A 144,179-nucleotide genomic window follows, 5' to 3' on the forward strand; every position below is an offset into this window, starting at 1 on the left:
TATTTTATCAAAAACGATAGTGACTGATAAAAGACAGAAACCAACTGTTTGTTTGATGTTCAGCCAACAATTTAGATTCCTGGATTTAGCACAATTTCAATTCTGAATTGTCCGAGGCCAGCTTTTATTTTGGTATTTATTTAATTTCCTTGAAGAGGTGTTTGATTTGAATGAAAAGGGAAACATCAGTAAATTACAGAACTGAATAATTGTCTGTGTCCCGTTCTTTTGACCTTCACAGGTAGAAAAGCAACGTCTGTTTTATGTGGCGAGATCAGTCCAGTTAATTTCAATTACAATATTTAATATTATTCAGATTACTGAATGAATTTGAATCTTGTCTTGGTTGTAGATTTTGTCTGAGATAGAAAGTTTGTGGGACATTTAAATGACTCTTTAAGTTTTAAAAGCTTAAAGCATAGATTTCTCCCCACAATAAAGAAAGCTACACCGAAGGTTTACCACTGTGGTTTAAATATCGAACCTCCTATTGGTTGGTGTTGAAAAGTGCCAGTCATCCTGTGCCACACCCTGAACACCACTTTCATGCATTGTCCTCTCTGTTTTGATTTCAGGATGTCAATCAGCGTTTAGTAAGTGCAACTTTACAAACTCTTCCAAGTTTAAAAGCTGTTTTAAGTCACATATAGAACATTTTCTATGCATATTATTTCATGTTTAATTTTCGTCTCATGTCAGCGTGCGGCCGGGCTCCCGCCAACACCAGGATCGTGGGCGGTCAAACCGCGTCTCCAGGATCTTGGCCCTGGCAGGTTTCTTTGGTCTTTTTCGGAAATCACAGGTGTGGGGGGTCACTGATTAACAACCAGTGGGTGATGACAGCTGCACACTGCGTGTTATGGTAAGTATTTAGAAACAAATCTCTTGACGCCTTTTCCCGACTAATTCTACTGTGGAAACTTCCTTCCGTCCGTCCGTCCGTCCGTCCCTCTCCCTCTCCCTCTCTCTCTCTCTCTCTGTCTCTGTCTCTCTGTCTCATGTGTCAATGGTCGGATTTCCCCTTCTAGCTGTTTCTAGTATTTGTTGAACTCTATCCCAGTGTCAACACGTGTTTGTAACTCAGAGTGCGCACAGCAGGCAGCTCGACCAGCCACATTCCATCTGTGACATGCTGGTATGTCTCTGTGACACAACAGGCACAGTGGGAAAAACTTTCAAAAAAGAAAACAAACACTTAAAGTTAATGAGCAAAAGCTTTAAGAAGTTAAAAGAAGAAGTGAGGAAGAAGGATCTGTCCATTGCGTTTATTCCTTTGGTCTATTCAACTAAAACTCAGTAGAACTCCCACCTCTGTTCCCTTCTGAAACTTCTCCATCAAGAGTTTTGGGATCTGCAAAATGCACACACTCATATTCCCCAAAATTCTTTTCAACAAGAGCCATGAACTGTTCGGTGGGGAATCAGTGAAAAGGTCCAGACACACTTTCTCTCTCACTAAAGAACGTGGGAAATAAATCCTGGATCAGTGGAATCATCGCAAAAATGTAATGAGTCATTTCTTGCTCCTTGTCTTTCCACCAAGTTTCATGACATTAGACAATTTAAATTGATTTTATTCTCATTTTGTCTTCAAGGTCAGGAAGTGACGTAACGGTTTACCTGGGCCGCTTTAACCAGTCAGGTTCAAACCCCAATGAAGTGTCACGGACGATCGCTCAGGTCAAGTGCCATCCATCATACAACAACTGGACCTACGAGAACGACATATGTCTCCTGAAGCTGTCGTCACCTGTGAACTTTACCACCTACATACAACCTGTTTGTTTGGCCGGGGCAAACAGCACCATCCACTCTGGGCTTATCACCTGGGTCGCTGGTTGGGGCACCACTCGCCCTTGTGAGCTCACACATTACACAAACCAAAGAGAAACTTAGCAGGCAGCTTTTCAATCTGTTAATATGTCAAATTACATCTTTTGCTTTAGTTTTGTTTCACACATAAATTTGAAGCTGTTGTTTGAAATCTCTCCAATTAGGGTGGAGCCCATCCAACACCCTGCAGGAGGCTAATCTGACAATAGTGGGAAACAAAGAGTGTCAGTGCAACAACAGATTTCTCATCACAGACAAGATGATCTGCGCTGGGGTCCGGGCGGGCGGAATTGACTCATGTCAGGTGACCACCACTTTTGTTGCACAGTATTTGCTATGTGATGCTTTGTTTACTGACAGGAGAGAAAAACGTCCTCACGAAGAGGTGAGAGAAATCCAGGTAAGACACAGATTGTCACGAGGCAGATTTTGTATCTCAGCTTTGTTGCAAATAAATGAGGAAAATGGAGGTGAGCATGTTTTTCTCTCCTTGAAACAATTGTAAAGACCATTTGGTGTTGTTTGCCTTATAGTCCAGAAGGGGGCACATTACAATTCACTATCAGCTTGACCTATTGCTTGTAAGACACACGTTTCATAGCACTAACTGTATATAAAGATGGACGACATTACTGTTCCCCCATAAGTGAAGCCAAAGCATCTCAATCACCACCTGGTCAACTTTAATGAGTTATCCCCGAGGCAGCACTGACAGAAACTGTCTCAACAACTATCGTCGGTTTCTTTCCACAGGGAGACTCAGGGGGCGCCCTGGTGAGAAAGGTTGGTTCAGGCTGGACGGACGGTTGGAATCGTGAGTTTTGGTGGCGGCTGTGCTAAGCCCAACACCCGGGGATCTACACCCGTGTGTCAGTACATGGGATGGATCAGCAACATCACTGGCAGTACCAAACAGGCTTTGTTAACGTTCCCTCCACCGGATCGACAAAGACGCAAACTTTACCTGTTCAACCTCAGCAGCCACCACTCGTCCCTCTACCCAAACCGTCTTCACCAATCACACCCGCCCCTCAACCACGCCCGTAAACTGGACCCACCCTTTCACCACCAACCATCCCACAACCGCCAATAAGAGCGTTTTGGCGGTGGTGAAAATCTGATCCACTTCACTCACTTCACCTCACTCTGGGTTCTTGCTCTACCGCTCTATGTACTGGTCGGTCATGCATAACATGGAAATGTGACACTACTGCACGTGTCGCTAATCTTATTGGCTGCCAGAGTTAATATGCATTACTACACTGTGTGATGTCATTTCGTGACTTCATAATGACGTCATTCCTAACATATGATGGTGATGAAATTATACAAGCTTTAGGTTAGAGTGCTGCAGACCCACCTTTGAAAATTTATTTTCCAACTCCTCTTCTTTGTGACTGTCACTGATCATATGGAGAATCATCTTCTGATCAATATAAGCTTTGGATTGTCTCTATATAACTTGCAGAGATATTTTGTTAAAGGGATTTTTTTCAGACGATATATTTGTTCATCTTTGTCTGATCAGCTCCAAAGTTAATTGAGAAATATTGTGTTTGGTAAAAATCTGTCCGTGTGTTGATGAGTTATTTATGCTGATGCTGATTCGCAGGGTAAATAAACTGAAACTGTTCTCATGGAACGTGAAGTCATGTTAATCACAAACTGTTTGACTTGGAATAAAATGGACGTTGATTGGTCGAACCTGTGTTGTTGTTGGGACAGGGAGCGTACAAAGGCTTTTATGCTGAAAAACCCTTCATCTTAATACATGGCTGACGCAAAGCTGCGGGTTGTTAAACTAAAAGACTTTCACAATAATAGTTTTGCTGTTATTGCAAGGAAAAAACATGAAAGTGAAGAAGCTAAATAGAATTCAGACAAAATGGCCGCTGTCCAAAAGGCTTACGAGCTGAAAGATGGTGAAACGAGCAAAGACTTGGTGCTAAATGAGGATTTTTTAATACACAAGAACGATGATTTAAACTAAAACAATAAAACAAACACTTCAACAACAACTATTGTTTTCTAAACACTTGCATCACAGCGTAAAGACGAATGCGTCTTGTGTGCAACGTGCAAATTCCCTCATAAGCCGGCCGAGTAAACCTGGAACATTGGGAGCTGGAGTTTGATCTCCCACTTCGTCATGACCCGTGGAGCTGCTCAGAAAGGACACACACACACACACACACACACACACACACACACACACACACACACACACACACACACACACACACACACACACACACACACACACACACACACACACACACACACACACACCAAATGTCCTCTCCCCTTGTGCTATTAATGTGTGTGTGTAAGCGTGTGTTGCATTGTACTTAAACGCCCGTCATGAAAACAAATTGGGCTCAAATGTACTTTTCATTTCCTTTAATTTTTGGTAATAATATATGGCGAACGCACTCCAATATGTTCTGGATGGCTGCCGGCCGCCTCCAGCAAACGAGACGGTCTAATTGTTATTCTGCGGCTGTAACGGTGTTTTATTACTGTAGCCTCAGTGGTGAAAATTGTGTTTATGGACTTTTCTCTGTGTCGCACACAAAACAACACAAAAAAAATGAACTAAAAATACAAATGACCCCACAAATCCGGCTGTGGCGCGAGAGACACCCTCCAGAAAAGAAAGTTCATTTGTTTCCCTGATGTAGGAACAGTTTGTTTCTCCTTTTGTCTCCTTCCTTGTGAGCAACATTCATCATTTTCATTATAATGAGACTTTTTTTTTTTTTATCAGCGTCATTTTTTTTAAAGCAGCGCAGAGTCTTAGGAAACATTACGATTATTGAAATAGTAGCAGAAGTAATGTTATTGTGCCGAGTGAGACAGATAAGAGAGAATGACGGACACGAGGGGCCGCGCGTACGACAGGTCTGTACCTCGTCTGTAATAGTTTCTCAAACTTTCAATGAGTGAAAAATAAGGAGATTAAATGAGCACAAACGTGGATGAAGAGCACTGATGGATTTAACTGGATGAAACACCAGACTCAAACATTCGTGAAGCATTGAACCAAACCGGGCTGAACCCCAGTAAAACACCGAACTGAGAAGAGATCGATTCCTGAACTAATGCACAACTCAACCGTCGGTGAACAGGTGAAAACACCGGTGAATATTAAACCAACAACAAACCAGCACGCAACAGGAAACACAAGCAGCTCTGTGCCGATGTGACTCACAGGGAAGTTGCTAATGAGCTTCTGTTGAACTTCTTCACTGTTTTACAAGCCAATGTGCAAAGTCATTATCAAAATTCCTGAGTGATTCATCGTTAAAGCACGAACAGAACAGAAGGTGAAAGTAACACACACACACACACACACACACACACACACACACAACACACACACACACACACAGATCTAGTCCCGACCAATTGTGTCCTCATGTCTCATTATAGATCCGTCTCTGCCTGTATGATTTATCATCACACATGTACACAAACACACACGCCAATATATACACATACACACACATGAAGTAGATTCACGTATACGTTTCTCATGTTTCCTACTTTTCCTTTGGGCAGGAAAACACCCACTTGAATCTCGTTCATGCACATCTGCATCTTTGCAAAGTGCGAGTGAAGTTTTCTTTTCACTCCTGAAAACCACCTTTGTGTCTCGTCTTCTCTTTCACTGCCTTCCTGTCTCAGCCTCTCGCTCCAGGCCCAACCATAAATATCCCTGATGTCAGCGTGTGTCTGTGTGTGTGTCTGTGTGTGTGTGTGTGTGTGTGTGTGTGTGTGTGAATAAGAGAGCGAGAGAGAGAGAGAGATAGATATGAAGTGTGTTTGAGAGTAAATTGCTTTAATCTTCCTCTTTGCAGCCTCAGCTACACCTTTGAACTGGTTATTGTCAGCTTCAGAAGCCACAGAGCAACACACACACACACACACACACACACACACACACACACACACACACACACAATGGTTGTTCGATTGTGTTGAAAACGTCTGCCCATATTTAAATGTAATTTATCCATATATAATATAGGAAAATATAGGAAAAGGAAAATATAGGACGGGAAAAAAAAACGTGTTACCTCCTGCACCAATTCAAGTTGCAGTGGATTGAACAACAACACAATCTATTGTACAACACCTATACAAACTGGACAGTCCCTCAGTAGAGCAACAGACAATCACCACATGTGACACACTCTGATATCAGTCAACTCAAAATGATGTTTTTCATCAAGATTCATAAACAACCCACCACAGCCACGGCTGAGCGGCCATTTTGTCACCGTGTCGATCAAATGAAGCCCGAAAGCAGCACAAGTGACCAGATGCAAACTAAACACCACAATAAACACAACGCATCAGCAGGAGTGTGTCTGTGCCTCGTGTGTCTGTGCCTCGTGTGTCTGTGCCTCGTGTGTCTGTTCACTAGTGAGGAGCAGAACCACAAGAACCCAGAGAAGGAGTCAACAAGGACAGAGATTCAGAACAACAACAACAACAACTCACTGTGAGGTTTGATGCTCGGTCACTTCAGGAAACATGACAGGTGAGGCCATGTTAGGTGGACAGGACTGGACAGGAAGCAGGAAGTCCTGCCCCACTGGGACTGGACAGGAAGCCGGAAGGAAGTCCCGCCCCCTGGGACTGGACAGGAAGCAGGAAGTCCTGAACCGGAAGTAGAAAGTAAAAGCCCAAAAGATGATGCTTGTAAGTAAATCTTAGTATTTTTGGGGGAATTCAGAGGAAAACAACGTCCTGTGGTGGTTTTTCCTTTTCTTTTAAATAACCACTATTCCGAGCAGTTAGCCTCACTGGCCCTTACCTCCATGCACTCCAGCAGACAGCCACTAGATGGGGCTAATGCAAACAAAAAGTATAAATGGAAGTATTTATAGAATCTGCAGATAATGATTTTGTCTGTTCGAGAGGAGAACTGCTGAGGTTAGGCTTAGTTAATCCCTTAACATGGATAATATGAGGATATTTTAGGGAATAGTTGAGGAATTAGCTATTAACGTCTCAGTTTTTTTTAATTAAGTCCAAAGAAAGAAATTAAAAGAGCCTCCACGTGTGCAGGGGGAAAGCGGAGGAAGACACCGGAGCGCCGGGGCCGTGAAGGAGCAAACGAGATTGACAGTCTCGATAAGGAGCTAAATATGTTAAACCTTTGCCAGAGAGGAACAAGACGCTCTGAGCAGTCGATGGAGGAGACGATTACAGGATGAAGACGAGGGATGAATGGAGGGAGAAGAAAGAGAGTAAATCCCTATTCCAGAGTTTTAATTCCCACTTAAACCGATATTTGACACAAAGGCATTCACACTGAAATCTGAATCTTTTATGAAATATCCCCACGAGTAAAACGTTTTCCTTAAAATCCTCCGTCTTATGAAGCGAAACTTCCAGAAATATTTTATAATGTTATTTAATACTCTTAAATTAAACCTAATCTCATCTTTCTTGAGCAAAGTCAAACCAACCCTCAGGGAGTTTTCCTCTCTGCACAGACGCTGACCTGTAATGAGGATCGTCTAATTTCTGGCTGAATGACCCACGAAGTGTCAAATTGTTTTAACTGCACGGTGACGAAAAAGGGAACGGATTCGATGGAGGAGGAAGAGGAGGAAGAGGAGGAGGAGAGATGAAGCAGAGCGAAAGGAGAGAGAGGTGGAATAAGAGAAGGAGAGAGAGAGAGATGGGAAAACTGATGGAGGATCAAGTGGAAAAGTGGCGAGGAAAACGAGGTAGTAAAAGTGAAACGTGAGAACAGGGAGATAAAATATAAAATAGGAGGAAGAAAGTTGAGTGGATAAAGAAATAAAATCAGTAGAGCAGGAAAATGATATGAACAATAATGGAACCACGAAAGAGGAAAGAAATTATAGGTCTAGAAAACGTCTGGACTTAATTTTATACCAACAAGTTTATCAATATAGAATCAGATTTGTTTTGTATTGACTCGTTCATTAGTTTCACATCTGTGTCTGAACTCGTTTTCAGAAGTCACCAGGACGACGGCAGCAGGACCCCCTTCGTCGGCTCTGCACTCGGTCTCCTTGCAGCTTCTTTACACATCTAATCGCACAGAGTCAGTGTGTCGGCACTCGGCTCATTAGACAAAGACGAGCGCTCGGGATGGTTTTCGTGTGTCTGACTCGTCTCTGAGCGTCTGAGCGTGTGTTTCTGCTAATGTACGCACATTCTCTTCCATATGAGCTCTTCTGAACAGATTCATGGCTTCAGTCTTGGTTTCCTAAACGCAGGAATCTGGAATAACAGAGTTAGAGCAGAATCCAGATGAAAAAACAAAAACTGGCATTAAAACCTAACAACCAGAGTGTAAACATGTGCCAGACAGAGTGCAAAGGTCATTGAGTTCATGTTTCCTTATTGATTAGTGTGATAGACGATGATTTAAGAATTCTTAAGGCCTAATATTCAGATTATTACATTTTTAATACCCTGTAGTGGTTTTGCGTTGCCACACATTCGGCCACAGTCTTTCTAGTCGTGTGAATGAAAACCAGTAAAGTCCGAGCATGGTTTCAGTGGAGTGACACGGAGACGTTTCACTCCACTGACCTGGAATAAGATTTGAAGAAACAACCGAAGACGCTCCGGGCTGCAGCTGCAAAATGTCACTGCAAGAGATGGAGATGACACAGACACACAAAAAAGGGCCACAGTGAAAAAAGGAAAACCATGACCATGAGTCGTGCTTTTCATTCACCGGTGACGTGCGACGCGCTGTTTCCACCTGAACGAGACGAGGAGCTCAATGGACCGTTCTCCTGACCTCGCTGCCTCGTCCTTTGGTGCAGAGAGAAGAGTGGAGACGTTCACGGGGACGGAGGATGAACGCTGCAGTGTCGAGGTCAGTTGGAAGAGAAGTGAAATACTGTGCTTTTGTCAATTTAACCCAGTCGACACCACTGCTATTTATCGTGTATACGACCGATCTTGATCTAACGTTTCCCTTCATGTTACATGTTATCATGAGTTATTGGACCGAGGTTCTTCAACGAGGATAATCCTGAAATGAAAGTGAAATAGCCTCATACTTTTATTTTATGTCTTTTAGCAATTATACTCAATTAAAGCAGCGAGAGAGCAAAGCGTCGGTTTGAAAGTGGATCTGTCAGATGTGGTGATGTGTGAAATCTTCTAATGAGGGAAGTTTAAAGATTAAAGATCTCATGGGAGGAAATTCAACAAAAGATGGTTCATAAATATATTATTAAACTAAAGTTGTATTATCTTAAGACACGGAACATAAAGAATATTTAATGAGCAGCTGAAAGACGTAGAACTTTGTGGAGTTGTAGCGGAGGTGGTGGGATCAGTTTGAACAGGTCACTGAACAGGCTGAGTGGACACAGGTTCAGAGTGACACAACAAAACGACATGAAACAAACACAAAGTGACGTAACACAACCACAATGTGATATAAAACAACCACAAAGATGCAAAACAGCTATAAAGAGACTCAAAACAACTACAAAGAGACACACAACAACCAAACAAGGGTTAAGAGACTTAAAACAACCGCAAAGAGACAAAGCAACCACAACTATAGACACAACCACTAAACAACCACAAATAGACACACAACAACCAACCCAAAGGGATTGATTTGTCACTAAGAGAGAAACAAAATCACCAGCGAGTGAGAAACATCCACATGAATCCTCAAAACCTCCAGAGAGAGGAAATGAAAGTGACCACAGAGACTTGAAACAACTACAGAGATGGGAAACCACCACAAAGACACAAAACCACCACAGAGAAACATTAAAAGACCACAAGAAAGAAAGAAGAAGAGGATCTCAGGATCAGGATTTCAGGATCTAAAGAGGAAGACGTCGATACCGATGAAGAAGTAATTTAACCTGAAGTTGCCCAGTTTGCTCAGGATCTGTCTCCGTGTGAAGTTTCAGCATCACAGTTTCTAAGAGAGACATTTTTGAAATGATCAAATCGTCTCTGCAGGTGACTGAGAAGAAATAAAAGTCGGAGGGGATGGGGGGGGGAATTCTGTACCACAGTTTTGAGAACAAACTTTATAGGAAACGTGTGATCAGAGGGAATGAACCCGTCCTGTACTGACGCCTGGAGATAACGTATCGAACAAAGAAACAGACAGAGGGGGGGGACGTGTTCTGCTGCTCGGCTGAAACAACCTTTCAGAGGCCGTCTCAACGGAGGCGACAGACGAGAGGAAGTCCTCCGGTTGGGCACAGACGAGCCACGGTAACAGATGACGTGATCACGCTCCAATTCGCCACAGAGGGATGAGGAAAGTTTGGGGAAAGATAAGCTCTCTCCCGGGGAAAGAGCCCGATGTGATGTGTCGTGTGGAGACATCGAAGATGACGGGAAATTTGATTTAATAACTCGGGACAGAAAAAAAACCAACCGACAGCACCTGAGAGTCTGAAGCTTCGTTCTGGGACTAAAGAACGTTGTCTGACACACGTACGTCCTGAACGTGGGATATTACCCATGATCCTCTGCTTCCTGACCCAGAAGAGCTGCTGCTGTCACAAATCCACCAAACTCTGTTCAGGATTCTTCATGTTTTAACAGTTTCCTGCTGAATATTGGAGATAAACTCTGGTTTTTAATAACTTCAGAGTGTTTTTAACTGATCCACAGTTCAGCTTCACTCTTCAACTGAAGCTCAAAATCTAACTAATTTGAATGAAGCTATTTATAAGGTTTTTCTCTGCAGTAAGTAATAAACACATCTCTGAGTCGCCATCTGTCCTCAACAACTTTGCACTGAAACTGAACTTATTAACAAAGCAGTAAACTCATTTAATTATAAGTTATGAAGTTTTACAATCTCCATAAAATCAAGAGCAGATAAAGCTCCAGATTTTAATGCACCTCAGTTTTTTAGTTTCTTTTTTCATTACAGACTAAACATCGTGGAAACAAAGGTCAGGAACAGATTTTTCTGTTGATGTTCCGCTGGTTTTCCCCTTTGACTCTCCGCTCTCATTGTTTTACCCACTGAGCCGCATTAAAGTGACCTTTTAACATATCGTTACATTTTTAAAGTGCACTCACAGAGCGCTGTCTCTGATGATGTATTCATTGGCTCCACAGCCCCGGACGCCCCATTCATATTCATGCTGCTTGTTACAAAGCGCACACACACACACACAAAGTCAGAATCCATTGGCAGCGACGAGCGAATCCAAAAAGCTCATCGGTTGTTTTGGCTCCTCTGTTTCTCTCGTCTTCTCCCGGTCCCTCTGATTCTCGGGGAGGCTGCCCTTTCCTCTCCGTGCACCGCGGGAATGCTAATGAAAGACGCAGCCAGGCCAACACAATTAGCCCGACACGCACAAATTAAAAACACACGCACACAAAGAGAGAGAGTTGGTTGCGTTGGGCTGTTGTGTTGTAAACAGAGGTGGAGACGGAATGGGAGGAGGAGGAGGAGGAGAAAGTGTTAGCTCAGGTTGGAAGAGGAACTGCAGCACCTTGTATCACGGACTGGACATAAAGATGGACGACACAGCAGCTGACTGCAGTGAAGGTCACAAGGGCAATCAAGTGATGCAGAGAATTGAACTCCCTCAGTCATGAACTCAGTGTCTTCAGCACATTCCAAGGGGACACACACTTATGCAGTGTATGGATCGTTGCCACATCGAGTCTATTGGCCGCCATCTCGCTCACTCCGCCGCTGCTGCCGCGGCGCCCGGAGACTTCAGAGCCCATTCTTCCTCTGTTATACACTCAATCAATTTAAATGATCGATTGGCCACATTTTGTGAGTCTGTGTGAGTTTCTGTGTGCGTCTGCATGCCCTCGTTTTTTGCTACAAGCCACAGATCCCAATAACGCAGCGTGATTAAAGTCTGCAGGTGGAGATGGCGCCCACTCGGCCGGGCAGATGCGCATCTAAACCGCCGCTGCCAACGCCGCATATGAGCTATTGATCAGTGGAAGGGCTGAGAAACAGGCGTTCGCTCTTTGAGCTCCACACAATCAGGAGCTGGCACCGAGCTCTGCAGCTGCTGTTCAGGAGCCAGTGAGCCGGAGAATAAAGGGAGAGTTTGGTTTTGTTTTTGTTCCATTTTTTAGTCTCATAAAGTCATGAATGCATTTCTCAAACCTCTGAAATTCAGTTTGAAGCATGAGAAAGACACTTGAGCTCGTAGAGAACCGTGAATTGAGCAGTGATAAGCCGCCGTTTACCAACCGAACTTCAAACTGCGTGAACAGTCTCGAGTTTGTCTGGTGGATTCAATCGGCTCACAACATCACAGCTTGATCCCAGAATCAAACCCGATTGTCCCGGTTCTTCACAGACTCAAGTGGTTCTGATGGTTCTGTGATCTTTTATTTTGTATCTTGAATAAGAGAAATATCTGGCAGAACCACATCTACAATATGAGAAAACAACAGTCGACAGTCATGAGGAGAGGAATCCATCATTCAGGGGCAGATCAATCTGAGTCAGCAGCAGCCTGGAGGAACCAAGACGCTGTGAAATGTCAAGATGTCGTCGACTAAGCATCAAAACAAAACTGTCTACCGCAAAAAAACATGAGCGGCTGTGGCCACTTAGAGCTGAAGCCATCCATTATCTACACGCCTACTTCCCTGGAGCCAGAGGCGGGGCACGCCCTGGACAGACCGCAGGAATATCACAGGGCCAACATACAATCACACCAACAGACAAGGAGAGAACATATACATAGAAATAACCTGGTCAGCCGGGATTCAAACCAAGAACCTTCTTTCCATAGCTATGCTCTTTAAAGTCCCAAATTGAGTGATGACAATAGTTTTGGGAAACGTAGGAAGTTACTAATCGAAGTCGATTCTCAGGTGACAGAAAAGTCCAACATGTGGATCTGTCTATTCTCTGGAAAGCTGCTCTTAGACACAAGGTTTTTCAGGTGGAGGTTCTGCGATTGGTCAAAACTTTGAGCCACTCTGTCCCAGCTCCACGTGAGGACACAAAATCAATGTCCACACCTTGACCCTCCTGCTGCAGGCTGTCAGCAGGTCCCCCTGGAAGGAGGCAGCAGGAAGGACGGCTTCACAATCACAGCCGTCATCGAGCCAGAAGAAACCAGGAGCTGCTGGATGGTTGTACCCACGATCATCATCAGAGGACTTTAAGGGGAAAAGCCTCAAGAGAAGATGATATAAGATTCTCAGACCTGCCCTGAAAGGAGCGGTAGGTGAGAACACAAATATCTGAGTCAGTTGATGTGTTGACGTTTCCAACAATCTCCTGATATGAAAGTTTGAATCCAGTTTTCCAGACGTTGCCTAGTTGAAGCCTGACTGAACTGTAGTTTAAAATCAATCCACCCCCAGTGTTCAGTCTCTAACAGCAGCCACAGTGAGAGCGTCTGCAGGGGCCACGACAGGCTGCCAACACTCAGCACTGAGCCTGAACGCATCACAGACGCTGAAAGCATCGTTAAGCTGCTGCTGCTCTGCCAAGTTCTGCTCTCAGAACACCAGCGAGGTGGTAAATGGTGTTTCCATTCACAACTTTACATCCAACTACGCATCAAAAGGGTCAAGAAGGAACATTTAAACTGAACTAGACAGGTTTATGCTAAATCAGAGCATCAAATAGGCGTAAGTGAGGAGTCCTACGTGGCCTCAGGGCGACTGGACTGAAGGAAACTGCAGTGATCCTACTGTGAAGTGAGAGTTTCAACATAAAAGTATTATATCAAGACAAGAGGTCAAACATTTCATATTCGTTATCTGGAAAACCCCCCGAATGCAGGAGTCTGAGGGAACATCTGCACAGAACACGGTGCAAAAGAGACCTCTAGTGGCCGTGAAGCATAATCACATGATCTGTGCAAACCAGGTTTCAATGATGCTCTTTTCCAAGTTTTTAAAGAATGATAATAATAATAATAGTTAAAAGTGAGTAAACACAAAGTAATGAACACAGATTTTATCAAACACATAAAAAAACCATCTTTATTTTAAGAGTATGCATGACGGCCATTTAAAAATAGCACCGCATCATCCGGTCGTCTTTTATACAAATAATTAGCATCGTGATATAAACATGATAAACACTGTACATTGTATGAAAACACACACACGCTACCTTGAACAATGAAACCCTGTGCGGGCCAGACAGAGCTCATCAGTAAAAGAGAAGCGAGAACCGAATTCTCCGTCCTATCGTTATCTTAAAACTCTTTAAACTCTGTATAAACACAGAAGAGGCTGACTAACTACTCTGGAATCAAGATTTTCTTTTTCAATCTTCATATTTAAAAAAAGAAAAAAGGTATAAAACAAATGCCTAAAAAAAATACTTGAATGCAACACTTGAATTTCCATTATTATAAACAACCTGGTTCCAACAATAAACTGGCAAACTTCCTCCCACATTAAAACTCTTTTTCCACCAGAAACCGGGGGATCAAACATTGACGTCACATGTTATATAAAAGACAGACGAGACTACGTGTATAAATATTAAACATATTAACAAACTATGTACAGGCTCTGGCAAGATTTATGGTTTTCGTTGCGGAGGCTGACGTCTCACTGGAGAAGGACTTTCTCCAAAATGTCCATGTCGACCACTGGCAGAGACGCGACTTCAAAAAACACCCTGAAACATTTAAAAAGATTCCATCAATATCCAGAATAACAACTCCTGTGAATAATTCAAGATTTTGATCAAAACAAATTGGAACCTGGTGAATTTATTCAACAGACGTTCGAATGAATCTCGTGAAACTCGTTTGAACTCTTGAAACAGTGACAGCCCCCCGTCTGTAAATACTTGACTCACTTGTGGGCGTATTTGTTCCTGATGGCTTTCAGCTTATCGTCGGGCGGCGCCACGAGCATCGCGTGGAGTTTCCGGACGACCGGCGCCAAGTCCGACGTCTGGTACCCGGAGTGGAACTGCAGGATGGGAGCCTGCGGGGGCAGAGGAGCGAGAGGGGACGGCGATTATTCAGAGCCGTCGCCGTGTTTAACCTCCAGAGTCAGAAAACACACAAACAAACCCGCAGTGTTCATTACTCAGCCGGTGCGTTGGTCCATCTGTCACACAAACAATATATCATTTCTAAATTGCAAAAACGCACTCGAGCCGATTCTGGAGTCGGCACAAAGCGAAGAATAAAAATTACCCAGCGTCCCCCGGTGCCGCAGCGATAAGTCAAATTTACATGGGAAAACAATTTACATTTAAATTAGAAGGGAGGAGGGTTGTTCTGTGGACGGAGCTGCAGCCTCGTGATGAAAAGAGTTCGACGTCGATGTCACACAACAAACTGGGGATAACAGAATTGGTTTGGAGCGAGTTGGTTGTCGAGCAAAAATAAAAACTAAAAAACACGACGGTTCAGCCACAGGAACAAATCACGGAGTGGAAATATGAAAACTTGCTTTGGTGCCGGAGGCTTTATGTTTCTTTACTGGAATAACTGAACATTCAGAGAATTAGAAGAGACTTAGGAACCATCTGGTTTAAAAACATTACAACGTTCTGTGTTTACTGAAAATATTAGTGATGGTTGCACAGCTGCGATTCATTGTGTGTTTGAGGGGAGACGAAAAGACACCTGGTTAATATCAAAACGCTCCGAAGACAAGTGGCTCCCTGACGTTTAGAGGATTTCCTATTGTTTATAACATTTAATACATAAAATATACAACAAGAGTAATATTTAAGTAGAGCTCCACCGATATGAGTCGTTCACGTGAAAAACTTTGATTTTACAGAATAAACTATGGAGAAGAACATTTGTATTTATTTTCTAAATTCAAATTCTATATATTTGTTTGCATAACAACATATTTATCGTCGCCAGAAATATCAGTATCTGACATTTTTTACTCCCATAAATCTATATTGTTAGGGCTCTTATATATAACAACTTGGCATTAAACACAAAGAAATAAAATTGAGGTTTGATATTTTACAGTTTAAACAAACTCTATAAAAAAAAACACAAACACAATCAAATATAGAAAACTTGAATTAAGAAAAATATTCAAATATAAAAACATTTATGTCAAATGTGAACATAATTGCACATCTTTCCTGCTTTGGAAATATCTTTGTGATCGTTGCATTAATCAACGCAAACATCTTAAAACCGGGTAAAGTCACAAAAAGCCAAACTGTGTTTCCGCCTCGTTTATCCTGTTGAATATAAGTTTTCATATCGACAAAACAAAAGCCGACACTGATGATTATCAAAGGCTGATGTCACTAAGTCAGAACAACCAGATCTGAAAACTCACCCATCCTCCCAGGTCTCTGGTGACCAGCGCCACCAGCAGGCAGGCCGAGGCCAGCAGGGAGCCCCTCTCTGGAATCAGCTCCATGTCCATGAGACTCATCTCACAGAAGTATCGGGCCAGGGTCAGCGTGTCCATGCCCGCGCTCACACACTGCGGAGACACACAACACACACGTAGCGATGTCAGAAACAAAACACTAGAAACACCAACAACTTGTATCAGAGCAAACAGTCACACAATGAACACACACGCAGACACACACACCTTGGCATAGCGTCTGAGGAAGCGGTAGGGGATGGGGATGTTGATGTCGAAGGACAGCGTCTGCAGGATGCCGGCTTCCATGGAGATGAGCTCCTCCCTCTTGTACGCGTCGTCGCAGATGTACAAGAAGTCGTCGACGCACGGCGGACTGCGCTCCTGCGGAATCAAACATGGACCGGAGTCGGGTGTAAGTGAGTTTTAACAAAGCCGTTACACACTCCAGAAAATTGGGTCAAACGCCAAAACCGTGAATGTAATTTTTAGCCATTTTTCTTAATCTTTTAGTGAAAAGACGAGAGGACGCTGAAGCGTGTCCCGCGTTCCCTCACCTCAAACTTGGAGGCGATGAGCATCGCGGTGGAGCCGACGAGCTGCAGCATCTCCCTGTGGACGGGGGTCTGCGACAGGTAGTGGTCCGTCATCTTCACGGCGAGGTAGAGGGTCTCGTGATAAAGCTCGAAGTTCTCCTGCAGGAAACGGATGAAAACACAGAGTCAGACGGACGAAGAGACTCTGAGGAAACGTAAAGTTCACCTGCTCCTCCGGATCGTTTCCTCCACTCGTCACCAGCACAGACTCTCAGGAGAACCCACCTGCACTTCCACCAACCAGTCGATCAGGATCGCCCTCATCTCGGGGTTGAGGCTGGGCTGCGTGGGCATGTAGTTACAGAGGACAAACTTCTCCTGCAGACGACAGGAGATAAAAAAAACCTTAAATTAACATTTTAAAAGACAACGTTGGGGGAAGAGCTTCTTCAAATCTAATAAAAAAAGCGTGTGTTTACCTTTAAACCTGGATGTGACGTTATCGTTTCCAGGAAATGTGACAAATAAAATACCTTGTGCTTCAATCAAATAAATCACATGTAGTTTGTTTTTTTAGCTTTTAGCCTACAAACAAGTTTTTAAAGTTAAGTTCAGGACTATGTTTGACGATCTAAGCGACATTAAAGCAGAGACTCATTGAGTGGTTCTTTTCAAACAACCCTCAGGTTTCAGAGGACGGTTTTCTTTGGCGCTTTAGCTCTTAATGGTAAAGCTCTTTTTGGAATTGGGTAAAGGTGGCTCGGCTCACCTCTCTCTGTTTGAGGTAGTCGAAGATTTCCTTGGCGTACTCCGGACACATGTACGTGTCCTCAGAGTTCTCAGAGTCGATGTCAAACTCCGCAGGGATCTGAAAGAGGAAACAGAGGATGTAGAGAATTCATTTAAGTTATATTTATTCTTCAGTGATTTGTACGAGACAGAGGTTTTACTGCTCATCTTTTCCCTTACTTGTGGTTTCTGGAGGTGTGCTAGCACTTCACGGACAACAGGGGGCGCAGCAGCCACCAGCTCTTCTACTGGAGCTGCTGCAGCTGTCGGTGTCTCCTCCTCACCGGGTTTCACCTCCTCTGTCTTCTCCTTCTCTGCCGTCGCTCCCTCTGAGCTCACAGAGGACGACCTGCAGGAGGAGGAGGGAATTTAAGCAAATTTATGTAAATTCCTATGAATCATAACGGAGAAAGAACTGAAAACAAACTGTTCGAGGGAGAAATCATTAAAATGGTTTTGTTACTTTTTCAGATTGGCTAGTTTCCTCAGGGCCACGGAGCCGGAGGTAGTTTTCTTCACCGCGCTCTTCGTCGTTTCCTTCTTCCTCCCGGGGAGACTGATGTGAACCTTATGAGCCTGTGGACGAAGTCAGACGTCAGCGAAGTGACACGAAGACGACGACGTAATGAACAACAAATGTAATGACGCTTTGTTGTCTCCATATTCTGCAACAACAATACAGACTCGTTACACTTTAACGAGGCTTTATGCATTATGGCAGTTATGTGGCAGCTGGTTTTCGTAAACGGTCGCTGAGAACGTCGTGTTCCTGACGTGAACTTTCCTGGGACATTACTCTGCCCAACTGCAGCAGTAAAAGTTAATGGACATGTTTGCCAGGGTACGTTTTCTCAATTCGAGGTCATGGAACTACACGGGAGTTTCCACGGGTCCGTGGCAGAACGATCTCTGAGACTTCGCTGGTTTCACAGCAGGAGCTTCGTGGATCGGGAGGAGAATAAAGACGAGGTGACACAGGAAACCAGTCACACCACAGAACACCACAGAGCTGCACCATAACCCGAAGGTACCGAAGCTGAAACGGGGACAGAGAGCGGAGATGACATGCAGCAAAGTGCCGGGTGGGAATTGAACCTGCGGCCAGTGCACCACGCCTCAATGGTCCGTACGCTTTCCTTTTAAATCGTGTCGTTTAACTGGTACTCAGACAGATTCCTGTTTCCCTGACAGACACACAACAGCTTCTGTGTCCTTTGTGAACTGTCAAACAACAGTCAGAGAGTACAGTGGCCAGCAGGGGGCACACCTCCATGTTCTTAGGTTTATTTACCTTCAGGTGAAAAGGTCATTAGTCGTATCTCCATCAGTTTTTCTAAGAGAACGTGGGGGTGAGACTCGTTCTGAATCCAGGCGGCAGCTTCTGGATCAAACCCCCGACGTTCTCAGCACGTGTGGAATAAGATATCTGCACAGAGGCCGGAGTCCGTGACAGATCTCCACCAGCTGCGAGGCTTTTATTCTGAAGCACTGCAGCATGTAGACTCGTATGCTCTGTGCTAGAGTCACTCAGGTTTTATTGTAGAGAACCAAGTACCTGCCAGGTTCTCTTATCTCAGGTCTGTTGTCCAGACTGTTTTCAGAGGAGGTGCTTCATACGTCGATAGAGGAACAGAACCTGGATTCCTCCAAGTGTTGTTCATATGGTTCACAGTTAATATATCTAAATGTAATTTATAAAAATATCTGGTCACAAAACCACCACAACCAATCTGCATGAATAAAGTATGGATCTATATTCAAACTGTTTGTGCAACTTTGTTTTGAAAGTTTATTTCATATCTTTTCCTGGTGATTTTTTGCTGTAAATCACATCCCATAAAAAACAGGAGAACTCACATTGGTGATGTCAATGAACGCCGTTCTCTTCTTGGGGGCTCCATGGGGGGGCGAGGAGGACCTCTTCACCTGGGGGCCTTCCTCCTGCAACACACAACACACACAGGTAACGCACTTTACACACACACACACACCTTCATCTCGTCCATGTGCATCCATCATTAAGACAAACCAAGATGGAGATCCAGGTGTTACACTGCACAGCTGCTACACACAGAGACAGAGAGAGACACACACAGAGACAGAGAGAGAGACACACACACACACAGAGACAGAGAGAGAGACAGACACACACACACACAGAGACAGAGAGACACACACACACACACAGAGAGAGACACACACACACAGAGACAGAGAGAGAGACACACACACAGAGACAGAGACACACACACACAGACACAGAACACACACACCTACAACCAAAACACACTCTCACACTCTCACACACACACACACACACACACACACACACACACACACACACACACACACACACACACACACACACACACACACACACACACACACACACACACACACACACACACACACACACACACGGTTCTTTGTACCTGGTTCTCGGAGCTGGTGGAGGTCAGCTTCGGGACCCGGTTCCCGGTGGAGACGGAGGATTTCTTCCCCCTCAGTAACGGCATCGTTTCTGTTACCGCAACAAAAAAACGCGTGAAAATGGCGGGTTCGGCTTTTTAAGAACAACGCAACGCGGAGTTTTTCTTTTGTTGCTGTTGTGCGTGAAAGAGACAACAAGTGAAACCGAAGCGAACGCGGTCCCGTGCGTCAGGCTGCAGCTCGCACACGTGAAACCGGGTTTACGCAGAAAATGTGACGCTGAAACCGACGCAACGGTTCATTTGAACTCACCTGCGTGTTCGGTTTCCCTGCGGTTCGTTGCGGGGACAGAAAACTGCGCACGTATCTCGTTTAAACGCGTGAAAAAGCTCGTTTTTTGACGCTGCGTCGCTTCCTGATCTCGGACAAAAGTGACTCCGCTGCGGATCCAAATCTCCGGCGCTGCGCTCCCATTGGCTGGAATTTGATCCGCTCCCACCAATAAGGGGGCAGCTACGGATGCTGCTGCGAAGGGGGCGTTTGTTTTGTATCGCCGGCTCCGCCCGGTGAAATAACGCAGGGAACATGAATAACGTGTCATTCCTTTGTTTTTATTTTGTCACGTTACGCAACGTGAATGTTTTCCTGAAGCAGTTTGAGCGTTTTATTTTAATTAATAAAAAAATACATATTTTAAGGTGAGTTTCGTAACAAAGACCTTCTCCGCCCACCTCCCTCCGGAGAAAACGAACGCACCCCGGAGGAGCCTGTGGGTTTTTCAAACATGGAAGACGTTTGTTTTTCATTGATGTTTTTTTATACAACAGTCACGTGACAGTGATTATGCATCAAAGCCCAGTCTCATGTTTTCATTCCCTTCATGTGTTTAAACTTTTTACTGAGTATTCACATTTCATTTCATCATACATGCACGTACAAGTACAACATGACATACATATAGTATTTATTTTACTAAGTATACCTTATATGCAGCTTTACAGGACAAGTACTGCACGTTCAGGTACAATTAACCATATGTAGTATTTATTTTACTTTGCATACTGGACACATTTCCTCTGGGATTAATAAAAGTCAGTATCGTCTATTTCATTGGCTGCAGGACAAATAACACACAGGCCATAAACAAATAAATAAATCATATTAAGTGACTACTACTATCACTAATACTACTAGTAGTACTACTACTAATAATTATAATAATAATAATGCATCTTATTTATATAGCACTTTTAACAACGCTCAAAGACACATGGATTAGAAATAAAACCACAAAATCAGGATTTGCTTTTTATATTCTAATGTGTCATGTAATTCATTTTATTTGTAAAATATGATCTGTTTATATGTAGGTGAAGTTCATTTTCTATTATTTTCAGTAATAATAATAATATAATGTTTTGGGAGTTGAGGTTTGTGTTGATTCCGGGACATCGACCACTGGTTTCTGCCAAGTTCTATTCCTGCATTCACAATCCTCACAAGACAAAATGTCCCTTATTCATTTAATTATAAACAACTATGTGAGTCCAACAAACCCATTGTGTGTGACCTCTCTTCAATTAGCACTGGTTGGGGGGGGTACAGAGGATGTATTTTTGTCTGATTCACTCATGAAAGCGTTTGTCACATGAGACTGAAACGACTCTAAACAGCAGCGTCAGGTGAAGCTGTGGATCGATGGGTTCACACTGAGCTCAGGTTCGGGGTCGGATCCCAGAGGAAGCTGGCGGCTCACGAGCGTCCAGCTGCCAGGAGTCTGGGAGGGTCCCTTTCCATTCCTGTCGGGAAACGAGGCCATGAAGTGGAACCGAGTCTCGACAAGAGAATCAAATAAACATGGGATGGATTCATTTGAATTCTCCTCGGACCTGAGGATCACTGCTAATTCCATTTGTCATCTCTGAAAACATCTGTGCACAACATCATCACACTGAAGTGAACCAACAGGAAACAAACAGATTAAAACAACAACAGATAAATCCCCGAGCCCAGTCTCTTTAAACACAGAGTTTGTTTGAACAAGTCCTGTCTTCACTCAGTGGAATCTAATGAGGCCTGCAGGGAGCTGTGTTTAAACCTCCCCTCCCAGTCGTGCTCGTCCAGAAGAAGGAGCCGTCATGTGAGCGTGGTCCAGAGAGCCGTGTCCGTCAGAGCAGAGGGGTTTGCTGGAGCTGATGAGCGGGTGGGGTTCCAGCTCTCGGAAATAATGATTCACAGAAACATGACACACAACCGATCCTTTTGTTGGACTGTCTGCAACCGGCCAGTTCTGCTCGAGTGCTGCACTTAGTTTACAAATTAGAAACACTTTGTCCTTTCATGCCACTTCATATTAGAGCAGCTTTCAGATGTGCACGGAGCTCTGGACACTTTCCTGAATGTGAGGCGAGGATTTGAGGAGGGTTTTTCCTTCTGATTGCTTTGACTGGTGCAGGAACCGGCTGATTGCTTTCACGTGGCGGTGATGTCTGTAGCTTTCGTTCTGAAAACTGTAACAGTGACCTGCAGGCGTTGTAAAGACCTGCAGTCGTTGAGGACGTAGAAGAAGATATGGTCACCATGTCGATACGCTGCCTCGCCCCCTCCCATCTGTTGCACTGAATTCAAAACATCACTTCCTTGGTCCCTGAGCAACACGCACCCCAAGTGTGAAGCTGTTAACAAGAAGGATTCTGGAGATATCAGAGCCACATACAGATGTTTGTTGAGTTATTCATTCAATAATATTGCAGTTACAGGCATTTCTCACTTTAAACAAAACAATTAACTGATTGGAATAATCTAATATTATATCATCCACAAGGGACATTTACACTTTCATATTTACTCACTTTTGATTAACATCCTTTTCTATTAATGAAGGACTTTACAGTAATAGTATTAGAAGTATTATTACTATGTGGTGTTAGTACTGTAATTACTGTAAGTAAAGTATCTGTTCATCTGTCTGTTGCTGTGCAGCAAAGTGGAAAGAAAAAATACCTTCTTCACCTCCTCTGCCATTTATCTCCTCCTGCTCCTCCACCTCCTCCTCCTCCTCCTCCTCCTCTTCTTCATATGTCTTCATCTGTTTCGCTTCAGGCAGAACCAATTTATATTAAATGCAAATTAACTTTAAACAGCATCTGTGCATGTGTCATTTCCTCTTCTTGTCAATGTGGTGGCTTGATGCACTAATGACACACACACACACACACACACACACACACACACACACACACACACACACACACACACACACACACACACACACACACAGAGGAAGTGCAGGGGAACTTGTGAACTCATTTGTAAAACCATTTCCGTATTAACTCATTGTCAGTGGAGACTCCAAGCAGAAAACCTTCACCCTGATAATAACTGGTACGTTGGTCTACCGCAGCTTCACCTGCCTGATGGTCTCTACATCTTTTATTCATATTTTACGCCACATATTTTGGGAACCTTTGGCTCAGAACTCGTCCAGCTACCTCTGAAGATTCCTTCTGAGTCGAGCCAGGTATGGCAATAAATCAGCAGTTGCCCTTTTACGCACTTGCTCCCACTGCTTTTGTGGTTCTAAATCTCTGACCTGTCTGGTTTCTCTCGGGCAAACAAAGATTAAATAATCTCTCTTGCGATAGAAAAGACAGAAGATGATGCATTGGGGAGATTGTTCCTGTGATTTATCAGACAGATTCTAAAACCCTACATATTCCTTTTTTGCTGATTTTTTTTCTCGTTGGATTTGTCACTTTATATTAAAGCATAAGGAACTGGTGTGAGGTTTTTCTGCAGGGTCAAAGGAGGCAGTGCATTTCCAATGGGACAGTCGCCCTCAGGTCAGTGAGCAGAGATGTGAAAGCAGCCTGCAGATGAAGAGGTGGTCCTATCGAATAAAGTAGCATCCTCGTGTAATAAACATTCCTCTGCCCATCAGGATGTCCAAGTCAGGTTGCCAAGAGAATGCATTCTTTGTCTTCGCTGTAATTTGTTCCACATCTGTGCCTCGTTCTGCGTCTTCTCGCCGGGCTGCGTTCGTTTTGAACACGGGCTGCAGTCCGTGAGTTACGACAGGATAAAGGTGTGACACGTCCCAGCACATCTGAGGACACTCGCTCGCAGTTCCCCTGGTGTCGAGGCCAGTGTCGCGTTGTGTCACACAGATGCAGCTCGGAGGTTTGATTTTTATCGTATTTATATCTCACAGCAATACATTTTTACTGTGGGAGGATAAAATCAAAGTCTCAAGAGCAGGATTCGACAAATTCCTCTGTTGTAATACAACGATAGTGTTTGTAGCGACTAAGTTTAACTCGTACAACATTTAGAATAAAAAGGAATATAATTGTTGGCAAACTTCTTTTTACGTTAGCTAGCTTCTGCTGTCTTAAACAGCGCAGCTAGCTTGCTAAATGTTACGCGTACAATTAAATTTATGACTTGGCAATCCATCTCAAACATGCAAATAACGATGTTTTGACGTTTACCCTTTATATTTTAAAAGATGACATCAATAATTTGAGAAATACTTGTACTTCTGTGGTTTGAATTATCTGTATTTTCTTCTATTTAGCTCCAAACATTAACACCCAGATAGCGTACGGATGTGGGCCCGAAGTGTAAAAACAGTGTGTTGTGGTTTTGTGAGCAAGAATCCAGAGAGGTGTGAAATATTCCTTGAACATTAGATACAGAAGAAAAACACGACTTTGAGGAATCCTGCAGCAGAACAGTCAGACAGTCTGGACTTCATCCGTGTGAAACAAAAGGAAAACATATCAATACGGCCTCGTGGATCCGGGCCCTGGAGGCCGACACATGCGTTTCCATTTTATTTCATATTAATAACTGTTTTCACTGACACACTTGCAGGGTTAGCGTTTCATTAGATGTGAAAACCAACCAGAGACCTTGTGAAACAGAGCCTTTCAATGTGTCCAGAGCTCTATTGAAAACGGCTGCAGATGTCTCATTTCGTGTTTCATGCATCGGCGCAATGTGTTTCACTGCGTATTTGGTCAGCTCCCTTCTCTGATTTGGCCAATTGACGCAATATTCATGAAACACAACGTACACCCACTGCAGATGTGCACAAACCGAGCGGCTGCGGAGAGACGCTCTGCTTTTTGTTGCTAATCGAATGACGAACTGAACTTCCTGCTTGTCACATCCTGGCAGCCTGACAGCTCATATGGTGACAGGCTGTGGTCACAGGCCTCAATCTTACTTTCCATCTGCACAGGGGACTTTCTGCCCCCCCCCCCCTTTGTTTTCATTCTCCGATTACACTTTACTTCTTGAAACATACAACTTTCAGTCAGATTGAAGCTTATCTGTTTCTTCTCAAATGTGCAACAGGCAAGGAGAGTAGGAGCAGAGAGGGAAGGAAACGCTGCAGCATTTAGGGGAAATATTCACTGTACGTCCTGTTTGGCTTTCACCGAACATGTTGGCAAGAAATGTTCCACTAAAAATACAGAGATTAATTAATTATAGGAACGAGGCAGAGATTCAAACCCTTTTTGGACCTTGTCCTGGCCCTCACCACATTCTTCTTGCAGATCAAGAGGGTCCAGGAAAAAAGGGGTATTTCCTTTCCTTTAACCACCATCATTGCTTTTACCCACACAGGCTCAGATGCAGGCAGCGAGTGCGGATTCAAGGGGGCCGGAGCCCGATCTGGAAGCCAGTGGCATTCCTGCAGGCCTCAGGAGAAACCCCCCGAACACCGAGGCCCTTGGGAAGTTTGCCCAAAATATGGCAGAGAGTATAATCCAGCCGTGTACAAGCCAACTGGAGACGGAGGAACCTGAGGTGCCCAGTGCTAATCAGGACCAGGAGACGTTAGGTGAAGTGTTAGCGTCGGCAGTGGTTGAGGTCGCTCTGAGGGAAGTGTGCGCTGGTTGGAACGTCGAGCGTTTCCAGAGATCAGGCGCCGCAAAGATGGATGATAACCAGGCTGGAAAATTGTCTTTCTCAGATAGAGACTTTCTGAACATGGACACAGAGATGGATCCAGTTCAAGAACTCCAGACGTTCAGAGACATCCTCCCACCTCTCTCCCAGTCAGGTCTCCCCATCATGGGATCCCTCGACTACCCCGACGCCCCTCCGACCACCCCCCTGCTCCCCGAGCTGGAGAGGAGCCGCGACAGCTTCGCCCGGAAGCTGAAAGGCGGCCTGGCGAAGGTTTTCCTGCCCTCGCCTCCTCCGACGACCCCGAAGGAGATAGGGGACGATGTCGACCCCCGGGTGGAGCTCATGGAGCACCTGATGCACTCGCTGTCTACAGATGATTTGGCGAGAGACTGTTTTGAGGCAGGTGCCAAGATGGAGGCTTTCGCTGAGGCTCTCTCGTGTCAGGTCATAGACCGGGTCTTCAGGGCCAGAAGCACAGAGCAGCGAGCAGATGATGGAGATCTTCATCGTCTGGCCAAGCAACTGGCTGACACCATCATCACCTCCTCAATGGAGGAAGCTGTCATGTCTGTCTAGAGGGATTCTGCCCAACAGTCCCTTTAAATTCAACCATCTGCTCCACATCTCACACACTTACTGAAACCATCTAAATATGCCTCCATGAATTATTCCCAGAGAAATTGATTGAAAATGTATAAAAACTAAACAAAAAAAGCCAATCTCACAATTCTAAATAAAGAGAAACAATTCCTGAGTTTTGTGTGAATCCGTCCGGGAGCTTTTGTTTAAACTTGTTCACAAACAAACCAACAAATGGACGGGGGGGGTCAATAACCTCCTTGACAGAAGTGATAAATAAATAAAAGAGTAATAAAAATTGAGGACGTCCAAAAAAAACTAAACAAAACACCACAAGGATAGTGACACAAAGAGACACTTGTTATATGATGGAAGATATTTTAATTACTTGTTGTTTCCTGTTCCCTCCTGATGTTGATGTTCTTCTCTAAATTAAGATTTGAACTCGAGAATATGAATTACCTAATTTTGACAAGGATCCAGCCGTAGTTACCACCCATGTCCTTTAGATGGCAGCACAACAGCAAGGTTAACCACATGACAACAGCTTAATTTGAGCTTTCACAATAACAGTAAGTTTTCCAAGTCCAACTGCAACAACAGAAGAATTTCCCCAGTGGAAGTTTGATGGGTTTGTTTTTCCCTCCCAGTCAATGGTGCATCACACCACAGTATAATGCAGAGCAGGGCTGGGAGGTGGCAGATGGATCCATTCACGCCTGGGCGACGCTGAATATTTGGCAATTGGGATGAATTTGTTGGAAGAGAAACGTATTTTCATACTCACTCGCTTTCTGAGGAAGAAGAGGAAGAAGAAGAAGAGGAAGAAGAAGGGTCCGTGGTGTTGAACCGACCGGGGACTTGAGCCTGCGAAGAAACACAAACCCTCTTTTCTTTAAGTCGGCAGCTATTTGAACACAGTCAAAGACAAGTGTACGGAGAGAAAAGCTTCAAAGAGCCGCTCGGGATAAAGACTTTTATTGTTCTGCTCAGTCGTCAGTTTGTCAGTCACTTATTAAAAAAGCACAAGTACACACACGTCTTGGGTTTGGTTAGAAAATGGGTCAACAAGCGAGGTCACAGACACACACAGAAAGAAACACACCTTTATCGTGTTTGTATTTGAGAATGAAACAACCTGGTACATTTAGATTAGATACAGATATAAGTTAGATTTCATCATAGACTATTATGGCCAAAGCCAAATCTTCTGGATCGCCCCCTGTTGGCTGGCTGGTCATAAACCCGTCCTCCTCCGTGTTAGCGGATGGGACTTGGACCAAAGCGAGAGGTCAAAGTACACGTTAACTGGTTTCTGTCCTTTATGGTCGTTCTTATCACGCCCACGCTTCTGATAAGTTTAGTTTTTATTGGTAATGCGATGCTATAAAAAATGTTGTGAAACGTCAAACACACAAGTAGCAATAACAAAAAAATGTTGGAGCTAAATGTTGCAAAACTTTGGCGTTAATTTTGTCCACAGACGCGGCTCGACACCCACGTGTTGACCCGGCTGCAGAGTGCGTGGTCGTCCCCTGGTTGCGATACATCACATGCGATGGAATGCTGAGTCTGAACCTTTAAACTCCCGGCGCCGATCGCCATTATGTCTCCTCACCACGGGACCGACTAACACAGACCCACACATGCACACTGAGACACGTGCACACGGAGAAGCTGCAGGGCTGGGCGGACAGCTGTGGTGTCAGAGGGGACTCACGCACACGCACACACACACACACACACAGACACACACATCTGGAAAAAGGCTTTTTGCGTTGTCAGGTGGCGGCCGGCTGCCAGGACGAGAGGTGAAGGGAGGGAGGAGCTGGAGAAAGCGATGATGATACAACAGGAGGATTTCTAAACACATGTCATAGTCAATAAATAGGAGAAGCATTGAATCTCTTTGTCAGAACTGGACGAGGTAAACCCGCCTAAATTCAATTCATGATCCCGCGTTCAGGAGAACTCATGAAAGTTTACGACAGGGGGTCAAACACGAATCAGTCTTTCACTGGAACAAACCCCCGACTCGTGGTCATCCCGTCCTGCCCTCTGATTGGTTGAATTTGTTGGCGTTGTAACTGCACATTACACTAAATTAATACCTCGTTCATATAGAAATATTGGCTAAGTTCCTTTTATTGTTAAAAGTAAGAAAGATATATTTCGATGGCAGCGGATTCACTTTGACTTTGCATCCCTGAGGTTTTGGCAGGTTTCCGCCGCTCGCCCCCTGGTGGCACGGTTTCCTGCAGCTGTATTTCACCGCCGCTCCGCTTGATCTCGTTTGACGGCGCCTCAGCGCGGCGCCATGGTTCCCACAGTTTCGTCCATGTGGATGTGCACTTTTATGTGGACACCTATTCCCATCAGTCCTAGGTTTAAACATCCGGCACAATTTGCAGCATTCGCTTCCATTGTCTCCTCCAGATGAGTTGGATTCAGCCTCTCGGACCGTCCAGCGGGTGTCGGGTCAGATTAGAGTGATTTTCATTGAACTCCTGAAGGTTTTCACATCTTCGTCGAGTATGTTGTTCTGATCTCCGGCAGCTTTGAGGTGAAAGGAGACGGTTTTGGAGAAAGTGCTGCCAAGGCAACAACTGCTCGGAGCAGTTTTCAGTTCTGACGGTGAGGGGGGGGGGGGCTCTAAGAGACACATGTGTGCTCAGGTGAATTTTTCTACAAAGTAAAGCAACCAAAAAACACATCTCTGGAAGAACTTTTTATCTCAGGTGTGATACCGATCCATCTTCACTTTTAGTGTCGAACAGCACTTCGAGACTGCTGAGTGCAGCGATCAGTCTCTTTTATGGGGGCAGCATTGGCTACCGGCTCCGAGGACGTAAATCACCGTGAGACGGGATCAGCACAGAGGAGAAGGATTCAGGCTTCGTCTTCTTAACCAGAGGTTCGGCTTTATTTTGGTACCTGATCACACGGAACAATGATTAAATGTTGTTATGCAGAAAAGGTTTTATGCAATAAAAGGTTTATTCTCTGACTCGACTCCTCGGCTTTAAACATGTCACCATATTTTAACGCCCTCGGTTTGTGCGTCTCGTGTGTTACAGCTGCATCGCATCAGATTTACTGAGAGTTCTGCACCAGTCGGCTGCACAATGTAAAATATTTGAACCCTTTAAAATGTAATAATTCTATTCATATTTATATCACCTTCGTACGAAATGACTCGTTAATACTTTGCTTGTGTTTTACAACGAGATTAAAAACCCTGCTAGCTTCTGTCTCGACATCTGTCGTCACTGAGCTAAACGTTAGCATGCTAACATGTTGAATAATTACCATGTTCACCACAGAGACTGTATATAAAGACTTGACGGGTCCCCAAATCCTCTGGATCGCCCCCTGGTGGCTGCCTTCAGACGGAGTTTCACATTGAAACAAGAAAACATCGCTGCCAGGCCTTCATTGTCTGTGGTGAACTTCTCTCTGCGAACAATGGGAGCTTCTTCAAACTCAGGCTGGAAAAATCACCACGAGTGATTCGATGAAAGTAACAATTTAAAAGAAGTTTTCCAGCGAGTCAGTCACGGTTGTACCACACAGAATCGGGTTAATCTTTTCCAAATCTCTGCGGGCTCCGGGATTCGTGCACAAGCAAACGTTTGACGAGAGGCAGCTGCAGAGCATTGTCCTGCAAACTGATGTTTCCTGGGTCTGACGCATGCTTGACCTCGCGTTGGTTAAATATCATCGAGACACGGGCTCCTTCCTCGCTTGTGGCCACGAGGAGACGTCTTCACACCCAAAACGCTGTCAAATCAATCATAAGCAGCGTTTTTTTCTAGACATGACGTGTTTGACTCTTCTTTCACCTCTCGTATAATTTTAACGCTGTGGAGGTTTAACCATGTGGGTTTTGATGTTTCTTACAGGCCCAGGTTTTATCCCGGCTCACCTGCAGAACATTCCCTGTGTGGCCACCGAGGTTTGAACTGAGAGCGCGAGGGCACATCGAGTCCCAGTCGTCTGAGCAAATGGCTTTCACATCTGGTGCCGCTGGGGCCACACCGGCGTCTGACTGGAGAGAACTTTGACTTGGGAACATTGCTCTGGTCCCCACCTGCGTCTGGGATCCAGTGCCAACTTTCACAAATCAAAAAACATTTAAACCTCCGAGGACCAGCGGCCTTGGAAAGTTTCACAGGAGAGAAGTGTCACCTCGAAGAAGATGGTCACAGAAGAGAGCCGTAGTTTTACTTTAGAAGAAGCGTTGGACTCTTCTCTTGAGGGGTTTCAACCCAGTTTGAACCTGGTCCAGGGAATCACCGCTTCTCCTGAGTCTTGAGGGGAGAAAAGTCTCATGGGCGTCTGACGGTCCAGAGCTGTTGGACTGGCACCAGTCCAAGCTCATCTGCCTCCCATCCCCGATAAACAGCTCTGACGCTGGGCATACGTGCACGGCTGTCCAGCTGTTTATGGTAACGGAGGAAAGGAAACAAAGAAAAGGCCGATGTTTAGAGATGAGGTCTAAACAAAGCTTCAGCCTCTCCTCTTCCTTTAAAAGCTTTTTGTCTGTTTAGACGAAAAAATATCAGCTGCATCACGACTCTGTGTCCAAAGATGATGCAAGACTCGTTCATCCCGGCTTGTCTTTTCTGTTTCAGTTGCAGAAACTCACAGCTTCTCGCCCCGAATGGCTCCTTCTCCTCCGTGGCCCTCATAATGAAGGGAGGTCCACCTCATGAGCTCAGGTCCCCTCTGCAGCTCGGGGGGGGGGTTTCACTGTTTCAGCTCCACTCGTTTCACAACTGGAGGCTGTTGAGCAAATGTTTGCATCAGGGTAGAGCTCTGAAATAGACCAAAGACACACAGACACACACACACACACACAGACAGACACGCACACACAATATAAAATACAAAAGTAACAGAGAAAACTATGTAAAATGTGAGTGACAAAATAACACAATTTTGGGGTAAACACTTTGCAATTAGTACATTTTTAGCTGAGTAATCAAGTGATTATTAAACTTTCAATCTGAACTCATTGAACACAAGAGACAGAGAGACAGCGCCCTCTGTTGGTTGAGTTTAGAACAACCTCACAGTGGCTTCAACAAACTGAGAAGAACAGAAGTATCCTGAGTCTATAGGATATAATGGGAACATATTAAAAGACTATATTTCTAAAGCACTTTTCTAAACAAAACAAAAATAAGAAAGGTTAAGAAAATATTATACTGGCCCCAGCTGATTGGCCCCTGAGGTTATCTTATAAAGTAAACACATACTGACAATACTATCAACAAATATGAGAAATTGTATTTTCTAAGCTTTTTTCAAGAAACAATTTTCCAAATACATTCAGCGATGTGTGGCTTTGCTCAAAGTTATTTCAGTAAACTTGGAAATGTAAATAAATGTTGATTGATTTAGAAAAAAATCCAAGATCTTCAACACTCTCAGAAATATTCCAGATTTATAAAGTGAAGAAAATCTGTTTTTACTCTCTCACTGAGGAGAACTTGGCAAATCACAAAGGAAATGTGGGTTAAATGATAAGATTAAGATGATTAAAATATGATTTCTTTCTTGGAATTTTCTTTTGGCAATGTGTGTGTGCGCATGAGGGAGAGGGAGAGAGAGAGAGAGAGAGAGAGAGAGAGAGAGAGAGAGAGAGAGAGAGAGAGAGAGAGAGAGAGAGAGAGAGAGAGAGAGAGCATTCCTCCACAGCTCCAGGGTGATGAATAGGGTAACCCTGCCCCTCTGTGCAGCTCCTCTCACTCCTGCAGCTCCTCAGTCCATCGCTGCTGCCTCCTCCACCAGCTCCTCCACCAGCTCCTCCAGCGGCTGAGCGCTCCTCGGACATGGACGCGTCCCCACTTTGACTCCTTCTCCTGCAGCGAAGTGCAAAGCTCCGGCGGGCCGCGGACGCATGGGGATCTAACCTCGGGCTCGTCAGTCGGTCAGCTCCGCGGAAGGCTCGTGGTTTGGCCCCTTGTTGTTCTCTGGTCTCCACTCATGCGTCGGGAATGCCATGGCCACTCCGAGCGCACAGCAGCAGCAGGATTACTTCCGATCCGTGAGCAGCGAGTCCACCACCTACATGATGGTGCCGGCCGCCGGGCCGAGGGGGCCGGGGCGCAAGGAGGCGCCGTCCAAGATGTGGGTGGCGATGGTGGTGATTGTGGTGGTGGTGCTGCAGATAGCCTCCACCACCGGGCTCTTTGTCTACCTGAACATGTCCATATCGGAGGTAAGAGCCGCTCCACACTCGCTTTGAGCCACATGTGCTTCTTTTGGGAGAGGGGGGGGTTCTGTTGGAGAAGTTCGCTTTTACGCACAGAACTGGCACCGAACCCCACGAGCTCCAACCCGGAGTTCAGTGTCACACCAGTAAGAACACGTAGGAACAATCCAGTGCACAGTCGGTTCCCTGTTTGCTGGAAGCGTCTGTTCCATTTCTCATTGGAACTCTTGTTTTTTTGGTGGGGGGGGAGTAATTCATTTGTGGCGCAGCTGGATTCGCCTCCGCGCTCCGACCTGTTGGAACAATGCAACCCGGAGTGTGCATGGGGGAAATCAGCAGTCTGTCCGCTTTATCGAAGTAAACGGGTTAAATTACGTGCGTAAAGAGGAACATATTGGAGCCATTTGCGGAGCCATTAAGTGGACACAAGCTGTCGAGCAGGATTTCTCTCTGAGTAGTTTACAGATGTTGTGTGCAGAGGTGAAGTATGCAGTGATGGAGGTGGGGTGTCCCCAGTGGGTGGATTTCAGACATTTACATCCTCCAGCACAAGTGAATCTGCTCCCAGCTCTCACCTCACAAGTGCACTTTTAATAAAAGAGAGTCAGATTTGTATTTTTCATATTCCAAGTCAAAGTTTTCTGCAGCAGCTTTTGCACAACCGATGAGTCCCTGAAGCCTGAGTCCCTGAAGCCTGAGTCCCTGAAGCCTGAGTCCCTGAAGCTGACAGGGTTGTTTGTCCTGGAAAGTTCAATCTGCTGCTCCTCACAAACACTAGTGAAGTTGTTCATGAGGCAGGAAAAGTTCCCGGTGACATGTGAGCTCATTACTTTCAAAGCCACAGTCCCCATATGTGTTGTTAGTGGTGAGTGTGGGGAGGAAGGAAACACGAGAGTGAGGCCGGGAGATAAAACCACGGGAATAATTATCCTTTTCATCAAGAGAACAAAGTCCTATGTTACATAAATGATCCACTTCATCGTCCACAACCTTCATTCTGGAGCTAAAATCAGGCTAAAGACATAATATGTGACTTTTATCTTGATAATTATCTGTTTCGCTTCATATCGCCCAGCATGAGTTCTGCTCTATCGGCCAAATTGAGACACATATTGTCGTTATGATCAAATCAAATGCATGTTTATTTGTTAAGCCCATATTCACAAATCCCAGTTTGTCTCACAGATCTTAACAAGGTGCGACATCCTCTGTAAGAGTGAAACTACCAAACCAAAAACTTTTTAACATGGGGGAGGAAAAAACACAGAAACCTCAGACAGAGAAACAAGTGAGGGATCACCCCCCCAGGACGGAGAGACGTGCACTACATGACACGTGACGGCGATAAACCTCCCGTGTCAGTGGGCGCGGCCACACTCGCAATATCTCAGGTCAAAGTTCACCAAAGTCGAACTCCACGTGAAGCCACAGGGAGCAAATAGGTGTTTTTCTGGGCCCTTCGCTCGCACGGGTTGGAAGTGAGAGGGAGGCAAAGGTTCCCCAGCGCTACTTTCTCTCATGTGTGACTCTGCCCTTAACTCAGGGGGCAGTGTTTTGGTGCTGCCGGTGTAGACAGTAGATGTCTGGGGCCAAGACTCTGTCCTCCGCTCAGTGTTCACACTTTGTTTTGGCTAATCTCTAATAATCTCTAATAACAGCTGTCTGCACATGAAGGCAGATAAATTAAAAACCATCGCTCCCCTGCCGGCAACCACAGCCTGCTCAAACGTGATTGGTCAAACTACAAACAGAAACCAGAAGCTCCAGATCCTTGTCCCTGAATCTGTTTGTAGAGTTTCCATCTGTCCTCTGTGCAGCCACACAGACACACACAGCACAGTGTACGTGTTGAGGTGAGGTCTTCTGATCCTCTACGTGGTTAAAGGTTAATATTGCTCATATGAAAAATCAGTGGAAGCCAGAAATGATGTACGACCCCGGTGATGTATGATTCCCAGCAGGAAGTGCATTTAACCTGGAACGGCACCCCGGCACAGAGAGAGAGAGGAAACCGGGTTTAGTGGTGAAGCTTTTCCTCTCCGCATGAGAAGACGTGAAATGTGTCCAGCTCGCCGTAGGAAGCGGTCACGCCTGTTCGAGGACCGCCGTTACGCACACGTGTCCCGCACCTGAACCGAGGATAACTTAATCCTGACACGCTAAAACCCGAGCACATCTCTCGGTGCCACATTTCGTCAGCTAGAAATAAGACGGTGCGGTTTTTCTCTGCAGTTCCTTTGGGGAACGAGGAAGCAGGGAAATGATATCTGATGTTGTCTTAATGCTTTGGCAGCTCGGTTTCATTCAAAACAGGTGTTGCACGATTCATATTTCGGGGGGGTTTCGTGCTGGTTTTATCCAAAGTGAAGGAGGCTGCAGCTCAGTGTGACGGGGAAACGTTTCTACACCGAAACCTCCACAAATCTGGAGGGACACAGTTTGTTGGCGAGTCAGCATAAAGGCAGAACAAGTCAGTGTGGAAGTGCACGCCATCTAAATGAATGCAAAACATATGGTCCATGAAGGTGCTAGCATGGTGGAGGTGGTTAATGACCACTGGCCACCAGGGGGTGATCAAGATGTCCATCTTTGTTTACTTTGTTTTTGTGGTTCACACAGAAACACTACGAGCATTAAACACAAAACTTGACGTAGCATCCTAACGTGAAGTTTACACTCGACTGATACCGACGACGTCTTCGACACAACCTCGACTAGTTAGAATTCGTGAACCTTCAGCAAACGTCCGATAAGTCCGACCTCCAGTCTCCGTTTCTCCGTCGTGAAAAACCACTTGAACGTTTGACCCGACTTGTCATGACATGAAAACTTATAAAGGCAAATCCACGAGACGTTTGGCTGCTGCTGTTTCCAATCGACTCCCCCGGCATGAGAGCGGAGGCCGTGCGTCAGCAAATTCGTCTGTAGAAAAGTGTTGGAAAATGTATCCAGACATTTATTGATGAGACGCAAAAAGGTTGTAGACTTTTATTAATAGATTAAAACGGCTGTTGTGTAACTTGAATAATGGGAGGACTCTGGGTTTTGTGTCTTCGTGAGGAACAGCTTAGGGACGATCCCGCACTGGGGAGGAGGAGGAATGAAATCCACGGAGCCGTGCATGTGCATGTGCATGTGCATGTGGGGGATTCCCTGGTTCTCATGCAGCGAGGGCCGGCTATTTTTAATCTGGAAACAGGCCCCTCTTTGAATCGCAGTGGAGCTGCAGCTCAGGCCAGCTCGGCTAAGACAAAAGATACTCGGGACAATGAACATCGAATAATGAGGAATGCTCCAGTGTTGCCTCAGAGCTCCGGCATTCACACACACACACACACACACACACACACACACACACACACACACACACACACACATATTAATGTAGAAGATCCCGGCCTCCTGGGAGCATGTCCTCATGTTATTTATTTAATTCTACTAGTGCTGAATGACGCACGCTACACAGAAATATACTGAAAGAAATATGGAGACGTTGCCTCGGTCTTTACGAAGCTGTTTTATTCCCCAGACGTTTTAAGAACCTAAAGAATTTAGCAGCTTTAGAGATATAATAATAATATAATAAATGAATAATAGGGAATCACCCTAAAGTTTATCATGAGGAAACTTGTGTGTGTGTGTGAGAGCAGCTGATATGTCCAGGCTCTTGAGTCACTTGTGTGTTTTTTGTGTGTGTTATCTGTGCTTGTGTGTGATCGACATTCCATTCCTCAGACTTCAACTGGTCAACTTTATTATTGTTTGGGTTCACTGATAGGCTATTACTCACCCTTACATGCAACAATACACCCGCCCCGTGTGTGTGTGTGTGTGTGTGTGTGTGTGTGTGTGTGTGTGTGTGTGTGTGTGTGTGTGTGTGTGTGTGTGTGTGTGTGTGTGTGTGTGGTCTGATCACACAGAAAACCTTTCACTTGATGTGGATGTGTGTTGGCTGTGTGTAGAAGTGTGTGGTCCACTAGAAGTCGTCATGATGTCATGTTGCACGTCTTCATTTCATCTCTTCTGTTCACTTTGAGCTGCATTATATCATTTTGTGCAATGAAAGGTTCGATATAAAGTTAATTATTATCATCATTGTTATTTAGACCTCCAGTGTAGTTGAGGGTTCTGGTTCTGGTTGTGTAGTTTTTGTGTGTAAGTGGTTAAGCTGCAGTGGGTCAAAGGTTAAAGCTGTAAAGCAGCCAGGTTCTCAGATAACTGGGCGTCTCTTCCACCAACACGAGAGAAACGTATAATTACAGTTTGAAAACTCAGTCAACTGCAGGGAACTCAGGTGGATCTCTCCTGTGCAGGTTTAAAGCTGCTTCACTTCACTCTGTGTTTAGTTCACGTCAGTTTGTTGCCATTGGTGCCGAGGCCGCGTGGTTAAATCGCCACGGTTACATGGAGACCTGCAGCGATTGGTCGATTCGTTGATTTATCAAATCAACAGAATTAGAATCAGCTGGTCCCTGTTTTTTTAAATGTGAGGATTTGATGCTTCTCGTGTTGGTTTGTGAGTCTTTGGACGAAACGAGACAAAACCTAATTGACTGAGTTTGGTCCAATTTGCTGTCATGGAGGAGTCTAAAAGCTGTACTGCAGCCAGCCACCAGGGGGCGATGGAGACACTTTGGCTTCATTTCAGGGGAGGTGTCACGTCGTCCATGTTTACAAACAGACATCCGTTTCCTGTCCATCTCTGCTCTCTGGGGCAAAATGCTGTGATTTGACAACTGAAGAGAATAAAACAAACCTTGTACATGTCGATAAAGTTCCCACATAAATGTTCATATATTTATTTATGTATTCTCTTTGCATGAAAACGTCCCCGTGCCAGAATTAAACCATTTGTGGTTCGTCGGTACACAACTCTACAGGCCACGTTGGATTTCAGAGCTGGTGTTAAGTAATCTCATCTGTTGTGGTTCCTGCCCACGTCTTTCCTCCAGCTCACACTCACTGATCCACCGATAGAGGATTTCTCTCTAAACCGCTGTGAAGCCCGAGGCGCCCACACCATCCAGGGACGAGTGGCGCGTTCGGTGAGCGCAACACGTCGACACCTGCTGAGCACAGGAGTCGTGGCTGTCGCTGTCAGCGTGTCTGAACTGAAATATCGAGTAGAAAATTGAGTTAGTGGCATTTTAACGCCTGACGTTACACACACTGGTTTTTCCACTGCAGCCTCCCTGTGTGGCCTCAGCTGTTGTTGCCAAGACGCTCCTGACGTGACCTCCTGTAGCAGCCGTATAGAACCGTGTGGACGCCGTTGTTCCACCAGGACATAAATCTGCTCCATTTTCACCCCAGACGTTCAAACTCAGGATCAGGTTTTATAGGACAAGGGCAAGGTCAAGGTTAAAGAATCAATAAAGGTCCTAACAGGGGAGGGAAACGTGTGTGTGTGTGTGTGTTGTTTGTGACGTGCGTTGTGCAACATGTGTGTGTTACAGGGGTCTTGTGTTGGAGTGATTCCCCCCACACACACACACACACACGCAGGTGCACACATATTCATCAACAGTTTTGAGGAGAATCAAATCCTTCACCACAAATATTTACATTTAATTTGAGGCTCCTCATATAAACCTCACGCACCAGGCGCCATTGCCAAAATACACAACTCTCTCACTCTCACTCTCTCTCTCTCAACTTGCCTCCCTCACCCCCCCCTCTCCCTCTTTCTGTCTTTTTACCTCCCACTCCCCCGTCGTCCCTCTGTGTTATGGTTGTAGTTCACGTTGGAGAATCGAGTTACAGTCAGTTTTCGGGCTGAAGTGTGTGTGTGTGTGTGTGTGAGTGTGTGTGTGAGTGTGTGTGTGTGTGTGTGTGTGTGTGTGTGTACAGATGTTTCAGGGGTTGGCCTTCAGGGGTGACACAAGCTATGTTTTTCTTTAATGAGCGTTAATCTAAAAGGTAATGGCTGGGTGTGTGTGTCTGTGTCTTTGGGCAGTTAGAGCAGGTGAACATTACCAAGTAATAACACTAATTAAAATGACCGACCTGAATATGTATTTAAATTTGCAACATGCAAACACACCCGCGGTCAGTAGAAGGAGGAGAACGGCAGATACTCGACGACCCAGAATCCTCAGGAGAAAGTTGTTCCCCGAGCAACGTTTCTCTGGTGTGTGTTTGCACAGTGTGTTTTCAGGGCCAGGTCATTTGGAGCAGGATGAAAAGAAAGGCGGCGATCACAGGAAAGAGGAGAGAGCGAGCGTCAGGGACGTGAAGGGGGGGGGGTGGCGACAGGAGGAGGTGACGGTGAAGCCTCGAGCTCTGAAACGTTCCAACAAGTGGGTCAACGCTGGATCCTGCACAGATCACAGTGCATCGCATTATCACAGGCGAGGGTTTTACTTTGTGAAATCCTGGAGGACGTTGAGATTACTTAGACGTCAGCTGCTGGACATGAGAAGACGAGACAGACGTGGAGACGTGTTGGAGGAGTTTCGCCGCTAAAGATGATGTGACGTGATCGAGCACAGACCCGGACCCGCCACACACAGACACACACACAGACACACACACAACTTGATTTAACAGCTTGACACGTGAAAACAGGATATTTGCGTTCCCACGTTGGAATGCTCTTTAGGATGTGGCTACAGCTGTGTGTGTCTGTGTGTGTGTGTGAGTCTGTGTGTGTGTGTGTGTGCCAACAGCTGGTGCTGTGCTGTGTGTTATCACTTTGTTTGCTCAGTCAACGTGGTTATAAATTGATGATAAATCCTTCTCATCAGACTCGAGGGCAGAGGAGCAGTCGTGTGCCACAGTGAGTGACTGATATCAGTGCTGCTAACTTTTCTAACTTATCTTTTCTTTTGTTGATCTTTGCTCCCTGATAACGTGAAGCACTGATTCAAGCTCCTACCGTCCAACAATTAGGTTATGTTTTCATCTTTTACACCAAAATTAGCAGGTGTACGTAGGTTTTTAAAAGACAGAGGGGATGTATTTGTTTCCCATCATGTTTCGAAGTCATAAATAAACAGAAAACTGAGGCGCCCTCTCGCCGCGTGTCACATTTCAATCACCGCTGATCGTAGCCAGAGCCGATTAAAACCCACGTCTGCTGCAGAGTAGCTGATCCAGATGAAAAGACAGAAGAAGCCAGATGTTAGGGAGTTTTTCTGACCAGTGGAAAAGGAGCTTTTGTTTGTTACTTTGCAGGATTACACAAAAACTGCAGGATGGATTACGTGTTTTGTGCAATCTGGTGAATTTAAACGTGGTTTCACGAGGGGACTGTTGGGCCTGGGCGGAGACGTGAGCTCTACTCAGAGTCCTTCTGCTTGTGAAATGACTCTTGGTCCCATTTGCAAGCGTTGCAAAATCTGAAAGTTAAAGATTAAGAAACTGGGTTTTTCAAAACGAAAGATGCCGAATAAAGTCCATCAGAGAGTCGGGTGGAAACTTTATTAACCAAGGAAATGTCTCAGTTAAAACTTAACCCAAGTGAGTTTTGGCAGTAATACAAAAATGGCATGAAAATGTAAAAGAAAACATTCAGTATCTGCACAGAACAACTCTCTTTATCAATATTTAAGTCCAGAATTATGGTGAAATTGATTAAAAGACCAAAACGCGAATGTAATACATGAAGAAATCCGCCATCTTTTATATACATGAACACGTTTGTTGGCAGTGGATGACGCTCCAATTCATTTTAGTGTGTGCTTGTTAAATTATACAGACTTCACAGACTAATGAAGTCCATGTTTGAGCATTTACACCCATACAAGGTGTCATAAGGAAAAACGTGCTTGGCTGAGGTAAATAAAAGTAGAATGTGTTCTGTTAACAGATGAGTAAAGAAGTTCACCTCCTCTCATCCATCCATCCTCCAGTGTAACGGCTCCATGTGGCTCCCATCTCCCTGTAACCAGATCTTTGACTCTGTGCACGTATCGGAAACTCGGCTGAAACACGTCCAGTCAAACCACAGCTTAACCGCCAGTTTGGTGGGATGTGACAACGGTGGTTAAGAGGAGAGGGGGGGGTTAAGGTACTGGAAAGAAAATAAACGGTTCTGTTAATACCCCTCTCCGTTGCTTGGTTGGTGGCTGGCTGGTCGGTCGGTCGGTTGCCTGGTTGGTCGGCTGTTTAGTTTTTGGGTTGTTTGGTTGGTTGGGTGGTTGATTGATTAGTTGGTTGGTCAGGTGGCTGGTTGGTTGGTTGGTCGGTTGCCTGGTTGGTCTGGTTGGTTGGTTGTTTAGTTGTTTTGGTTGGTTGGGTGGTTGGTTGATTAGTTGGTTGGTCAGGCTGGTTGGTTGGTTGGTCGGTTGCCTGGTTGGTCAGCTGTTTAGTTTTTGGGTTGTTTGGTTGGTTGGGTGGTTGATTGATTAGTTGGTTGGTCGGTTGTGGTTGGTCAGCTGGTTGGTTGTGGTTGGTTGGGTGGTTGATTGATTAGTTGGTTGGTCAGTTGCCTGGTTGGTCGGTTGCCTGGTTGGTACTAATTGGAAACATTCAGAGTTTTTCAGTGAACAGTTTTATCACTAATTAGCTTGAACAGCCCTGAGACTTTTTAATTGGCCTCGTGAGCTCCCTTGAAACACTCTTTGATATGAAGCTAAGTATAATCAGGTTGGGTTGTAGAGATATGTAAACAGTATATATATGTTGGACCAAATATATACTGTTCCGTCAGCCCAACACGACAGTGACGTCAGCTCGGCCTCGGGGAACTTGTGATGCTCATTTGTCTCCATTTCTGACGTCAAACGATCAACATCAGCTGATTAATGGAGAATGAAAGTACTTGTTGATTTCAGTCGTCATCCCAACAGCTGCCGGCTCATTTTAAGGCTCTGTTACGGAGCCGAGTAGAGTTGCCTCCATTATGCTGTGTAATGCTTTGAACTCCACCGAGCAGAGGGAGCTCGTCACTGCCTCTGGAGAGAGGAGTCGCTTCTTTGGGGTTTTCTGGAGACAGCAGCGTGAAGGAGGACTAACCAATATGTGGTGAAAAGGTCAATATGTATATATAACTGTTATTATATATACATATATATATTATAAGTTTGTCCATGGTAAGGGGAAAGAAACAGATAAAGAAACTGAAGTGGCCTAAATTGAGAGTTTAGTGTGTTTAAATGAGAGGTGACAGAGGGAGAGGAGGGTCGAGTTACCGTGTTCTGAGTATAAACACTGATATCAGACTGTGTGTGTGTGTGTGTGTGTGTGTGTGTGTGTGTGTGTGTGTGTGTGTGTGTGTGTGTGTGTGTGTGTGTGTGTGTGTCATCTGATTAGTCAGCAGTTGATTGGATGGAAAGTTCTGAGCTGGTCTTACATGATCCAGCCCTGGGAATGGGCCGACATCTCAGACCTGGCACAAGAATGAGGGCTTGTTAGTGTCAGCTGAAAAAAGTCTGTCTACTCCAATGTTTTCCTCCCTCTCAGACACACACACACGACACACACCCACACACACACACACACACACACACTCTGATATCAACGTTTTGACTCCGAACCCGGTAACGAGACCCTCCTCTGCCTCTGTCAGCTCTCATTTCTCTACCAATTAAACAACCAGTGAACTCTTTTCTTCTCGGTCCTCAAATCTTTTCCCCCAATTATCTTTTCCACCGTTTGCACCTCTCCTCTCGTCCCACTTCCACTGCAGCTGCCTCCTTCAGGAAACCTTAATGTTGGCCGTCACGTTGTCTCTCCCATGTCTCATTGACTGAAGGGCTGGCGTCTCATGAAAGGCATCGGGACGTGTCCTTATTGCCTTCGAAGATCACGAAACCACCAGAACCATTATCACTGACGTCCCACTTCCTCGGCGCTACGCGCTCCAGACTGTAGCAAACCTCTGGCTTTGAGTTTCATGATATACAGTAAAAACTATTTCATTAAAAGCTGGTGCGTGTGCGATCACAGGTCGTCCATGAACCAGCGAACCAGCCGCTCAGTGTGGATGTGGCTTTGTGTGCAGCTGCTGAATGGAAAAGAGGCGAAAACAAGAATCGGTTAAAGCTTCCCCCCAGTGACCTGTGAATAATGTTGTCGTGTTTCGGTCGACTTCTCGTCTGTGAAGAGTTGGAGCCGGACGAGGTTAAGAAAGCAGCTATTGGCACGGTTGCCAGATTACAGCACCGACTTTCTAGCTCTTGAGAAAATTGGACTTTCGGAACGAGCCAAACTGATTATGTTGAGATCTGATGTCGCGACAAATCATCATTTTGAAAGAATAAACCCATTTGGCTGTCGTTTGTCGACATATCTTAGTCGACTGGGATTCAGTGTCTCAATGTCTCAATGTCTCATTGTCCAAGAGTTCAGAGAACACTCTGTACCTGTTTGCACAGAAAGACACAATAACTGCTTGGATGTAATCTAAGATTGTGTTTCCCTGCCAATTTAAAGAAGGGATCTCAAGCTTTGGCTCTTTCGAAATATTAAAAACCCAGAGGAACAGTTGAGAAACAATAGAAACACTAAGCAATAGAGTCACGAGCACGTTGGGTGGACATCAGGGGGACAGCAATTCATCCTCTGGGGACAACAAATGTCATAATTCATCTAATAGTTGTTGAGACATTTCGTTCACTTTACTTCCTCAAATCACAACCTTTACTTTGTAAGAACGGTGAGAGCGTTAGCAAGAAACAATATTAGTGGCAAATATTCCATCAACTAAACAAACAGGTTTTTAAGAGTTGCCATGTGTGCGAGTTGGCAGCGTGGACGGCTTTCAACAACTTTCATGAGGTGTTTGTTTCTCAACATGTTGCATAAACGCACAATCATGGCGTAGACTGAAGGGGCGAAGTTAGGACACGGCGTGGACTCTGTGGTACAAGTCCAGTACCCGGCGAAGCTTTACTGATCCAATACACCGGATCTTATTCAGTAAACACGTTTGTATTCCGTGATAATGATTTTAAAGCTCATTTTAAAGTCTGACCTTGTCATTTTGATAAACCCTCGCCAGGTTCACACGTGGTCATTTCGAGTTAATATTTAAACCTTTTTCGCTGCAGTGGAATAATGAATTAGGGATTTAGGAATGAGACAAACACTGGAGAGTTTCACAGCCTGAGGACTCGTGTTTTCTATGTGAACGTGTGGAGAGTGTAGAGAATTCCCAGAATGCAACAGTGTGTGTTCCTGTGGTCGCTGGCGCCCTAAACCAACGACTCATCTGCCACCTGCAGCGTCACAGGAACGTGAACACACACACACAAAGTGCTGATTGCATGTGACACACAGAAGTGACGTCACCACTGAGCATTTCAGAATGAGACATTTCTTTCATCATAAAAACACATTGTTGAATATTCTGCTGAGCGTTTGGTGTTTTTCGTCTCCTGCACATTTCAAGTGAATCTTCAGATCTTCAGGTCTCATCAGAACGTGGCCACTCTCCTTGTTTTTCCTCTCGTGGGGACGTCTGGGCTCCACCAGAGAAAACAGGGATCAGCTTCGTTCCGTGCCCCTAAGACAACACCTGTAAACTCCTCACTCCTTTGAGTCATTCTTGCTCATCGCCTCCTCGCACACAAACCCCTCTTACTGACCCGGCTGCCCACCCAAGCTGGGCCCGCCCACCCACAGACATCTGAAGGACCGCACAGCAGCACAGGGACCCAAACATCACCTCATCCAATCATTGTGCCTCCTGTGGTCAAGCTTTTGTCTTTAATTCTCCCAAATACAGCCCCACACCCAGAACGCCTCACACCTCCACTGAGGCCCAAACATCTTCATCAGGATCCAGGTTGTTGATTCAATCCCTGACTCCTCCAAGTCTGCAAGACACTGAACCCCAGGAGAAGACCCCAAACGGTGAGTTAGCCTCTGGGGCTCCCGGTGTCTTCCCTTCACCGAACACTGTTCACAATCCGACTTGTCCTCACGAGTCGGACGTTTCTCTATTCCCACATGAATGCAGCTACATTAAAAAGCAGAGCGCGGATGCATTTCCCCTTGCGATTGTTCGAAACTAGAAACAGAAACCAGAAGCTTCCTGCCCCACGATCTTGTGATTCTGCATATTCATGTGATTACAGAGATGAATCCTAAACGTCCCCCCAACATCTGGACCAGCAGTGTGTGAATGGTGTTGAAGGAAAGTGTGTGAATGAGTAAATATGGCTTTGAGCTGAGAAGCGCTCTGAGTGGGCGGATGAGACCAGAAAAAGCTCGATATAAATACAGTCCATTCCATTTGAACCACATAAATAACGCGAGGTTACTTCGGGCAAGAGCGTCCAGCAGTAAGACAAACGATCTCCAGCTGTGCTCCTAATTTAGATCGGTTGTCTTGTAGCAACCGGCGGCCTCGTTCGGAATCTGGAGTCCACACATCCAGGCAGCAACCTCTGCAACCCTTGATATCCCACAATGCTCTCTGTCACGTGACCTCTGCGTGGTGGCGTCCCGGAGATGTCGTTGTTCCCCGTGTGTTCAACATTAACCTGGCTCGCTGTTTGCCAGCTGTCAGTTGAGTTTCAGTATTTGTTGGCGCCTCTGACGGCCGCTTCCTGGTGATAAGCTTGGAAATTATTGACTCTCGCCTGAATGCAGCCTTTGGTTTTGCTTTCTGTGAGACTTGTCCCACGTTGGCCTCTGCACGCAGCTCTCGCCCTCTTCTTCGTGTCATGCTCAGTCGCTCTCTCGCAGCCGCCCGGAGCGTTTCAGTCGGAATGCGAGCGCAGGTGACTGACAGAAACTGGAAAGTCCTGACCTCCTCATGCTCTACATCCTTTGGCTTCTCTCCTCCTCCTCCTCCATCGCCCCTCGTCCTCTGCCAGATGACGAGAACCAGAAACATAACCCTCAGAACCAGAGCACAGCTTTATGGCGACTTAATTTTTCAATGCCAGTAACGCAGATAACAGACGGCTGCAAAGTTAAAGTAAAGCCGGGTTCTTTATCGGGACTTATCTTTACAGCTGGTTTTTATCTAAGCTGTAACTTTTTTCGATTGTTTTAAGGAACAAGGAAGTCAGAGGAGGAGGAAAAGAAACGAGCTGCAAATCTCCACCCAGCTTTTGTGTGTCCTAAAACTTTTATTTAAACTGGACGGACTCCAGAGCAGCAAAACTTGACAAAGAGAGAGGTCATAGTTCCACACGCAAACACTGGGAGTGGCAATGGGCTGTCTTGCTGGGGGGTTGTGTACACCATCACGAACACTGGCACACACACACACACACACACACACACACACACACACACAGTCATAACAAACACACAAAAGGTGCGTGCATGGATTCTTATTCTTGCCCGCCAATAAAACAATTACATGTGAGCATGCACAGTGGAGCACGCAAACTTGATAGATCGCTTGCAGCATTCCTCTTCACAAAGGAAAGCCAAGTAATTCAAACACACACACACACACACACACACACACACAGACACACACACACACACACACACACACACACACACACACACACACACACACACACACAGACACACACACACTGAACAGGACCCAAAGGAAGTAACTGGCTGCCATGTAATGTCATTAGTGTCTCAACGCAGAAGGAAACTGGATTTATTTGAAAATGTGTCGACCACATGAAGAGTTTATTTGAGGGAGAAGGAATCAGGGCTGTCAGCTCATTATCACATAGTTTTACATCATCTAGTTCGTTCACTTAATTAATTTATCATGACGTGTCCAACTGGGAACCCCCGACACCCAAGCGCTGCATCGCTCCTGGATGATGAAGTTGTTTTGGTTCATGTTTGTTTGATCCTAAATTTCTTTGCATGAAGAATTGACTCTAAAATCTGTATCTGACACCAGGAATTAGTCCGGGTCCAGTTCTGTGTCTTATCATCTTGATGAGTGGAAAAACATCAGTCTGATTAATTAAAGATCTCTTTTGAAAGTTGGCTTTCCAGTGGAAGGATGGAAACATCGACCACGACACAAGTCATAAGGTTTTGGCCGGTCCATGATCACTTTCTTAAACTCTGAGTTTTTGCGTATTTTGACATTTTCTCCACTTTTCCCAGGGAGTAGTTGATGGATCTTGATTGTGTTGTTTATCCAACAGGACAATGTCAAGTGAAAAGCTCATTTTTTACTGGTAATGGCTCGTGGGAGGTTTTCAGCCGTGCACAGATTGCAGATCCAAAAGATAACGTGGATAACAATTGGGACTTGGCCGAGGTCTGAGCTCCGCTGAGCCATTCCAGGTCATGTTTCGTGTTTCAGGTAGTTCCACCATCCCCCCACACCAACAACTCCTGATACAACTCTCTTTGTATCATCTGCTTGTATTTTTAAAATCGTCCTTCAGTCTCTGCGTTACAAATTCGTTACAAATTCTTGTTCTTTGATTGTGCGATTCCTCAATGACCCTGAAAGCTGCACTCAGAGCAGCTCATTATGAAGTTTGTGTCAAAGCCATCAGCTAAACTCACGCTCATTAGAGATCAAAGAGGCGACTTTTGATAATCAAACAACAGGGAATCCCAAATGGAAAAGACTGTGATTGAAATTAAATGGCTCCCATAAAGTCTTATTGATCCCTGATTTCAAAAAACAAACCAAAGTCCTCTCCAGAGATTAGTCGCAGAAAAGTCAAGGAAAGATGAAAAGAAAAGAAACTCGATGGCTCCTTGTTAAACCACAGTTAAATCTGCTGGATATACCGATTTTTATTTGCATCTGCACCAAATTACACACATTAATATCAGCGTCCTTAACACTGCTAACATTCAGATCCATGGATTCCTGAGGAAATCAGTGAAAAAACTTTGTTTTCGCAACATGGCAGCGCTCAGGAATCTCATTACTTTCCCTTTTGATCTAATTTCACATGAAGACATGTCTTTTAAACTGCTCGACCTAGACAAAGCATTATAATGACACCTGCTGCCGTTATCTGTGGAAAGTCACAGGGACCGAACATTCCTCGATGACGGGCGTTCCAGGGAAAGACAAGCGAGCCATTGAGAAGCGGCTGAGGAGGTAGAGCTCGGAAGTTGTGGATCAGTTTTTTAGGAAGGTTTTTAATCAGCCGAGCCAGGACGTCCTCGTGTTTCACGGTGAACGGAGATTTTGAGGATACATTTCCAAAGCCGCTTTATTCAGCGTGTCGGATTCCCTGCATGTGTCCTCCGTGCCCGGAGCTGCACAGTGAGCCCGCCTGTAGATCGAGGGCTGACGGCCGCATGCACACTAACTCACATCGCCCCCTTTTCCGTTTTAACAATACAAATGTCTCAGTTGTAGTTTGTGACTCTGCACTTTGGTTCCTGCACTGAAGCAAACTGAGGCTGGCATGTGGGCCGAGGCCAGGACGCATGTGGTTGCATGAACCCATGTTAAAGAAAATGAGGTTTCTATTCCCCCAATCCACTAATGATTGCGTCTTTGGCAGAGAGCTGCTCGGCCGGGCGCTGGCAGACGTCCTGTGGGGCTGTGGCGTCTGTCTTTTCACTGCAGACAAAAACTTGGCCTGCGCGGGAACAAGAGGCCGAAACTCGGCAGTGTTTATCCACAGTTCAGTATCAATCCGGACTTTCTTTTTAAATCAAAACCTCCTTTTGCAGAAACTGCCCAAACTCATCGCTTCTTTAAACCTAAACAAGAAACTTTTTTGAACGAGGAAGTCATCAATAACGCAGCAGGGATGAATCGGACAGTTTAAATAAATAAATCTGTGTCCGCGCCACCTCGGACGTCTGCCAGATTCGCTGCAGCCGCCGGAGGGATGATAAAGTCCGACAGACACGAACCTGCGCCCACATATTTGTGTTCATATTAAACACCTTCACAAATCATGAATATAAACCCATGCATGCACACACAAGCTCGGGAGAGAGTCACACGTGCATGCACACATAAAACACTCGGCACACACGCCGCACACAATTACCAGAAGCTCGTAGCTAATGCAAACACACTGTACGACTCTCCTGCTTTAGGCGCTGCGGCTTTTAACGACAGCTTCGGGCCAGTTTCCTACGAAAAGAGAGTCGGAGTGCAAACGTCTCAGAGCCAAGCTGAATTACCACGGCAACAGTAAAATGGCCAACGCTTAAGTGAAGAGGTCATAAATCACCTCGCAGCAAAATATAATGCGCCCGCTGACTATTAAGGACTTTCTCTAAATTAGTTGTATTTTTCACCAGGTCTCATTATCTGCGACAACACAGCTGCTAATCAGCTCGGCCACATTACACAGCCGTTAAAAACCCACATGATGTGGTTCTTTGGGTTTTTAATGACGTCGACATTGAGCCCGTGCTTCGCATGCTCGGCGTATTTTAATGTGAAGGCTGTGGAAGGCTTTTATTGTGAAACCCCGCACCGCTGATAGCGTGGCTCGGCCCAAAAAACGCCAAAACATTTATAGTTTCTCCTCCTTAATAACGAGTGGATATTTACGTTCGTCCGTGTTTCCCCTTCGCCTTCTTGTTACGTCTTGTAATCTCCCTGCCCGAGGACACGTTGCACAATAATCCCTAATGATTCACCGTTTTTGCGTTTCGCTGCCAAACTCCACCGACGAGCTGCTGCGAACGCTGAGTGATGCAGGGGCCCCCGGTTCGCACAGCAGGGGTGTAACTCACCGTGATGGAGCTGGTTCCACTGTTCTGCGAGGTCAGTGTGTGTTATATCACCGCTGCACTTGTGTATTCGGTGATTTAGTGTCGGTGCAGCGAGCGAAAGTCTCGGCTCCACCATCACAACCGAATCCCTCACCTTTACCCTGACCTTAACCAAGTCCCAATTCTCACCTTAACCCCTGAAACAACAACGCCTCTTCATCCACGGGGACCTATTTATTTGTTTTGTCGGTCCGTGAGTCCCGTGGGTTAGTGTGTATTCAGGTTGAGGTCCCCACTGGGATGTAAAAACAAGCCCACACTCTCGGCCCCGGACCTCTGGCCCAGTGGACTTGAGTTACGTGGCGGCCTTCTTCTCTTCCTAATCCCCTCAAATGAGAGTTCTGGACTGTAAGGAACTCCCAGACACACACACACACACACACACAGACACACACAGACACACACTCACAGTATTGTACCAAAGTGGCCCTCGGAGATATTCTTTTTCAGGGTTTGGTGTCCAGCGAGGGCCAAACACACACACACACACACACACACACACACATCGCCACTCTTTTCCACATACACACCGAGGGCAGGCCACACACAGACACACACATAATACGAATGTACACACACACACACATGCACTGGATGCAGGGAGGGAACAGTGGAGCATTGTCTGCTGCTTCCTGAGAGAGTCGGACTCAGGATCACAGGAGCTATGTCAGCCTGACCCCTCCCCCTCTCTCTCTCTCCCCCCCACCCCCACCCTCTGGAGCCCAGTCATCCAATTCGATCCGTCCAGTCCAGGCCGCAGGAGGAGGAATAAAAAGCACATTGATCACTCAGAAATATGTGGATGTGTGTGTTTTTCCTCCTGCTGCAGCGGTAATGATTTCCAAAAAAGCCGAGCTCTCCCAGTTGAGCTCTTGTATCTGACAGTGCTAGTTAGATACAAGTTAATCCAGGTCAAAGGTTCAAAGTCCTGGAATAACTTCCTGACAGACGTCACAAGACAAAAACATTAAAATTCCTATTTTAGTCGGTTATAGTTTCACATTTATCGTGTAACTTTGGAAGCAGTGCAACAATGCAGCCTGACTAACACAAGTGAAGCTCGATTTATCTTATAATCTCATCTACAGACACTCGGAGACATTTCTCTTCTCCTTCGACACCCGAGGCCAAGATCGTACATATTTATTCAACTTCGCTTAACAACACAACGGAGAGTTCCAAATGTTTTTAGCATGTGTTAGCCGGCGCTTGGCGGCTGCTCCACCGGGCCGGGCGGACTCGTTGCTCCGGAGCCATGGGAAGGACAAGTCATCGATGTCAACACGCGGCGAAAATACGTCGCTCAGGGGACAAACGCTCAGGGACTGGACTTTAAGAGTTGCTCGCCCAAAAAAGGACATATTCCCCCTGAGAAGAGCAAAGTATATTTCTATAAAAAAAAGCAAGAGTATGGGTTGGATTACAAATCTTCTTTAAATCGTTGTTCGGGATATTAAAGTAATTAAGCAACAGTAAAAAGACGACATGAGGATTTACAACGTTAATAGGCGAGTCTGACCTCATGTCATCTCCTGTCATTGATTAGTTCATGTTGAATCATCGGGGTGTAGCTTGTTTCTGTAATGATAGCTAATGGGGCCAGTTTTACAATTTTGGGATTTGGCAGCAGAAGGGGGGAGTCTGCATTTGGCAGCGAGAGACTTCTGTCAGAGCAGCACTCAGGAGACAGGGAGGGGGAGGGGGAGGGTCGTCTTCTGACTGGTCCTGTTTAAAACCTGTGGAGCAGTTCCAGTTGCATGCTCCCAGGGCACGGTAACGATGTCGAGTCCCCCCCTCGTCCCCGGAGGCAAGCGTGTCCACACTGGCTCCACCAAAAAAAAAATCATTCACATTTTCCTCTCCGCTTTCCAAACAGCTTTCGTTAAATCAGAAACACGGAGAACACAGGAAGCAACTGATAGAAACACCCAGATGAAGAGCTGCTCTCACCCCCGTCCTCTAACACAGCAGAGGATATTGTTGGGGTTGCAAATCAATGGCAGGACGAGCGATGTGACAAAATGGACATGTGAGGACATTGAAAGATGAAATCCAGAGAGGCACAATTTGAGCTCGCAGCGATTTGTAGGATCAGAAAAGTAGAGATGAAAAATGGGGGGGGGAAGGATCGTTCAGGGGAAACCAAACTTGGAAGGAGGAAGAAGCAGCTTGGCTCCGGGAGCGGACTTCCAGTTACAAGCAGCAGACCGCTCGGCGTGGGCCGGAGCCACGGTACACCTCGAGCGAACAGGAATAACTGCTGAGAGGGAAAACTGATCATTTCTAAATCAGGGGGAATCAATTCTGACAGAAAACCAGGTTCGTGAGCCCTGATTCTCTCAGCGGCGTGTTCGGTGACAAGAGACCAGTCACAAATCCTGACAGGAAGACATTAGAGGTAAAAACCAAAGTTACATGACGTTACAAATTATACGATATAGCAGCAAATGTTAAAGCAACACAATTTAAAAAAGTTTCCTCCTTTCACTCCCTGAACGTCGGTTCTCTGTGACTCTGCTGAGTGGGTTCCATCTCCTGTGAGAAGAACTGACTGAGAGTCAGCTTCAACTGTCACAACCAGCTCCAGTTGAAGAGTGAAGCTGAACTGAGATCAGTTAAAGAGACTCTGAAGTTATTAAAAACCAGAGTTTATCTCCAATATTCAGCAGGAAACTGTTAAAATATGAAGAATCCTGAACAGAGTTTGTTGGATTTGTTACAGCAGCAGCTCTTCTGGGTCAGGAAGCAGAGGATCATGGGTAATAACCACTGATAAGTTTTCTCTATGCATTAAAACCACTTCATCGCTCTGACACGTAGCCCAACAGAATCAATCCCCATGTGTGGCTGCAGGGGGCGCTGTCTCTCAGTTGGAGTCACACAGCGTCGCTTAAAATCTGACAACAGCTGATCTAAGAAGTTGAAATACAGTTTTACAAACTTCCTTAAACTCTCCAACATTAACTTCACGCAGTTAGAAACCGGAGAGCAGGACGTGGCGATGCGGTGCGGAGCCTCCGTCCTCGTCTCCCTGTTCTAATGGAGCAGAAGAGTTTGTTTTATCAGCTTAGTGCAGCGATGTGCACTAACTCTATCTGCTCGCTCACACGGACACAACAGTTTCCATAATGTATCACACACACACACTCCCCAGCGGCGCTGTCAGAACCCAATGCACACACATGTGCAGGCGTACACACAGAAAACACACATTAATTCACGGCCCTGTGCAAAAAACACCCTCCCTAATAACAATGAATCCGTCATCCAGAACCACTAACGCGGGGAGTGTGTGTTTTTAGAGGCGCCAGAAAAGAAACCAAGATGACTTCCACTCCGCTTGTTGCGCCGTGCGAACTCAGACCCAGTCACGCATGTGTGATCCCCCCCCCCGACACTTCTGCCAGTGGCGAGCTGTCATCACATGCTCCCTCACAACAGTTAGAACCGTCTCTGCACAGACTTCACTGTGATGTGTCCTGATTGTGTGCAGATGATCTACGGACACGGGAAGACAACAGCGCTCGAATGTGTCTGAACTGAGCAACACGTTCAAAAGTTTTTAAGTTAGGCACCTAACCCAAAACCCTGCAGCTCGAAGATTTATGCAATATGAAATTAAGAGGCTCTAAAAGCCGACGTAAATCAAGACACAAACACGAAGCCGAAATGTGAACTGACAAGTACAACGCAATTATCTGATTAATTATGATTTGACGTGAGGCCATAAAAGACGTGAGTCATTCTGTTCAGGACCGGGCAACATGTCGGTCTTCCCGTAAATGCCCCGTCCTTCCTGCTGAGTTTGAACTGATTTACACAGATTTACACACACACACACACACACATTGTTATCTTCAATGGGAACAGGGAGATCTGCTTATGCGTCAACATGAACAGTACAACAGAGAACGAGACAGAGACAGAGACAGAGGGACGACAAAGAGAGCAACAACAAGAACGAATATGTTAATGTGGGGGGAAAAACACGACGGCAAATCGGTTCACAAGAAGAAGTGAGAACACACAAGAACAAATCAGAAAACACAAGAACAAGTAGGAAAAGCACGACGGAGAATAATAAAAAAGAACAGGAAATAAAAAATAAATGTTTGGTCAGCATTTCCAGTCGGTAAAAACGAGGGACGTTGCTTCTGTCCAATCAGCGATGAGCCTTTTCTTCGATAGCAGGTGTGTTTTATGATTGGTGATTTGGTCCTGAGGGCCACCGTAGGGAAACCCACAGAGTAAGAACACAAGAGGAACAGGGAGGGGGGTTCATTAGAAAACGGGGTTCAAGCGGAAAGAAATTAATAAAAACAAAGCGGAGGAGTGAAGGAGGGCAGCTCTGTAATCTCCCTCTGTTAATCAGAGCTTGTTATAGAGTCATTAGGAGGCTTTTCAGACCGTGACGCTCACAACCTCCCTGAAGGCTCCACGCACACACACACAGACACACACACAGACACACACACAGACACACACACAGACAGACACAACTGCACAGCCTGGGAGCCTTCCTCTGCATTTCAGTTCCCAAAGATGTCGTCCTCGACCCGTGCCGACCAGCGCAACATGAAAACATTTCTTACCAGATGAAAGTTCCCCTCGGGAGTTGTTAATTTAATTGTCGCTCATTAGAAGATGTGTGTACTTGTGTGTGTGCGCCATCTTTAATCCGGTCAAGGAGAGAGTCCTCAGCGCAGCCGTGTGTGTGTGTGTGTATCGCTTCAGAAGTTGTGTTTCAGCGAACGCATCCCGCCCCGTGTGTGTGTGTGTGTGTGTGTGTGTGTGTGTGTGCAGATAATGTTTTGGTTACTCTCGGCTTATTTCTCACACTTGATGTAACGTCCACATCGTGTTTTCTCTCTCTCTCTCTCTCTCTCTGCGAGTCTCACTGGAACAAGTCTACAGTTTCCCCTCAAGGACACTCAGGAGAGTGAAAACACATTTAGGGAAACACGCACATACACTCACGCTGCAAACATCCAAACATCCAACGAAAGAGAAACAGATTTGCGAGATAATGTTATAGAAACAGAGCAGATAACGAGGAACACGTGCAGGAGGACGCACACTAACATCAACATTAACACACCCACAGTGCGAGGTGCAGAGTGTTCGCACATGAAGATAAAGACCCAACATCAGGAAGGAATAACCAGTGACTCATGAGGGCAATAAAACATAAATGAACGTAATGATGTTTAGGTTCATGTGCGTCGATGTTGATGGAGGATACCAAAGAGGAAAATATCAATTATAATAATGAGATTAATTCATTTCTGCAGAGTTTGGATTTGGTTTCCATCCCCTGGTTTTGTGTTGTTTTTGTGTTTAGTGTGTTGTGTGGATTTTGCCGCAGTGCACTGGTTAAATATACACTAAAATTGTGAGATTTGATTGTGAGCAACTTGACCCTGTTATGATTGTTTGTGCAGATTGTTTTGAAGAAAGATACCTTCGGTTTCTTTCTGAAGGTGTTTGTTGCCAAGATTCAAGATTATTATTGTCACACTGGTTAAACAAGTATAATCATGTGAACAACTTTTGCAGGGAAGTTAAAAATAGTATTTAGTCATAAAAGACAGAAAAATAAAAATAAGATAAATAATATATCCATATATAAACATTTGCTAAGTTGTTTAACCATAAACTTTCTGATAAATAACCATAAATAAAAAGTAAACGCAAACGTATATAGAACTTGAATTAGGAACATTTTAAATTTGTGTCTATACATACAAACCGTATGGTGCTTGTCCACACACACACACAAGCAGCCTGTGGAAAATGTGTTGTAAATAAACAAAAGCAACACAACATGTGGCGGCACACGGCTGCACTGGAAACACAACCAGCTCCTACAGATGCAGTTTGTACGACACAGTTCAGCCCCCTGTTTGATCTGTGGATCAAAGAGGTATTATACCGATTTAAAAATGAGACCTGACCGCCGCTGTGTGTTTGTGTGTGTGTTTGTGTTGTGCAGGTGCGTAGCCAGGGCGTCACGGAGGAGCTGAAGTGCCTGAGTTTGCTCAACGCTCTGGACAAGGACCAGGACATCCCGGACCAGCTGGCCCAGCTCTTCGGAGAGCCCTGCATCAAACTGGCCGAGGGCATCAAAGCGTATATCTCCAAGGTACGAGCGCTCGGAGCCACAGGGTTTTATTACAAGGTCACTCATATTTGTTTTATGGGGTTTTTATTTGAACGGTTTAAAAATACTCATAAACTGACAAGACTAATAATGAACAAAGCCAGTTTCAAAGTAGACAATACGTTTAAGATTAATATCAAAATAAAGACGTGTAGAATCCTAGAGAAATTGATTTATTATTAAATATCCTCAAACTCAATTGTCGTGTAGAACAAGTTGCATTTAAAACTTATTAACATCTACTTTATTTGAATATTGATGATGTTATAAGTTCAGTTTTCCAGTGATAAACATTATCTTAGTGGAAACCAACTCACAAGTGAAACATTAAATGAGCTTTAGAGGTTTTATTTAGTTTCTGGCTTGAATCTATGTAGTTGATAAAATAAGGTTTACATAATATAAACTATAGGTTTTACAGAGCTAAAAGGTAAATTAAGATAATCTAATACCAGCGCTTCATTCTGCAGCATCTGTTCCCGTTCTCCAGAGTTTTATATGACAGAATCCAGACCGTGATCATCATATAATTTCCGATATTAACCTTTGCTGGGGTCTGGTCGGCCGGCGGCGCCGACCGGGGGTTGAGGAACATATGGAGGACGGTTTCAGCGTGAAGGAATCTCCTCGGTTACGCAGAGGAACATGTGCAGGGGACTGATGCAGAACATCCAGAATGTTCCTAACCTCAAACACACAGTTTGTCCAACGAATGGCCGAAATGATCTTTAATTAATATTGAACGGGCGGCGGGTCTGACAGGTTTCTGGACCGAGCGCTGCACTTTTGGACGACCTTCGTATAATCCTTGGCGTCTAGAAGCATTTTTATTATTAAAAACATGAGAGGAAGTGTTTTTAATAATAGTGACATATATTTAATGATAGGAATAACGTTTCTGAGTTATAATTTGAAGGAGACATGTTTTTTTAGTGTTTCTTTACTTTAAAATTGCCAAGAAGCTCCACGTAAAGTCCAACGGTTAACCAATCACAACAGAGTGAGCCAGATAGCCAATCAGAGCAGACTGGGCTTAATCAGGGGGGGGGGGCTTAAAGAGACAGGAGCTAAAACCAAGTGTTTGAGACAGAGGCTGAAAAGAGGAGCAGCAGCGATGGACAGTCTGAGGAACGTGATGTTTCCTGAACATTAAAAGCAGGAAAACCAAACAATTTAAAACGATCAACCTGAACTTGAACACGTCTCCTCTCTAATCTAATTTCCAGGCATAAAACTGGAGTGTTTCCTTAAAGCAACAATAAAATATAATGAGACAGAAAGTATATTAATCATATATATACATGCGTGTAGCTGCCATGGAAACATTGTGTAACATGTGATGGATTAAGTGGAAGAGAGTGAGAGGCACCTCATTCGTCTCAGCTGACGTTGAGCCGGCCTCGTTCTCTAAAGACAAACTGCTGCACACGGAAAATCTAAATACAGCAAGCAGTCAGCGGTTCATCCCAAAAGTTATCAGACAAGTTTTTGACAGCATTTGCACTTCATGTGTCTGTACTTGAAAGAGGACCTGAGGTGTTTTACACACACGCACACACACAGACACACACACACTCTGGCTGCATGTGCCTGTGTGTGTGTTTACAGGCTTCTGTGTGCACGCCAAGTGTTTTGATTAAATCCACTGTGGTTTTACAGCCTCTTACTTGAAACCTGGTGACGTCAAATCAAGTTTACTGGCACAGAGACACTTCAGGGTCACGACAACTCGTGTTACCGTCAGCGTGTCTTGATCAAGTCCATCAAACGAGCACTTTCACCCCCTTTACCAGCGCATGGGTCAAATCCCCGTCCGTCTCTCAACCGTTACTTGTCTATACTTGTCTTTAGGTCTTCAGAGTCCCAGATGAGAGAAAAAGAAAGAAGAATACGTGTCTTTCATTCTTTGAAACCACGGCTTAGTGTGGGAAACCGGTTCTGTTGACATGTTTGGGACTGACCACAGCTCAGATAGAAGAGACGCCACCAGTTGTTTTCTTCCTCCCAGCCGCTCGTCTTCATGTCAGAGTTGCCCTTGAGCAAGATACGGATCCTGAATGGCTCCTGGTCTAAAGTCTCCAAAGTGCTGAATGTGTGGTCTCTGTGCCAAAACCCCTTTCGCCTCAGGAGGCCTCTCCATCTGTTTCAGCCCCGTTCACGTTCATAAACACCTGGTATTACTTGCGTCGATTGCAGGGATTTGATCAGACAAGTGATGATTTTATGGCCTTTGTTTTTCTGCGTCGGAGCAGGATTTCATTGTGCACACAAAAGGCAAACTTGTAGCACTCGTACGTGCGGTTTCCTGTTGGCTCCAAGGTCCAAACCTGTGAGTCACACTGCTGAAGAAAACGATCACACAAACATGCACACACTCGAAGTGCACTCAGGAGAACACACAACTCCACCGAGACGCTTTTTTTACGCTTTAAAATTGCACAAACTAAACACAATCCATAACTTAGTTCCTCTGTAAATTGTAGAAAATGACTCATCATCTTGTAAACAAACGGACAAACAGGAGTGAAACAGTAAACACATGGCGACGAACACTCGAAGGTCAGACTCTCGTCAGAACTGAATCAGCAAGAAAATACTCCGGGAGGCTGCGGTTACAGAATCCCCCCCCCCTCACAAACCCATTGAGACGCTGATATAAGTCATCATCTCGGAGACATAGCCAAGAATAGTTTCCCCACTTTGTCTGGATGCTCACAGCAGCGTTATGTGCAGCCCACTCAGCTCCTACACACACACAACTTTATTTAAACCTCTTTTTTTTTACCCTCACCTCTTCATCACCCCTTCTTTTTCCTCCCTCCTCCTCCTCCTCCTCCTCGTCTCGCTGCTCCACTTGCTCGATACGATCGGAGACTCCACGGCCCTGTGGTCTCCGGTGGACAGGAACAGGAATGTCTACACGCAGGCGACACACGTCCAAACTAATTTACCTCCCGTGACTCATTTCCCAGCAGTCACACGTGCAGACGCTCATAATGAGGCCAATCCGACCACCGTCCGTTTACATGTCGGCACTTTGTTTCGTCCTGTTTTTTTTCAAATCCAGGCATTTTAACCCCCGCTGCACTAAAAGCTCCATCACGGACGTTGGCAGTTGAAGCCGTTTGGTTTTGTGTGTCACTGGATTTTAAGGTTTAAAATAAAGAAAAGATGCCAAATGGTGATCTGCTTATAAAAATGCTTCAGTGGAAGTTGTCACCTCTTTAGGAAAATATAAAACACTCATCGAACTCTGGACGTGTGAGGCGATGAGGCCTCTTTTCCCCCGAACGCTGCTCCAACTCGCCCCCTGGTGAAGCTCGGCAAACAAATGTGCTGGAAATCTTTCCCCTGACGTTGGATGTAAATGCAACACAGCGGCGTCCTGATGTCAAAAGGCCTGTTCCTGCTCCAGCTGCTGCAGCAAACAGGTGTTTGGAGGAAAGAGAAAAATATCTCTTGCTCTTTTGCAACAAGTTGAAATAGCGGAGCGTCCACTCGGGTGGAAACAATATAAGCCCTAATCGCCCGAGGGATCAGGAAACAGAGAAGCGTCTCCTTTCAAGTTAAGGGGAAAAAGACGGCGAATGGTATGAAGAGTGTTTCGTAACCGGCTCTGGAAATAAGACGTCAGTTATCTGAGGTTAAACTCTCCACACAGTTGTAATAAATGTTCTGTAATAAGACCCTCAAATGCAAAACATTTTTATTCCTGGCTCATAGCGCTGGCACAAAAACGACTATAGATTCAAAATGGGACAAAAATGAATTTTGAATTGTCCAAATATCTATGTTACATATTATATACAAGCTAAATGGAATGTAAATGTGATGCATGCAGACTGGAGGAGCCCGGTATGGAACCACAGGCCCACAGACGTGATGCGACTCTGCTGCAGTTCATCCAGTGCTGCTGCTGCTCAGGCCCACGTGAAAACTGATTTATTTCCCCCCCCCCCACAATTAAATATATAGTTTTTACAATCGAATACTTGTTGACAGCCTGAAAACCGACAATCCAACAAGTCCGCAGCAGATGCTGGGATTTGATTGACCGACGGTTTGCACGTGTGCTCGGTCTTCGCTCGCTGACGTCGGTTCTATCAAACAGACAGTGACAAGCGATGAGTGTGAGAGGCGGCGAGCATTAAAAAGATGAGGTGGACGTGGAAGAATGGAAAACGAATAAAAACAGAAGTGGAAGAAGCGGAGTTCTGGCTGCAGTTTATCTCCTGGATCTTGTTATAATGTGCGTTGGCTCGGCCCGATGATTCCTTTATGGAGCACACATGCACTTACAACTGTGTTCAATGGAGCCTGCGAGTGAGTGATGACATTGATGATGTGACAAATATGTGTGCGAGAGGATGGCAGCGGGGGGATAACGATGATGATGATAGCGGTGCTGGCATGAAATGATAAAGATGGCGTTGACCGCCGCGATCGATCAGAGCGCCGGTCGAGAGACGTGCGGGTCGGAGGTGGCGCGGCGAGGAGCCGAGCTGGAGGAACATCAGGAAGGAATAGAAGCGGAGGGAAGGCAGCTCCTAACAAACCCAGCTGGAGGGGAACAAATAAAAGGGAAGTAGATGAAAGACGCAGAGGAGGTGAAGAAGGGAGGTGTCGCAGGAGAAAAAGCACAAAGGACGAAAGAAAGGATAAACATCACAGACAGATTGTGATTATAGAGCCGGACACAAAAGAAGGGAGAGTAAAAATGGGTTAAACCTCGTGTGTATAAATATATAGAACCAACGTAGGAAAGTTAATGGAAAATGTGTTCAGTGCGATGGACTGGGTCTTAAAACAACACTCACACGTCCATAGGTTCATTAAAAGCGTCTTTATACGCTGGAAAAACCAATTTCACAAGAAATATAAAACGATATGTCCAAAGAAATCATCACCAACTTCATCTACTTTGTTTTATTACACGCGACGCTCGCATTTCGCAGGTGGCTTTGATTTTTATTTGACTTTACATCGCAGTCGACTTCCCGTCCGGTATTTGGAGCCATTGGGTTCAGTTTGGTTCATTGTGGTGTCAAATGTTTTTTACGTAACTGACATTTAAATAAAATCGACCACAGCTTGCTTGTTTTTACATCTTCATGCCGTCTTGGTATAAACTGAAACCAGCATAATTAAACAGAACCTCGAGAATATGGGCTCCTCGGGCCACAGGTCACAGCGTGTGCAGCCGAGCGCGACGTTCGAACACATGTAGCAGCAAGGGAGGAGGTGAAAGGAGGAGCAGGACGGAGGAGGGAGGGGAGAAACAGAGGATTTGTAATGGCATGCTCGCAACTAAGCTCAGGTATTCAGGTCTTGAGCCCTCGACCCTCTGCGGAGGCCAGAGTTACTTTCCTTCTAAGGAACGATGGCCGATGAGAATCACCCTTCGAGAGTTCCTTTCATTTTGTCGGGCTGCAGATATCGGACTCGAACGTCTCGACGTCACAGTGGCCGAGCGGCAGTTATTTAGTTTCGAAGAAGAATGCTCCTCCTTCCTGCCGTTTGGGTTGAAAAGGTCTAAAACCGTCTCTCGTGCCCTCGTTCACCTTCGGGGATTTACCTCCTCGTTTGGTGGAGGCCACGCCCGCTCCTGGATTTAGAACGGTTTGTCTCCATTAGCAAATAATGACCATAATTAAAGTTTTTATTCATCTTTTCTCTTTTGTCCCTAGTGACACATGGGACTTTGAATTCAAGTTATTAATATCACGGAGTTGCTGAGATCTCTGTCTTTATGCAGTTTGACCTTGTGTGACCCAAGCAGGGCTTTCGGCCACATCACATGGTTTTCATCATCAAACCAGAGCTGTTCTACAAACAGTTGATGAAACACCTCAAAGTCCATTTAATAGCTGCTCTGTGGCTTTCAACCATATCACATGTTCTTCATCATTATGTGCTAACATGGAGGAGATGTCCCCAAGATGCTCAGAAAGCTAAAGGGAAACTTGACCATTTATATTTCCTCAGGATGTGAGTTAACTCGTGTTCTGCTCCTGAGGAACAATAAATCTGACTTTATTTATAAAGCACCTTTCATCTGAACAATATAACGCAAAGTGCTTCATAGAATAAAAGCATAAAAAACAATAACCCTCCACTCCCATCCACGCAAAACAAGAACATCAGGAAGTCTCCTCGCATTTGTAATGAGGAAACTCGTAAAAAATTATAAATATAAAAGAATAAATGACTAAAAGGGAGGAGACAATGATTTAAGATGAAATCATAAAAGAAATGAGAAAAGATAAAAAGACGAAATAAGAGACATAAAAAGCTACGAGGGGAGAGGTTTGGAAGTAAAACCAGAAATGATAAAAAGGGTGTCGGAGGACAAAGTATTCAGAGATACGCCAGTAACAGTCAGAGATGTATAAATAAAATAGTAAAATTCAATAAAATGCAGGACTAAAAAGGGAAGGTCTTGATTTGTTTTTTTTTAAAAATATCAGCGAGCTCTCAGGGAGGCTGTTCCAGAGACGTGATCAAAAAAAGACGCTGAGGTGATTATGTGCCACTAACCCGACCCAGAGAAGAAGAAGACACGTTGTTGTTGCCTCCACCTTTGTGTCTTTTCTCTCTTGTGAAAACCAACGAGCTGCTGGAGGGAAAACCAGTGTGACGAGTCAACAATCATCAGGTTGTCGCGGTCCAGTATCTCAGCTGCACATTCCACCGTCACGCAGCTGATTCTGGCCGAGGGCCGAACCTTCCCGAGAGGTGCTGCAGGGAAACGTGTTTGCTACTGAGGTCACAGTTGTGCCGCACTCTATTATTTTAAAATGTGTTTCTAATATTTTGGGGGGGGGAACGTTCTGGGCTGAACATTGGAAACACCTCTGGTTGTAATGCGACCCGGTTCAGCACCGGGGCAAACTGCGACCGCAGGAACAAACACGCGGTCAGGTTCGATTAGCGCCTCTCGGAAAGTCACCCGGTCGAACCTGGACGGCGTCGTTAAAAAGGTAGAATGTGTGGCTGAGCTGCTGTATCGGATTTCACTGCATTTTTACAGGTGTAACCAATAAAGTGGGTCCCCGAGTGTAGAATATGACATCGTCCACGTACGTTTGAAATCTGCTTTCAATTTGAATGGATTGAAATGACCGGGGCTTTTCTCAATGGCCCATTGTGTCTGAAAAAGGCACCGAAACCAATGTGACATTTTGAAAACAAAATCTCTGAGCTGTTATCCTCTCGTTAAGAATAATAATAAGAAGCACTTTTTTCTGGAACGTTGACCCGTCGCGCTCCACTGAATGATTTCTTATCAAAGGTCGGTTGCTTTTCAGAAACTAAAGCAGCGCCCGGCCTCTTTTCTTTGTCTCACACTGATGTAGGCGTTGTATCTGCAAATCTGCTCCGTGTCCAGCGCTGATGTCATAGCAAATATTTGGCTTTTTCGAGTGCTGATGCAAAGCAGCTGTTTTGATCAGTGGTCAGGGCGCGGGCGGACACGCAACAGGCCTGAAATCATCAACCCTTCAGGAATTCAGCGTCACATTGGCCTGAATTTGTGTTTTTTCTGTTATTTAAGATTCCACTTTCTTTTTTTGACACAGTGAGATTTGTTTCACGAGTAAATCACAAAATGATTCGCAGCCTCTAAATCTGCTTTTATCTCTGTAAGAATCGACTTCTTTCATCTCTTGTCTCTTGTCTGCCATGTGAAAGACCTTGTGTTGTACAAGTGGACAGTTGGAAATAAGACTGGTTCTTTTTATGGAGGAACAACTCACAGACTAATCTACACATGGAAATGGAATTTTACTGGAATTGCCCTGAAACTACAGACGGGCCCTGAACTCTACGACTTGATTTCATAAAGCTCTGATAGAAGCCACAGACACATGACTCACACTGCTGCATTGACGTTTGGACGTTTTCACTCAAAGCCATGGTAGAGCGGTCCAATCAGTACACACGTGAGTCAGTCTCAGGTGTCATCATCATATCCCTGATTAAAATCAAATGAACAGCTGATCACTGTGATAAGAACAAACCCAATTATCAGACACTATCTTTTATTAACATGGAGGAGGTGAGGTGTTCATCTTCAAAGGACCACATCAATAGAGTCTCCCTCTCTCTCTCTCTCTTTGATGATGAAAGGATGGAACGACAGCATGACATAACCATGACAACCCGGTTACGCAGAGTGGCGAACGCCGGGTTTTGTTTTAAAGCCGAAGAAACAAGTCGGCCTCTGAGCAGCGACTCCTTATCTCACTCAGTCACTGACCTGCTGCGGACACACACATCCAGGGAGGGGCTGCGATGTTGTTAGTGATTTCCAGCTGATACACAAACACAAAAGACCCTTTGTCCGGCATCGACCACCCGGCCTTTTTCCATTCAGCCCTCAGACCGAGTTCGTCTCCGGCCATCACGTAAAAAATCCTGCCCTGCCTCCGTCCTTACATCCAAACTCCGTCACTGTGACACTATACAAATACAATAAACTGTACGTATTAAAGTCACGATTCTCGTAATGTTCACAATTGAACCGACACGCTAATGATACCTGGAAACAAAGGTCATCTCACTCTCCAATGGGGTTTGTCTTCTTTGGCTGCAGGTTTGCTAACGCTAGCTGATTTAGCTTCAGCTCCTCTCCTTGGTTTTCTGTGTAGTTGGCAAATACCCAGTGTGGACTTACATTAGTCTCGCTGTCTCGTTGCTCCTACACTCGCTCACGCAGATTCGATGTCAGCTTAACGAAGTGTGTTTGATTTAACGTGAAGCGTAACGTGCTTGGTTGTACACACTTTGCACCAGGGAGGCTCTTTAACGTCCGGGTCAACAGATTTAGACATTTGCGCTGAAATGAAGTAGCTGAGTCCAAAAAGATGCTCGGAATGTTGGACCGCGGCCGGGCCAGCCCAAAATACCCAGATGCATAAATCGATTTTCCCGGTAGTAATTTAAAGTCAAGATATTTCCAGCTGAATATTAAACTTAATTTAATCAAGCCATAATTGGTAACTGCTCTGGTAAATGTACTGAACAGAAGCCAGGACCTGCTTATTAGCTTTTTTTCACGAGATTTATTACTTTCTCTCAAGGTCTCATATGGGACTTTTTATCTCACTCAGCAGCTCTGCCAAACATTTGAAAGCCTTTCATTATTACAGCCTTGTTTGAGGATTCAATCACAATCTTTTATCTGCAACACAACACACAACACCGGATAAACCCGAGAGTTATTCCTCTCCTGGAGAATCGGATGTCTCCCGCTGACAATGTGACATAAAGCAGGTTTGGGTTTATTTTGCTTCCCGACGGCTTTTCCCCCTCTTCGCTTGTCTTTAGGACCTTTCGAACAATAGTTTAGGATCTGAGTCGAGGATCAGACGCACAAACAACCGCGAGAAGATTAAACATCGTGAGCCGGAGTCCGCCAAAGAAAATGTGTTTGGCGTTATATACAGTCACCGCCGCACTCAATTTGTTGTTGCTTTCCCTCTCGTTTGAGACACTATAGATGTTGTTCCCTGTCGATTCTCCTGGCGCTGAACGGTCATGAAACACAAAGTTTGGGAGGGACAGCGTGATTTTCAAGAAGATGTTTTCACTCCAAAAAGAAACGTTTCATATGGGAACAAACGCAGAAAGAGCCAAATGTGAAGAGAAGTAAGAGGGGGGGGTAAAAGGGGATTTAAGCATAACCAGAGCGAGGGAGGAGAAGTGAGAGGCCAAAAAACTGAAAGAAAGAGACACGAGTGTTGCAGAGTTTTATGAAATATGACTGCTCTCACCTCCCTGAGGAAAACAACACTTCTCAGTACCATCATTTACTTCTAATGCAGATGTGGACGAGTTGAGAAGTTTAATTTTGGCTGCAGGCTGATAAATAAAAAAAACTTTTATTTATACTTTTGCAGTTGTGAGGTGGAATCTGTTTCTCTTTTACTTTTAAATATAAGTGAAACTCTGTGCACTTCCCAATCGTCCCATAAACAAACCAGTGAGGCTGACAGAGAGTCAACGTAGAGCTTCAACTCATGGTGCACAAACTATATTCTCTTTATCATATTTATATATATCATAGTACAGTTGCATCCCTTAGGGTGAAGCCCATCATGGAAACTTTCAGTGAGCCCCCCAGTCGTCACATATTTGTATTTTTGGAGCATTTACAGACCAAACATTGTTGTAACTTCTCAACTCCCAGACTTTGGCTCCGAGCCCCCGTCAGAAACTCAACAGTGGGTCTGTTTGGATAAACAGGCCCGACATTGTCTCGGTGCTGTGAGCTTTGTAGGGACCTTGAAAATGTGACATTTTGGTCCAGACCGATGAAGTCATGGTTTTCACGACCACAATCAAACATGTGTTGATCAGGTTTTTTATCGCGTATCCTCCTGGGGAAAAATAAAAAGCCCCCGATGGGAGAACCCCGGCCACGAGAAGAGCTTCTGTGAATCCCTAAATTGTTGTGTTCGTGTCTCGTCTCATCCCTTGACCACACTTTATCCTTGGCTCAGCCTTTTCCTTTTTTATTTATACTCGTTCCCTGGATGTGCACAGGCTTCCTGGATCGCAGTCCGCTGCGGCCGTCAGCATGAAATATGAGATGGAAAAGTTGCCATGAACAGAACTTTGAGATAAAAGAATAAACACATAACTCACATGAAGTCGTCAACCTGTTCGCGGAGAACCCGAACCACACGGCCGGCGCTTGATAGATGGGCTCATTCTGACAGACTAAACAACGAGAGTCTGAGGCTCGCCACCTTGTGGGGGTGGAAACACTCACAAAATTTGTTTTTGTATAAATTATAAGTCTCCAGGGCCTCGATTATTTTACAATATTTTAAAAAAGAAGGTTGTTCTCTGTGGCGATGCATTAAACCGCAGACAGGTGACTCTGGGCCGGGCCAAGCTGAGCTCAGCGTCTGTTTGGACGAGCCAGATGCAGCAGGAGGGCGAGGTGATAGGAGAAGAGCCTTTTCAAAGATGTTCTGTCCATGAAACTGGGTTTTTCTTATTCTGGAACAGTTTTATTTTGAGCATTTTTTGTCAAACTGCACAAAAACTGCAATGTGCAAAAGCAAAAACCTGTCTACAAACAATATCGTCCAATTAATATTAAATCAGAATTAATTGAAATACAAGTTAACTGGAAACTACAGCTGGAAATAAAGAAAAGCAAAAGATCTGCAAATACTGAACTATACCTCAAATCAGATCTGTTAAAAAGAAAAGGAATAAAAGGAATAATAACCCATATTAAAAAACAAACACCTGTACCATGACCAGCTCAGCTCAGCCTCCTTCCAGCAGCAGTGGATCAAACATGTTCACCCTGAATATTTGGGGGGGGGGAGATAATTCACTCGGCTGCGTGTTACTTTGAAAAACGTCCTACTTTCTGTCAGGGCAGATAAACACATCCAACAGATCCCTCGTCTGTTTTCACCCTGACTAACACGAAGAGTCTGGCCACCGGGGGGATTTCTCCTTCACGGCCAAGTGCGTCAGATTCTCAGCTGCTCCTCAAACTCTGTGGAACTAGTCTAAGTTTGTTTCTGCATCTCCATCCCTGATTCACTCCATAGATGTTTCAGTGGATTGTTGGTCGTGGAAATTCCAAGACAATAACCCCACGTACACGTTGACCACACACTGTGCACCGATCCTTTAGTGGCCAACCCGTGATACACGTGCAGAAACCTCCCAGTATGAACCTGTGCATGGTTCTGTATTAAACTCCGGTTGTGTGATGTTTGCCGTGTCAGCACTAACCGAGGGTCAGAGTCCTGGTTGAAACACTAAAAGTGGTTGTGGTTGGAGATATGAGGAGATGATGGCAGCTCATGATTGTGTTTACAGGAGATTTGCTGAGGGAAGCATCGAGGGCCGTGTTGATGCTTTTATGCTTTATCGCATATCAAGTGTTTTCATGATTCTGTATCTGGAGACTGAAATCAACACTAACGAGCTGAGTTGTTTATATGTGTCATGATTCAGATATTTATGAATCTATTCATAATCTATTATTGTTGTAGTACATTTTTAAAGCAGAACAAGTTTGATCCTAAATGGTATTTGAGTTCAGAAGTTTCAAGTTTCAAAAGTTACCAATAATAAAGTATATTATTATTATTATTATTATATAGTGCACAACTTTATTAACATTGCATTTAACCTATAGCATGTTTAGGTTTTTATTGAATATACAAGATCGTCCGTGTATAAGTTTGATTATAAAGATATCAGAACACAAAAAAGCACGAAACGAAACCAGAGGTGTGTCGATCTGGTTGTTGTTTTCTGCACAAGAGAACATGTATGAGATCACATGTCTCTTTGTATTGATTATGACGTCGTCACACAGGTATTAGTTAGGTATTGATATTGGCGTCGACTCGTGTGAAACGAAACTTAAAACACTCCAAGAAACAGACTGAGGCGGCAGAACAACCCCGCCCCCTGGCCTAGTTTCACGCCGTTTGTGTCTTCAGCAGCTAAATGCATATTGTGTAAGGGTGAGAGAGAGAGAGAGAGAGAGAGAGAGAGAGAGAGAGAGAGAGAGAGAGAGAGAGAGAGAGAGAGAGAGAGAGAGAGAGAGAGAGAGAGAGAGAGGTCTGCTGTGTAGAACCTGTGTCGTTGCAGCAGAGCAGCCGCTGAGAACAATACAGAAGGAAACACAAACACACATGTACGAAGTGAGGACTGAGTAGATAATTGTGCACGAACAGTTTCATCCCGTTTGTGTTGTCGGACGTTAGCGTGTGAGAATCGATGTGAACGAGCGAGAGGAAGACGATCGAGCTAACGAGCCGAAGTACGTGACGAGCAGCTCAACTCCAAACCCAATAAAAGGGCTGATATCAGTCCCTGGTTTCTCATGAGGGGAAATTAAACTGCTTCCTCAAACTGCTCACAACATTTTGTCTGGCAGGAAACTCCCACAGCAAACAGGTCAGTTATCAGCGGCTGGCATCGAGTCCTCCACTGGTGCGTTACCTGTCGTAAAAAAACACGCTGACGAGCGGCTCCTGATTGGTCGCCGAGTGGATGAATCGCAGACAGACGCAATCAGCGACCGGCTCTGTCTCACAGTTTAATATGCAAGTTCGAGAAATGGCTCTGGGCGATAAAGTAAATCTTGCATTTTACATTTTACGCGTTTAATGAACTGTGTTTTTTAGATTTTTAGAGGAGGCGCATGATGCTATTTCTGTTTTTCTTTCCTCTCTTTGTTAAAGTTCTGCAAAGTAAAACAATGATGAATACAATAAACATTTTGAGGTTTTGGACTTTGAGAGGTTCTGGGAAACGTTTCAGTGTTTTCTGTCACTTTAGAGACATAATGAATTGATTCATGCAGGAATAACTAAGAGCTCAGACGATGATGAAGTTAATCAGTTCCAGTCCTTCTCTCGAGATAAATACTGACATTCTGCTTTAAGGACAGAGGAGACGATGCTTCCTGAACTTTAAAAAACACAAAAGACTTTATTCGTGCAGACATGTGCACGGAGAATTACCTGAGGTCAACTTTTCCACGGAGCTTACGTTGTCATGCATCAATTACGACTCTGGCTCGGTGGGGGGGGGGAGATTTCAGTGAGGAAAGAGATTTGGAAGAAGGAAAGCGAGTCATCGTAGGAGTTGACAGATTGTTGACGTAAAGGTTCTCGGGTCCGACTCGAGCCAAAAACCGCAAAAAATACCCTTCCAACTGTAGGAATCTAATCTGTGATGATATCAGCGTGGAGCCTGTTTCCTACACTGATAGATATCTCTGTTCTGAGGCCTCGGCAGCAAAGCTAATAATACAAAAAACGACTTTGTTTACATTCCTTTTCCTTCAAATCTGCACCCGAATCTGTCCTTAACAGCGTCTGAGCAGCTTATCACTCAGCGATCCAGCTTTAAGAGGCTAAATCAGCCATTAGCAGCAAAAATACGGTATTTGACCACCAGGTTTTACTGAAGTGCACTTCCATGGAAATCACATCCGCACACTGGACAACACACACACACACACACACACACACACACACACACACACACACACACACACACACACACACACACACACACACACACACACACACACACACACACACACACACACACACACAGCGAGGAATGAGCAGCCTCTTAGACCAGATTAGGGTTGATAGGAGTTTGTTGTCACAGCTCAAAGAACTACACACTACTGACACACACGCACGCACGCACACACGCACGCACACACACACACACACACACACAGGGACACACACACACAGCCAGTCCAGGCCTGTTGAGGTCGAGCAGCGTATTAAAGTATTGGGTTGCAGCTACTGCTAATCTGCAGGAGAAACTCCTTCATGTGCATACTTGTCCCTCGTTCCCTCCATCTCCCCCGTCAGTCAGTCAGTCCTGTACGACTCCACTCTTCTTCTTCTTCCTTTTTTTTTTCTTCCTCTTCTTCTCCTGTTTCCCATGATTGTCCGTCATCTCTCGCTCCCCGGGTTCCTGCCAGGGTATTTTTCCCTCCTGCATCACAGACTTCTGATTTTTGGCACCGACGTCTCGTTCACTCTCTTTTTGTTGGATCTGATTAAATATCTCAGCGAATCTTGGCTCTCTTACAACTTAAATACACATATTCACGGTCCCCAGAGGATTTATCCCAGAGACTTGATCTGCAGCAGGATCTCACTAATTTGATTGAAATGTTTTGACAACTTACGGATGGATTACATTCTATACATATATATGCATGGTCCCCAGAGGATGCATCCTGGGGAATTATGCTGCGATTTCTATAGATATTCATGGTCCCCAAAGGGTCTTTTCTAGAGACTTTATCTGTGGCACCATCACAAGTTTCACACTTGAGTGAAATGTTTTGACAACTTTAGGATGGATTACAATTTATACAGTTATGCGTGGTCCCCAGAGGATGTGTCCTGGAGCCTTATCCTGCAGCTCCACCACGAGCTTCTCACTTGAGGTGTTGAGTTAAATGTTTTTGACATTTTCTGGATGATTTGTCGTCGCCACTAAAGCTCGAATCAAAGTCTGAGTTAATTATTAAACTTTGACCCGACGTTAAGAGGCAGATTTGGCCACAAACAGTTTTCTCGTCTCCAGCTTTTGTGCACGTGTTTGCTTTTGTTTTACTGGACCACATGACCCTGAAACCACCTCTATGTGCAAAGTGGACAACAGACACACACACACACACACACACACACACACACACACAGTGAGGACGGAGCAGCTCCTTACATCTAATTAGGGTTGATACGAGTTTTAAGCTCGGTACAAACAATCAAGTTGCCCCTCGAGATAAATAGAGATCGTGTCAACGCTCTGATCATTCGATTGGTCAGAATGTGAATTTTTCTTTCCGCTCGTGATTGGCCGTGATGTGAACACGCTACCCAGGTGGACACGCTGATGTTTGCTCTATAGCGTCTTTCAGAACTCAAACAATAAACACAACCGTCACATGGACCTTATTTTACACCTGTGAGAACACAGCTAGGAACACGGGAGTTGTTTTAGAGATCGACTAGAACCTCCGTTTTCCCAGCGTCTGATGCTTTTTTCATTTTGCAGATTCTTTCATAATCTTCAAGTTTCCCCAAACGCAAAGTTGCTGGAGTGCACCTTTTAAAGGCAAGACACACCAACTGGGACATTGGTATTTTGGGGAGGGGCTGAAACCTGAGGCTCGTAGACTCTCGTCGGAGCTGCAGGAGAAGGAATGTTTTAAAGATTTACTCGCACCATTTCATCTTATTCTCCCTGCGCTCCCCACTTGTACAGTAATCTTTCACTTTGTTCCCTCTGCTTCTCTTTTGTACGCTCTCTTTTTTTAGGGTCTTTTTGGCCAGACACACTATATGACATGAAGATCGGGCTATTTCTGTCTCCGCTTGTTGCTCCAAGAAGAGCGAAGGGCTCGATTTGTTGATGTTATTGCAGTTGGCAAGTGCTGGAAAGTGTTTTAGACTTGTGGTGTTACAGACTGCCCTGAAGCCCGTAGACACACACACACACAAACACACAAACACACACACAGACACACACCGCTAAAAGGTGCCCTGGTATCAGTCTAGCCTACGTTCACACACACAAGGTCAAGCTGGCAGTGTACTTCAACGCTGGGGCTCGTCACATCAGCGGCTACGAGCTGATTTACAGGAAACAGGATTGTTCTCTTCTAAGGTGAACCAGCACGTGACGAGCCTCATTAAGGTCGAAGCCTCAAACACATAACTAACTTCCTATCGGCAGAGAGAAAGCCCAGAAGCCTTTGCTCCACATGGAGCAGGAGGATACGATTACAGGTTTACAGTATTTATTGCTTTAAAAAAAATAATAATAATTGCAGAGAGCTTCACCGAGCACTGTTGGTTTATGGCTTGTTTAGAGGTAAGGATCTGTTTTCCATCATGGTTTCATTTCAGGAACTTAAAGGGGTTTTCTCCTGCAGGAACATGTTTGTAGTCCCTGTGTTGTACGGACGACTTTGGCTCAGAGCGGGTCAGGGCGGGTCAGGGCGGGTCAGGCACTAACCAGAAGGTCGGAGGGTCCTCCACCCGAAACCCTAAATCCTCTGTAATTGGCCGCTCTGTCCAAGTGTCACACCCCCGTGACGTCACTCATTGGTTTGCGAGTTGCCGTGTGGAAGCCTAGAGTTTGGCATGTCGTCCAGCGCCCCTTAAACCGGAGGTAACCATATTAAGGGAAGCGAGGGGTGGAGCCTGAGTGAGCACCTGAGGTCACTGCACGCCCACGTAAACCTGCGACCTGCACCCATTGGACGGTATTAGCCCTTCCGAGTCTACGAGACAGGAAGGTATGTTGCACCAAATTTAGCTCCATTGGACAGATTTACTGGGGTCAAAGAGGGCCACAGCTCCATGATTAATCCAGATGCATGTGTTTAATGTTATCAGGGGTCATCTAGGGGCCCGGGGGCCCGCATGCCATGCAGTCCTAACTGTGACCTCTCCAGGGTTTCGCTCTTTAAGGAGGAATCCTGACATAATAGGTGGATGTAATAGCAGGGCTTATTTTGAATTAGGACTGAGTGAAGAGCGCTTTGAAAGCATCTTTCCAGGAATCTGTTCACCGCGACCTGGAGGCGAGCAGCGGAGGAGGCGACTTATCGTACAGGATGTCGTGTACATTTGGGATTGAGACGTCTGACTCACTTGAGAGAACCTACATGTCCCCGACTGTTGAGGAAGTCGATTTTAGCCATCTGGACGAGCCCGGGGGCCGCGGCAGACTGGAAAGAAGACGGCTTCACTAAATCTCCCGTCCCTTTGCTGGAGCCAAATACTGCACAGCACTGTAGTCAGTAAAAATATCTTCAAAAGGACAAAGTTATGGGTCCAACTCTTAAAAACACTTCATATTAAACGGAGGATGGAGCTCTTAAAGTCTGACAAAGGCACAGAACTGGGTTGGGTCGTGGGAATAATTGACGTGGTCTTTTTTAAGAAAAACCAATAACTCTAATCCAGATCCCAAGTCGTTAGCGTTGAGACGTGTAACATGCGAGGACATGATCCTCAACGCATCCAACAACAGACTCGTAAACTTAACACGACTCGCAGGCCGAGCTATAAAAACACAGGCACGTGAAACAGCTCCGAGGAAATGAAAAGGTGAAGAGGAGGTTTAGCTTCGACGCGTCACGTTGCAGCGTTCATTAATTCCAGCTCGTTTGCTGTTAACGAACTCAACGCTTTAACAAAAATGAATTTCATACATATTCCTGTTGTCCTTCAATTCCTCTTTCAACCCTCTATTATTCCGATACTGATTCCAATATTTCCAATTGGAATCAGTATCGGAAAACTGTCACAAAGTGATGAGCAGATGATCAGGACATTCTCACATTTTAATTATTTAAGAAAAAGGCTTTATCATGAAAAAATGGATTTTACAATGATCACTTTAATGTTTACGATGCAAAAAAGCACATTTATGTTTAAATTTGACCTAAAACAAAGTTTATTCTTATTCCAAGTTCTATATATTTGGTTGTATTTGTGTTTTCTTTTCATTTATATCCATTTATATTTTTGCTATTCTCTACAAATGAGCCATGACTGATAAATGGAATGAGGTCGTTACTTTCTGATTATTGAAAAGGTTACTGTAAGTAAACTAAATCCTTTAATATGATGATGATGTATTTTAAAAGCTGGGTAACGACTTCAAGATGTAATCTTCTTGCCGTCTGCCGGAGACTTTAAAGTCCGTCGGTCTGTTTCTGAGTCACAGCTTGTTTCTGATGCTGACGATATCAGGAGCAGCAGTTTGTTCTCCTCCTCCGTGCAGTGATAAACACAAGGACCCGATTCAGCAGCTTCATTGTGCCGAGCTGAGTGGTTTCACATTTTCCTGGAAGTCTGATTCAGGAAACACTTTCTCAGAAATACGTCGCCCCGGCTACCGTAACAGTTACATCCACGGCGTTTTTAATTTAGTGTCCCTGCCGTTCGCTCGGAGACCTTTTGCCCCACGCGTATCAGGAGCTAACTACGCTGCGGGCGAGCGCTAAACACGAACCAGATGCAAACAGTGAGTAAGAAAACACTGTAAATGTAGTTCGACCCTACATGTCGGTGGAGTCGTGTCGAGTCTTAAACACACAGCTGCTCAGACGTCTCAGGGCACCGGCGTGAGCTTCCACTGCTGAGTGGAACATTTATTTTATGCATGCAGCCTCTACAGCTGATTTCACTCTTTAGTCATCCAATACTTTCCCATGTGAGCTTTTAGGCATTACAGACGGCCGCCTCGCAGCAACTGGAAACATGCTGCTGCTGAGTCACAGCGACACGAGGCCTGGACGCTCACAGTGGATCCGTGCATCCCATAAAAATCCCCCTGAGCTTTTTTTTTTTTTAATTCTTGTTCAAATGCAGCCACATGCAGGGCAGCGAGTCTGTTGGCAATTTTCTCTCTCTCTCTCTCTTCAAGTGTGTGTGGTTGTGCGTGGGGGTAATTTTCTGCTCGCAGGACTCGAGGAACGCGAGGCCGACGGAGGCACGCTACGCCAGCTGAGAGGCGAGCTGGGCCCGGGCTCCAGACTTTAACTTATGGAGCTGTTAGTTCCCCCCCTGTGGAGAATATAGGATACACTCAAAGTGGTGGAGGGGCCCCCCCCCCCACTCACGTTCACACACACACGCAGCAAAAACCCCAGAGCGATCACGTCCAATTTGTAAGTTGAATTGAGTGTTCGGCGCTCGAGAAGCAGACTCGACGCCAAGAACAACACCACAGTCGTAGCTGGATGACGTTTAAAAACTGTGGTGGAATTAATCATTCAGGATTTGGTAGCGGTTCAAAAAATGTATGCGAGGGATTTACACCACTGGGGGCTCGGTGCCTTGCTTCAGGGCACTTTAGGCAAAGCACAGGCGATTAAACCTGGAACTACTTTTGGTTACAAAGTGGACAATGAGAATAATTAAGGAAAGAAAGAAAGGAAATGTAAATAAATAGATAAATGTCTGCATGTGAAGAACAGTTCATCTCATCGGCTTCACACTTGACGTGAGTGTTGTTCATTCAATATCAATAAACTTTAATGAACAGGCGACGTTCAGGTCCAGTTCAGGTTCTGAGCTCCACTGAACAGGGGCACAGATCTGTCTGGGTTCAGCAGCAGGTCGTTTGCTCGCCACGGCTCAATCACTGCAGGTCACTTTCACCGTTTGACAAAGAAAATCTCCAACCAGCATCGCCACAAACCAAACAAACAAGTGACAAGAGAGTGAGAGAGAGAGTGATCTGTGATGAAGAGACAAAGATTAAGGGATCGTGGAGAAACAGACAAGGGAGCAAAGATATATGTGGAGGTAGATGTGGAGTAAAAAGGCGACTGACGCTTGATTTACAAAGTGAGAAATAGAAAAACAAGGAGCGAGAGTCAGAGCAGAAACCACGAGCATGACAGAGTGTGAGAGTAGGTGAGTTACTGAGTGTGTGCATCTGTACGTGTGTGTGTGTGTGTGTACAGTATGTGGTGTATTTCCGTGTCTACATCTGGCCGACGTTTAAGAGGCCACTGGCTGGGAGCGAGGGATGACACAGAGGAGCGAGGGAAATGAAACAGAGACGGGACAGAGCTGCGACGCGGGAAAACATCTGAGGTTTCCAAAGGGCCGCGGGCGATTAACCCGAAAACGGATCGAAACCGACATTTACGACCTCGAACTGACTCAAACTTGCTCGTGTCGGTTAATTGGGTCGATACTTTGAGCTGTCAGGTTTATGCTCTGTTCATCTGACAGCGGGGGGGCGGGGGCGGGGGGGGACCTTGGACCGTGTTGTATTACCCTGATGTTGTTTTGAAGTCATATCGCCCGGTGCCACGTTTATATCTTATCTCAGTGATAATGGAAGGAGGCAGCGGTGAGGTGCGACCTCAGGACTTTAAAATGTCTACATACGCACAACAATAACAGAGTGGTGTGCTAACAATGCTCGTACAATACACAAGTACACAACACAAGTACACGACATCAACACGTTTGATGTTAATTATAATGTGGTTGGGTTCGTTTCTTCTCGTTTTGTTGACCTCTGTGTTTTCACATTTTCTCTCAGGTGACGGAGAACATCATCTCCAAACAAACCTTCATAGGTGAGCATCACACAGACAGACACACACACACACACACACACAATACAACAACAATACACACTCGTCTGAATCCCTGTCTCTGACATGCTGGCTCTCCCTCTCTCCCTCAGAGGCGAGAACGATGCCTCGCACCTTCAACAACTCGGGGACAAAGTTCATGACCTCGGTGGCCCAGAGGCCGTCGGCCCACTTGACCCTCAGGGACACCAGCTCTCAAGGTGAGACGTGTGTGTGTGTGTGTGTGTGTGTGTGTGTGTGTGTGTGTGAGATTCGTAATAACTAATTGAAACTGAACTTTAGTTGGATCCATGTCCCAATCACTAACATGGAGGAGCATCACTGATTAGATTTTTACAGAGGAGGTTCAATCAGTTTTGTTTTCTCGTAAACTACACAACCGATTTCCGTGAAAGGGTGGGGGGTGGCCTGACCAGAAGAAGAACCCATCAAATGTTTTCACTTTCTTTTTCACGTGGTGAGATTAGATGTTGACCTTGGCAGAGACGTGCGCTCAACCAGAGAAACTCAAACACCGACACAGGAGAACGTACAGAGCGTCTCGGTTTGGACCTCAGGCACGAGCCGTCGCCCGGGGTAACTCACCGGGAGGAAGAAATCCCTTAATGTGGAATATTACTTAAATGAAGCGAGGAAATCCCTTAGTAATTAATGTAAGGGCCGGCTGAGGATCGTAAGCAGCATTAGGACGTGAACTTCACGTCTCAGGGATCAGGGTTAGGGTTAGAAATCCCCCCTCATGTGCTGCAGGCGTTTCTCGACAGGAACGGCTCTCGTGAAGTGGACACAGGCCGAGTCAGTGACACAGACATTCATTGGGCCGGCTTCGCTGATAAGAATAATCGAGGGCATGTGTGTTGTAAAAGTTGCAAAGCTCTGGATTGTGTGTGTCTGTGTTTGTGTGTGTGCGTTATCCAGACCGTATAATTTCATTTGAGAGCTGGCATGCAAGCGACAAGGCGCTGAGAACCTGGCAAAGGCTGCCTGATGTTAGTCCCATTTAATTGACAAAGGGCAAGCAGTGTGTGTGTGTGTGTGTGTGTGTGTGTGTGTGTGTGTGTGTGAGGTTCACACATTCAGCCTGGTTTTCTCAGAAGGAAGTAACAGAGAGAGGAAATTTGTGGGGTGGAATCTTTTGATGTTTCCTTTCTATTGACTCATCATCATACGAATGTGAAACAATAGCTTCACACACACACACACACACACACACACACACACACACACACACACACACACACACACACACACACACACACACACACACACACACACACACACACACACACACACAAAGAATATAAACACAACAATTCAAGCGATTACTGCACGACCGCAGCGATTAGAGTGCAACTTTTAAACTGTGTAGTTGCACCTGTGTTTGATGTGTTGCTCCTACGCAATAGACAAACACGCACGAGCGATGACAAAAGAGGAAAACAGACACGCAACAAACACACTAAGGTTACGTAAACATGACCCGTTATCAAGAGTTGATATAATAAAGAATAAACCTTAAGATTCTATATAGATTAGGTAATAAAACGTACATTACGAGCAAAGAAAATACAACAATAAAATAAATAAAACCATATAAGTTAACAACTAAGATTGGACACTTTGTGGATTCGGACATTAAGAGTTTTAAACTCCGTCTCCGAGCTTTTTGATTTAACCAGGACGTTAAAGTAAGTGACAGTTAATGCTGTGGGATCGTCCACCACTCCAACGTGCACAGTGTCTGTCTGTGGCATGTGGAGGACACACTGGAACACACATGATATCCTTCATCCTGCGTCTCTCTGCAGAAACACTACACACTTCCACTCTTCACAGTTCATAGCCCACATGGTTCAGCAAACTGCTGTCATGACATTCAATAAAGACGTAGTTTCAGAGGTTATGACCGACATGTGCAAACATAACGGCCACATATTTTCTCTCCACACTTCCCCCGTGTTAAAACTTTGTGTTCCTCACGAGGGCCGAACAGCCGCTGTAATCAAACGCTTGTCACGTTTACAATGACGGTTACGACGATGATCGGAGATTTTTTTAAGACGTTGCTGGACTTTTATTAAAATTCGGGGCGAACGATGCGTTTCATTGCTCACTTCTGGCAGTTTGAAAACGAGCCTGAGAGGGAAACTGCTCCCGGGTCACATGCTGAAGTTTATCGCTGGAGAAGTTGTCTGCAGTATACTTTCATTTTAAGGCTTTATATACGAGCATCTGCTTACTTTTTATCTGAGTTTTAGGAGCCGTGCGGACGATGCGCTCGTTTATTTACTTATTTGAGATATGAAAAATAAGTCCAGGTTTATTTTAACAACTCTCCAGCGACACCCAGAGATATATTTTGAGGTTTCCCATCCATCCTGCTCTTGTGAACACGATAACTCAAGAACGCCTTGAAGGAATATCTTCAAATTTGGTAGAAATGTTCACTTGGATTCACAGAAAGGTCACATGTGGGTCTGGAAGCTTTTTTATCGGTAATTCTTGTTTCTCTGATCGTCCCTCATCAATGTTTTTTTTCCCTCTTCACCAACAGCGGGGTTCCCTCCGTACCCGATCCCCACGCCGGGTCTCCACCAGTCCTGTCGCCACGTCGTCCGCTCGTGGGCAAATCAGAGCTTCGGCGCTCACCTGCACAACATGACCCTGACCAATGGGAAGCTGCGAGTGCCTCAGGATGGGCGGTACTACCTGTACTCACAGGTGATCCACTAACTGACTTTACGGGCGCTGACAGATGCTGTTTGAAGTTATATTATTCTTTTAAACACAGATGCTTTGAATTGAGCATTTCATCATTAACGTTCCTGCCTCCCATCTCCAGGTGTATTTCCGTTACCCGTCCCCAGCAGCCGGGGACGGAGACCAGCGCAGCGTCAGCCACCAGCTGGTGCAGTGCGTCTACAAGAAGACCTCGTACCCGAGCCCCATTCAGGTAGAGAGTAAACCCTTAACTCTAAACTATCGCTGAGTAGAAACCTTTAAGAACGGTTCTAACCTTCGTCTCCTCTCGCCTCCAGCTGCTGAAGGGGGTTGGAACCAAGTGCTGGGCTCCGGACGCCGAGTACGCCCTGCACTCCGTCTACCAGGGAGGGCTGTTCGAGCTGAGGGCCGGCGACGAGCTCTTCGTCTCCGTCTCTTCCCCCACGATGGTCAACGCCGACGATTCCTCCAGCTACTTTGGCGCCTTCCGGCTGGACCTCTGAGAGGAAGGGAGAGAACGAACAGAAGAGACGACGGATGGATAAACATGTGGGCTTGAGACAATGTGCTAGAGGCCTTTTGAATGATCCGCTGATTGGAAATAAAAGACACAAGTTGTGGGATGCGTGGGCCTGGATCTTGGATCTACGATGTTTGCATCAACAGATTCGATGAAGGATGGAAAGATTGACGAAGAGGAGGGGGAAATATAAATAGTTGATTTGTCTTCGTAACTCTCCGTGAAGAGAGACCCAACCGCCGAGAGCGAGAAACACACAGATACAGCTGCAATCACGTGAAAATAAATAAGGACATTGATTTATTGTGGATTTTCGAGGAGGGCGGTTTCCAATTTCTGCATTTGTTGAGAATCGCCCGAAACAATTCGCCCCCCCCCCCGCTGCTGCTGCCTGTATCGCAAATTAACACACAAACCCCCGACGCATCTCGCTCATCAACCGCCCTTTTCCGTGGGAAGCAATCGAACCCTGAGATTTGGATTGCAGACCGAAGAATGTACTCACACTAAAGAACTCGATCCCCCGCATCAAAGACGGGAGGAAAGACTGTAGCAGGAGAAAAATCAAATGATCAAACCAAAGCAAAATAAAATGTGGAATATATCTTTTTAAAGCGTGCCATGAGAGGACTGTACATACGTGAATGAACTGTGGTGATTTTTTAAAAAAAAACTAATTCTCATGTACCTTGACGGGACTTAAGAAAAAAAAAAACACTCTGGGGTTTTCGGAGGATTATCAACGCGCAACACTAGAACTGTGGATTTTTTAAAAAGGATGAGAGGATGTCACGCTGCCTCTTTGAACTGCGAGGGGAGTTTCTGCAAGGAAAGCAGAAAAGAAAACAAGGAGGAGGACGAGGGGGAAACGAGAATGAGGCCGGCAGAGGAAGATGAGAGAGAGAGAGAGAGCGAGAGAGAGAGAGAGAGAGAGAGAGGTATGCAGCCCGACCAGTCTGTGTTGTTGCAGTCCTCTCTCGCTCGTGCACTTCGCCTCGTGCACTTTCTCCTCTTTTGTTCCACAGAGAGAATTTTTCTAATCTATGTCGTCTTTCCTGTCGAACCTGTGAAGCTGCACTTTGTGTCATTTTGAGGATCAGTGACGCAACGGAAACAGAAAAAAAACAACAAAGGTGTGAACAAGGTGACATTTACACGCAAATGTGTTCGTCGCACAAACACCGACAGCGGAGGGTTTATCTTTAGACGTGTAGGTCACGGTTGTTTCAACGGTATTTTTGAAGACTAGTGCGGATATTTTGCAAAACAAAAAAACTTTCCCTCTGCGTTTTGCGTCCACACGCAAATGACATCTTAAGACACTAAAACAACAAACACTCTCCACAGGTATTCAACGGATGATTGATGTAGACTTCAGCGCCACCTACTGGCCCAGCAGGATGTTTGAGCGTCGTTTTTACATTCCTACGTGCACAGAGGTGACCACAGTATCAAGCCTTAACGTTTCAACCACAAGTGCCTTTCAGAATGTGCTTTAACATCAAACTAACCATGGTGTGACCGCTGTAAACTTTATAAGTTAGTTAAACCCGTGGTCAGGTCGTATCTCCAGAAAACCCAAACAGCTGCTGACCCAGGACCTGCAGGTGTCTGCCCGTCACCTGGAAGCACTACGAGGCCCCAACACACCCATGTGCTGCCAACATGGAACATTAAGTCCCTCGGTTCGTCAGGCGAACGCAGGGGAGAGCAGATTTAGTACGAAGATGCACATGGAGAAGGGTTTGAAAGGAGAAGTTTATCTGCGGACATAAACCACACCGCCGCCGGCACACGCCTACTTTTTTTTTTTTATCCTCCTCTGGCAGGCACACGTGAGCGCACATGTATGCACGCACACAGCAGATAACACGCATCGTATCACACCACGTCCATCGTCATACATCAGCCAGTGTCATGTGTGGGGAGACAAATAAAGTAGTAGTTGATGGTGATCGGTAGGAGGCGTGCAGGGAGTGTGTGTGTGTGTGTGTGTGTGTGTGTGTGAGAGTGTGTGCACTTTCAGTACATGTTTGTTCAAAGGGCTCGGTTCACACGGACAAAACCAGGTCAAACTAATCCACACACACACACCTTTCATTGTTTGTGTACGAAACCTTCAATTTGGGGTTAATTCGTTTTTAATCAGGTGACATCCCGGCTAAGCCGATCCTCCACTCTCACCTGCGTGCGCTCACGTTACACCGTTTGTTGTGGAAGTTGTGAAAACACACACACACACACACACCGTTTGTTTTTTATGCTCAACGAACAAAATTGAAGGCAAATTTTTCATTTTTGTATTTGATTGCTGTTTTAGCTGCTTTCTGTTAGCTCAAGTCGCTGGGTGGCGTCCACCTGCTCGTGTTTCTGCCGGGGCCTCCTCTCAGCCCGGCGACGCTGCGCCACTCGCTCCGAGCTCCACCGCGAACCCGGGGTCTTAATCTCTGTATTTTCCAGATCAACACTCGGACGGGCCTTTTTTCCTTTTCCTTTGCACTCCAACCCAAACAAACGGTTTGTTGAAACAGGTCCAGCGATGAGGGCGAAGCAGCGTAAACCCCTGGACCAGCGGGAAAACTCTGCAATGAATGTGTATGAGCAGTGTTTGAACTGGACAGGTGTGTAGCTGTGAATATGTGTAGCACATTGTTGCAAAGAAAATAAACAAATATCTGAACTTTTCTCGTATGGTTTTCTTCTTCTTGTGGTTTTATGACTGAGCTCGTACAGGAAGTGAGACTGTGTTAAAAGATGGACGCCATGACGGAACCCTTTGTCATTTTAGGAAGTTTCTGATAAGTTTGGTTTCAATTAGTTATTTGATGACATAAAAACAAAATGAAACATCATGATTGACAGCTGAGGCTGACTCGTGATTGGTCGAGTATCGCCGTGACCTCCACTCTACGAGCTGCACAAATGGCGTCTTCGGTGAAAGAAGCAACGTTTGTATCCGGGATACTTTGGTTTTCGGAAGTGGAGACGCGTCGCCCATCTTTATTTACCGGCTATGGCGGCACCGTAAAACCAGATCAACACAATTCATACGATTTTCTTTTGTAAAAGGTTTGATTCTAATGAAGTTTAGTGTTTGAACACTTTCTTCTACACGTCATTCGACCTCCAGCTTCAGTTCTCACTGTGCTGAAGCTGCAGCTGACTCCTGACCTTCGACCTCCCGGACACAGGAGCGAAGTGATTGGATGGTTACTGCCCGACAGTTGGCAGCGCTTCTGTCGAGATTAAAAGTTTATTCGCAGGAAGTGAAAGCGCCTGCAGGTTGGTTAATTAATTGGTATCTGGCATCTAAATGGTTTCCATTTGCAGCAGCGTGCTGCGTGAGCCCGTCTCTCGTTGCCGTCGCGCTTCCTTTCTCCCTTTGAGGATAAATAAACAAGCCGTCCTTTGTTTTATGATCAAAAACAAAATGGAAACCATGCGGCCGCCCGCACAGTGTGGGGCCCTGTCATCCCAAATTATCTTTGCATTTGATAGCAGCTAAATCAAATTTCGAGTGTTTTCAAGAATAAAAGAGCGAACGCCATCATCTGACGGCAGACTGAGTGTTTGTCGCAGCTCGGGGGGGGGATGTGAAGCAGCATGAAGAGCTAATGGAAAACAACAGTTAGGATTTAATTCCTGAAAACAGTTTTGAGATCTAACAGAACAAATCACGCACGGCTGCAAAAAGCTTTGAGGGATGAACATTTGTGTATAAATGAGTCAAGTCGGAAAAAAGTGGTTCTGCCGTCGTTGTTTACTCTGGTGAGTCGGTCGTGATGGAGGAGGAGGAGGAAACGTGGCAGAAGAACGTGCACACTTTAGGGAATTGACTCGTGACAAGTCAGAAATCAAGTGGACAACCGCACGTCTCATTAATCTGTTGAAACCTCAAATCCAACTCCTCCGCTTCATTGACTGCGAAGGATTCTCTCCAGAGTTTCTTTTGTTCAGAGGAATTCCGTCTGTATTCGGATGTAAATCATCCTCAAATTAAAGCTGAGTCTTATTCACAAATCGCAGATTATTTCCAAATACATTTTGCTGAAACAACAGAAATCGAATCAGTGCAGCCGAGTCTCAAATTCACAAGAAACCAGAAAGAAAATTCAAAAAAACCACATCAGCCGTTCGAGCCGGAATCAGACTCAGGACGTCCCACTAACCGCTGAGCCACCGTGCAGCGGCACAGAGGAAACCGGCACAGATCAAATTCGATTTATGCGAAAGCTGACGTGAAACAGGCTGCGGTTGTATGGATGTGAATTTATATACGTGCGTATACACAATCTGCTCTGAATCCAACACAAGGTCAATTTAATCAGATTTACCCTCAAACAAGGAAACACCACAGTCCACCGCTGTTGAACTTGGCAGATCACTTTGTGTAAGTGAATAATGCCGTGTGTAAAATAGACCGTCTGTAATTATATCCTGTGTGGGTCTGTTGCATGTGGTTTTGCACAGAAAACGCACAAAAGCCGATTTGGACGCCGGATCGGTTTCTCCAGAACGTTCAGTTCCAGTAGAGTCGGACACGTTGCATCGATCATTTGTTCCCCGTCAGACCTGGAGAGGGAAAGTGAGCTGGCACCTCGAAGGCCTGTGGGACAGAGGCCTCGGATGAATCAGCACCGGGACGGATTTCCAGCTGCGTCCAAGATCCACGCGTACGTATCAAAAGCGACGCGGCGTCCCGAACAATAATATATCTCTCATCACGAGACCTCGTTCCAGGACGACTGACCGGACGTCCAAAAAAGCAACCGCGTCTCTGGCGCTGCACGACGTGGAAAAACAGTATTGAGCAGGGGAAAAAAAGTTTCCTTCTGAATATTGGAGATAAACTCAGGTTTTTAATAACTTCTGAGTCTTTTTAACTGATCCACAGTTCAACAAATAGATTTTATATTTAAAAAAAAACGTAGACGGCAACGCAAAAGTGCCTGACACCTGTATTCTCTCAACTGACCAGCAGGGGGCGACTCCACTGGTTTATGTCGTTAGCAGCTACAGAGAGTTTTCGCGAACTAATCAAGTCACATTAAGCTTCAACCTATTAAACCTGCAGCTCTTCTCTAAACACGCCGGTGACTCCCCGTCCCCTCAGATCCACACGGTGCCGTCAGGTCACGTTTGTTTCGAAGCAGGTTTTAGTTTTACTGACGCAGCTTTGGCCTCACACACGTTTTTGCAGGAGTCACGACTTTAATCCCACGTTTCGCTGCCTGGTTCCTGCTCTTACATCTGATCTGCTCCAACCCCCACGTGGCTCAGCGGCTCCTCCAGGTGCAGCTCCACCGACCGGACTCTCCGTGCTTCCACGTCAGCTCCGGGAAACACATCTGTGGGCTTACAAAATTAAAAATTACCATTAAAAATATGAAATTGATGCTCGTTAAATAGTGAGCGAGGTTTTTTCATTCCCAGTGTTCTATAATAAAAAAGAAAAAACACTGTTTGTAGCTGCACAGTCAGATTTAGCTCATTGTCTGAAACGCAGCAGCTGATGAAGGGAAATGAAATCCAGACCTGCTGCTAATTGGATGAGTGCTGCTGTGCTCGTGAGGACCTTTGAGTTTAAACCCTTCACAGAAGTGAGGAGAGAAAACCTGCTCTTACTTTGGAGGAGTGTAACTGGGAGGTTTATGGATTTTATATAAATAGAAATCCAGTAGAATACTCGAATCGCAGGTATCAGAAGTTTCATCAGTTGCTTTACTCGCAGCAGCAGCTTCACGTGAACTCATCACCGGTTCAGATCTGAGCATGAACGAGTCGTCTGGAGGAGGAAGCTCCTTCCACGCTTCCTCCTCGGCCGATAAGAGGCTGTGAAATGAGAGATTTTACAGCCCAATTTTCAAAATCTGCCGGAGAAGCTGACATATTGTTTTCATAAATTAAACTGAACTCCGTCGTGCTTTGGCTTTTGTATTTTTCCAAAATATCCCAATCGACAGAAAAGCCCTGAAACAACTTGAGCAGCTAATCTGCTCGTATGCAGCTGTGATGGAGCACAGATGAGACACAGACGCACTGTATGTGTGGTTTTCACTTTACGGACCGGCGCTCCCTGAAGCTGCTGGAACAATAACCAGCGTGTTTTTTATTTAACTCTCCGGGTCAGAAGGTTAATCAGGACCCGAGCCTCACCTTCACTTCGAGTTTGACGCCACATTCGTAGAGGATTCTGTTATTTTTAAGCTATGGGCGATAATTGCAGAGGCTGCGTGTGATTTGAACCTCGTGTGGATCCAACGTGTCTGTCGTCTGTCCAGTGAAGACTCCAGCACTTTAATGTGGAGGTTCCCTGGTGACGCTGATCCTGTGCAAACTCAACTCTCTCTCACTGTAGTTGGAACTTGTCTCGATGCGATAGAGCAGGTTCATACTGCAGGAGAGGAAACTTTTGTTTCCGAAACCGACCCGAGCCTGATGTTGTCCCTGATCCCAGCATTAAAAAAATCACGTAGAAAGTCCAGCTAACGTGACTGGACACAAATATCATTAAAACAGTTATTGTCCGAACCAGTAAGGACCCACTGGGACCAGTCGGACGCGCACACTACCTGAAGACAGGACCACGGCTGTCCCCTGCGTCGAGGCAGAAACACAGCAAGAGCGTCTCCTTGGAGAAATATAGTTTCCACTTGACGCACACATGATGTAGATAAAAGTGACAGCGAAGTATATATAAATTCACGGCAGGCCCTTGGCCTCGATAACACCTGTTGCCAATACATCAATTTATACGACTCACCCAGGTGCTGGTATAAAGAATTTTATTTCAAGTCAAATGGGGCCTTTAAAATGAGTGATGGGCATCTAACAGGCGGATGATTCAATGGTCCGTCCGTCTACCACACGTTTCCTTTCGCTGCCTCTTATCTCCTCTGCTCCATAAAGAATCCAGCGTGGATCCACGGAGACGAGAGACGAGCCGTTTGTCCTTCAAGAGACATTTGAGTTTCAGGAACTCGTCGAAAAGGAAAAAGCTGAAACATGAGGAATCGACCTGTTTCTCAAATTGTTCGGTTCTGAGAACGTCTCCGTCAGCTGCAGCAAAACTCCTCCGAGAGCAAGAACTTCCACCGAATGCTTTTGTTCCTGCGACTCATCCAGTTCAGCGTCTTTGAAGCTGTAATGAGGTGTGAGATTTGCCTTTTTCATCAACGTGAACAAGTCCAAACAACATCTCGTCTCAACGGTACCTGACGTGTAGCTCTGATTCGCCCTGAGCTGCTCGTTTGTCTCGTATCTGACTCGAAGGCCGTCAACAATCCAGAGGTTCACCCCCCCGAAGGTCAGGGTTAAGCAAGGACTATTATGTCAGCTTAGTTTGAGGCAAACATTCAATTTACGTTAGCTGTGGTTAAACCTAACGTCTTGCTGATGTTTTCAGGCCAATCAGCACAAACCAGATCCGTGCGCTCCTCTCAGATCGTGAAGTGAAAGCCACATGAAGGAGAGAAAACTATTCCAGTGACGTCAGAGTGAAGAAGAAGCTGAAGAAGAAGAAGGTCCATCAATGTGCAAGTCGTGCACATTGATGGACCAACGCAGAGAGCGTCTGGGTTCAGAAATGAGAAGAATGTTCAGTTCGTCTGCTCCGGGCGAAGAAGGGATGAGAATGTGTCCGTTGAAAGAAGAGCGCGAGGACGTTTCCTAATGGAGGAGATGAAGATTCATCCGTGACACCATCACACGACGAGGACAGTCGGTGGAATCATCGGCCTCCTCTTCGTCTCACAGGTCAGCGGCAGGAGGGTTTCGCAGGAAGCTGAAATTTTGCTTGTTAAGTTTTCACTTAAGTGGAAAAAAGCGGTTGTGAAAACGTGTGAGAAGTAAAGAAAGCAGCTGAGTTACAGCTTCACAGAGCAGCTGGTGTGTGGAGCAGATGCTGGGACACACACAAACAACCAGGGTGTGGTGTTTAATCTGCTTTTACCATTTAGATTTTAATTTTACCACGTTAATTTTGAAATTCAAGATTAAAAACACAAGAACAATCCTGACCTGTCGCCTGCAGACACTTTGAATACGACTTTATTTAAAAGAGTCGAGACGAACGTTTAGATAAATGAGGCCACGGCTCATTTTTTAACACTTTATCATCTTTCTCTGACCCACTGTGTTTTCATAAGAGCGTTAACAAAAGAGCTATTGGTTATTTTAACCTGCTCCGCTCATACAGCACCACCCTTCCTGACCGCACACACACACACACACACACACCTACATGCAACTGTTATCTTCATATCAGCATTCTCCTGATCTCACACTGCACTTTCCCTGTGACTCCATTTCTCTCACACACACACACACACAGACACACACACACATCCATCACAACGCTGCCGCACACCCTTCATATCAGCAGTGCTCCCTGCGTCTCCTGTATTATTACCCAACATGCTCTCTGTTTTCCTTAGACCCAGCCAGGAAATGAGTTTCATAAAGCACACACAAACACACAAACACACACGCACGCACGCACTCAGCACACACAGAAAACCCAAAACATCCTGAAGAGACTAAGTGGGGCCAGACGAGCGCTCGACCTGACACACACACACACACACACACACACACACACACACACACACACACACACACACACACACACACACACACACACACACACACACACACACACACACACACACACACACACACACACTCTCTTTTTGAAGAACAATACTCCTGTTTCAACCCCTCTGCCCCGACTACCGGCCATTGGAAGTGGGACTTTCAGGGCGGGTGGGAGTGGTGCAGTCCGAACACCGCGCCGGGCACCGAAACAATGCCGTTATTCCTGCTGCGGAGCAACAACCATCACCGGGGCCTTTGATAAGGTCTTTACAAGCCGCCCATGCTCGGCTCGCAGGGTTTGTCGCAGGAAGCCGAAGAGGAAACTGCCCGTGGAGAGTCGAGGAGCCGTGCGTCTCCAGGACGTCGCCTTTTCACATGGGTGAAGGTTTGTGCTCGAGATGAAACGTTACAGGTGGAAAACAACTGGTAGGGGATGAGGGCGCGTGGAGGAGGCCGTCGGTCCGAGGACGTTACAGAGAAAACTCAACAGAAATGTTCCCCAAACTTAGGAAAATGGGAATTTGCTGTTAACAAGGTGATTTTCAGGCCAAAGCTAATTTCTCCCTTAAACCAGCAGCTTGATTAAAGTGAGTCTGATGTGTGAGTGTGAACAAGGAGAAAGTTTCCTCCTTGAAGAGTGAAGCTGAACTGTACATCAGTTAAAAACACTCAGAAGTTATTAAAAACCAGAGTTTATCTCCAATATTCAGCAGGAAACTGTTAAAACATGAAAACAGTGAACAGGTGAGCATCTCCGTTTCTGTGGAGACCAAAAGAAAAGTGACTTCTGGACATTCAAGCGAATGCTAATGTTGAACAAATCTGTTCTTTATTCATAAGGCTTTAATATGTCACTTTTATCGTATAGTTTTTTGTGTTGCCTCCAAATCGAAAGAGTTTAAATCACTTAATACGTTTGATAAAATGTAGAAACGTCGAGGGAGATTTTCTTTTTTAAACCAACATCAGATGAGTCGGACGAAAGCGACGGCGATTCGAGCAACGCTCTCGTCAGTCGGACACTCGATAAATCCACGACAAGTTCAATAATCCTTCGTCAAGAATCAACCGGAGTCCACGTGAATAAAACCGACATCTGCAGGCTGTTCTGGAAACACTCAAACACGTCCCGACGTCGAATGGGATCAATATGTGGGTTCATGTAAAGTTTCTGCGGCCGGACGTCGGTGTAAAAATAAACCTGTGGTCGATAGCGATCTGGGCCACGCCGAGAGAAAATATGGGGAAAATATGGAAAACAAACAAGTTGGAAGAAATCGAGTTTGTTTCAGATTCTTCTCGGGGCGATTTTTTAGACAGTTATTATATTAGAAAATGTGGGTTGAGTTCAAAAATGTAAATGGATGCAGGGAAACGTGGTGAAGGCGAGTTTTCTTCACAGGAGACGGGCGAGAGACGGATTCGGCCCAAAATGGAAATAAAGTCCACCGGTCGTTACTGTAATGGAATACTGCTGTAAACTCAACACAGTCAGGAGCAGTGAAGCAGCAGATATAAGTACAGTCGTACATGTGTGTGGTACTGCAGTAAACTGTACTCAGACCACAGTACCTCGTGGGTAAAGTGGGAACATGTCCACTGACTCTGCTTTAGTGTGAGATGCATTATTGTTTTTAAAAGGGGGGGGATCGTAAAAATAGAAACACGAGTAAAAGTAATACAACAAAAACACACACAAGGAAATATAAAATATGTAGAATTTGTACAAATGTCCACGTGTACAAAAGAATCATAACGGCTGTAATTTATCAAAGATCATCCGCTAAATTTAACGAGAACATGTTTAAGTTCTACGCTTGGCAGCAGGAGGCGGAGACGACCCCCCCCCCATCCCTTTTGCCTGGGACCCCCAAAGTCCCTCGAAAAGCTTCAGCACACACATGAAGACACGTCAACATTCCACGGATAAATATAAAGATTTACTGCAGCTGGATTCGATCAAACCGGGCAGATGTTTCTGTTTGACTGGCCACAATGTTTCAAATGTAAGTTTCATATTCGGTCAAGATTCGATCGTATTCGTGATCTTATCGTCTGGTGAAATCTTTTAGATGTTCACCATGTTGCAGAATAAAGAAAAAATATTAACACAGATGTTTCCCATCACATCTGTACATGAATAGAATCGTTGTTGTTGTCATGGTGACGTCTGTGTTTACCTGAGATCTGCAGTGAAACACATTTCATCTAAATTAAAGCACATAAACATTTATTTATTTACCTGGACGCTCGCAGCTGCAGTTTGAACTCGTCTCATCTGTGGAGCAGCAAAGTGACATGAGGAAGAAATACTCTGATGACAGCAGCTGCACCACACTGCAGTTAAATAATACTGTAATACACAAAGTCTTTAAAACTACAATTTAACACAAACAACACTTTAATGTTGCAGCTGGAGACGATGGAACCATTTGAGTTATTCAACACATTTCTTTGCCTCTGGGGATCAATAAAGTTTTATCTTAAGCTACGTCAATAATACCATTTATTTTCTGATGTTGTTTTCCTATGATTATAGTTCAATAAGTCAAATAAGGTGCAGAAATGGAAATACTTGAGTAAAAGCAAAACAAATTACAAGTATTTGGGTAAATGTACTTTTCTTCTACTCTGAAATGAGCAAGTGCACAAACTTTTCACCGTAAAAACAAAACCATTCAATGTTTTAAAAGCTTTTCATTGTTCAGATGAACTTATTAGATTTTTCCAGTGATAAACCAGTTTAAATAAAAGTTGCTAAGCTCCAGTTGAAGTCTTGGTTTTCTTACCGAGCAGAAGAAGTGAAGTCAAGTCAGATTCTTAGTGAAAACATGTTAAAAATGAATCTGGTTCAAACTGCTGCAGCTTCATGATCCTGACGGACACCTGATCCTCCAGGGGGCAGATGTAACTGAGTACTTTTACTCCATTACTCCACTCAAGCACATGTGTTACAGATTCAGATCATATTTCTAAAAGTAATCAGTAATGAGAGGGGAACTGTCCTCTGGACCAATCAGAGCGGGCAGGTAATCAGAGTGACTCCGCCTCCTGCAGCAGCGTCAGTAGGAAACACCTGAAAAGGATTCAGATTAATGAGCTAATAGGTTACACTCTGAAAGTACTTTTACTTTGTAATACTTTATGTGTATTTAAAAGCAAGTTCTCACTTTTACTCAACTAGAAAAGTTAATGTGGTACTTTTAAGTGAAGTCAAATGTTTCAGTTCTTCCTCTGTGATATTAAAAACAATGTCCACATCTGGATAAAGTAGAAGTTTAGCTGTGACTGTGTGTACAGTTCATTTTAATACATGTATATAAAAACTGGATTGACACTCAGTTGAGTTCATTCTCCACATAAACCACATTCAAATTCACTGGATCCAGATTTTGTATTTGGATCTGCACCAAGTTGCCCACATTCATAAATATAGAATCAAATCAAAGGCTCATTCAGATTTCGGGGTTTAAAACACTGGTGCAGATTCTTTTTGGCAAAGACGCCGAATGTCACTGGGGCAGAAAAACACAGAAATGAAAAACATGACAAAATAATTCATAGCAAAAGCCGCATTAAACAAATGTAAGATATCGGCGCCGGGTTCGCTGCTACGAAAATAACAGGCCAATCAACGTGGTCGATCCATATGGGGGGGGGGTAAATGAAAGCTGCTGCGACAGACTGGCTGTGGTGGAGCGTGTTAAATATCGGGCACATGTTCCACTCAGTTACTCAAAGTGCCCGTTCTGAGCAGGAATCAGATCTGGGGGCGTAAACTGGCTCCAACTTCAGGACTTCAAGGAATTTTCCTTTATCCACGGAGAATAAATTACAACCAGTCAAACGCAGAGCTGGAGGAAAACCAATCTGATTACGAGCACGGGTCCATTCTGTCTTTGTGTGTTCTGGAGATTCAGAGATAGTCGTCCACGCGCTGACCTCAGCATCCGACCCCGAGTCCAGCACGTGACGTTTCCGGGAGTCACACCGGAAACCGCCGCGGAGAAACAGGGATTCATGTGGGACTGGTTCCCTTCCAGATCAGTCCCAGAGCTCGGTATGCGACGGCCTGTTTCCGTTTCCGACTTCTCTGGATCCAATCAGGCTCCTCTCACTTCTTTCAACGCAGGAGTTTGTGATCATTTCGCCGTGTGAGCTCTTAAAGCTAAAGCGGTGCACGTGTTTGCACTTCAACCAGGGAAAGATTTATTCTGATTAACCACCAGAAGAAAAACACCGGCTCGTAACCGTTGGTTCCATTCAGGGATTTCCACTTCTACCTGGAGCTTGTCCGTCTCACTCGACACTTCCTGACACTGAGTTCAGGACGGGTTCAGACTGTTTGATTGCTCCACTGAGAGAGATCCCGTCTCCGACTCTCGAACACGTTGACGTGACTTGTCAACCGATCTCGGAGCCCATCGGCTATCGTCTGCGGAGGTTTCGACTCTGGGGGCAACCGACGATATCTTGGGGCTTCCGGTGCAGACAGCGTATCAGCGAACCAAGAGTGAGTCTTTCGTTCGACTAGCAGGGACAGAAAACACCGGTTGTTGTCCCCAGAGTCTAAACCATCGTCAGACGATAGCTGATAGGCTCAGAGATCAGATGACAAGTCACGTCAACGTGTTCAAGAGTCTGGACCTTTCACATACGAACAGAAGTTCAGAGAAGGGATCTGTCTCAGGGGACCACGACTAACGAGTAATCAAATAGTCTGAACCCTTTCTGAACTCAGTGTAAGGAAGTGTAGGGGGGGGGGGGACACAACATGGATCCGTTTCGGGAGCTTGAAAACTCCGGAGTAGTGTGAACTATGAACTTAAAGATATTAATCTTGATCCTTCTGACAGTTGTTACAGAGAAAGTACTAAAAATACAGTCCATTAAATTAATGAAATGCATGTAATCAGATTACTTGGATGCTCTCATGCTGCCACAGTCGTTAACGGCCGTGAGGGAACCGTCACCAGTTGACCCAGTTCGTCGTGTGGCTCGTCAGCGCGATGAGGTAAACACCAGTGGACGGTTCAGTCAGATCACTGAGCCGTCACATGAGGAGACAACGAGCTGCGACTGAAGCTGTGGGAACCTCCACCTCGGAACCTCAGGTGAGGCCAAGAGGGCAGAGACGCTGCACCGCCGAGCGGATTGGATTGCATTCCTTGAAACACAATTACACACACACACAACACAAGCAATGCTCCCCCTGAAATATTTGCTGGCTTTGTCTTGCCCTCAGGAAAATGCACTCACACACAAAAACACGTCATCTCTTTGCATGTTTCCTTGTGCTTCCTGCTTCTCCAACACACACACACACACACGAGAGGTTTGACACTTCAGGGTGTACAGTGACACCTTGAATTGGCCGATTACCACATCCAAATGTTTTCGCTGCGTTGTAATGTGCACCGGGACAATGGCAGGCCTGGGAACGGGGTGAGACAAGTGAGGTAAAGTGTCTCCGGACGACGAGGGGACGGAAATAAAAGAGACAGAAAAAAGAAAGAGAGAATCAAACGGGTTATTAAAAGAAGAAAGAAGAATGAAAAACACTGACCTCATCAGGACCAGTTTGCCTCATAGGGACCAAAACCTGGTGCTAATGAGGCTTAACATCATTTCTGGGCTCCTGGTTAAGGTTTGGGTTAAGTTAAGTTCCAGTGAGTGTGTGTGTGTGTGTGTGTCTGTGTGTAGTTGAGGTGTGAGATGCCACAAGCAGCTCAGTAACTCGAGCTCCATGTGAAGTCTCAGTCACAGGAACTGAGCTCCAGAATAAACTGAGTCATTACTAAGCAGCTACACTGATGCTCATGTTCCCAACACACACACACACACACACACACACACACACACACACACACACACACACACAGGTTAATTCAGTGACACACACACACGCCGCCGCCAAGCAACAACTGAATCCATACGCAAAACCCCCACACACACTCATGAGGTCGCTCGTCTTCTTCGTCCTCGTCGCTCCAGATTCCTTCTCACAGAGATTATGTGGCCGGAAAAACGAGCCGCGACTCGCCGGCGGAGACGCTGAGTCAACGAGGGCCGCGTGACACCTCCACCCCGCCCGAAGGTTTCTGACTTGAGAACACAGAAACAGCCCGAGGTCAGTGAAGTGGCCCCTCGACGTGGACACTGACCTCCTGGATGTTAGAGCTCCATCGTGTTCTTTTACAGTTGCTCATCTTGTTTCTAGATAATGTTAAACTTTAAATATCTTCTGTCCTAAACCCCAAAATACCTTTAAATCCTTCAGAGCAGCTTGAAACGCTCGTTAGATAAATGTACAGACACTGTGTCGTGGTGAGGAGGAGGAGGAGGAGGAGATTCAGGGCCTAACCAAGAAAGAAAGTCATAATATTACAAGAAGATTATTTTAGGAGTAATGTTCTGACCTCACAATCATAAAGTTACTTTTATTTTCCCTTTAAGTGGCGTTGAAACCAGCGTTTATCGCCAATATTCAGCAGGAAACTTTTAAAAATAAAGAGAATTCTTCTTTTGTTTGTTCTCTACATGAAAACCACTCAGACACGGAGCTCAGCAGAATAATAAGCTGCAGTTGCCAAAAATGTGTAGGCACTAAAGTTTCATTCACACGATGAGGACCCGAGACAACACGACAAAACACTCCAGTTCAAGTTAGTGAAATAATTTAGTAGAACAAACAATTTTTACATTTACATAATTTACCGATCGGAGAGAGTCTCGTGTGACAAGACGACGCTGCATAGTCACAAATCTCAAAAAATAATCAGACAACACGTCGGTGGAGGGTTCCCAGGCTTTCGTTGTGGAGTGTAAGTGTGTGTGTGTGTGTGTGTGTCTGTGTGTGTGTGTGCATCAGATCCTCTTCTCACACTCCTGCATCCTTCACCCTGAGGCTGCAGGAGGAGGAGGAGGAGGAGGAGGAGGGAGGTGACTGAGCATCCATCAGCCCGGCTCAGAGTGCTCTGTCCAGGCTCGCTGTGACGGCCGGAGGGCAGGCACGGAGCTCCCCAAACTCCTCTTTATCTCCCCCCCCTCCTCCTCCTCCACCTCCTCCTTCAACAGGATTATCCACCTCCTTTAAAAGTCTCTCTCTTTTCTCGGTGGAAGAGAAACAAGTCGGCAAACGAGCGACGGGAGAACAGAAAAAAGCCCAAAAGAAGCAGATGTGAAATATTCCATTGACTTGTTTCTCAAGCGTTTCTGTCCCACTTCCTTCTGGGGGTCGAACACGAACCCGGGACCAGCAGCGTCCGAGTGGATGAGTCATTGTTTCTGCCGAGCGCCGTTCGGTTTCCAGTGGTCGCGCTCGAGAAGCCAAAAAACAAAACCAGCCTCCAACTTACTAAAAAGAAAAAGAAATCCATTGTTCGACAGTCACCTGTGCACATGGAGCTCGACTCACTTGGCTTTGTCTTTAACAGCTTTTATTTAAAAAAGTTGAACAGATAAAGGTGCGTTTCGAGTAAGAGCTGGTGTCGTCTCCCCCTGGTCTACAGAGGATGGATGGAGGGATGAGGAGGAGGAGGAGGAGGTTCAGTTGAAGAGGATGGAGTCCGGGTCTCTGTTGGCGATCTGTGCCATGTGTTTCAGGATGTCCTTCTTGGTGATGATTCCCAGCAGCCTCCTTCACAGAACACACAGGGAGAGAGAGGGAGTAACGTTAGGCAGAAGCAGATTACTTCACATCATAGCTGGTTCGCTGCGTCACTGGAAAAGTCAGAGGAAGAGACAGAAAGCAGAATCGCAAACATCAAGGCCGAGCTCTGGCAGGAGGAGGAGGAGGAGGAGCTGGCTCGAAGCGGGAGATCAGGGGGAACACGAAAACATGGGAGAGCAACACGCGAAGGCCGAGATCACACGAGAGACAATTACTGCTGACACCTCAGTGCCAGCCACGCTCAGCATCACCGTCGGGACGCTCCGGAGCCAGAGCGGAAAAGTATGTGAATTAGAATAAAGTCCGGTCGGATTCCAACGGGAGACGGGAGGTGACAACGGGTTTGGTGACGTGCGGCGGATCGATTTCTCAACACGACCTTCTGCTCCAATTCAAAACAGCGCCGGCAGGAACCAGTTCGGAGAGTAAATGTGTTAAAGACAGTGTTTCTATTTTAACAAGCGGGATAAACACGAAACATTTAACCCTTAAATTATCATCATCAACACTTCAGTGGCTAAAGTTTCATAAGTTTGAAAGAACTGGTTAGTTACAGTAACTTCTGTGTGAGAAAAGTTGATTAAAAACTAGTTTCCAGTACAAAGATTCACGGCCTCAGTCAGTTCCCTTCAGGCCGAGAACCACAGACAAGGTGAAGGAAGTATTGAAAGACAGACGACGCCATCGTTGTCTGTTCTTGAGATTCTCATGAACCTCGTTCATCCCCTCACGAGTGTCTGAATCCCACAAGGCAGAGGGAACTCAACACAAGGAAAAACAAACGCTCTGGGCTGGAGAGGATGTTTTTATGATGTGTGTCATCGTTTTTTCTGAGGAAGGTTCTTTCAACAGCGCAGCAAAATGAATCGTGACTCATATCTCAGGAGGAATAAAAGTAGCTGATGGGCTTTTCAACTGGGATTCTGCAGGATTCAACAAGTGGAAGAGTTTTAAACATCATCACGGATGAAAGATATGAAGAGTAATCAGAATTACTTACAGTTTGTAGTTGTGTGTTTTATCTACATTTCTGTATATGTACGACCAACATCAGCAAAAACAATGCTTATGTCTGTATGTTTGAGAAAGAACGACAAAACTAACAAACTATGCGGCACAAACAAAAAAACTAATTTTGAAGGGCAACGAAATAAACATTGACATAATTAATAACTACCTAAACACATGTAAAACCTATGGTGCTCGTTTCTGGGGGAATCCGAGACTCAAACTTCCTGCGTTAAACTCCCACAACAGACAACAACATGTCAGTGAGTCGAGCTCTAACCGAAGACGAGACAGTCTGGGAAAATACCTCCTATTCCCCCCCGTGCGTGTTGGAATGAGCAGGATCCAGCCGACATGTCGACCGCAGGGATCAGAAGCTGCACTTCACGTAGCCTAGAGCTCTTCTTCCTTTAGTGTGTGTCAAACTATCTCCACCTCAGGCGCTGAGTGATTGATGAAGCTTCACGTGAATATAAAACACACAGACATATTCCTCCTCTAATCCCAGCTCTACTCTCCGTTTACCCTCTGTCCCATAAAAATGATGTGATTCCTTTCCCCCAATTTTAATATCACAATGGATCCACTCGGGGATTGCAGCCTCTCTGTTGTTCGGCGGACGAGCAGCAGCGCATCTGAGGCAAATGTGTGCGAGCCGTGCAGAAGTCATTGCGCCTGTCAACAGCCTCTCAGCAGCCATGTGCGCCGTCAGAGGGGCCCATGGGCAAGGCAGCGGGTGACCCCTTGAATTGTTTATGTGTTCTGGTGGAGCGCGGCCACTAAATGCCCCGAAAGACGTAAACATGAGGAGCTGCACTGACGAGCAGCTGCCTCTGGTTGTTTCCCTCCCGCTTCCAAGATTTGGTTTAAATTAGTGCCGCAATAATCCAAGAAGTCCACCTAAAGGCCCCACACACACACACACACACACACACAGACACACACAGACACGACACACACACTTGTATTTTGAGTGCCTACTCATGACATAACTTATTAATGAAACCTTTCCAACCAACCCTAAACCCTCAAACTTGTTTATTTCTACATTTGATAGTTATATATTTAAAGATTTATTCGTTTTTGTATCTATACATTTATTTATTTATTCATAACACACACAATCACACTAGACAAAAAGCTGAAGTGTTCAGTTTTTGAGCAGATCTTTGCAAAGATCTTTTGCTCTCGTTCCTGAACTTGCGAGACAAAACCCAAGTTCGACCGAAAACCCAGAACTCAACCCGAGTGGCTGCCAATGTTCCTGCAGAGAAATCAATACGGTTTATTTATCTGAGGGAGAGAAAGTGACGGAGAGAGAAACCACAAGTTGTATCATGTGCGAGCGGCTTCGAGCCAACGGTGGTAACTCACACCGTTTCTGTGCAGTCGCGAAAATATACTTGTCAAATCCCTGAGAGCTGTGTTTGAAAAATGTCAAACCTCCATATAAACAACTGTAGTCTTTGTGTGTGTCTGTGTGTGTGTGTGTGCAAAACATGGACATGTAACATAACACTGATTAAGTTTATTCTCACTGGGTTTTATCTTTTCTTCTGGTTTGTCTGAATTTAATTCTCCAGAGTAACATTGTTCTTTTTGTCAGTACAGTCACATCATCATCATCATCATCACAAAGACACACATGGAGTCTGACAGACAACTGGACTGTGTGTGTGTGTGTGTGTGTGTGTGTGTGTGTGTGTGTGTGTGTGTGTGTGTGTGTGTGTGTGTGTGTGTGTGTGTGTGTGTGTGTGTGTGTGTGTGTGTGTGTGTGTGTGTGTCTGTGAGAGATATGTTGGTCTGCAAGAGGTTTTTAAAAGATAATGACACTTTCAGAGATCGTTCTGGTAAATAGAGGTTACGCCCTGTTTTCATTAAAAGCAGCAGTTTTATTGTTCGCAGCTCCTCCCCGGTCATCTCTCAACAATTTGCGGTGTTTCTCTCAATTAAGCCGAAAAAAAGCCCCAAAAACTCTTAGAAAAAGAAAGAAAATTCATCAGCAGCAACTTTGATAGGTAGTTTAAAATGTGTTTTTTGGTATGTTGCAGGCAGCGGTGAGCTTTGTGCTCGTCGGGGGATGTTGCAGATGCTGTGCTGTTCCGATGCCAAACACACGCCCCAATATTTTTTGCACAATAAATTCAAAATGTGGGATTTCCTCTTTTTTAAAAAGTCTCGGCCTAATAAAGGCGTCTCCCACATTTCATTTATCCGCGGCCAAGCTAAAGCAGGGGGCTTTGATTTGTTTTAACTGCGCCAAGGGGCTTATGTTTTCATCAGGAGCAGCAGCAGCAGCATGACTGAACAGCCACAGGAAGGATTTCCATGAGATTGTGTGGAAAGGTGGTGCACAACGCAAAGAGCCACACAAAACATGTCGGAGAAGATCTGGATAAACCGGTGGATTCAGGATCTGTTTTCACTCTCCAGCACGACGAGAGAGGGCGGAGGCCTCGGCGTGGATGTGCCCTCCCCGAGTGACCTTCTAGTTTAAACTGCAGGGGGCGTAATCGAGCCATTTTGTCACTTCCATGTGCACGACACATTAAATGTATAATATCTTCGAGAATGGACGAGTAATGTGAGATTTCAAGCTGGTTCAAGTTCCCAAAAATGCTTCAAAAGATGGAAAATGTAATTATGGGTACGAAGCTGGATGTGCCCATGAGCCACTGAACGCGTCTGTCTCGAGAAATACCATTTACCATTTCTCCAACTCCCCCAGATAAATACTCTCAGGGACGGCAGGGCAGAGAGAGTATTTATGGTCAGGACACACTCTCGTCCTCTGCTAAGTTTCCCAAGCAGTCACTCCATCATGCTGGGGGAGGACGTTCCGACACCAGAATGAACGAGGTGCTCTTTAATCTCGTGTTTCTCAAGTGTCACGGGAAACAGCTGCCAAACGCCAAAACCAGCCGAGCTGCTGCGTCTGTACCGTCTGTGATGTCTGTAATGTCTCCATCAGGTCAACGTGGATGTTTTCCGTTACGAAGACAAAACCCCGAACGCCATGACGTCAACACAGATTAACCCCGGCGCTGAGCAGATCCCCCGTCTGAAGGGGTCTGAACAGAGTTCAGATTAATGGGTTCAGTGGCAGCGCGGAGAAGTTTCTGTTCCCCTCCCTCCATTAACCGTGTGAGTCCTCCTCCCTAACTCCTGAGCCTCCTCCCTTTTCTCCCTCTAATGCATGAGCTGACAGCGGAGTGACCCGAGTGTCTCTCCTCCACATCCACCCTTCACTCCTTCCTTTCTCAAGCCTCGCCTCCTGCCGTTATCTCACTGTAATGTCTGCAGGAGTGGGAGTGTGAGCAGTTTATACGTCGCCCGTCTTTCCTCACATCTATTCATCTTGTCTGTCTTTTCTCTAGTTTGTCCTTAACGATGTGTGAAAGCAAATATTATACATATTGTAGACGGTCAAAGATTGCGTTGTATATAAATGTGGATTTTCCTTCTCACCCGTTATGCGTGACTAGACATTGGCGTAGCCCCAACTTCCTGAAGATGTCCACGGTGATGTCCATGGGCGTGTGGTCAGTAACCGTGAAGGGGCTCAGGTCCATGATCCCTCGGAGGCGGAGAGGAGGCGGGCCGTCGTCGGCCTGGGAAGGAGCGTGCTCGGTGAAAACCACGTGGGAGGCGCTGACGACACCTTCCTGCCGCTTCCGGGCGTTGTCTGAAAAGAGGAGGTGCGTGATGTTTGTTGTTCAGGGTCAGAGACGTGGGAAAAACTGGGATGTTCTACGAATAAAAATCGATTCACTCTATTTTTATGGTTTCATGGTTTTATGGTTTTCAGGTTCTTCCCCAGTGGCTTCACTTACCAGAATCTAACTCCAGTTTTACATACAGTGTGTGATCGTGCTATTTGAATTTGACCTTAAGCTGATGTTCTGCAAAGTTCTGACCTATTGATATGAGCAGGTCTCTCCTCAGCACAAACCCCACGAGCCTCTGGGACTCCTGGGACACGACCACGGGGAACCCGCTGTAGTGCGTGCTCTCCACCAGCGTCTGCACACGCACACAGACACACACACGTGTTACATGCTGAATAAAACAAACAGAGCTTGGACACTACAAGAGAATAAAGCTAAAGCGGACTTGCAGCTCTCACTTTGTACGTTTTTGTAAGAACAGTTATAGTTTATATCTACTTTACTGAGTGACTGTGACATTAGGAGCCCGTACCTCCACCTCCCCCACAGTCATGCCCTCCTGCGTGAGCATGGCCAGCGCCGGGTCCGACCTCCTGGGCCTCATCACGTCCACAGCAAGGCTGCTGTGGTCGAACTCCTCTTTGGCCTCCAGGAAGGGGTAACCGTTCAGCCGGATGTGAGCCTGCAGAGCGAAGACGAGTACATGTGAGCATCTCCTCCCACGACAACAGATGAAAACTAGAATTATTAAAATCAGGCAATGCGTTATAGTAAAAGTACGTTTTAAGCTTTGATTTAAAAAGGAAGCTACAGACTCTTCTTTCCTTCAGCAGGTCGGTGACAAAAACTTTATAATAGCGATAATTTCCCTTTGTAACTGTGGTGCATATCGTGCAGGAACAGAGGGAGCAGCTAGATATAAGAACACACAATAAACTGACGAAGACGTTGTTGGAAGAATCGAAGACGAGGAAAAGAGACAGAAAAGAGTGAATATCAGACCGGCTGTTAGTCAAAGAGAACTTAAAAGCTGCTGAATTCAGTATCTGCTGAAGGGAGAACCCGACTGTAGCCGAGAGCATTTCTTGGATTGTGTTGCTGTAAATCTAAACGCACATCCCAGTGCTCTCACACGAGCGTATATTCTTTAAGCTGGAGAGGAACCAGTGGGAACGGTATGTAACGTATGCTCTCCAGTGGTAGTTTGCCAAAAAAGACATCAAATCAAATAGAACTTACACAAACAAAAAAAAACTAAAAAAAGGGAGGAATTTGTGTTGCTTCACTTTTTATTCCGCAGTGAATACGCATCGTGATTTATCTCCTCCAACCGCCTCACCTCGTAGATTCCCTCTCTTCCGAAAGCATCTGCCACCCATTTGCTGGTCATGGTTGCGGCCATGAGGGGGACGATGTACTCCAGCCCGCCTGTCAGCTCGAACATGATGACTACCAGCGACACCGTCATGCGAGTCACGCCACCTGCAGGGAAACAGACGAGAGACGACTCAGAACATGACTCAAACCAGGGGTGTCATCCGTCTGAAAGGAGTCAAAACGAGGAAGTGTGAGAGGAACACACGAGTCGGGTTAAATATCTGTAACAGCCCGGCTGTGATCGGGCTCCGTGTGGCTGCTGGGGGGGGCACAGGACGGGCACCGCGGAGGTGATGACAGGAAGTACGTGCTGGTGCATCCTCTTTAGTTCTTTATGTGAAAAGTTTGCGTCTCTGCATTTTCCCTCAGTTTTAGGTTACGTCCGAGGTTTCACTCTGAATCCATTTATAATAATCTTGCATGTTTGTGGGCAGAAACCAAAGCTCCACTTTCAACTCGATGCTCTTGATGTTCTCTCCGGTGACCCCCCTCCTCCTCCTCCTCCTCCTTCTAAACAGCCGGCGTTAAGACAACTGGGGGCAAAAGTTTCACTGTAAGTGAAAGACATCAATTTCGGAGGCGATGAAAACAAAGTCCCTTTTGTTCAGAGCTCCGTGTTTTAAAAAAGCATAAAGTTAGGTGGTTATGTTTTGTCACAATTGTTGCCTGATGTACAACACACGAGACATTCACACGTCTTTAGGAAAGAGAATTAAGATTAAGGGAGTTCTGTTTTCACCCCTGTTCGTTTCTTTGTCTGTTTTTCTGCAGGATTACGCAAAATCTACAGAACGGATTCCCATGAAGGTCGGTGGAGGGATGGGACACCGTGTCATTAAACGCGTGAGTGATTTCCTGATTAATGTAAGATTCACATTGTCTCTCTATTATTTGTGGAGATATCTTGGAAAAGGTTTTGTTTTCTGACCATATTTTCTGTTGATCTTGATGTTGACCCTTGACAGTTCGACTCCAAGAGTGAATCACCATGAGATAAAGTCCAGAGTAATATTCCCACCAAGCTTGGTGAAAATCCACCCATGTGTTGTTGAGTTATTTTGCGCGCACACACACACACACACACACACACACACACACACACACACACACACACACACACACACACACACACACACACACACACACACACACACACACACACACACACACACACACACACACACACACACACACACACGGGGTAAGAACAACACGCTGCTTCCAGCTTTGCCGACGCTCATGGTCATAAAACTGTCGCGGCATTGAACGCAATTACTGGAGCCTGAGACAAACCAGAACATAGTCATAAAAACATGAAATGCTTATGACCAAATATAAAACTTTCACACACATAACAACTGTTCAATAATAAATAGAAAAACAAGTCCGTCCCCCCCGAGGGTTTTCCATCAGCCCCACAAACCAGCTATTCAAATACTATGTATAAATACCATTTATACACAAAAATCCATCTTTGTATTTGAGCAGTTATGGACACAAATGGCCTCTGGGTAATTACTGCAGCGCCTTTTTAAAAAAGAACTATAATAATCTTTTAAAAGATTTCCTCATGATAGGAACTTCTTACTCATGCGTTTTATTCAAAACATGAGCGACTCTGTCTTAGAACAAGAAACAATAAAGCAGGTCAGAGAAGGAAATCTAGTTTTAGAAAATATTTGGAATGTGTTGATTTGCTTTGGACACAAATCATAATCTTCTCATATCACTGACAGACCAGAGGGATTTGTAAGAGGAGGATATTTTTGCAGTGGTCGATCCACGTTTTGCTAAACTATCAAAATTAAAGTCTCCGTTCGGGGGTTTGTCTGCAGAAGCTCCTGGAACAGACCACGTCCATCTGCTCGCTGGGCATCCAGAGACATTCCTACATCAGGAGGAACATGCCTTTTAATCCCTGTGGCATGTTCCCAGTCGTACATGCTGAGAACACCAGCACGGAGAGGCGTGCTCAAAACATCCTGATCTGATGCCCGAACAGCCGCCTGCTTCCTTTCATCTGCTCCCGAGCTCCTCGCTCCCCTGAGGCCGAACGCTTCCACGGAGGGACTTTTAGGAAAAATCAAAGTTTGAACGGATGTCACACGTCAGTTACCACACGCACGCCTCACCTAGACACGCAGCGGCTCCGACCATGGCGTAGAGCCCCGGTGTGATGCAGTCCGCCCCCGGCGAGCACCACCCTTTGAAGATGAACCAGTCGTGGTTGTAATAAGCCAACTGCTCCATGCCGACACCCAGAAGTCTGCCGGCGATGGCGCCGACTGCCATGCTGGGTATGAAGAGACCGGAGGGAACCTGGACGGACACAGAGGAAGGAGAGGAGAAAAGTTTTATACGTTAAAGAAGAAGTAAAAGGATGAAGACTGATCGCGTCACAAGGCTCCAACGGGTGGATCTGTCCCAGTCCCACCTATCCCAGGATTCAATGCACTTTGATGACAGAAACTTTATTAAAAATAGCGCCGTCAAGTAAGAAGACGTCCAGTGCTTGATTATTTCATCCTCACCAAATTTAAATGAATTCCCTCAAGGCGTTCTTGATATGTCGTGTCCACGAGAACGGGACGGACGCACAACCCACAAACAAAACGCCTCCTGTCTTTCTTTTTATAGAAAACTGGATTTCAGTTTTCAAGTTCAAAGGGTAGGGGTTTATTTTTAGCCGTTAGTTGGAGCTCTGACTCAACTCGTCGTGTCTGAAGGCCACTGTGCTGCACTCTGATTACTGGCAGTAAAGCCAGCTGATCCTGAGGAAGGTCACAGTCGGACAAATAAAGCAGAGACGAGTGTGTGTGTGTGTGGAAGTTATTAAATCCCACATGTACTCTCCGTCTTTGAAGATTGAACTCTCGATAACTCTCTGTGAGGACCGTCCACAGTCTGGCTGCTGCGCTGTGACCTCACGCCGGAGCTACACATCCTCCATCAGAGCAGCGTTAACGGTGCTTTTCCCACGAACCCCTGGTGTTTCTCGTCATGCTTGAGGGCTGATTCACCAATTACAGAGACGCAGACGTCCACTTTATTGTCCACGTCCAGGGATGTTTGGATGTACGGCGTGTTCTCCAGGAAGCAAAATTAAAAACAACGTCCGTGTGCATTTTCAGCCAAGTGTTGCGCACTGTGACTCAGTTTAAAGCCTCTGTAATAAAGTGATTATCGCTTTGTCGAGAGAACAATCTGCTTTAATCGGCATGCAAAGCCCACGGAGGGTTTTTTCCTAACAACTTGATCCCCCAGTAAGCCACATGACAGTGAGTCATGTTGCTGTGAATCAGTGTATAAAACGCAAAAAGCGGTTTCAGAGTTCCAATTACACGACATCTGGCAGAACGGGCGAGTTCAGTGAATGAAAAGTAGGACACTGGTTGGGAGTCTGGTTCCAGACATGTTTGACGCAGCTGGTTGTGTTGCAACTCGCACACTGTGCTACATAGTGTTCACATGCCTGCAGAAAGACGAGAGTTCAAAGTGGAGTGATGACACTTGAACAGGCCGTCCAACTCCGGAGAGCAGATAACGGAGGTTGTAACGACAGCGACGGAGCAGAGGAGCATCGTGGCGCACACACACACACACACACACACACACACACACACACACACACACACACACACACACACACACACACACACACACACACACACACACACACACACACACACACACACACACACACACACACACACACACACACACACAACTCGTCAGGCACTCTGGGAAATGTTCGGAAAACTGAATGAGGACATTTTTCGTCAGGCATCAGGCCTAATCCTCAAAACCCCTCGAATGTTGTTATGTCCAAGTTGACACGCCACCTCTTTTTCATCCTGAGATATTTGTGTTCTTCCAGTTCTGCGTTCATCACATAAAGGTGAATTCAACAGATGTTTTCTGGACGTTTCATAAGGGGGCTGGCAGGAAACGTTGAGGAGAACATCAGGAGAAACTGATTCTGACATTTGCCTTCTCACTGGGCGTGCAGAACACACTGTGAAATCTGGAAAATGTCCGGAGATCGTGAATGTCTTTAGTGCGTCTCCACCCACCTTCATGCCGAAGGTGATAACGGTGATAATCATCTTGAATATCAAGGCCAAGGCCAGCTGCCACAGAGCCGTGTACAGGCCTTCTCCTGCAGGCCGGTCCGCCAGGCTGTTACCTGCACCTGTTGAGTTGGCTGGCTGCAAGAGACGGAAAAACAGAGCGACGATAGAATCAGACAAACGAGGAAACAAAAAGGAACGGAGGACAGGGAGAGAGGAAGAAAGACGAAGAGACAAACAACTAAACGATCTGACATGAGATTGTTTAATGTTTAACCTCCTCTGTCAGTGATCAGCTGACCTGTTTGTATCCACACAGCTGAGAGGAGTCGAGCAGCGAGCAGTCGTTGAACAGCTCGGAGATGAGCTCAGCTCCGCTCATCCTGGTGTAGCTGTTGGGGAACGCGATCAGGGCGGTCACCGCGGTGACCACCAGCACCTCCGTGACGGGGTAGTGGCCCAGACGAGTGGTTTTACCTGAGGGGAGAGACGCAGTCTGATTTATAGGTGAACCGGGAGTCGGAGAGAAAGACAAAAGGATCTGACGTCAATAAAAGCAGCCGTTTGAAGTCTGCACCGTAACTCACGTCTCCTGCACCAGGCAATGTTGGCCCTGATGAAGAACGCCCCCCAGAGGCCTCCGAAGATCCCCAGCAAGATAAAAGGGCCCAGCTCCAGCAGGTGCCACGGGGCGTGGAACTCCACATAAAACAGCACCAGGCGGCTGTTTCCAAACGGGTTGATGGAGCGGAGAGTGAAGGCGGCGACCAGAGCGGCGAAGAAGGAACGCCACAGGGTCTTCAGGGGGAAGTAATAACTCACCTGGGAGAGAGAGACAGACGAGGGCAGAGGGAATACATCATGTTAGATCTCTTAGAACTGAGAAAACTTAATTAGACGATATGAACGTCGACAAACGATCAATCATAACCATCAATCTTGATATTGCAAAGCTGCCAGGACGCGTCTATTTCCCAATAACCGTCTAGGATTCATTTAGTCATGGGTCATTATGTGGGGGGTTAAAATTTGACAAAAAGGAAAAGCAATTAAATATCAATTCAGATTTGTTTTGATATCTGGTTGTGATCAAATATCTGCCGAAGAAAATGTGAAATCAATTTCATGAGAATTTTTAGGTGGGAGGTCACAGGAGATGTGATCAGATGGTGGAGATGCAGACCAGGGATACCAGACAAAATGGCTTAATACCAGTAACTCAGCAGGATATTAACTGATAAACAACTACTCACTTCCTCCAGGCTGAAGAGGACTCCTCCAATGGGAGCCCCGAACGCCACAGACACGCCCACGGCCGCCGCCGCCGATAGAACCTGCGTGCGAGAACAGAAACATCTGAATTGACTTCGACTGAGACATTTTGAACAGATGAACCTCTGATAGGATTCTGACAGGAGTTAATCTGTCAAACGCCAAAAAAACATTTGATTCTCATCAGCCGAGGATTTGTGTTACCACGCGATTGATCGCAAAGAACCGTGACTTGTTTTTTCATTTTGTCGCAGCGGGAGTCGCTGTTCGTTCGTGTGGTTTTGAACAAACACAATGAGAAGCAGCGTGTTCTCTCTACCGCTGTATTGGTATTTAGTCTTTCTCCTGAATAAGTCAGAGCAGATGAGTCCAATCAAACTAAGACATTTTCCACTGAGCTGGTGATAAAGGCTGAATTTTAACACGGCAATAACCGACTGAATATTTTCACAACAGACTGTTCCACCGAGGTGGTTGTTCACCCGTCCGTTTGTGTTTCTTGTATGTTCGTCGGCAGGATTACACAAAAACTACTGAGTGGATTTCCACAAAGCTTCGTGGAAGGATGGAAGTTTTAATAAAATTGGTTCTGGAGTTTTTGCGTAATCCTGCTTAAAGCAAAACTAACGGCAACGAAAACATAACCTCTTTGCAGAATCTGCTCCGCTGAGACGCCCAGGACTATGACACTGAATCCCCCGACCAGCAATAACATCCGGCGTTATTCATCACCGACCCCGACCCGCCGCGGAGCCTACCTCTCGCCGCTTGGCCTCGTTCTTGCGGTATTTGGTGAACAGGTGACACAGTATGTTAGCGCAGCAGCAGGCTACGTGCACCAGGGGGCCTTCCTTCCCCAGACTGAGCCCCGAGGAGACGGCCAGGACCAGGGTGATGGTCTTGATGATGAGGGTCCACTTCCCCAGGTAGCCGCGGATGATGAAGCCACTCAGGATGGTTTTTATCTGCGAGAGAAAGAGTGAAAGTGTTTGTGTGTGCGCGGATTAGTTTGTGTGTGTAGACAGGATCAGGATGTGTTTGCACTCATGTGTCAGTTTAAGCTTTGGAGCGATCGGTTTAGATACGAGCGTGAAAAACCGAGAGTACGAAAGCGTAAATATTGATGGAAGTGAAGGAAAGAAAGTGGAGTTTGTGTTCTGAATGTTTTTCTTTTAAATAAGCCGTTAATCTCGTGTGCATGAGCCGGCTGACCAGTGTCTGACCTCACGGCGAGGAGCCGTCAGCAGAACGCGATTCACATTCCAGGAGAATTAAACCAGGTCTTCATTTGAAAGCAATTATAGAGAGGGAAGTGTTTGTGTTTGCAGGACAGAGCTGTGTTTGTGTGATTTGTCTCTCTCTATAAAATTAAATGATTGAATAAGTTTGGCCATGCTTGAGCTCGGTTAGATTTTCAGAAGGTAAATCTTCAGCTTTTACTTTCCTCAGAAACAGAGGAAAGACAAAAGAGAGCAGAGAGTCATTAATAAATCAATGTACAGGGACTACTGATCCTGTTCATTATCCTGTTGGACAAATCTTATCCATGAACAAACAAACTTCCAAACTACAGCAAACAACGTGAGCCGTGAGGAATGAAACAAGAGAATGGAGGAGGAGGAGGAGATGATGAAGCAATAACAGTTAAGTTATTCACACGATCCCATTTTGTGTAAAGCCTCACCTCAGGTATTCCTGAGCCACATGCGTACGGCGCGAAGGCCCTGACCAGAGCGACGGCCAGGAAGGCGAAGAGCAGAGCCCAGAAGATGTACATCGAATAGTTGACGATGTAAGCAAACGCACCCTGCAGGCGACACAGGAAACATAAAGTTACAAATCACAAAACATCCACTTGTTGATTTGCATCCTCACTCAGACCTGGTGGTTATTTTGTGTCATGACAGAGAACAACCAGCAGAAGGCACCAAAGCACCATTTATACTATTCTGAGTGTTATGACTGTACTGTACGTGCATGTGACTCTGACTGTGAGGATTTATGAATGAAGGACTGTGGATGAAATATGTGACAGTTTAGAATAATAATATGATAATTCAGAAACCTGGATGAAAGAAGAGGACTGAAATCTGAGTCTGTGTAATTTGGTGCATCTTGATTTTAATGTGTGTGTTTGATTCTAGTTGTTCTTATTATCTCTGACCTCTGACGTCCCCGCTATGAGCTCAGCCCAGCTCTTCCACTGTGGACATTGGTCCCTCTCATGGAACGTCATCTCGTTGTACGTCCAGCAGCAGTGCTCGTGGTTAAACCAGAAGCCATTGAGACACACGCCTTCTTTCAGGTCCGTCAGCCAGTGGGCCGCGATGTCGATGCCGCCGGCGAGGGCGCCTGGAGAGGACAGAGGAAAAGGGACGAGTTCAGCACTGATGGTTGTGAGTCTTTCCACCGTCTCTGTGGTCGAAGGTGTGATGATGTGTGCTGAACAGACATCTACATCCAGGTCATCTTTGTGTGTGTGTGTCTGTGTCTGTGTGTGTGTGTGTGTGTGTCTGTGTGTGTGTGTCTGTGTGTTCTACCTGACATGAGTCCCACCAGCAGCATGAGCAGCCACCCAGAGAAGGCATCTATGACGCTGAGCAGCAGAGCCAAAGTCGACTGCCGGCTCTTATTGGTGATCTGCACGGAAACAGAGATGAAGGTGATCATCACTATTATGTTGCTTTGTTTCACATCCTGTTTTTAAATTATAACAACTGACACAACTCACTATGTTTCTATTTCCCAGGTGCATTATGGGACCATACTGTCAGGCAAAAATAGCAGCTCTGCTTTAACAGAGGCTGTCTCATGTTTGACTAGAATTCCTTAAAGATGTAATAATAGTGAGGTTAATATAATAGATCTCGTCCGGACCTCTCGGTGTCTGTCGCGGTCCTTGCTCTTCTCTCTGACCCAGTCGATGGTGTTGAAGTCTTCGTAGGTGCCCAGTCCGGGCAGCGGGTCGTCCAGCGGGTCCACCAGTCTACTGGGACCGTTCCCGTTCATACCGGCGGCTCTGCTGCTGCTGTACTCCTCATAATCTGCAGCGGGAGAGAGAGAGAAGCACGTTTTACATGCACATCAAACACCTGCCTTGTTTAGTGCAGGAGTAAACATTGTACAGATATATTGGCAGATTTATATAGTTGTACTTCTGGTTTCATCAAAAACACAGAATTCGATGCCAAGCCACGGACCCGTTTTTAATTTAACATCAACAAAGTCAATCAGACAAGATGTCGATAACTTTCCTGGGATGGATTTGTCAAAGTACGTGTTGTATAAATGATTAAAACAAACCAAGAACTAAGACGATACTGTAGAGAAATCCACTAACAACCTGGAGTTCAATCAGATTTACGTCTTAATAGCATTTCACACTTTCTTCTTTTAAACGTTCTCTTGTGTCCGAGCTTGAGGAGCTTTTCTCCACTAATGGATCTGTCAGCAGCAGAAGAAATGTGGACGCCCTCTTCTCTCGGATTGTAAAAACTGACTCGTGCACAAGGAGACTCACACACACACACACACACACAAGCCTGGAGAAAGTGCAGCCAGCAGCGATCCCACTATTGCTGCCTGCTGCTACAAAGGAACAACAGAAGATGTGTATTGTAATCTCTGTAATATTAATTGTTCCCTCACAATAGTGTATCGATGAGAGCTTACAGGCGAGGACACAGAAATCTACGAGACTGACTTCAGCTGCTTTCTCTCAACAGGAGCTGGAGGACGTGGCAGAAACTGAGCTGCAGTCGGCAACAATTACCAGACTGCAGCAGCCAATCAGAACCCAGCCTGGACAGAAACAGGAAGTGAGGACGGACAACAGATCAGAGACGTTTGGAAACAATCGTCTGAGCTGAAGAAACAACGCGTTTTCATGTGAGCACTAATGGAAGAAATAACAGAAACTGACAGAGATGTAAACCAAGATGTTGGACTTCTCATATGTGAGAATGATATATTGGCTGAAACAGCAATGGTACAAATAAAGCTCAATATAAACAATCTACAAAACTAACTGTACATTTTACTTATCCTCTGTGTGATCATAGACTTTTTTCACTCTTTCTAGTTATTTCTCTAAATTAGTAGAAGGCAGGAAAGGTTAAGAGTTGGAGTTTATACTTTCATACACTAAACAATATCATATATTCATAGTAGAGTTCGTAAAATGTATATTAGAGTAAGTAAAAGTACTATTCCTCATAAATGAACTACAAAAACATATGAATGGAAAAATGAATACCCAGAATCCTCCCATTACAACCTCCACTGGAGCAGTTGAGGGTTTAAGTGCCTTGCTCACAGGCTCTTGAAGTTACAAAACGCAGGTTACGCAACACCTCGGCGTCTAGGAGCTGTCGGTGATGAAACATGTCGATGAACACAAATAAAGTCTTATCAAGAAGAGGGAACGGGAGAGTATTCGAGGAAACATGACATCGAACACCGATTGGGCAAGAGAGAGCGAGAGGGAGAGAAATGTGTCCTTTACTTGTCTCACTCCATTCATGTCTCCTCGCTCCTCATCAGAACAAGAGCTTTGCAGTACTGGATGTTTAAAAGGTTTTATTCCCGGAGTGGACTGAACCTTCAACCTCCCCCCGTTACCTCTTTGGGATGGATTTGCCCTTTAACTTGTCCATGACAGCCAAAACAAAGAAGCAGGGATTTGTCTCTATCTTATCTCATTTTCAAAAAGGTTTGAGGTTGCAAAGTCACAGACATTTAAATAAATAAACTAAACTACTTTTGGGATGCAGACTGAAGAGTTAAAAATAAATGGAAAAACTGGAACAAAAGGCATTGACAACAAAAAGATAACCAGAGTGCAGGGTTGTGGGTCTGACCTCAGCTCCGAGGACACAACAGCGTCTGTGACCCCCAACATGCATGAAAGGGGAAATACACCGACACAGACACACACACAGAGATAAGAGTGTTTGGTATTCATCAGGAATCTGATGCTGTTGACCTCTGTGTCAAATACAGCGACTAAAACAGCTGTACACACACACACACACACACACACACACACACACACAGACACACACACACACACAGTCTGTTTCCCTCATGCAAGCTGCCGCACAGAAACATTAACCACATGACTCACTGCCTGATGAGTCGTAAATGGCTTTAATGATTAAACTCCACTGTGTTAAAGTTACAAAACACAACAAAGCACATTCGGCTATAAAACTTAACACAATTTAAAACCCAACGTGAAATCAGACAGACACACAGGTAGCTGCAGTAGAGGTGTTGAGGAATGACAATTATCTTGTTCATCAAGTATAACCTGTGCCGTCAGTGTGACAACACATGGAAACTGCTTCTCTCCTGAGCCCCTTTAGAACGAACTGCTTCTCTCAACTAAACTCACCCCTTTCCACCAGCTCCTCCTCGTCCAGCTGCTTGGTCCAGAACTCCCACACCATCTCTCCCTCCTGGAGCCACACTCAGTGTCCGGCGTCAGTGACAACAACTCAAACCAGGAATCCCTTGCCTCCTCTGAACTCCTCAAGGAAGTGGACTCCAGCTGAGCTCCCCCTCAGTGGCCACCAGGCTCTGATAATGACTAATGATTGGCTGAGCTGTCTGGGAAGTGAATGCTGACTTGCTGAGCTGGTGGGAACTGTTTTCAATAGGCTGAGCGTGTGTGTGTGTGAGCTTTTCCCTGATTGGCTGTGGCGGCTTGCTGCGTAAAAAATTGGGTCACATGTTTATCGTGTCTTTGACCTCTTAAATCCCACGGGATCTCTACAGTCGTTAAGGAGAGACGGTGATAAACAGGGTTTCGTAACAGGGTCAGGTTCAGAGGCAGCTTTCTTTCTATTCACTTCATTCTGGGAATAAAAAACTTTTAAATATCAAATACAGCAAAGCTCTCATCCGAGGCCCAGTAGTCCACTGAGGAAACCACATTCAAATTCAGTAGATCCAGATTTTTATTTGACACACTCATAACTATCAGTCCCCTAAACCTGTTTGATATTTTTCAAGATCAAGACACATGAAATATTCTCAGAGAAATCTGTTAAAATGTAAAAGAAAATCCTGCCGTGTTAAAGGTTCAGTGTGTAAGATTTAGTGACATCTAGTGGTGAAGTTGCAGGTTGCAGGTGAACACCCCTCACCTCACCCTCTCCCTCTGAACATGAACTAGAACCTGTGGCAGCTTCAGTTGTCATAAAAACTCAAAAAGGTTTAGTTTGTCCAGTCTGTGCTACTGTAAAAAACATGGCGGCCTCCGTAGAGAGGACCCGCTCCTGATGTAAATATAAAGTTTTTTAATTGAGTCAGTTCTAGGGTAAAAAAACAATAACTTAGATGAAACACACTAGTTATTATTTTATATTTCTGCCAATAGATCCCTTTCACCTAAATCGTACACACTGGACCTTTAAAGAAAGTGTTTGTCCAGATCTGCGTCAGAATTGAACGAGTTGTTTCTTGTCCCATCGTTCAGTAGTTTCTTTGCGTAGTCCTGCTGACGAACAGACCGGCCGAGTCGTCTGTTATCGTCGGTCGTCTCTGACGTCAGTGCGTGACCTCAGACGTCTCCCATTATCTTACACGAGCGAGATCTTACTGAAAGCTCTGGTAAATGGAGACGTACGTCAGCAAGTGAACCAGAGAGATGAAGTGAAAGGGGCTCTAACCTCCTGCTCTTTAATAACAGTCTGGATATTTGAGAGCGTCTGAATGAAGAAGCCTGACATGTTGGAGTAGATACGGTTAAACCACAGTCAAAGTCTTTTCCCAGTGGTGACCGCCCACACTGAAAGGTTTGGACTGGGATCCTACTTTCTAGGAGGTGGAACTCTAACTGACAGGAAGTGAAGCAATCTGTGGTCGTTTGGAGGCAGATGATAAGAAAAACTAATCCAAAGCGATTAGAATAAAACGCAGCCTTGCAGTTAGAGATGTTACAGGACGCCAGAAGTAACCTGGTGAAGCTGTAAAGTCGAGGTGAACACACACGAAACCCCGTGGACAACTGAAACCGGCCAAACAGAAACAATCCCAGCTCGATTTCACTGAGCGAACTGATCCAGGGTTAACTCCTCGAGTGAAAAGGGCAAGAGGCAGCGAGGAGTCCCCGATGCAACGCTGCTCGTTTCCAGCAAGAGGCGTCGTGCTGAGCTCAGCACCAAGTCTGTGTGAGTCTGTGTGAGTCTGTGAGTGTGTGTGTGTGTGTGAGTGTTATTCCTGAGAGGCAGAACAGATGATAATCTTTAATTTTCTCACACACATGCTTGATTCTTTACAGAAAACTCGACACACACTGTTTGTCATGTGACAGCGGTGCCAAAACCTACACGGATTGTTATCTATGGCAGAAGGATTTCCACAAACATGCGTAAAAACACCGACACACACACACCGACACACACACACACACACACCGACACACACACAGTCTCCAGCGAGGGTTTGAACTTTAAACCCCCGAGCGCTGGTTGCCATGGGAATTGGCCACTCACCTGACCCCCCGTGACACCGGCCGACCACAAACGAGTTTTGCTGGACGACGTTAACAATCATCCTGACTTTTGCACGGCTGGAGATTCTCAATCATATTTACTGGGTCAGAGGAAATTGAATAAAGACATAATGTGCGTCCCTGCGGTTCATTCTGTTAACGTTTGGTGTACGCTAGATAAACGTTTTCCACATGGCGGAGAAAAGAAGCTTTGAATATCCTATGATGCAACTGTTGCGCTGGAAAACCACAGAGGACGACTTCCGTAGAAACCTGGCTCGGACGCTTCTGAGGAAATCAGCCGCTGGTGTTTTGATGGAACTGAACAGCCTGAACTACTGTGTGTGAAGAACTGTACAGTGATTCATCGCTGGTAATGTTTCCACTTGATATCTTCACCTTGACACTAATGCTAACTTATGTGTGCGAGCGCGTTGGGTGACCGTGATTATGACCACAGCGCTGCCACGTGCCTGTCTGAGTTGAATCATAACTCTTAAAATACGAGGTTTACCTCCGACTCTGCGGTCGTGCTGTCAGCTCCCAGCTGTGTGGACGTGAAGAAGGAGGAAGACGACGAGTTCAGCAAATCCCCTTCAATCCTCCCCTGGATGAACGGGGAGTTTTTACAACTACAGAGGCAAAGCCGTGACCGATTGGCAGCTGCTGTGGAATTTGCAGCTTTCAAAAATGTCCCTGGTCGACCTTTACGTGACCCAACATCTTGCCATCACACCTGTCAGCCTCTCCCCGTGAGGATTCCTTCAGCGCTAAGCGGTCACTCGTCTCTTTTCTGTTTTCCTCACCTTCCCCTCTCTGCTGTCCGACTTCAGCCGACTCTGAGAGTAAAGGTTGTGATGTACAAATAACACACACACACACACACACACACACACCGACTCACAGTGACTCATTCCCTGTCAATCATTACAACCTGTTGTTTGGGGCGTTGGGATAATGCAAATATTAAATTCCTGGAAGTAAAAAAAACAACGCGAGCAAAAGAAGAAATAAAAATTGCCTCATAAACCATAAAAACAAAGAAAGAGCTAGTTATTTATTAAACGGACGTCAGTTTAGAGACGTTACTTTGAACAGAGCGTTCCTCGCTTCACGTTTCTCTTCCTTCGTTTTATGCTCCGTCATCTCGGAGGGGAATTCCCTCTCTGGACATATTTTCCAGTTTTCTTCCTGGTGTGTTTTTTTGTCCACCTCACAGCTGGACGAGCTCCAGTTTCTTCTATAGACACATTCCTCCTCCTGTTTGTGATTTTGCGGAGCCCTGGGGGACTCGGGCCGGTTGTTAAAGGCTTTTACAATTATTTCAAAACAGATTTTCTCCATGATACGAGAAGCCGAAACAAGATACGATTGTTTGTTTCAATACCCAGGCTTCGGCCCATTCTCCCTGTGTCTGCAGTTGAATGATGGGGAGTCAAGTGGAGTCGACAGTCACACTTCTACATTTGGAACCGGCCATTTGCTCGGCCTGTTGTGTTACTAGTTATATAAAAAATGGACGTAGAGGGAAATGAAAGTACCTATTCATGTAACTTGTTCCTGTGCTGCAACATCAACACCTCAAAAACAACCAGTGGGATAAGAATCAGACGTCAGGGGCGAGCAGCAACAAGCGGACTTTGTTTAGAGAGCAAAGGATTTCATGGGAAAGGTGGTTTTTCCTTTTAGAACAGAAAGGAATGAAATGATCGTTTCCATCTCCTCACTAAAGGAGCACGAGTGGTTGTTGTTAAGCTTTAAGAAGAGTTTTTTTCCAGTTCATCTGTGTATTTAGAGGGTGACTGCCTTGCTCAGGAACACCGTCATCGCTCACGTGTGTTTAACAGAGGGATCACAGTGGGTTGATATTAATCCCAAGACACACACAACTCTCCTGTGTAAACACTGGAGGCTAACGAGTCCCCGAGCAACAGGTTACACGAGGCTAAACGATTACGGCTGCGCTAAGAAAAGCTCTTGAGACGACCGGCTTGGCAACAGGGTCAAGTGCGAGCTAATGAGCGGCGAGAGAACAACACTCGCCTCAAGAGTGTGTGTGGGGGGGGGGGAGTGTGAGCTGAAATACTAAAGAGGCAGGAAATAAAACGCAAGTTGATTATAATCTGCTGTCGTCCCAAATGTTTAACAATCAACGCTCCAACGAAAAACCTCCTCATTTTCCCAGACACACAATTCTATCATCGGCGCGAGGCCCCGGAGCAAGGCACCACTGACGGAAACAGAAACCTTGCAACTCCACTTCTGCTGATTCTAGAGTTTCTGCTTGAAAAGTAACCGCTGCCGTCTCGCTCTCCAGGTTGACTTTTCTTCCACAAGCCACTGTGTAATTTTTTAAAAACACACGGTGGAAGGATTGAATACAAAGCAGCGTTTGTTCTCTGTGGAGAAAGCTGACACAGTGAGAACTCAACCCAGCAGCTACGTCGAGGAGAAAATCTCGTCTCCAGACTTCCTTCCTGTCGGCTCCTTCTTATCTCGGAGTTTTTAACTCTGCGAGGAGGAGATGATGCTGCTGTGAGGTCAGAATGACATCAGCAGTAACCAGGCAGCTGATCTCACCGGCTGACAATGCTTCTCTCCGGGGAACATAAAGCATTGATGCTTGTTGCTTGATATAGTTTTTATAGTTCTGCCAAGTTAAAAAAGTCGAAGTATCCCCTGATATCCCGTCTGCAGAGATAATCAGGAAGAGTCAGGAGGCGTTTGCATCTTTACAAAAACCAGATCGTCCCGGTGAGAAGACGCTGGTCCAGGTATCGTCTTGTTGAGCCGAGGGAAGAAAACCCCTCAAAATAACTTCAGAATAACTTGTTGGTTTTATATTTCCATGCTCTGGACACGTTTCCGTTATATCCTGTGTGAAAGTACATTTTACCGTTTGCTCTTGTTCCCTCTTACGCACTTTGTGAGTTTCAGTTCCCTGAAGTACCTGCTCTTCTTTAATCCTGTCAAATAAACATAATGCTATAAACAGACCGTTCTACACGTGCCAGAGGTTAACGGGGTTTTTATCTGCACCAGTGACTCAGCACTTACTTTGCTGCAGAGCTGCAGGGTTTTCGAACAAAAAGATAAAAGACAAACTCTTCTATCAGGCCAAGAATGCAAATGATCAAAGGCTTTTATCTCTGGAGTTTACACAGTGATATACATGCAGGTCTCTATTTACTACGTGTCTCTGTTAGAGTTCTGCTCCATAAGATAACTCACCAACAATAACTCATTCAGATATTAAAGTCCTCTCTGGGCACTGCGGGTTGTTTTTATTGCCGAGTCATCTTTGGCATGAGGTGATGACATCATTAGTAACCGGGAAGAAACACTGGGTACAAATGTCACCGATGAGAAGACGTCACGGAGCTGCGACACACAAACACTCCTGAGACTATAAGTCACGTTAATGTCTGTTTTTATGTTCGGATGTGACGTCGTATGAAAATACAGCGAAACGGGGGAGAGGGAAGAGAGAGAGAGGGCACGAAGTTACTTATTACTCAGACCTGTGACCATGACTGACTCGAAGCATGTGACTCTCACAGCGACTGATTACAGATTTATCTCGTATCTTCTCAAGACGCTGTCACATGTCTCTTTAACGCTGCATTATGGTGCCATAAAAAAATAAACTGCTTCTAGATCCAAGATACACAACCAATGCTCTGCCACCTCTTTGAATATCTCACAGTGAAACAGTCAACCATCTACCAACCACAGACCACTTCCCCCCCACAGAGGACTGTTTCCTCCAGGTCTGTGGCTCTTGCTTCAGACTGAACTCAGCTTCTTGCACAATCTTGTCAAAGTCCTCACATTTATGATCATGTGGTGCTGATGAGATGGTGAGACGACTAGTTTGTTGTTTCTCAGACCGATAATAAAGTTTATCTACTCGTTAACATGTTACCGCTGACGCCTGGGACCTGGAGAAGTTCTGTAGAAGTTCTGTAGAAGTTCTGGGAGGTGTTGTTACCTGAGCTGAGAGGAGGCACGTCCTCGGTGCTGGAGAAGTCCAGCGTGGCTCCTGCTATGTCCACCATCTCATCGTCGTCATCGTCGCTGGGGCGATGAAGGCTGTCGAGGCTCCCGGTGCAGTATCCAGGGTTCTCCATGGCTCCGGGTCCCGAGTTCATCTACAACATGGAGGAAGAGACGAGGTGTTACTGAGGCCAACCCGAGCTGCAGGAGGAGGAACAGCTCGAGCACGAGCGGGACCGGAACACAGCGTAAACACATCCACCTCCTTGCGGGGTTTCAGAGAGGGAGATCCGGGGAGGGGGGGAGGTGAGGCAGCCGCCCCGGGGGAGGAGCTGCTCCTGGCAACCCGGTGCATCTGTGGCCGCCCCGCGACAAACACGTCTCCGGTTACCGGGGGAAGTTTTCACTTCTCCCCAGAACTCCAGACACAAACGAAACACCGCGGCGCGGGTCGTTAGCTTAGCATTAGCCGCTAGCCGCTACTTAGTTGGGACGAGCTGTCAAACGCAGCGTCGGAGCTCGTTCGGTCGTGGAGCTGCTTCAATGGACGTGTTGGTTCGTTAGTGAAGCGGCTGGACGCGGGGTTCACAGCCGGACATTACCTGTGGAGCGGCGCGGGGACACGGATCCGCCCGGGGGGGGGAAGTCTTGTGACTCGGATTGGCTCCGTCGGCTCCTCCCGGGGCAGCTTGTGTCACTGTGGCCGGGGGGAAGTTATCGCTCCGCGGCGGCAGCAGCAGCTCCGACCCCCTGCCTCATCCTCCGGGCCCGGGACCACGCCGGGGGTTCGAGCCTCGCTGGTGGGTCTGGACCTGCTGGGTGAAGACGGGCTCCGGTGTCACCTGCGCTGGAGACGGTCCGACATGTTCGCTTGAGTTCAGCCGCAGCTCCGCGCAGACGCAACCGTCAAGCTAGCGGCAGGCTACGGTCAGCAGCCACTTCCGCTTCGAGCGTTAAAAGACAGATTTCACCATTTGAAATGAATCATAAAACACAATTCTCGTCTTTAATTGAATCACTGATGTTTTAGTTTTAATTAGATTACATTGTTTCCTCCATTTATCTCGTGTATACAGCAAATCGCGCCGTTTTAGTTTGAAAGCCCCAGCCGCTCCATTTCCGGTTTAGCTGCCCGATCTCAGCTGACTTGACGAGCGCGTCTGCAAACTAGGAAAACAAGTCGAACCCAGAGCTGTCGCTTCGTCAACTGGGTCAGTGGAGCAGTTCGATGAATCTGTTATCAGCGTTCTGTCCGTTGACTGCAGAGTCAATGTTATTTATTATGTTTATTAATTATATTTATTAATAGATATTAGTTATTAATGGAAGGTGTTATTATTCATGTTATTTATTACTTGATGTTGTTTATTAATGTTAAATGATTGATTTTATTAATCATTGGGTTGTTATTTATAACTCAACTGTGTTATTTATTCATAATTACTACATTTAAATCTACTTGTTTGTGTTCTGCTTATTTTACTTTATTGTCTTGAAGCCAAACATGTTGCATCATTGTGTTGTGGTATGAAAACAGCTAAATGTCGACACCCTGTGGCCACAAGTGGAAGTGAATGAGGCCCACTCATCAGGCTGGATGAAGGATGGAGGAATGAAAGGATGAATCTTCTTCTCCTCCTTTCCCCTCCTTTAAAGAAACTCTCTTTCCATCTCATCTCTCCATCATGTACATGAATTATTTTCTGCCGTCATTAAACTCACAATGAATTTTTATTATTTCAAATTGCAGACATTGTAAAAGTTTGGGCTTCAGGGCCTATTACACTTTGGTTTGACGACTGGAGGAGCTGGGGATCGAACCACTGACTCTCTGGTTAGTGGACGTCCCACTGTTCTAACCCTAACCCTGGACGAACATCAATCCACTGTTGTTTTATTGCTCCGAGGCCTCAGACGTCTCCGGCCTCCTGTGGCTCGTTCCCATCACCACGACACCATCAGTACGTTTTAAAGCCCCCCCGCTCTACGCTCCACACACACACTCCATCATCAGTATTAACGACGGAGGCATCAACTCCCTTTAAATGAGCTCCTCCACCACAAACCTCCAGCTCCCGTCGAGCTGCTGAACGACTCTCAGGCCTCCACCATCATCCGTCAGCCTCCATTTAGCCCCCGGACCTATTTACTCAGCCGTCTCCCACGTTCTGTTACCACAAATCACCACAAATCACCACAGGAGACAGGAAGATAAAATACTATTATTATTATTTATGGTACTTTTTTTTTCTTCTTTTTGCAGTTACAAAAAAAAAAAAAAAGTGACGTCTTTTTCCCGCTCGTTTTCCAGTCGGTTTATAAAACAGCTGCTGTTACGATACAGGAACACGTGATATGTACAAAACAAGAGAAATGAAGGAGGTGGGGAATCTGCTTCTTTGTTTGGTTTGAGAACAGCAGGAAGAAACCGAGGGAATAAACAAGAGTTAAACTTCTGAACACAACATTTAACCAGTGACGCTGATGAAGGTGTTTTTTTGTCTGTGTGTGTTTTCAGAGCTGATTTATTCAGAGCAAAGAGAAAAGGTTCAGGATCGGGGGCAACTCACCTCGACCACGGGGAAACTGCGTCTGTGGTGAAATTCTGACTTTGAGGGTTTTGAACATTTTGAATTTAAACTTTGAAAACTTTAAAACATCAAAACTTTAATTGTTTAGCTTTGAAGGAGGTGGTCTTCAGATTCTGCCCTTTACACTGAGCCACGCTAGCTGTTTCCCCTGGTTTCCACTCTTTATGCTAAGCTAGGCTAACTGGCAGCTGGATGAAGCTGTGTATTTACTGAACAGACGTGAGAATGAGATCAACCCTCTTTTCTAACTCGGCAAAGAAATCAAACAAAAGAAAAACTGCAACCTCAGGATTCAATCTGATCTAAACACAGGAAACTTCCTTTACTCTCCGATCTTCTCATTTCTTTTACAAACAATTCCAGTCATAAAAAACAAATCAAATCATTATATACACACGGTATACAATATAAACACAAGTGTCTTCTGTACAGAACAACAGTCGGTGGAGTCTCAAACTCCACAAAGTGAAACAAGTTACAGCCGCGGACGTTACGAAGAATGCGAAGTGATGCGATGCCGGATTATACGGTTTACGTGTTTCTACGTTTAGCTAACGTCCCAGTGACGGTTAATGAAGCTGCAAACTGGACGTCACCATCGGGACTTTAGTGTCGTTAACGATTTCAGACATGAATCTGGAAAATGTTCGGGAAAAGCGAGTCCGGACATTTTCCAGAGTTTTGTCGTTTCTTAGCACGAAGCACCAAGTTTCTCTGAGACTTAAATACACAAGAAAAGAAAGAAACAATAAGCAGCACCAAGTGGAAATGTCTTTGGCAACGTAGTGTGATCGGTTGAGAGTGGAGGAGTGTTACAGTACGTGCTTCAGGCTCAGAGAACCTCAGGATGAAACGGTTCCAGTCTCCGAACGGGAGGAAAACCAGGTTCGACCTCCTCTGATCTCAGATCACAGAGATGAGCTGTGGTGTGTTTCTGTTGTTCGATGTCGGCAGCCGTCCTCTCGTCCATCTTCAAATCCAGTCCTTAGGTTGGACTGGGCCAAGCTAGCATATGGTTTCCATGCCTTATGCTAAGCTAATTAGCTGTAGCTTCAAATCGAACAGAGAGATATGAGATCAATCTTCTCATCTCAGATCTCAGCGATAAACCAAATGAACACATTTAAACTGAACGTTGTTTTGATCTTAAACTCGACTCTGTCTCGAGCTCTGTCCTCCATCGTCTTCAAACCGATTCGGAGTTAAGCATCTTCAGATCCTTCTTTCTTCAGTAATGTCCGTATCCCATCGACATTCCCAGTCCCATCCCGAGTCCCAGTCCCAGTCCCAGTCCCAGACTCTCCCTCAGCCCCCTCAGCTGCTCCTCTCCCAGCCGGATCTTATCCTCCAGCTGCCTCTGCTCCACCAGCAGAGCAGCCTTCATCTTCACAAAGTGACTACGGAGAGAAACACAGAGACAGATACCTCATCAACACAAATTTCAAAGATTGGACACAATAAATCAAAATAAAATGATGTTCTATCGACTCAAATGAACGTAGGACAAATAGTTTGTGGTGCTGTGAGGTACCTGTAGTCTCTGTGCTGGTCGGGCGACAGGCAGCGGGCCAGCACCCGGCTCACGGCCTGTTCTCTGCGGTCCACATGGTCCTTCAGGTCCTGGGCCTCCGACAGCTGCCGCATGAGCTGACGCTTCTTCTCCAGCAGAGGGAACTAGAGGGCAGGGAGGAGACGCGTGAGTGGATGAGTTCAAACTATGTCGACTCTTCTTCTTCTTTAGCTTTTAATGATCCTTAACTTTAAATTCCTTAAGTTCCGTTTGTCATGAAGCAGATAAAGTGGACCTTAACCTTAACTTAAATACTTAAAGATTTCCGTCCTATTTCATCTGGCAACTGCAAATCTTCATCTCTCTATGATTAACTTTAAATCCCCCTTTTCATTCAGTCACGTGTCTTATCGTGTATCTCTGACATGTTTCTGATGTAAACAGGCTCCTTCCTCCTGCTTTCATAAGATGTATTTAACTACAGCTCATCCCTCCTCCGCCTCACAATCCCTCTGTCCTCTGTCCCCTGTCCCCTGTCCCCTGTCCCCTTCTCGCCTCCCTTCCTTCCTCCTCACCCGGTCATTTTGCTCCGTCTCCGGGTCCAGCGTGTCCAGCGTGGTCTCCACCCGCAGCAGCCTCCCGGACAGCGACAGCAGCAGACTCACCACCTTGTCCAGGTCGCCGATGAACATGCGGAACTTGTCCACCTCGTTGGGCTTACACACCGACACCACCATGTTCTCCACCTGAGGACAGAGACGAGAGCCGGAGGTGAGAGAGGTCCAGGAGGAGGCTGAAGATGAGTGTGAATAAACAAGTGAAGGAGGCGCCCCCCCACCTCGTCTCCCAGCTGAGTGTTGGCTCTGATGTCGTCCTGCAGACCCCTCTGAGCTTCTCTCAGCACCCCCAGCTTCTTACGCAGACTCTCCATCAGCTGCTTCTGCTCCACACACGGAGAAGAGAGCTGTTATGACACCACACAATGAAACAAGCAGGCAGCGCGTCTGTCAACGACCACATCTTCATCGTGTCGGCAGCGATGCCCGCGTTACCTTGTACGTCAGCTCGTCGTCCTCGTCTCTGTCCCTGTGGTCGGTGAAGTCCTTCATCTGCGACAGGAGCTGAGCTTTGGCGGCCGACGTGCTGTAATAGGACGAACAGCTGGAGCTCGCCCCGGAGCGCCTGAGGGAGAGAGAGAGGAGAGTTCACTTTATTCACGCAGATGAAACTCGAGATGCAAAGTGAGGAAACAGACGCAGCTTCGTGAAACACGCTGATTAGAAGAGAACATAAACAAGAGTGAAACCCCCGGCTGCCTCCTCCTCTCTTTACCTGTCCAAGCTGTCGGTGTTGTGCTCCGGGCTCTGGTAGGCTCCCCTCCAGCTCTCCGTGCCCGACTCGCCCTCACTGTTTTGGGGGAACAGCTCCTCCAGGCTCAGCCTCTCTCTGCTGCCCTCACTGGTCTCCAGCTCCTCCTCCACGGAGCTGCTCTCCGCCCTCGTCCTGCCCGACGGCGAGGCCTCAGAATCCGGAAACGTGTCGATGTCCGTCTCCAGGACCGTCACTGGCAGCGCGAAGCACGGGAGCTCGCTGGTGATCGGTTCCAACTCTCCTGGAAGCTCCTCCTCCTGGAAGTCATCGATGTCCGTTTCCATGGGGACGTCCAGGTCGGCCTCCAGGCTGTGCGCAGGACTCGGGCTGAGGGTCGTCTCTGACTCGGTTCCTGGCTCTGGGATCTTCGGCTGCTCCTCAGCCTGGAAGCCTCTGTTCACACGGAGCTGCTGCTGCCGCTCGTAGTCGATGGAAAAGTAGGATTCAGGAGGAGAAACTCCGTTTTCTACACCAGGAGGACGAGCGGATTCACTGTGAACTCTGGGAGAAGGGGGTCGCTCCCACTCGGCTCCTGGTCTCACGTTGTGCTGCTGTTTCGCTGTCGTCCTCTCGTGGTCGTGAACCTCAGACGACCTGCAGAGACACAGAGGAACCAAATGTGTTAAATAATAAAACGTTAAAGTAAATGAAACAGACTTTATTTAGTTTTTCACATGACAAGAGAAAATAATTGCCAGATTAATTGTAATAAATACATTTTCCTCCCATCTCACCTGCTTGTGTCCGTCGGTGGTGAAGGTAAAGACGATACAACTTCCTCCTCCTCCTCTTCCTCCTCCTCCTCCTCCTCCACCTCCTCGCCGTACGAGCTCTGCAGGTGTCCCTCCCTCTCTCTCTGGGGCGGGGCCACCGGTCTGAACGCCCGTCTGGAGAACATGGGACTGGGCGGAGTGATGGTGAAGGACCGGTTCTGAGCCTGATGCTGATTGGACGGGGCGTGGGGAAAGGTGTGTTCCTGGGTTTGCGTTTGGTTGCAGCTGCAGCGGGGACAGACCTCCGTCACCTCTTTCCTCTCGGGGGGGAGACTGTAGGACCTCTGCCTGGACGTCTCCGGAGGAGGGAGGTACGAGGAGGAGGGAGACGCATAGTGTCCCTCTGCTGTGTTGATGGAGGGAGGGATGGAGTGAGGAGCGGTGGAGGAGAAGAGGCTGTGGTGAGATGCACGCCTCCGGTGGAACTGCTCCCACTTCGGCGGCGGCGGTCTCGGCGGAGGCGGCGTCTTCTTCCTGTTCTGCCTGACTGTGCTCGCTGCTTCTCCCCCCGCTCCTTCCTCCACCTCGCTCAGCGTCTGACTGGTCGCCACACAACTCGACGGCGACCAGCGGTGATTGCTGTCAAAGCGGAGGTCGTTCTCGGACATGGCTCGTCCTCGCAGCCCGAGGGGAGCCGGCGGGGGAGGGAATGAACATCCGTTGCTGCTGTCCACGTCTCTGGGGCCATATCGACCGTGGTGGAGCTGCTGCTGGGGCTGAGGGACGCTCTCCGGGGGTCTGGACTCTCGCCTCCAGCCGGGGTAGTCCCTGTGAGGTGGAGGAAGCAAAGAGACAAATATATATACAAGCAAATACAGAATAAAAGAGCATTTTCATATAGCATTAAAGGAATCATTCAACAGTTTTAGACTCCGCCTACATAGGCTCTTGATGAATGTGTGGTGGGATTTTATGGGACACAGAAAGTGAAATTAAAATTTTAGTGTGTTTCTCCCCCCCCCCTTCATGCTACATACAGGAATCCTCATCCCACCCCATATTATCATGGTCACATTCTGAAGCACGGATGATTGCTCTGCACACTTAGAGCTCATTACAGTCGAGTCCCAGCCGAGCGCGACTGAGTGGGGTTTCCTGGCCGGCGGCGCACAATGGGCCGACCCCACCTAACGTCCCCGGAGACTCACTTAGACACAATCAGATAGAGATGGAGAAAGTGTGCGTTGCCACGTCAGGTCTGACTTAACCTCGGACTTTTGGAAAGTCAAAGAAACGACCCCTGACGTGAACGTGTGTCTGTCGGAGGAAGCGTCTCACCTCTCGGTCAGGCTGTACTTCCTGTTGAGCGTGGTCGTGTCCTGTTTTCGGGCAGGATGCGTCTGTGGAGGAGATTTAAAGCAGCTTATTAACACCAAAGAAATGAGGGAAGGCTTCAATCTGCAGCAAAGTGCTGGTCAGCAGAGGGAAGTGGGTGTGTTCCTCCGGCCTGCGGTCAGTGGGGATGAGGCTGGATTTAGAGTCCAGCGCTCCATTATAATTTTTTGGGCATTTCCTGGAAGTCTTTATCCTTCTGTAGTTCAACCTTTGCTTTTTCTTTGAGAAGCTTAAATGCTTCGAATTTCACCAAAAATCTATCGTCTGTCGATAAGTATTAAATATATTTGTTTGTATTTGTGTTTTCTTTTTATTTATAGTTACTTTATGTATAAACTGCAGCATATCAAGCCTCAATTACATTTTTTTGTCACAAGAGTTCATAACAACATCTAAGGAATCATTGTTTGAGAATTTCTTTACTCCCGATTGGCATCTGCCTCCATTGTGGTTCTAATCCTGCCGATCCGCCACAGAACCTTTGTCCTCGAGATGGTGCTGAACTCAGACATTTTAGTTCTGCACCTTGTCCTGTGTGTGTGTGTGTGTGTGTGTGTGTGTGTGTGTGTGTGTGTGTGTGTGTGTGTGTGTGTGTGTGTGTGTGTGTGTGTCTCTGTCTTATCTCAGCCTTGTCGTCCATCCAGCACATCTGTTCTTGTTACAGCGGCAGATACCAAAAAGAAATTCCACGCTCGGAGGTTATCGCGGCGGCATCAACTTTACAACCCTTCATTTGAAACGCAGCTCTATGTGGAGGAAGCTGAGCTTTGAGGTCCCCCGAGGCTTTGACACAGAGAAAACAGCAACACGGTGTCAGCTTGGATGAAATATCTGCTGATCTGAAGACAGACTTAGTCCAAGACAAATGTCAGCTTGGCTTCGCTCAGCGTTAAACCATCAGCTCACTGATCGGTGGAAGTTCACAGGAGTTCAGACCAGAGGCTGCCCACACCCCACACCCCCCCACCCCCCATGGAGCCTTTTGAATCAATTTGTGGCAGAGATGAAACCCAACGCTGCTATTATCGCTACACAAGTGTGCGCCGCTGTTGCCCAATTCCCCCAGTTCCGTGAAACTATTTCAATGATCCGCTGAGTTTTCATCGGGAATTTCAGACTTGAACCACATGCAGGACGTGAGGTTCCACTACAAACCAACCGTCCAACCACAGAAGACTTGGACCGAGACGCCGCTCGGCTCCAGCATCCCAGTTCGGCTCCTCCTCTCCTCCTCCTCCTCCTCCTCCTCCCTCTCCTCCTCCTCTCTCCAGAGGTCGTTTCTGCCTCCACAGCCACAGTTTCATTTCACAGAGCTGCAAAGTTTATCTTCCACTGTGAGAGGTGCAGCGACTGAGCTGAGCAGGCCTGACTTTAGTGCTGCAGTTAGAAATCTAATAATGTATTAAATAACTGAAGAGAAGTCTATGTTTGCCAAGTAGGAATAAATGTGGCAGGTTTTTAAAAGCACCAACTTTACCGTGTTTTTACCAATAAATCCAGTTGATAACTAACAGCCTCCTGCTGAGTGTAGTGATGCATTGGTCTTACCTCTGTAGGTGTGTAGCTCCTTGACGTGTGTCCCTGCTGCAGAGGCTGCTGGTTCTCAAAGGACTGTGGGGGGGTGCAGACGGGATGAAAGGCCGATCGCGGGGCTGGATTCTGGCTCTGGGAGAACGCACGAGGCTGGAGCTGGAAGTTGTGTTGGAAGTCTTGGTGATTTTCTTTGCCACGAAACTCCTGACGCGAGCTGAGCTGAGCAACTTCCTCCCTCTCTCTTTCTCTCTGGAGCTCTTCCTCTCTTTCTCTCTGGAGCTCTTCCTCTCTTTCTTTCTGGAGTCTCTCCATCTCTTTCTCTCTCTCCAGCTCTAGCTCCCTCTCTCTTTCCCTTTCCCACTGTCTCATCCTCTCGTCTCGATCCCTCTCCCGCTGCATCCCCCTCAGCCGCGCTCTCTCCATTTCCAGCTCCCTCTCTTGTCTTTCCTTCTCCTGCTGCCGCTCCCTTTCTCTCAACCTCTCCTCCCTCTCTCGTTCCCTTGCCCTCTCCTCCCTCTCTCGTTCCCTTGCCCTCTCCTCCCTCTCCCTCGCCTGGTCCATCTCCTTCTCTCTCTGCCTCTCCCTGCTGGTGCTCACCGACTGCCTCCTGCTCTCCATAGTGTTTGAAAGCAGGGAGCTTTCCTGTGGAAGTGCCCCCTGGTAGGAGTATCTCCTCTGGGTTGGGTGCAGACTGAGCTCCCCTCCCTGGTGCTCAGGGTAGTTCGTGGGTTTCTTCTGCCGACGACTCGACAGACTTGGAACATTCGACCCAGATATGCTCTTGCTCGTCTCCTCGAAAAACTTCATTCTATCTGCAAATGGAAGGATATCGGTCTCCTCCATCCGAGAACATGAAGAGGTGCGGCTGTGGGAGGAGGTGGAGGAGGAGGAGGAGGAAGTATAGGTACAAACCCCATGTCGTGATCCTGTGACCCCTAATACCCTCTCCTCCGGGACCCTACACCGTCGGTCCTGCTCTAGTTCTGGTTCTGGTTGGAGTTTATGCTCAGGGGTCCAACGCCAGCGGCGGGCTTTCCCGGCAGGAGCTGGTTCTTCCACAACTCGAATGCCGACACCAAAACTGGGCAGGACTGGGTCCAGAACCTGCACAGACCTGGACGTGTTGTTGCTCTGAGTGCAGGTTGTTGATGGAGGCTGAGTCAAGGCGTCATGGGTTGATTCATTTGAAGTGTTTGGTTTCTCAGCTGCTGCTGTTGTCCTGACGTCTTCGTGCATCACAGGTGAAGCAAATGCAACTTTGGAGCTCCTCTCTTCCTGTTCGTCATGGAGGTCGGGACCCTCCTCCTCCGGGACAGTCTCCCCACTACAGAGCAACCCCCCCGGGCCACGGCTCCTCTGCAGCGAGGCCTTTTTCCTTTGGATCTCGTTGCGGAGGTTGGTAGCAAATCGCTCGTTGCGACGGCGGTTCCGTCGATGGTTCCTCGACGGGGTTAGCTTCTTCATCGTTGCCTCTCCTTCTACGTTCTCCTCCTTCTTTCCTCCACCTATTCCTCTGTCCACCACTCTCTGCTCCTCCAGTAAAGTGTCCATACTGGCAGCAGCACTGAGAGGCTCAAAGTCACTTTCAAGTATATGGTCAGAGCTCAGTTTTCCCTGGGTTCCACTGGGGTCCACTGGTACGCTCACCGAGCGGCCCCAGGGGTGATGATGCTGATCTGAGGAGGGGGGCCCGCCATTTACACACATCCCATCGAGTCTGTCACACGACACATCACCATCCCCTTCCAAGAACACAGATCCTGGGGTGGAACAGCGGCTGCCGTCCCATTTGGTTGACGGGGCATGGAGGGGGTCATGAGCGGCGTCCTGCTCCTCCCTTGCAGGTTGGTGGGAGGACTGGGACCACTGGCTGCTACACAGGAGCTGATCAGGAGGGTGTGACGGACTGTAAGGCTCCGATGACGAGCCGTCACTGTTAAACTGCAGCAACTGGAGTTGTGTGGCGAGGAGCTTCTCTGGGGCGCTGTGCCGGTGTAGCCCCGTAGGGGAGAGCTTGGTGTCCGACTGCTCTTCAACCTCCGTGGAGGATTGGGCAGGTGAGGAGCCAGGAGGAGACGAGGGGACGGGGACCGGGGAGGTCGTCACCTGGTCAGAAAGGTGATCTGAGGTGGCGTCTAAACTATAGTCTTTGTTAGCACTAGTGTCACATCTGGTGTGTGTCACGTCTCTAGTCTGTCTCTGCGTGTAGTGCGAGTCTGAGCTTTCCTCTCTGAAATGTCCAGTTTTGTCACTTTCTTCTGGGGCCGAGACGAAGCCGTTGTGAATCCCTGACTCAACATTCAGGGATGACTGGTTTTCCTCAAAGTAAGAGGTCAGACTGGACACTTCAATGGGAGCAGAGGCACAGCGCTTGTTGGCAGCATTACTGTGACTCCTTGTTGCCCTGAAACTGTCCTTCCTGGTTGGAGGCTGAGGAGGACTCGTCTTCCTCTCCTCCGCGCCTCCTTCTCCATTTCTCACAGTCTCAAAGTTCCCTCCCCTCCTCTCCACCTCATAACAGCAGGATGAAGGCCTCGCCCTCACCTCCACAGGCCTCCGTCTCGGCCTGGTGAGTGACCTGGATTTGTGTGCAACCAGCTGTGCCTCGTCCGGGGCCTCGGTGGACGACCTCCCCAGGGTCGAGGCATCACCAGCAGGGTAGTCTCCACACGCTGGCCCCAGGCTCTGGAGGAGGTTATCCATGGAGCAGGTTTCGCCGGGCTTCAGCGGCACAGCTGCGTAGTCGGATGTGTTCGAGCTGGCAGAGAAGGAGCTGTAGGCAGAGTCTCTCTTGTTGTTGAAGAGGGTCGGGTCCACGGGGGAGTTGTGGGAGTCGGAGTACGGCTGTGCGGTGGGCGTCGGCGTGTCCAGGCTCTCCATGGAGCCCAGGGAACTGCTTCTGTCGGTGGAGGAGTAAGGTCTGGACAGCTGACCCCACTGCATGGACAAGTCACTGCGGAGAGAGGAGACGCAGAAGATCAACGTCAAGCTTTTCAAGATCAGACATCAACGCTAAAATGACTTCACCTCCATCTCTGGGAACTTGAAATGAGCAGTTATGTTGTTATATAATTTGTATTGTATATTAATTATTGGGAAAAGAACAACAGAGCAGAAAGAACGTAACAAAGAAAATATCCTGTTTCATCGAACACAAAGAAACTTCGAATGCCCCCTCGGAGAAATTCATGCGGTTTCCTTCTAATCAGTATAATGTTACTCCTCGATTGACATAATGGCCAACTCTTTAATAAACTACATACAATAAGTCATCTTTAATTTTCAGATGCACAAGCTGCGCCTCTCCCCCAAGACACACACAGTTTATTCTCCTGGAACAAAGTGTTTGAACTGCGCCGCCGAGTGAATCTGTTTCCTATCAGTCGTAAGCTGAAGATCCACGGCAGCCCCATGTGTTTTTAAAGACCCTCGGAGGACGCCTCTTTAGGCGCACAGGGATTTCCTCCTCATCAACTCCCACTGCCCGGAGTGGAACTCTCTAAGTCATCCCTTGATTCCTCTCGTCCTCGTTCTTCTGCCTCTTTTCGGATTCGTCCCGTCCCGGCTCCTTTACGTCAAATGTGGATTGATTACAAAACTGCCCGAGAGTCGAAGGCCACTGATTGAAAGCGACGTGGATGTTTACAGACGAGCCTGCTTGTGTGTTCTCACTAATAACAAGTAACAGGAACTACAGTGATTCTCAAGTGAAGTCGAGTGAGTTTAATCTTTATAACCAATGCCCATAAGTCTTTACAATCTGTGCGTCACTGTCTACGACAACTTTGACCTTGACTCGGATCAGGGAAAACTATTTAAGGGGGGAAGAATGAAGGATAAGAGCAACAGAAGATGGCTGCTGCTTCCTCCCTCTTCTTCGGATGGACAGACATGTAATAAATGTCCCATATATCAAATGTTGTGATTGCTCAACAGGCGGAGGGTAAAGGTTTCAGTGGTCGCGGTAGGTTCATGCTCTTACCATTAGAGTTTATAAATACTGTAAAATCCAATGAATCCCCTCAGACTCAAACCAATGCTTTTACACATGCACGTTGGTGGGATGCGACCTGGAGGACGGGACTTGAACCAAGAAAGAATCCATTAAATATTTGGTGCGTATCCAGGATTTTGTTTTACTTTCCCATAGAATAATTCAAGGATCTTGACGAAAACCATTAGAGTGACTGATATCTCCTGGTGCTAATATGAATGGATTAATAAAGAAAATCATCTAAATGGGAATAAATCATTCCCAAAATACTGTAACAAGTCATGTGACCACGTTCGCTGTGATGACACACTCAACTTAATCAGTTTCAAAGAGTCACGTGGTTTTCTTACTGTACGGAAATTAATGGAAATGACAGAGTGGCAGGAAAACCCATCTAAATATCACTGTGAGTCTATAGCACTGATTTAAAATGGTCTTAAGGACTCGACTGATCCTCGTTTAAACACAAAGGAGCTCCACTTGGAAGAGAAGTGTTTTTATCTGCATGAGAAACTCCTCTGGAGGAAGTGAGCCGTGAATGAGAAAGCGGCGGCTGCTGTATAGATTTGACCTGAGTGACAGCGGGAGGGAGACGGGAAATGAGACGGGAGCTGGACAGGAAGTGATACAGTCCACTCCCGCCCAATCAGACGGCGACGTGAAACACGCGAGGAGGTGGACACGGGTAAACCAGCGTGTTCACACAGACCGGGATTAATCCACAAGTACACACTTTAACACTCTCGTAACCCGTTTGGATGTTTACACAAAAACACACACTCTTGTTTAGTGTTGAAATTAACACACACACGCAGATGCAGACGGAACAAAACGTCCCTTCACACAAACACAGTTTATTGAATGTCTTCCTCTCTTTGTCCACATGTTCTCAGAGTCACATGCCATTGTCCAAAGTTATGCCGGGGAGCTGCCTCCTCATCAGATGGTGTGTGTGCGTGTGTGTTTATGCTGAGATCAGGCAGGGGAAACTGTGGGAATAAGAGACCCACACACACAAACACACACACACACACACACACACACTCACTGCTATGTAATCCATGTGGGACTATTAAATCTAATAGTGGTGCCTTATATCACTGATTGTTATCGGGAGCAGAACAGTTTGAGCAGCTGACGCACTACGAAGCTGACAAAGGGATAACGTCTATTTGCATTGTGAGTCAACACACACACACACACACACACACACACACACACACACACACACACACACACACACACACACACACACACACACACACACACACAGCGGCGACTTCCTCTTTCCCTCTGAAGGATTACAGCTCCGCTCAGTGAGATCATACTCCACCTCAGCCTGACTGGACAATCCAGGCCTTTGTCCCGACTGCATCACAATAATATAAATACACACATTGTCACATTAAGAACTGGATGGATTAGTCATTCAAGCAGAAAATGTCAGATATCACCTGGATGCAGCTTATTTATTCAGATGATTTCATGTTTTCTTGTGTCATATTATCGTAACCTAAATATTTGATATTAGGACGTCGTCTTGGACTTAAACAACTTGTGGTGTTTGTGTTTTTTATAAAACTATTTCCCACGTTCTACAAACCAAACTGTTGAACAATTAATCAAACCAAATTGTACACACTCAGATATCAGACCCCTAAAACAAGGCCTGAATGTTCTCATCAAGATTTCTGTGTAATTTCTTGAGAAATTCCCCAAAACGTTGATACAATCTCACAATGTTAAAGACCCTCAATTAAATCCGCTCCACAGAGTTGAAGGGGTTATTCTCCACCAAGGAAATCAGTTCAGTAGTAGCAGGAAGTCGCCAGAACCATTTGTCAAAGCAATCAAACTTTACCCTGAACGGTTGAGTCGTAAAGTATCATCTGGCCGACTTAGACCTTTATGCATCTGGAGTCCACGTATTTGGGATAAAACTGATGTTAAGTCCTCTAACTAGACATTTTAACCATTAATTCAAATCATTCGACCCTTTCGGAGGTTTAGATGCAGTTGTTTTGCACATTTTAAGGCTTTTATTGATAAAGTGATTACAGCAAATCAACGACTGGCCCCTTCGTCTACGTCACACAGCTCCAGTTCCACCACGGTCAAATCGAACACATCGATTTCACCGCTGCAGCCGAAAAACCCCGACCAGAGACAGACGGACGGACGGACGAAGGTCAGGTCACCAGGGGCGATCTGACTCACTTTGGAATGTGGATATAGAATCCAGAAATAGACCAATAAGCTTCCTGCGTGGGCAGAGTTGACACAAGAACACGGTGATGTCACCTGCTTCCTGGCGATTGTTGACTTTAAGGAATCAAAAATCCCCGGCAGCCGGTTACAGCCGACCTCACCACAACATGACTCACTCCCTGTCTGGTTAAAGCTTAACACTGGCTGAAGCCCATTGGCTGATTTCAAAGCCCCAATAACAAGTCTCTAGATTAGTGAAGAAGTAATATAGGTTATCAAGTAAGTCATTTCATAATAATCACATGTTTATCAATCTGAGAGATGTGGTTTTTACCTGTTGTCAGTTGCGTGCCAGGGTAATGTGTAGGGGCCGGGGTGGAGCTGCATGGCAGACGGAGGCGGCGGCGGGGGGAGAGGAGGGGAGTCGGCGGGGGGGAGGCAGGTCGGAGGAGGAGGTGGAGGAGGTGGAGGAGGAGGTGGAGGAGCCGGGGGAGGGGGAGGGAGGGGCAGCTCCGACAGCTTCGCCAGGTGCCAGGAGTGAGGCCTGAGGAGAGGAACGTTGCGCCTGCGGAGACGAGAGGGAGAAACTCGGGTGAGGATCGACGACACCGTGGATCAAACCAATTCACACATTCCAATATGTATTAAATATCTGGACTTCAATTAATATCTGAAAGCAGCTACAGCTAAATGAAGGTTTTAACATTTCTGATTTGCAACCTCTTCTCCAGGAGCCTTTTAACCTCAGTGCAAAGCATTATTATTATTATTACTTCTGTCTATACTAGATGATTTACACAGGCAGGTTGGCTAAGATGACATCCCTGCGTATTTGCAACCGCAGTTGTAAGTGCTTTGGAACGTCGGGGCAAACATAAAACTGCGACCCACTGCGACTGAACCTCGCCAACCCAGATCCTGTGGAAACAGCTTCCTACAGGAGATGTTTGGACTTCCATTAAAAACCCATCTAACATGTACAGTAAGCTCTCCGGTCGTATCCGCAGCCAGACATTCCACTGCATCCCAAGATATTCACTGATTCCCTGATTCAGACGTCCGACACCATGTGCTGGCCAGATTCTACTCAAACCCCTGCAGACTGAGAGAGTGTGAGGCACGGAGAGGAGAGGAAAGAGCGAGACACCAGGAGAGAGCGAGAGAAAGAACAACCACATATAGATTGAATATTCTCACAGTCTGAATGGACGTCTATGTTGGGAATCGTATATTTTAGACGGGTGGGAATTCGGCTGCTCGATGAAAATAACTTTGTGCAGAGAATCTACGCAAATAACAACTTTACCAATACAGCTTCCGAAGGGAAAATGTTCAAGGTCGTTTCACGGTTGAGATACAAGGACTTGTAACTAGATCTGGACCCTTAAGGACTTGAAACTCGACTTGGAGTTATATCCACAGACTCTTGATAGATTTGAGAAGACTCAAAACTTTTGTCTTGATTGACTTGACCCTCAACTCACCCTCATAATTGCCTCTACTGACTTGAAACTTGACTCCGATTCAGGGTTTCATTCCCGACGACCCCTCAAAAAGCGACGACGTTTAAGGTTCTCAAACCGAACGCGCGGAGACGTAAAAGGAGACGGTTCCGGGTTTTGCAGACAACAACATTTGGAGGTACAGTTTTGGGAGAGGAATGTGGATTCTGGCAGCACGAGGGAAAGGAAAGGACCGTTTCTGAGTATTATTGTTTATGATAAAGCAGGAGAAGGAGAACCATTTCCAAAACAAACACTCTTGCTTCCTGGTTGTGGCTCCTTAAGAGGGATTTCGATCTGAGCCCCCTGATTGTTTGACTCCGCTGACAATGTCCTTAAATTATCCCCTGAGAAAGTGTATGTGGAGCCTGTGTGTGTGTGTGTGTGTGTGTGTGTGTGTATGAATATGTGTGGGAACTATCCAAGCTCAACCAGACAAAATACCATTATCGCACCTATAACAAACATTTGCACAACCCCCCCCCCACCTCCTCTTTTACTCCAAGTTTAGCGATCGGAGATGGATGACTGTGAAAACGAAAACAAACCATGTGACGCCGAAGTTACAGTCGATGGAATGTGAGTTACAGAAAGAATGATGACAAATGTGTCGTCTTGCAAACTGAGAATGTGATGCAGGAAACTTCTCAGCGGCTTTGAAGCGACGCAGGGGGGGGGGGTCGGCCATCGTGTGCGTGTCACAAGTTCTCAGAGGTTTTAAGTTACCAACTGATAAAATCTGTCCGTTTTCATATCATTTACAAGACAAATAACGAACACTGTGATATAGATATGTATTTAAATATATAGAGATATGCATGAACTGCCTATAAAAATGCGATACAGACAATAACTAAATCTCATCCTCTCAAATTACAAAAAAACGATCCATAATTAAATTTATTCAGAACATTTTCATATATAATAGATCCTTAGTGTATCGTGTGCAATTAGAGTCAAGCTGCTTGATATCAAAGATGTTTAATACGACACCAACAAGACGCCTGTTCCTCTGTCAGGTTTTGAAGCAGTTGTGTATCTGGACGGTGAAGTCAGAGAACAACACAATCTCAGTTATTTATCTTGAGGACTTAAGTCAGTGGGAAAGAACCTCGGGGAGCGCTGTGTTTGTCGAGGCTGCGTTCGGAGAGAGATATCCACGGAGGCTCCATGAAGTCTGTGTCCCTTTCATTCGCTGGACACAGGAAACAAACCGAAGCTGGACTGAAACCCTCCGACAGGCCACAGCGACCGACGCCGCTATCGCCTGCACACGTTTGTAAGAACTCAACTAACGGCCCCCTTCCTGTGTCTCACACTGTAACCCAGTTGGCTACCTGTCCCAGCTGAGAACAACCCACTCAGAGAAGGAGTCACATGAAACATATTTTAGTTTTTGCATAATTCGCTGGCATACGAGAAACAACAGCATGCGCTCGAAATGGAAAAAAACGAGATAACGAGTTAATCCGCCGCCGCTGTGGTGTTGCTGCAACCACGACAAGCCAGGAAATCAAATCAGGTTTGCAGGACATGGAAATCAAGTGTTTAGCGGAGGCAGAGACCAGATATGTAATGGGAGCTGGAGAATAGGGGACAAATGGTGAGAAGAAGAAGAAGAAGAAGAAGAAGAAGAAGAAGAAGAGAGAAGAAGAAGAAGAAGAAGAGGCGATGAGTGTCGACGGCTGTCAAAGGCCGAGAAATTGTGAATTCTTGGTCTTTGCGGCTCTGAATGCGCCTCTATGAAAAGGAGCCGCTGGAATGTCCCAGTTAACGGTCAGAAACTGCAACAGCTGACTGATGCCGCAAAGGTCAACGCGCATAATCGGATTCACACACACACACACACACACACACACACACACACTGTAGTGTCAATACAGTACAGGACAAGATGCCAGACGGGCGGTCGCACAAACAGATTTAGACTCTAACACAGTCTCACAGATAAGGACAGAAAGTGTTGTGGAAATACTTTGACATGAGAGGAAGGTCTCAGCCCAGAGAAGAGACGATTTAAAGACACGATGACAAGAGGTTTAAATACGAGTGTGAAAAAGTGCATCATGTGTTCAACAACCCGTCCCCGGGAAAATAAAAGAGCAGCTCGACGACAACAACAACGCTAACTTCATATTTCTCCTCAAAAGAAGTTTCATAAATTGAGTATTTGTCTGTAGTTAAAAAGCTGCACGACTTTCAACACCTACCAGATTCAACGGGGCAGAAGCATCCACACTCGCACTGATCCCAGCGCAGCTCCCAGCATCCCTGACACCCGCAGTTCAAGTGTGCGAGGATTAACAATCTACTGAGGGAAGCGTTCAGACGCGTCTCGGACAACACAAACTTCACCTAAATCCGCCTCTCGTCGGTTGAGGTCTAAGCGAGGGAGACGGGTCGTGTCCACAAGGTGCGCTTGTCCACTTGGCGGAGGGTTGAGTCCGAGTCACGGAGCCGATGTCCGTGTGAAGTGTGTGGCAGGTTCTGACCAGGAGGGGACTGATCCTCACATCCCCTCCTCTTCCTCTCCCCCTCCTCCCTCGCTGGAAGACAAAACATGGCTATTTCTCCCTCCTGCACTCTGCATTGCTCTCTCCCCCGGCCCTCTCTCTCTCTCTCTCTCTCTCTCTCTCCTCATCTCATTCTTTCCCTGCCTCGCTCGCCCCCTCCCAGGCAGGATGTGTGAGTCAGTAAGAGAGGAAGTATTGTGGAGAGCAGATAAAGTAGTGGACGGCTGCTAAAATAATACCCAGGGTTCCACACTGTTATTGTTCGACAGGGAAAAATGCAGAGGTACTTCCTCCTTGTGTGTGTGTGTGTGTGTGTGTGTGTCTGTGTGTGTGTGTGTGTGTGCGTGCGTCGGTGTGTTTGCAGAAAGAAAAGAAATCGAAAAAGAGCAAAGCAAGCAGAGAGTGCTGGACAGACACAGGGGCTTTTTCACTCTGGCAGAGAGACGAGAAAAACAAAGTGTGGTGAAAGAAGGGGAACGTCGGGGAGGATGGGAGGTCTGCAGGACAGGACCAGAGCCTGTGGAATAATCATCCACCAAAAAAACAATGAGAGGAGGAGAAACTCGTCTCCTGTCACTCGTCTTATCGCTGAGATATATTTCTTTTAACACACACACACACTTCTGCTGCAGGGGCGTTATCAAAGAACTATGGCTTTGACCATTGTGCTCTGGGCTCCTGATAAGATGCTGCTGCTCCTGACCTCGTTTTCAATGAATGAATACATCACTTACTTTATTGAATATCAGACAATACTGACAGGTTCAACTTTCAAGTTTTTAAGTTTAACGGCTGAAGGAAAAGTTGGTTCTCGTGGGGTCAAAGTGCAAAAACTCATGGGAAAGACAACAAGCAGCATAAAGACAGAACAAGACCAGGAAGGTGGGCGTGGCATTCGATTGGTGATCGACAGAATAAAAAATAAATATAAAATTATTCTTAACAACTAATATCCAGTTGTAAATTATAAATAACTGAGTTATGCTGCAACTTGTGGCTCAAAGTGCACATTTCCAACTGAATATAAATGAACAACACAGTCCGACATAACCTTTAAATATCAAAACGATAAACTATGAGCCTGAACAATAGTAAAAACTAATCCACACTAATTCAGCACCGACTCGTGCATGTGACATTATTCTTTTCAGATTTTAAAAAGTGGCCCTTCTCTTATTATCTTTGGACCAGACTTGAACCTCGTGGAGGGAACATCCAGAGGTGTGAGCGTCGGCCATTAGCTGAAGTTTAACCAGCCGCACAACGGCAGACGCCTAATAACAAGCGAGTGTCTCGGCCGGCTTCAAAGGATTTCCTGCAGACTTATATCTCCTGCAGACTGTGTGTGTGTGTGTGTGTGTGTGTGTGTGTGTGTGTGTGTGTGTGTGTGTGTGTGCGTGTGTGTGTGTGTGTGTGTGTGATGCACGAGCAGATTCCTCACATTCTCCCTTCACGGGGGAAAAAGGGTTAACTGCTCGAAAGCCTAAACAACCTCAGCTCCTCCCGCCCCTCAGTCCCTTTGTGTTTGCAGGCAATTAGGACGCATTTGTTTGCTTTATGGGTCCGTGTGTGTGTGTGTGTGTGTGTGTGTGTGTGTGTGTGTGTGTGTGTGTGTGTGTGTGTGTGTGTGTGTGTGTGTGTGTGTGTGTGTGTCTGTTTATACTGCAGACCCTCATCACCCTTGATTGTGGATTTCTACACGACACACTCACTTGAAGACACGCGTTTACTGCTTAGACGCACACATCACGTAGACATTTGGACATGTAGACTACTGCTACCACACACACACACAGACAGACACACACACACACCAGGTAATCAGTACAGTGAGACTAGGCTCATACCAGAGGTCGATGGCAGGAAGGGTGAAGTCCACTTTAGCTTCTGCAGCACAATGCACTGTTTGTTACCACTCGACCCACTAGATCGTGTGTGTGTGTGTCTGTGTGTGTGTGTGTCTGCGCACTCCTGCTATTTACTCCGTCCAACTGTCGAGAACGTTTAATCTGACTGTTTTCTAAGAAGCGTTTCCATCAGTCTCTGCCCGATCGCATCACCTTCATCCAGCGTGATGGAGGCGACATCAACGTGTGAGATCTCAGCTGCAACTCAACGCCTTTCGCCGGAGGAACCGACAGCAGGATCCTCGTTAACCTCTTTGCCTCGACTGTAAATCCATCAGTTGGTGTTACACCTTTACCAGAGTGAACCGAGCTCTTTAAAAACAAAGACATTAACCGCAGATGGAGGGTCACGGCCCCGCGCGGCAATAAAGTTAAGATGAAAACCATTGCGTCGCCTCCAACTTGGAGATGTGATTAAACTGGATTTACGTTGGTTGTGTCGGACGACGTTAACACAACACTGATGCTTGAGTTACGGGTAGAGCCTGAATATCAGGGATTTTTGGGGGATGATGCCGTCCCAATATTCGGGATTAAAACATTTCTGATGTCAATGCAACCACAGCAAGAAGCAGAGATACTGGGAAGTGTCAGCGTGAGTCGAAGCTCACTTGAATAAATCACTATCAGCTGATGCATCAGTGACAAGCAACGACTGGAATGAAGGAAACAAACGTCACTAAAAAAAGCATGTGAGCCGTCTTGAGAAATATTGATGAGCCGAGACTAGTTATTAAACTTCTCGTCTGCCAGCGGCGAAGCACAAGGCCTCGCTGTTCAAAAGGCTCTGATTTGATTTATTTCCATCGCCGCCGTTTCCTCACAGACGTTGGAAGAACCTCAGGACAATGAGCACGTCCAACAAACATTTCCTGTTCCCATTCAGAGTTTTGATTGTGGTGCATTGGGAATCGAACGTACATCTCTGCGTTCGCATGCACACACACTTCTGCTGCAGGGGCATTATCAAAGGACTACGGCTTTGATCACTGTACTCTGCACTACTGACAGGAGATCAGAAAATACAGAGAAATTCAACTTACACGTTTTCAGGTTTACTTTTATCATCGTTCATCCTCGTGCGAAGCAAACGGCTGAAGGAGAAGTTGGTTCTCGTGAGTACGGATTTTGTTTTGTGTGTCTGCAGCAGTGCCTCATCTCTTCCTGGTTGCCAGGGGGGATCAAAGTTCAAAGTGTCTTTATTGTCCCTGCAGGGACGTTGGTTTGCAGCCAGGATGCACAAAGACACGCACAAAGACACGCACAAAGACACGCACAACACAAAAAAACCCACTTGTGGACATCAACATGACGTGATGGTCAGAGCGAGGTGGAAGAGTTTCATTCGTAAAATACTTTCTGTCATTTAAAAGTTGAATGGCAGAGACAATGGGCGTCGGATAAGTTTTTCCACTCCGAGCTTCTCCTCACTCCTGACTGGTTAACAAGAGGCTTTCAGATTTCAAAATAAAATGACAGAAGGTGTAATACAAGTACAAGCGCTGCCTCAACAAGTATGGTGAAGATTTCGTTGCAGCCTGAGAACATCGTGTTCGCACTGTTGAAATAACTTCGCTGTGGCCTGAGGTCGTCCACGGTGCAGTTTTTAATCTGTTATTTCATCTTTTGTGCAGCTGTAACTCCTCCTGCCCGACAGTTTATTCAGTCGCCCTCCATCTTTTAACGCCGCTTCCTCGGCTGTTAACTGACGGAACACGAGACTCACACAGCAATGACCAGAGAAATCCAGATCAAACTACAATACTTGGCTGATTGCGGTCATTTTGAACAGGACTGTACGATTAGCTGAAGTTCGTCTACTGACAGAAAGTGACTTTGATTATAAATAAAAGGCAGTAAGTTGATTTGCAGCCACATCAAGGAGCCGTGAGAGATTTATTTCACAGCAAAGGTGAAAGTCAAAAGTCACGAAACAGGAGGGGCGAGCAAGGTTACAGGGTTTAAAGGGAAAAGCCTCTCTCTCTCTCTCTCTCTCTTTTACCACCACTGATGTAGTGTGATGACACCTAATGTCCCGGCTCTTCTTCCGTTCCATGACATGCGCACACATTTCAAACATGTGTGTGTGCGTCCAAGCTGGCCTCTAGGAATTTGTGTACGTCCGAGACAACCACTGTGTGTGTGTGGGGGAGTCGCTGTTTAATGGGCCAGTTAATAAAATCCAGGCCAGAGGAGACAGATAAACTGTGGAAGACCACACGCGTAGTGGACAGACACACACCCACACTACACACACACACACACACACACACACACACACACACACACACACACACACACACACACACACACACACAGTACCAGGGCCACAAATAACAATCATTCTGACGACTACTTTGCTGATATAAGAAAATGAAAAAGTTGTGAATCATCACTATTGAGGGGCTGCAACCAGCTCACTAGCAAATAAGTAATAAATAAGTAAATCAAAAGAAGGGGAACAGCTCAGTAAAGAAAGTTTGTCACTGAGCTCAGATGCTAGTTTGTTCTCCCAGCAACTAAAGCAACTAAACTCAAGGGACGGAATTCCCTCTTTCATTGTGCCGTCGATAGCGAGGAAACTTTTTTGTAATTATTGGAAAGAATTCAGAATCGTCGAGGATTACGAACTTCACTTCTTTCCCCACCCTAATGAGGTGGCAATCCCATAAACTCCCATGTCTGCCCCTCAGGCGGCCGCTGCCCCCCCGCCTGTGATCGTTGTGTTGATTTAGTGCTGCAGCACATGAGCTGAAACACAGACACACACAAATATCCACAGTGTCGATAAGTCATCCTGAAAACTGCGTCACAAAGAAAATTCTTAACATCCAGGGCTCTAATCAGACCCAGAGTGTTGTACGGGTGTGTGTGTGTGTGTGTGTGTGTGTGTGTGTGTGTGTGTGTCTGTGTGTGTGTGCGTGTGTGAGGAAGAGGTCTTGAGGAATGCCAAGAATGTCTATTGTTCAGTTTGGGAAGCAGTGATGGGGGGGCAGACTATTGTGTTTCACGGTTCTTGGCACCACAGACTTCAGTCTTGCCCGGTCACCAGGGACCCTGTGGTACCAAAATCTAAACAACGGGATGTGGGAGTGCGTGTTCAAGTGTGTGTGTGTCTGTGTGTGTGTGTCTGTGTGTGTGTCTGTGCACACATTTTGCTCCTGCGTCTGTCTGCGATAAAATACCAGATGAATATGTAACGTGTGCTCGGACCCTCGCACACCTTCTTCTTACTTGTGACAGTCTGAGATCCACTAACTGGACAAAAAGAGCGAGTCAGCACGTTGGACGCTGACGAGCTCGAGACCGTCTGAAGATAAAAGATGAAAAACTAATATTACAAATGAGCAAAAACAAACTGAGGAACTGAGCGTCGCTGCAGAATCGAACCGAACGCTCAGAAACCACAGATCCCAACAGAGCAGGGGAAAGTTCAAGTTGAAATGTTGGAGAAGAAGAAAAGTTTGAAACAACTTTAATCCAAGTTTCATTTCAAATCCATCAAACATCCGTCGTCAGCTGAGTTGGAGAAGTTCAAACTGCTCAACTTGTGGCACGCGGCTCTATTCGCCTCCTGCAAAGTAGGACTAATGATTATTACTCAGTTTAATCTGCTGAGACTTTCTCCAGTTAACTGATTCAAGGATTTATCTGTTTACAAAAGGACACAAATTGGTAATAAAATGCTTCAGTTTCCCCACAAATGAAGTAAATGTTGTCAAAAGTCTTGTTTTGCAAAGCAAAGCGTTCCCTGTTCGACTCGAGCTGATGTTTGACCTGATTTCTGAGAAACACGATTCACTTTGGACTTTCGCACAGTTGAAGCTGAGCCACAAGTCGATTCCTCAAATTGTACAAAAACTACTGAAATAATAATATTGTATAATCAGCTTTGGGTTTTGCTTTTCAGCAAAACCCACAGATATTCGGTTTAATATCACTTGAGCCAAAAAAAGAACCAAATCCTCATATTTGAGGAGGTAAAAACATTACAATTTTAAGACATGATTCAAATAATTATCCAATTATCAAAATCTTCCAAACAATGTGAACATGAGTCACTGAATCTGAATCTGAGAACCGGCTCGTGTTCAAGCGTGAGTCAGGGAACGTGTCACAACATTTCAAAAATGTTATTTCACCTAAATACCAAAAAAAATAAATAATACAATAACCACAAACCCCAACTCTTCTTTTTTCTCTTTCCCCCACTTTCTCTGTTTCCATTCTTTCATCTGGTCGCCCTCCCGCCCGTTCGGCCTTCGGCAAAAATAAATGTTTGGTTAATGTGAAACGGAGATGAAAGAGCGAGACGTGATGAGAGAGCCTTTGTCATAAAGTCCTGTTTATGCTGTCAAAACATCAGCCTCTCTAGTAATTATCATTTTAATTCCCCCAGGTTCGCTCCCTGCTGCCACTGGGCCGGTGTCGCGCTGCCACGTACGTCCACTCCTCAGTTTGTGTTGCTCTGTAATCTGACGTCTCTTTCCCCAGCATTTGTTTTGATTTGCTCCTGA

At 46.0% G+C, this 144,179-nt stretch overlaps 5 protein-coding genes, 1 long non-coding RNA gene and 1 pseudogene across 10 annotated transcripts in view; 4 read left to right on the forward strand and 3 right to left on the reverse strand.

Annotated features, from left to right (window-relative positions):
- The window catches only part of LOC118102970, a 3,160-nt pseudogene extending 280 nt beyond the window's left edge, over positions 1-2,880 (forward strand).
- Positions 2,881-13,778: 10,898 nt separating this feature from the next.
- On the reverse strand, positions 13,779-20,355 carry ccnb3 (cyclin B3). The gene is made up of 12 exons (XM_035149718.2): positions 20,208-20,355; positions 19,898-19,986; positions 19,323-19,406; positions 17,929-18,041; positions 17,646-17,814; positions 17,446-17,544; positions 16,962-17,054; positions 16,698-16,835; positions 16,369-16,524; positions 16,105-16,254; positions 14,639-14,769; positions 13,779-14,455 (listed from the first exon to the last, which is right to left on the reverse strand). Exons 2-12 carry the CDS (start codon positions 19,979-19,981, stop codon positions 14,386-14,388), a joined length of 1,287 nt encoding a protein of 428 aa, XP_035005609.2. The 5' UTR covers positions 19,982-19,986; positions 20,208-20,355; the 3' UTR covers positions 13,779-14,385.
- A 2,925-nt stretch (positions 20,356-23,280) lies between these two features.
- On the forward strand, positions 23,281-26,596 carry si:dkey-171c9.3. The gene is made up of 2 exons (XM_035148901.2): positions 23,281-23,415; positions 25,530-26,596. Exon 2 carries the CDS (start codon positions 25,536-25,538, stop codon positions 26,391-26,393), a length of 858 nt encoding a protein of 285 aa, XP_035004792.1. The 5' UTR covers positions 23,281-23,415; positions 25,530-25,535; the 3' UTR covers positions 26,394-26,596.
- A 5,474-nt stretch (positions 26,597-32,070) lies between these two features.
- On the forward strand, positions 32,071-81,954 carry tnfsf10l (TNF superfamily member 10, like). Its single transcript, XM_035148900.2, has 7 exons — positions 32,071-32,622; positions 55,202-55,351; positions 75,974-76,010; positions 76,121-76,228; positions 78,583-78,749; positions 78,871-78,981; positions 79,067-81,954. Exons 1-7 carry the CDS (start codon positions 32,404-32,406, stop codon positions 79,250-79,252), a joined length of 978 nt encoding a protein of 325 aa, XP_035004791.1. The 5' UTR covers positions 32,071-32,403; the 3' UTR covers positions 79,253-81,954.
- A 12,570-nt stretch (positions 81,955-94,524) lies between these two features.
- On the reverse strand, positions 94,525-119,314 carry clcn5b (chloride channel, voltage-sensitive 5b). 3 transcript variants are annotated; one of them, XM_047338865.1, is made up of 17 exons: positions 119,028-119,314; positions 118,421-118,580; positions 109,809-109,975; positions 109,472-109,571; positions 109,096-109,283; positions 108,616-108,738; positions 107,690-107,896; positions 106,913-106,993; positions 106,247-106,481; positions 105,961-106,136; positions 105,663-105,797; positions 103,722-103,908; positions 101,552-101,694; positions 100,745-100,894; positions 100,462-100,567; positions 100,013-100,229; positions 94,525-95,503 (listed from the first exon to the last, which is right to left on the reverse strand). In XM_047338865.1, exons 2-17 carry the CDS (start codon positions 118,578-118,580, stop codon positions 95,413-95,415), a joined length of 2,466 nt encoding a protein of 821 aa, XP_047194821.1. In that variant the 5' UTR covers positions 119,028-119,314; the 3' UTR covers positions 94,525-95,412. The 3 variants fall into 3 exon arrangements, with proteins under 3 accessions (XP_047194821.1, XP_035004879.1, XP_047194822.1); XM_035148988.2 differs by lacking the exon at positions 119,028-119,314 and adding an exon at positions 118,688-118,929; XM_047338866.1 differs by lacking the exons at positions 118,421-118,580; positions 119,028-119,314 and adding an exon at positions 112,327-112,812.
- Positions 102,359-102,626, forward strand: LOC118102655. Its single transcript, XR_004694726.1, has 2 exons — positions 102,359-102,432; positions 102,555-102,626. It is a non-coding gene; the product is annotated as an uncharacterized LOC118102655 (long non-coding RNA).
- A 1,993-nt stretch (positions 119,315-121,307) lies between the features above and the next one.
- shroom4 (shroom family member 4) overlaps positions 121,308-144,179 on the reverse strand; it is a 46,007-nt gene continuing 23,135 nt past the window's right edge. Inside the window, exons 1-11 of one of the 3 annotated variants that reach the window (XM_047338881.1) lie at positions 137,453-137,951; positions 134,075-134,305; positions 127,554-130,491; positions 125,949-126,010; positions 124,632-125,438; positions 123,859-124,491; positions 123,579-123,708; positions 123,365-123,469; positions 123,102-123,272; positions 122,548-122,690; positions 121,308-122,413 (exon numbers count right to left, since the gene is read on the reverse strand). In XM_047338881.1, coding sequence (XP_047194837.1) covers positions 122,245-122,413; positions 122,548-122,690; positions 123,102-123,272; positions 123,365-123,469; positions 123,579-123,708; positions 123,859-124,491; positions 124,632-125,438; positions 125,949-126,010; positions 127,554-130,491; positions 134,075-134,127 — 5,211 coding nt within the window. In that variant the 5' untranslated portion in view covers positions 134,128-134,305; positions 137,453-137,951 and the 3' untranslated portion in view covers positions 121,308-122,244. Of the gene's footprint in view, positions 122,414-122,547; positions 122,691-123,101; positions 123,273-123,364; positions 123,470-123,578; positions 123,709-123,858; positions 124,492-124,631; positions 125,439-125,948; positions 126,011-127,553; positions 130,492-134,074; positions 134,306-137,452; positions 137,952-144,179 lie in introns of those variants that run through there. The other 2 variants (XM_047338880.1, XM_035148986.2) reach the window with 2 other exon arrangements.

The sequence above is a fragment of the Hippoglossus stenolepis genome, chromosome 23, assembly GCF_022539355.2.
Source record: "Hippoglossus stenolepis isolate QCI-W04-F060 chromosome 23, HSTE1.2, whole genome shotgun sequence".
NCBI lineage: Eukaryota > Metazoa > Chordata > Actinopteri > Pleuronectiformes > Pleuronectidae > Hippoglossus > Hippoglossus stenolepis.

Coding starts and splice junctions, on each gene's coding strand:
- tnfsf10l (XM_035148900.2), top strand. CDS start 32,404: ATGGCCACTCCGAGCGCACAGCAGCAGCAGGATTACTTCCGATCCGTG. Junction 55,352..75,973: donor TCAAAGCGTATATCTCCAAG/GTACGAGCGCTC, acceptor ATTTTCTCTCAG/GTGACGGAGAACATCATCTC. Junction 78,750..78,870: donor GGTACTACCTGTACTCACAG/GTGATCCACTAA, acceptor TCCCATCTCCAG/GTGTATTTCCGTTACCCGTC.
- si:dkey-171c9.3 (XM_035148901.2), top strand. CDS start 25,536: ATGCAGGCAGCGAGTGCGGATTCAAGGGGGCCGGAGCCCGATCTGGAA.
- clcn5b (XM_035148988.2), bottom strand. CDS start 118,780: ATGCACCGGGTTGCCAGGAGCAGCTCCTCCCCCGGGGCGGCTGCCTCA. Junction 106,994..107,689: donor ACGAGGCCAAGCGGCGAGAG/GTAGGCTCCGCG, acceptor TCTCGCACGCAG/GTTCTATCGGCGGCGGCGGC. Junction 106,137..106,246: donor CATTGCCTGGTGCAGGAGAC/GTGAGTTACGGT, acceptor CTCTCCCCTCAG/GTAAAACCACTCGTCTGGGC.
- ccnb3 (XM_035149718.2), bottom strand. CDS start 19,981: ATGCCGTTACTGAGGGGGAAGAAATCCTCCGTCTCCACCGGGAACCGG. Junction 18,042..19,322: donor CGTTCATTGACATCACCAAT/GTGAGTTCTCCT, acceptor CTTCGTCCACAG/GCTCATAAGGTTCACATCAG. Junction 16,836..16,961: donor ACTGGTTGGTGGAAGTGCAG/GTGGGTTCTCCT, acceptor CGTTTCCTGCAG/GAGAACTTCGAGCTTTATCA.